Source organism: Acartia tonsa, chromosome 10, assembly GCF_053477335.1.
Source record: "Acartia tonsa isolate MP-2025a chromosome 10, ASM5347733v1, whole genome shotgun sequence".
Classification (NCBI taxonomy): Eukaryota; Metazoa; Arthropoda; class Copepoda; order Calanoida; family Acartiidae; genus Acartia; species Acartia tonsa.
In genome coordinates this window covers 48887228-49030122 of record NC_137269.1, presented here as the reverse complement: position 1 = coordinate 49030122, position 142895 = coordinate 48887228, and the positions used below count along the sequence as shown (strand labels likewise).

The following is a 142895-nucleotide window of genomic DNA, read 5'->3' as shown; positions in this document are numbered from 1 at the left end:
CAAAGTTTTAAAATTCAAAATTTTGAATGTATAATGTATATATTGTTTATTAGGGTGGGTCGATTTTGGACATCTTTTTTTCTGAAACAAAGCAGGGATCTGCAACTGTTTTGTATGAGTATAATAGACCTCTGGATGATTTAAAATTTATCCTAAGTCTTAAAACCGCTGACGACCAGACATTCAATTGTTTAGCTATTTGTAAATGGGTGTCAAAAATTTATTGAATCAAAACTATGGCTTCATGGTGCTCCCAGGAAAGGCATTGAGGAGTAGAAACAGGAACTTTTGACCGTTTCAAAAAATCTCGTTCCTAGCCTAAGAAAACCTTAAAAAACCTCTACAAATTAAACGATTCTCAATAAACCTTTAAAAATGATGGTTTTTTAGTCATTTCTAAGGCTAGGAACGAGATATTTTGAAACGGACAAAAGTTCCTGATTCTACTACTTCCTGGGAGCACCATGAAGCCATATTTCAGATTTAATAAATTTTTTACTCTCATTTACAAAAAGCTCTAAAATTGTATGTCTGGTCGTTGGTAAAAGGTTGGTAAATAAAGAGTAAGGAAGCGAAATATGACTTTGACTGACTTATAGTCAGAAATTCATTATTAAACAGGGGAAATGCACAAAAATATTTAGCCCTCTAGCACTAATAGCAACTGAGATAATAAGTGGAAAGAACTTGAATGTCGTCTTTGCATATTTTTTTTATTATTAATTGAATACACTTTGATTGGTCGCATTCTAAATCTCAATTTAAAAAAAAAATTTCGGTCAGAAATTTCATTTAAATTAGTTTTATCTGTTGCACATCCCCTCTTTGTCTCATTCCGATATGAACCCACCCTATTGTTTATACATTATATCGCTTTTCTCTTTGACCAGAGTAGCTGAAAATAGCTTTCGCAAAAGTTGTACAACTTCGGAAATTTGGGAAGAAATAGGCAATTAATTTTCAGTTGATCCCTTTTCATTTATATCAATACTGCATAGCAGCTCTACTAATTTGTACACTAACCAATCCATTAAGAATTACCCCCAATAATTTACCAACCCTTTGTTTGCAAGACCATTGTCTGGAAGTACTAACTGTGCATGGTAATGAGTTGCACGTATTTTATTCGCCCCAACACTACCTACTACTGTCACATAGCAGTAGGAACCACTTTAACGTCTTTTGTAACGCAGGATTCGAACCGGTTATTATCCATACTGAAAAATCATGTATAGTATCGTATAACAGACAATTTTCCAAGAAAATTAAAATAAACATTATAAGATTTAAAACGATGGGCAAAAGGCCTGCGCTAACAAGTTTTAATATCTGCGAAATATTACAATGCGATAAATAACCATTTCTGATTCTCTGTCAGAAAATGTTTACAAACAAAAAGGTAGGGGGACATAGTGACTCAAAAATCAACCATATGACGTCATAAAAATAAGGGATTATCCATCTCTTTTTTAGGGGGTTTCTTTCCCACTTCTCCTCTCATCTCCCTCAGTTTTATGACGTCACTGATTTTTGAGTCACTTTGTCTCCCCACCAAAGAAGTACATTTTGTTATTTATTAGGAAAGTCTTTCTGCAATTATGATCTCCATATATTTATTGGCAATTTCTGTTACCTAATTGTAAGGTATTTTTTTGTATTTGCGTAGCTACTATATAAAGAAGGAAAATTAGCTTTCATACTTTTAAACTGTTATAATTCCAAGACAAGACTTTAGTCATAAAATAATTCGTCAGCTTTTCTTAATACTTCTTAAAAATTAACCGGATGTCTGACGTGTTGTTGGGCGAGGGTACCACCGCACTTTCAAGATAAAGGAGAGGGTGGGGGGGGGGGGGGAGAGAAAGTGTCCATTTAGGTGCGTTACTGTTAGGAATCAAATAGTCAGTATTAAGTCTTTTTTTCTCTTTGTCCGTTAGGATTTTGCTTGCCGACTGAGTTTTTCATTTTAAGGAAGCTTTACAGAGGAAAAAAGTTGATGGTTTCATTTAAAATTTAATTCTTTGGGTGGTTTTTGGCTATTTTCTGCTCACTTCCTTACCCTTTAAAAACCATAGATCCTAGATGCATGTGGCGCAGCTTCTATAAAAGACCGTATCATAGTATTTTTTTCTTCTTCTAAGATTCACTACTTTTTGGATGCATTTATTAGGGAGGGGACGTTGGGCTATTTCTTACACTAGTCCCCAAAGTTTTATAATAACGTTTTCATTAAGTTGAGTGTTCAAACGTCAACGACTAATTTTAATCTACAAAAAGTGTAATTTAGTTATCATCATTGGGGATGTAACTGTAAAAAAAATTTGTTTGTAAATCTTTACGATAATAACATTTCTCGTATTCATTCGAATCCGGTGGAAAGGAACCGGTTCTCATCCATACGAAAAAACTATGTCTAGCATCGTATTATATCCAGTTTTCTACGAACATAGAAATGTACAATCATAAGATTAAAACCAGTTTTTTAGCCGGTGCCTCCGGCACCTCGGGGCTAAAAAAACTAGTTTTAATCTTATAATTGTACATTCTATATCCGCGGAAAGCCGTTTATAATACGATGCGAGAAATAACTATTCCAGTATGTCTTGAAAACCGCTGGATTAGATACGGTTCTCAGCCATTATTAAAAATAATGTATAGCATTGTATTACAGACAATTTTCTATGAATATTAAATAAAAATCAAAAAATCAATACCAGTTTTGGTAGCACTTGAATTCGGCCCCTCAAGGCTAATAAAACTGGTTTTAAATATTTTCATTTTTGTATCCGCGGAAAGGCGTCTACAATACGATCCGATAAATAACACATATTTTCACAGTTGCAAAGCAACTCTACAAGTTGTTTGTTTGTCTGTTATGAAACTGGGTGTGAAGCACAGATAGTAAAATAAGTTTGGACATAAAGACGTTTATCGCTTAAGTAATTAAAATTTCAGATAAAGAAGGTTGGCAACATCCATAAAAGCGAAGTATACAAACAAATAACACATATAGACTAACAATTACAATAGCATTCTGCGCTAGTCCCATAAAGTTTTAAAACTTTAAAACCAATAAAATAAATTCTATATCCATTGTTCCATCCCTTGCTATTTTTAAAATAAAGTAACAGGATGTGAGTTTGTCTGTTTGTTTGTGCCGAAGGATTTGGCTAACCACTGAACCGATCGGGTTCTCCTCAACACCTTCTCATAGGTCCCGGAAAGGTTTATAACTATGTAAGGGGAGGGTACCACCACCCTCCCCAGAGACTTCGACAAAAATAAATAAGATAAAAAACATTTTTGCAATTACATAGCTAAAAACATAACTAACACCATCTATCGGCGAAAATAATAATTTTGGTAAATAGATGATTTTATAATAGATTGAAAATAAACAATTTTACGTGTCCCTACAGGCCAGGGGCGTAGCCGCTAGTAAATATTAAAGTATTTGTGTTATTTTCTTATTTTCAAAGACTCTTATCAAAATATTAATCATAATCATTTTAAGTAATCACTTATATAGCGAATGATTTCTTTTTTAAAACGAAGCTATAATTATGGCCTCTCCTTATGTCTGTCCGTAACGGATTGCTCTTTAATCGTTACTAAACATTCCATGCATCCAATTTGAAACATGATTCCTATGACAACATGGTACAATGTCTTAATCAAAGCAACTCTATAATCAATAGCGATGAGTAGTCCAGTATGTTTTTCATATAATATTTTGTTTAGAATAATACATTTTTATTTTGCGTATTAAGTTTTAATATTTGCTTTTATAAATTTGTCTTCCGTTTATTTTGTTTATAGTTTCAAACAATTTCGCTACTATTGGACTTAATGGTCTAAATGTTTTTCATATAATTAATATATAAACAATTTTTAAGTTCTTTTTTTTAAGGCGTAGCAACTAACGTTTTTTACCTATTGTAAATTATTATGAAATAAAGATTACCTAATACACAAATTTACCTAAATATAAATCAATATATCTATAAAACAAAGTAGAACGATATCTGTCTGTCTGTCTGTTTGTTTGTCTGTAACGAAGGATCTCGCTAACCGCTAAACCGATCGAGTTTTCCTTAACAGAGTAGCTTCTCATATGTCTCGGGAAGGTTTAAACCTATTTTGGGGGAGGGTACCCCCCCCCCAAAAAAATTTCAATTTAATTTTCTTAATTAAAATTAAAATGGGGAAGGGGGGGGGTTAAAGCTTACACCCACTTTCAATCCCCTCAAATTTGTATAAAGAGGTGTAAAAAAATTGTAAGTTGGTGTCGAAATTTTCGGGTGGGCTTAATATAGCCCCCCCCCCCCTCCTGGAATATCCTGTGCACGCCATTGTTAAAATTCATAATGTATTACACAATACACCTCTCTTTACACAATCTAAACATCTTATAAATCATAAGAAGCTTAGCAACTCTATAATTATTTAATTTGGTCTGGTTATTTTTCAAGATACCTCTAGGGGCACTCTGAGAGGAAGGGGGAAGTTGACCCCTCCCCTTCTGATTCAATTTTAGTTTTAAAAAGGAAATTGACCCTTTTTCTTACCAGGACCTATGAGAAGCTACATTGTAAAGAAGAACCCTATTGGTTCAGCGGTTAGGGATATCTTCGGTACAAAATGAAACACAGACATCAAGTTACTTTTATATAAATATTATCAAATTCTGGATTATACAAAAATAAATAGCTTTACTGCATATTAAGAAATTTAAATAAATATATTAATTTCTGAATCTTCTTTTTTTTACAAAAGCCTTAATATAATGCGCAAATCAAGATGTATTGTATGTTTTAAGCGTTTAGTTTTACTTTAAAATAGCCTAAATGATCAAATATGAAACCGCCCAGCCGTTTACGAGATCTTTTATATAGTTTATATTCTGATATCGTAAGTAAAAGCTATGCAAATCTTGTGCGTAATGATTCTTGTTTAAATGTAGTGGCGCGCGTAATGGTACCATATATCTATAATTTCTAAAGCTATAATTTTCTGTAACCCATAATAACCAGGGATCTAAAGGGATAAGACAATGGCCGATAAATTGATGTACATTCCCAATGATGATACACAAAACTACAACTTCTGTAGGTTACAACTAGTGGTAAAAACGTTTGAACACTTAATGAAACAACCAATCAAAATCATTTAGTCCCAAAATTTGTTAAGCCAATGAATAAGAAAATGTTTTTATAAAACTGTATGGACTCGTGTAATAAGCAGTCCATTGTCCCCTCCCTCTCTAAAGCCCATAACAGTGTACAAAAAACTATTGGGTAGCTTAAGGCAAAAAAGCTTTTGAATAGTAGGGTTAGAGGGGACATTGTGCTGTTTATTACACTATGTTTTATAATAACGTAACAACGTTTCCACTGACCCCCTCCCTAACGTCCCGTCAAAAACCGCCAGACCACCGGCGGCCTATACCGCCTATAGATGAGATGACGGCGGATTAACGACAGGAGGGGTGACATGTGCCTCGGTTGTAAATAAATGTCCACAAAAAAATAAAGTTACAACAAAAAAAAAGAAAAAAAAGAATTGTAACTGGACAAAATATGGCTGGTGTCCCAAAAAATAATTAAGTTGCCAAAAAAAAGAAGATAGCAACAGGACACATTTATATTAATTATTAATATTAACATTTTAATGCTTTATTTTATTATACATATCCGCATTCACAAAAATGTGATTAATTAATCTGTAAAGGTGGTAGCTCCCTTGCTGATGGGCGATTACCCCCTAAAAAAATATATTATTTGTACATAATCAGCCAGCCCCGTCACTGCTTGGAGGTGCATGTCGTCAGGCCAGAGATAGCCGCGGCTTGTAGGAAATATATATATTATTATTATTATAACTTTGAGGAATATTATTAAATTTTGATTGGTTGGTTCATTAAGTTGAGTGTCCAAGCGTTTCATCCACTAATTGTAATCTACAGAAGTAGGAATTTCGTGTATCATTATTTTGGATATACATTAATTTATCGGCCATTGTCTTATCCCTATAGATCCCAGAATATATAGTTGTGATTTTAAGATTCAGTGTGTACAACAATAATAACAATGTCCAAACTTTTCCACCGATAATTTTAATCTATAATTGCGGGAAATTAGTAGAGGGTGCCCCAATTAATCTTCTATTGTATTATCACTGCATATGTACAAGTAACGCGATAGGGAAACCGTACATCAAAATATCCAAACTCGCTATTTGGTGACTTTGGACCTTTTCAACACCAATATAGCAGTAAATTTTAAGAAAAAACGTATTGTTTAATTATATTATATTACAGTTTTATAATTGTTTAAGAATCTGTCTATTATACAACAATTCTAACCATACTCAGATATAATGTGATAGGAAAATGGAGGATAAATTAATATCCTCTCCTTTAGAAAGGAATCGACAACTTTGAGGACTTTTATTGAGTTTTAATTGTTGGTTCATTAAGTTGAGTGTCCAAACGTCCAAACCACTAATTACACAAAATCAATATCGCCTCCTTTAGAAAGAAGTGAAGTAAATTAAAGCGGTAGTTTCACTTAAAGTGCCAAGTCGAGCATAGGAAACCCTTCCCACCCCCTTATTTTAGAATAAAAAGAAAATTAGGGAGGGCTTTTATTTCGTGTGATTTTTTCTACTTTAGTTCAGGTTAGGTTAGGTTAGATTATACTCAGTACAGAGTAGTCCCGCACGAGTTTGGCATCCCGCATGGATTAGGCTTAAGAAACAACCTCCTTACATTTACTTTTTTTTCAAAAATAAGCGGGGTTTTCTTTAAGGGAAAGCATTTTAAAAGCATAAATGTTCTCTTTTTCCCTGAATTATACTGTATATGAAAAAACTTTAGCTAGTACAAAATTTTTAAGGAAGATTTAATTTTTAAACAAATGTTTTTTTTTCAGTTTTTATTTATAAGATATTTTTTTGTCTAAACAATTTTAGTTGTCATACTGAATCTCTAGACTGCTGGGACTAATTTTAATGTGCTTTATAGGAAAGCTTTATTTTGTTACAGAAGTTGAATATTATATAGTTGTTATAAACTAGAGGTAACCGATCCGCCTGTCCCCTGCACGTTAGGTTAAATAAGGGTTATATAAAAGCCCTACTTTCAATTGTAGTTAAAAAAAATTGTTACACATTTTTTGGCCGGGGGGTTGGTTACATTTTTCTAGGGGTTGTTTCTCTGGGGGGGGGGGTGATACCCCTTCACAAAATAGTTAAAAACCTTCCATGAACCTATAAGTATCTTCACTGTAACGGATAATCTATCGGTTCAGTGGTTAGCGAGATCCTTTGCTACAGACAAAAAAAGCGCACAACTTTATATAATAGGATGAAATGACAAAAGTTAATTCTTCAAAAAAACGCAGCAATATTATATATAATAAATTGACAACCCTGTTTGTTACGATATTAGTTTTAAAGGCAAATCTTTCATCAGTTATAAATCTTCCTTTAAAGTGATCATATGTGTCTCAGTGTTTAGTATAATAAAATGGATTATATAAAGGTAATTTTTAAAGGCGAAGCTTTTCTATAATAAGGGTCGGTCAGTCCGTACGTTCGGAAAGGATAGCTTTTTTCATTAATTTAGGCATGTTAGAATTGTCCTTTCAATTTACTTTTCTTTTCAAAATAATTAGATCCTTTCCATGTTATGTGATTGATTGATTTGGCTAGCGCAAAATCATTCGAATGCCGCGCAAAATTATTTACGGCTTAAACGTGCGACAGTCTAAATCTAAATATCTTTTTTATATTTTAGTTAGTCTTAAATTAATACATGAAAAACGATTTTCATGTTTTCTTCTTTTAATTTTAAATTTTTCCCACCCTCCCTTCCCATAATTTAAAGTTTTTTCTATTTTTTCAATTTGTGTTCTGTTCATTTGATGTATTTGAGCATGTTTTTATTTTTTGACAGAATTTTACTTCAGTGATTTATTTAGAATAGTGTTATTCTATGTTTTTTAGTTATGCACAATTATTTATTTTGTTATTTTCGAAATTTTTCTAAATTTCGTTTTTATAAATTTATTTATAATTTTCTTTATGTTTCTTTCTTTGTTTAATACAAAGAAGAATTTTTCTTATTTTTTATTTTCTTTTCAGACAATCATGTCTAATGTCCCTTCGGGTTCTAAGGCTAAGCCAACTGTAACTACCCCCATTCCAAAAGTTTCTAGACCACCTCTGCCCCCTACTACGTTTCCTTCAACCACAGTTACCTTGCAAACATCGGGCGTTACTCCACCACAAAATAATTCAACTAGTCTTACTTCTGGTGGACTTTCTGTGACCACTTCTGCTAATAATCCTGGTCCTAGTATTCCAAATGTGTCTAGATCCAATAGTGTCAATTTGCCAATGTCTAGTTCTCTTCAAACTAGTTTTAACACTTTTGTACCACCAGCCTATGCCAATTCGGCCACAATTACAGATCCTCTAGCCCTCCAAAGTAATCTAAGTGGTCAGCCTAGAATCTCTCATTTTGAAGTGCCCCAAATCAATCGCCCACCGATTCCCCAAGCTCGTAAAAATTCTTCTTCTTCGGAGGAGGAAGAGATTTCGGATTTCTCTAAAAAACCTAAAAAATCAAAGAAAGCTAAGAAAGCTAAGAAGAAGAAGCCAGTTTCTTCTTCCAGTGAAGTTTCTTCGTCGTCTGATTCCTCTTCTAGTGAAGATTCTTCTCCACGTAGAAAGAGAGGTAAATTTTTTCATTACTTAGAGTGTTTTAATGTAACTCTAATTTTCTTTTGATTAGATTTTTTAGATCTAGTTTATCCTTTTTTATGTTAATTCTTTTTTTTACTATATTCTTTTAAATTTTATTCTCTCTTATATGAATTTATTTTTTTTTTGGAATTTGTTTAAATCCAAATTTTATTTACAGAGAGTTTTTTGTTAAACAGTTGTTTGATTTTTTATGAGATCTTTCCATTTTTTCTTTATTTTTGTTTGACTTCTAACTATTCTTTTCTTCTTAGACAAGAAAAGGAAGAATAAGAAGTCCAAAAAGAGGAGGCATAGCTCTTCAGACTCCGACGCCTGGAGACGTATTGGCGGTTCGGCTGCCAAGAAGGCTAAGAAAAAAGCCGCCCAGATAGCTGCCAAACCCTCACCATGGTTGTTGATGTCCGATAGAGACCTCACTGCGGATCGGGATAGATCTCTTATAAACTTTAATGTAAGCGAATTTTTTATTTTGGGTTCACTTCTACTCTTCTCACGTTAGTGTATTGGGTTTTGAGGGTGCTTTTTTAAGGGGGGCTATCTCTTTCTTTCTTTTCTTTTATTTTTTTTTGCAGGATCAGCTCTGGATATTAATAATAATTCTTTTCAGGTTCAGTCGGAGCTGTTTTTGCATGCCTTATATTGTATTTCTTTCTTTTCTGGGGTTCTTTATTAAATAGAAAAAATGTGTTTCAATTCGCTTTTATTTTTTCTTTTCTTTGAATTTATCCAATAAGACTAAAATTTTGTCTTATTTTAGAATTTTGCGGATAACGGGAACGCTGCTCTCATTTTAATGAGACAAATTCTCAGAGATGTATTTGCACTCAAGAACTTTGTTGAGGATGCCACCAGGCGTCTATTTAATCTCTCTGTTCCTCACTCCATCTTCAAAGATGTCGATAGTGCCAAAAATGACTGCCTAGAAGGCATTAAAGTAAGATTTTAATCCATTATTTTCTTACTGCTTTATGTTTGAATCAAGTTTTTTAATCTTTATGTTATAGAAACATTTTACAACTGGTCATTGATATTATGATATCTATTATTTTTTGCTACTGAATCCTTTACATTCGGGTTAATTTTATAATAATTAGTAAGACCTAAATCTATTGAGTTTATTATTTATCTATTTTACTGTATAAATTTTTTAATATATGAATTATTTCATTTCTTTTTCTAGTAAGATTTTTCAATTTCTTAAGTGATATTAAGAATTTGGTTCTTGTTTTACTTTGTTATATCTGGTTTATTTCATTTATTTCCAAACTTTGAAATACCAATTTATTTTTGTTATGAAATTTTCTAAACTATTAGATATTGGAATCTTTATATTATCAACTCTTTTTTATTTTTAGTTGGCCGAAAACATTCTGGGCTATCTAGAATCGACTTTTGAAGGTTTTGACTTTCAAGAAGTCTTTCGCATAGCCCTATCTGGCTCAAGGCAGTTTATGACTCCTGACCAGAAAAAAGTTCTGTCTAACACGAACCTGAATGCTGGGTTTCGTGGAGGAAGTCGACGAGGACGAGCTAACAAGAAGATGGGTTCAGGCTCCTCCGACGGTAGAGTCGTCACCTGCTTTAAGTGTCGCCAGACAGGACACTATGCTAACGTCTGCCCAAACGGTCCAACCCAAGCTAAATCTACCTGATTTATCTAAACCGTTGATCTATGATCTTTATGATTTTCAACCACAATCCAGTGAAATTCCTATTCATGATTTAAATTTATTGTTTCCTAACTGTCCGGATTCGGATAAAGATTCTTTACTATATCTTAGTAACATTCAACGTGAAATCTTTGAAACTTATAAGTTACCTATGAATTCTATTCATTCTGCTCAATCTATTTTGTTTTTTAAGAATACGCTGCAAGCTAATGATTTAGTCTTAGATACGCTTCGTTTTGGTTATAGACCAGGTTAATTTTACTCTTTCTTTATAATTTCTACCTATATAGTTAACTTTTTTAAACTTTTTTCAAATTCAAAAAGTTAGAGTTTAATTAATCTTTTATCTTAAGTTTTTATTGAATCTCCTCCTCCATATTATAAACGTAATAACTTAAGCGCTCGACGAGACCTAACCTTTGTTAGAGAAGAAGTTGACTCTCTTCTTTCAAAGGGTATTATCGTTGAATGTGAGTCTCGTCCGTTTATTGTAAGTCCTCTTACAGTAGCGGTTCGAACTTGCTGCCTAACTAATACGACTAAAAAAAGATAAATTTGATTTCATAAATTTTTTATTTATAACAGCTTTTCTTTGAAAGAGAATCTTCTTGTTTTTTAAAAATAAATCTCTAAATTTATTAAGATTTCAAATTTATTTTTTCTTAGATTGTGCATAGATTTATCAGAATCACTAAACAAATATCTTTGGATCGACAAAGTTCACATGGATGACATTAAAGTCGTTTTAAGTCGGATTCAACAAAATAGTTATTTTGCCAGTTTTGACCTGGCGTCAATGTACCACCAGCTGTTTTTAGATCCTTCTATCACCGATTTTTTCGGCTTTGCCGTACCTAATATTCAAGGAGAAATTTCTTATTACAAATACAAGCGGTTGCCGTTTGGAACGGCAACCGCTGTATACATTATGGATCAGCTTCTCCGTCCATTGAAAATTTTTTGTCATAAACTTCATTGCGACATTAGTGTGTACATCGATGATGGACTATGTATTGAAGCCACATTTTATAGATGTCTAATTTCTATTTATTTTATTATATCTATTGTCTCTTTTTGTGGATGGACTTTTCAAATTCCTAAATGTAATTTTGTTCCATCTACCAAAATATTGTATCTCGGCTACTGGCTAGATTCAGTAGCTTTAACTTTAACCTTACCTGATATTAAAGTTGAAAAAATTTATTTCATGTTAAACAATTTAAAATCTTTTTATCACCAAAGTTTACCTTTTCCAGCAAAGGAACTAGCTTCTTTCCTAGGTAAGCTAGCTCATGCTCTTTATACCCATGGAAACTTTGTTCGCATAGTTTCTAGAGCATCTAATTATCATCTGGGTAGTGTTGTTTCTACTCAGGATTGGAATGCCTTTTTATATGTAACTCATGATATGTTTCAAGAATTTTTATTATGTGATAAATATTTTGTTAAATTTAACGGCAGGCCAATGTTTCTTGCCCAAAAATCTTTTGAGATTTTCGATCAAAATACTGTTCAATTTCTTATTTCGGATATTAATCCTGCACATGTTAATTTAGAAGCTAGCACTATTGTTTCAGACGCCTCTAATACTGAAACTTATGCTTATATTGCCGGCAAATGTTCTTTAGTCTCTAACTATATGTTTACTCCTACAGAACAAGAACTTAGTTCCAGTTTTAGGGAACTTCTTGCAGTTTCTCATGGTTTTGATAAATTTTTTAATTTTTTGCAAACTCAACGTAATAAAATTGTTATTTGGATCACTGATAACCAGTGTGTTTTTTCCTTTCTTAATAAAGGATCAAGAGTTCCCGCCATTCAAAAAGTTCTGTTACAAATTAAGGAGAAAGAATATGCATTAGGATTACTTTTATATGTAAAGTGGATGCATCGTGAAACTGATCCTATTAGATTAGCTGATCTTGGCAGCAAATTAAATTCCAGTTCAGATGAATATGGAATTGATCATGATCACTTTAATTTTTTACAGCAATATTTTAAAGTTATTTTTGAAATCGATGCATTTGCTTCTTATCGTAATAGACGTTGTTCACGTTTTATTTCCAAGATACCTCAGAATGAAGCATTTGATGTAGACTTTTTTCTTTGTAATCTAAATGTCAAACTTTTGTTTTACATTCACCCTCCCACACATTTGATTCGTAAAGTTATTTCTAAAATTTTGCTTTATTCTGACTTTCATGGAGTTTTAATTGTTCCTATTTGGAGATCTAGTGCTTTCTGGAGTTGTTTAATAGATAAGTCCTTCTTTTCTTGGTTTATTCAAGATTTTGTGATTTTTAATCCTACCTATGTTTCCTTTAGCAAGGACACAATTTTCAAAGGTCAAAAGAAATTTAAGACCTTAGCAATTTTAATTAACACCTCCACTAGGTCACGTTTATTGTTACCCGAAAGTTTACTTTGAATCTTTTTGTTTTCATTTTATTTTTGTTTCAGACTTTAAAATGTGGCCTTTTCGTTTTATTCCACAAGGAGAGACTCGGATACCTAGTGTTCATATTCGTCGAGCTGACGAGTTTGCTATGTTACCCACAAAAAGACTGGATGATAGTACTAGTTTTAATTTATATAGCAATGTTTTAATTACTATTCCTCCCGGAGCTGTCAAAGAAATCCCTACTGGATTGTATATGGAAATACCCCCTAATTATTTCGGACAAATTAAATCCTGCCCTTTTTTAGTTGAATCTAAAAAGCTGGCAGTAAATCCTAAGATTATAGATTCTGATTTTTGTAATATGATTTATGTTACTCTGCTTAATATTAATTCTAAAGAAATTATTATTAACGTTGCCGATATGGTTGCCCAAATCATGTTTTTCCCTGATTTTTGTCCTCACATAGTAGAATCTTCTATTTTAACTTCTTCTATTCACGATTAAAATTTCAATATGATTTTTCTTATTCTGCTTTCAGAATAAACTATGACAGAGGATTTGGTAAAGATTAAGATGTTGTCGGACAAAGCTATGCATCCGCATAGAGCCTCTCTTACAGCCGCCGGCTATGATCTTTTTGCTGCCCACGACGTAATTATCCAACCTGGAGCCCGCGAGATCGTGTACACGGACATCTCTATGGAGATTCCTCCAGGGATGTACGGTAGAATAGCCGGCAGATCTGGTTTTGCCTATCTCATGGGAGTAAACGTTTTTCAAGGCGTCATCGACAGCGATTTTAGAGGCAATATAGGTATTCTCATATCCAATAACGGAGATGTACCGTTTGAAGTTAATATTCACACCAGAGTTGGACAAATTATTTTCGAGCGGATAGCTAACCCTATTTTTCAAATCACAAAAGAGCTAGAAGCCACTCAAAGAGGTAGTAGCGGCTTTGGCTCTACAGGACAGTAATTTATAATAATGTAAATTTTGTTTTTTGGTTTAATTTACTGTTTATTTATTTCTTTTTATAAGAAATATTTATTTTCTTACCACTAAAATTTATTTTCAGACTTACATAATGCGTATGTTTCGTGAGCAGAAAATAGATTATCTTCGTTTTAACAAAAAACTGCTCAGTGATAAAGATTCTAATATTCCCTCTAGAGGCCCGCTACGTTTACTTCATGTTTTTAATGACTTTTCGCTTTCTTCAAAGCAAATTAAACATGTTAAATTAGTTACAGCAGGTCGTAGTCGAGGTACGCAAGATAGTTACAATCGCACTTTGACTCGATTAAATAAATATTTGAAAAAGAATAATTCTTCTCTGTTACATCTTAATGAAGATGCTTTGATTGAGTACATTATGTTCTTAGAAGATAGTAAAAGTCCTTTTTGTCATGTTTCTGGTTTAGCCGGTAGTATTGAGTTTTTATGCTCGGCATTGAGACTCGATAATGTTTGGACCGCTGTCGTCGAAAGAACTTATGTCGCGGTTATCCGCCGCGCCGCCTCCGAGAAGAAGCCGAAGAAAAAAGCGGCTCTTCTTCCTCTTTCGGTTTTAAGATCTGCCGTATCTCACTTTATCACTCCATTTCTTTCTAATCCTGACAAGGTTATTTACTTTTTAAGTTTAATTTCTTAAGAACTATTAGCAAAAAATAACGATATAAATAGTTACTCTTTTTACTTCATTATGGAAATTTTATTTTTTCATTTTTTATTCATTCTTTTTTTCAAGAATTTTTATTTTTACCAAGACAATATTGTTGTTTTTTCAAATACCAACTTTTTCTTTCTTTTATTTACTTTTCTTTCTTATTATCTAGATTTCAATCATTACTTGGAGAGCTTTGTTTGTCCAGCTATTACAGTATGCGCTGTGTGCCCGCTTAGAGGATCTCCGTAAACTGAAAGGGAAGGACATATCTTTGGTAAAATTGGGCCACCTACAAACTCCGGCGCTAGCTGTTTTCTTTGCTACAGCAAAAAATGATCAAAGGTATTTTTTCCTTTTCAACTACACTTCTTGTTTTAGAATTTTTTCGCCATCAAACTAAAATTTCTCATTTCCAATTTTAGTTACCTAGTTTAAAATTTTCTAGGTATGATGGCAACACATCCTATATAGTCTTTTCGGGCGGCGAGTTTTGTATTTACAGTTTTGTAATACACTACCTGAATAGACTCCGCATTTTCCCCAGGGGATCCGGTATGATTGACAACTCTTTTTTAATCCCGAGGACAAACAATGGCGCCGCTCCCGGTGAGCCTAGGTACTTAATCCTTTTCTTAAGACGATTACTTTTCTTCTTTTTATTCTCATTTCTACTTAAAAGATGCTTACACTTGAATTTTTCATCCTTCCGATTTCTTAAACTTGATATATGTTAAAATTTGTTTTAAGTTAGCTATTTTTTCTTTGGATTTTTAGCCTAGACATTTTATTTCTTTTATTTTAACCATTTATTCTTTCGTTTTTTCAACTATCTAACTCGATATATGTTAAGATTTGTTTTAAATTATCTACTATTTCTTTTCTTTTAGAGTCTTAGTAGCCGACGGTCGAGCTAGTGTATCAGTCCAGACCTTGCTTCGCCAGACAAACGCCCTTTACAAACAAATCGGATTTGAGACGCCAATAACTTCTAAATCAGCTAAAGTTTTAGGAGTCAGTACAGCCTTTTTTCTAGGCTGTACTGACGATGAAGTTCGAATTTTAGGACGCTGGAAGGACTTAGGTACTTCCCAGCATTATCGCAGTCTTGACCATTCTACTTTATTAAACGTTTTTACTAAATTAAGTCTTAATCCTGAAGTTCCAAATAATGCCTCTTATTCTTCTTCAAATTTTGCTTCCTTTTCTGACAGACTTGTTGGATTGCCTCTTTGTTGCCAACAAACTATTTTATTTTCTTATCAAAATCATTCTTGTCCACCAGTACCGTCTTCTTCTAACTCGGTACAACCTAATTTTTCGTCTCAAGCCTCTACTTTAACTTGGCTTGTAAATTCTGGATGGGTTTGGTCCAATAACCCAAATTGAAATTATCTTATTTATGTTAACTAAATCCTTTTAGTTTTTGGAAATCTTTCTTATCTAATATTTATGTTATGTTTAAAGATTTTTTGTATATCTAATTTTATTATAATAAAATTTGGAATATTATTTCTATGTTCATCATTATTTTTTGCTAAATTTTTTTCAGATAAAAATGATACAATGAATGGATTTATTTTTATTTCCTTACATATTTAAAGTAAAAATTTCTGTCTATGGTCAGATATTTTAAATGAATAGAGTACTTATTTATTATTTTTAGCAATTAGGAAACTATCTAATTTTGCATGAGTATATGAATTTTTAAGTAAGCTTAATCGATCAATTACATAGCAGGGAAAGGACCATGGAATTGAAATAGGGGATTTTGAATGAAGCACAGCCGCGGAATTCAAAATCAAACTTTGCATGATGGTTCCTGTAGTAGTTAGGTACGATTTAGAAATCGTAGCAACTCTATAAATATTACCAGAATGTCTGGACGTCCATGCATTTTAAATATGTTGATTTTTTACTTTTTTAACAACAGCAAAGCAACTATATAATGAAGTCTTAAAAATGTAAAAAATGTCCTTAAACATTACCCTGTATCAAGAAGTTTTTCAACAATTTTGCGTTGACTCTTGTTTATTTATATTCTGATTACTCAGTTGAGACAATATACAAGTGTTAATGTCCGTTTGTCCTACCGTTTCAGTGCTTCGATTTTATGGATGTTGTCATCCTTGTTTGTTTAGTAGGGATCTAAGGGATAAGACTGTGTAAAACGGATGGATTTATGTATACCCCCAATGAGGATACACAAAATTATCCCTTAATTCTGTAGATTACAATGGGAAAATGAAACGTTTTGACACTTAACTTAATGAACTAACCAATCAAAATTGATTAAAAGTACCCAAAGTTATTGAGCCATCGAAAACGAAAATGTTATCATTAAACTTTGGGGACTAGTGTAATAAACAGTCCAATGTCCCCTTCCTCCCTAAGTTTTAAAGTAAATATTTACACCAGTTATAAATCTTATTTTAGAATGATTATATGCAGGGACTACTCCCCAAAGTTTTATAATGACGTTTTCTTATTCGTTGATTCAACAACCTTTTAAAATTTTGGTTGGTTTATTTAGTTGAGTGTCCGAACGTTTCAACCACGATTTGCAATCTAAAGAAGGGGTAATTTTGTGTAAAATCATTGAGGATGTACATCAATTTATCAGCCATTGTCTTATCTCCTTAGAACCCTGGATCATATACATATGTGTCAGTATATAGTATAATATAAAAAAATGGATTATATAAAGGTAATTTTATGATTAGTCATTGTAATAAGCAAGATCTTTTAGTAGCGAAGCTACTTTATATTTCACTTTGTCTGTCTGTCCGTCCGTCTAATGGGGAAATGAGAATTACTCAGATACTGTTAAAGCTAACATCTGATTTTTAAAATCAAAATTCCCATTTTTATGGTGTATTTTTCAGTACATATATGTCGACATACATATTAGTCTAACTGCTTCTCAGCCGCTTTTAGTGTTTTTGGTTCATTTTTGAACACAGTAATATTGTCTGACTGATTATGACGTAACAAAAAAAATTAGCCAATGAGAGGCCATTGGACAATAACGGTCTCTCATTGGCTAATTTTTTTTGTTACGTCATAATCAGTCAGACAATATTACTGTGTTCTTCATTTTTCAATAATTTTGTGAGAAATCAAAATAAAATTTCCCTTCGTTTTTTTAAACTAGGTATTGTATATTATTTACGCAAGGGGCTTTCTGTTTCCATCATATATAAAATATGTTATTTATTCACTTTTTCATAATTGTTTTTTTATCTACTCTGTGACTACTCAGAGATTTGACAATGAGCGATGAATTAATATAATCTCTAAAATAACCCCATATAAAGATTTAAATTATTTGTGGAAAAGTAATAACATTGTCCAAGCGGGGGGGGGGGGGGTAAAGTGGTGATTACCCCCCTCCCCAAAACATTTTTTTTTTGGGGGGGGGGGGAATTATCCCCCCCTAAAAAATAAAAAATTCTTAACAAAAAAAATGTTTACTACTAAATATTTCATAATTATGTAGGTACCTTTTTACATTATTAAATTACCCCTGCCAACAGATTTCAGGGGGGGTAATTAGACCCCCCCCCCCAAGCAAAATTAACCCCCGGGGTAAAAACTTTTTTTTTGGGGGGGGGGGGGTAAAAAATTTTGTGACCCACCCCTTTAAAAATGTTACCTCCCCCAAATAAAAAAGCTTTGACGCCCCTGATTGTCAGGGATCTTAAGTAAAAGGCAATGGAAGAAAAATTTATATGCATTCCTAATGATGACTAACAAAATTACCCCTTCTTTACATTAAAATTATTTGTTAATAAGTTTGGATACTTGGATAGGTGTGGAATTAACAATCTATAATACAAAGTAGAACGATGTCTGTCTGTGTGTTTGTACCTAGTGATCTCGCTAACTGCTGAACCGATCGGGTTCTCCTTTACAGGGTATCTTCTCATAGGTCCCGGGAAGGTTTATAACTATTTTGAGTGGAGGGTACCACCCCCTTTCCCCCCCCCCCAAAAAAAAAAATCTAAATTGAAAAAATGGGTTTTGGGATCCATCTCCCCCCTCTTCAAGTGCCCCTAGAGGCCTCTGGGGGGGGGGGGGAAACACTTATTTATTAAAAGTTACCGAACCAAAGCCAACTAATAATAAAACCTTGCAAAAAAAACTTTAAGTAACAGTGTAATTTACAACTTAATGTACCAAAAAAAGTTAAAATTAAAATTTATTTTAGAATATTGGAAATTTAACAGTGGAGTCGGTGAGAACAAAATCAATGGTAAGTTTAATTCAATCCAAATTTAGATAATAATAGTTATTTCTTGCATCTCATTATAAACAGCTTTCAGCGGATATAGAATGTACAATTATAAGAGTAAAACCAGTTTGATATTCGTAGAAAGCTGGGTATAATACGATGATAGACATAGTGATTTTCGTATGGATGAGAACCGGTTTCTATCCACCGGAATCGTAAATTCTTTACTTTTTTTATAAAATATAAATTTTATACACTTTTATTATGTTCGTATGGAACACAGTAATAGTGTCTGACTGATTATGACGTAACAAAAAAATTAGCCAATGAGAGGTCGTTATTGACAAATGGTAAAATTTATAGTGGCCTCTCATTGGCTAATTTTTTTTGTTACGTCATAATCAGTCAGACACTATTACTGTGTTCTTCGTATGAATCTTTTGTATGTCCTTCTGTCTGTCTGAATGTAAGGTATTTCTATTTATTGTCCAGTTCGTTCCTCCTGTAGGAGTGGAGGGGTAAATGGGTTGGAAGGGGGGTACATTATATTAGCCAGCTGGAAGTAGCATGTTGCATATGTTATGAGTGTATGCGATCACAATATCCACGTATTCTATATCCAATGCTATAGATTGAAATTATGCTATATGCAGGGTTTGTTAAAAGCGAAGCTTTTCCATAAGGTCGGTCCGTCTGTACGTTCGTAACAAATAACTTTTTTGGTTAATTTAGACATGTTAGAAGTGTCCAATCGATTTAGTAGTTAGGTACGATTTTGAAAGCGTTTCAACTCTATAATCGTCGTCAGAATGTCCGTACGTCCATTTTAAACAGGTTGTTTTTTTTTACTTTCTTAACAACATTTTTTATTTTATATAATCATCCGATTGATCTGATTTTTCGAGTACTGATTCCTATTACAATAAGGTACAATATTATAAGCGAAGCATCTTTATAATCAAGTAATTAGAATGTCAGTATGTTCTTAAACATTCTGACATATTCTGTACTTAATAAGTTTTGCAATAAATTTACGTATAATTTTGTCAAAACTTATATATTTATATTTTGTATATTCAGTTCTGACACTATACGAGTGTTAATGTTCGTCTGTAATACCGTTTTAGAGTTTCGCTGTTATGGTTGTTGTCATCCTTGTTTCTTTTTGTGTACAGCATAACCCTAAGAATGATTTATATACTAACCCGCGGCAATAGCGCGTAATTGGTACGGTTGGAGTTGGGGAGAAAAATGCTTCATCATTATAAGGATTAAGTTGAAATTATCACTGCAGCTTCATATTTGTCCCAGTAAGGTATAAGGCTATCCTAATAAATAAAGTAATAAGCTTTTTTGTCTGTAGCGGAGGATCTCGCCAACCGCTGAACCGATATAGTCCTCCTTTACCGTGTAGCTACATATTGGTTTTGGGATGGTTTTAGGCTATTTTATTTTTATAAAATGGCTGGGTAGGTACGGTTTTAGGCTATTTTTCTGTCTTCCACCTTTCTTCGAATATAGAGTCCCTTGATGCTAGGGGAGCATTCGCTAGTTTTAAAAAATAAAGTATTAGGATGGTTTCAGATTATTTTTCCCCTAACTATTTTCGAATACAAAGCTCCTAAGGTAATGTCTGGAAGCTTTTTCCATTACCAATAAAAAATTGTACTGTATGACGTCATTTTTTATAAAGAGCTTCTTTTGAAGGGCGCAGCCGCTACAAGATAATTTAAGAAGCTGCACTGTTGCTGTGCAAAAGAATACAAATTTTTCCAGTATTACTTCGAAACCGATTATTATCCGCTGGATTAGAACTGGTTCTCATCCACAACGAAAAATCATGCATAGCATCGTATCATGAGACAATTTGCCATGAATAATAAAATGAAATTATAAAATTATTACCAGTTTTGTTAGCCCAGGCATTCAGTCACTCGGGTCAAACAAAACTGGTTTTTATCGTATAACTTTACATTATAATATCCGCGGAAAGCTGTCTATGAAACAATGCTATAATAACAATTCTTTGTACCAAATTTCCTCTCTTTTTCTTTTTTCCAGATTCTTGATTAAAATTCACAAGATTAGCATAATATATTCCAGGGATCTAAAGGGATAAGACAATGGCTGTTAAATTTGATGTACATATTCTATAATGATAAACAAAATCACCCTTTTTGTAGATTAAAATTAGTGGTTGAAACGTTTGAACACTGAGCTTAATGAATCAACCAATAAAAGGGAAAGGTAGGTTGCGGGTAAAATCCGTAAAGTTTATGTGTTTTAAGTTAAAAACAGTAGTAGAACGATAAAAATTTATGTTAACTTTAAAAAGAAATTGTTGTCTTTAGTTTTTTTCAATAAGAAATACACATATTTAGTAAATATTATCGTTCTACTACTATTTTTAAGCCTTAAAACACACATTTTTACGGATTTTACCCGCAACCTACCTTTCTCTTTATTAAAAATCCCCTATGTTGTTAGGCCAATGAATAAGAAAACGTTATTTAAAACTTTGGGGACTACTGTAATAAACAGCCCTTTGACCCCTTCCTTCCTGTAATACTAATATATTCAAGGTATCGCCGCCAGCCAACTGTATTTGTATTTTAGCTGTCTACAGCTGCAAATAGTAAGAGGTTTAAACGGCTATCTATACTATCTATAGCTGCTTTTGTTTGCAGCATCTTTTTGTAATTAGTCGGCTTTTTGTGACTGCCACTACAGATTATTAAATTCAATTTGCAAGCCATCAACTGAGATTATTTGATGATATACAAATTATTCTGTCAAAAATTGTTAAGTTGTGTCATTAGAATATTGACATGGATCTATACGTTTTTAATGTCAGCTATGACAATTTTTTATGGGAACGTTAAAGTCGACACAATCATCGATTATCTTTTTGAGGTATCCTTTATTTTTGCGACTGACAATAGTTATTTATGGCATTATAGACAGCTTTCCGTAGATATTAAAATGAAAAATTATATGATTAAAACCAGTTTTGTAAGCCCGACTGGCGGAAGTCCCGAATTAGTTTTAATCTTTTGATATTTATTTCAATATTCGTGGAAAATAAACTGAAATACGATACTATACATGATTTTCCAGTATAGCTAAGAACTGAAAATATCATTATAAACTGTTCAAAATTTTATTATTTTTTACGACTACGGCTGTGGAACCCCGTCATATATATATTCTTCACAATTGTATTTATAAAAACTAGAAATTTATTCTACATTTTATACACATGCTTAATGTTTTGAAATGCGTAGTAGCAATTTCCTGTAATTTATCCGGACATTTTTTGCTATTTTCTTTTTAAATTACAGATTTAATTTAAGTTGGATTTTCTATGGGGTTTTTAAAAGCGAAGCTTTTCTGTAATAAATCCGTCCGAGACATTTAGCTGTTTTCATTAATTTATACATGTTAGAATTGCCCTATCGTTTTCCAACTTTGCATGATGATTCCTATAACATTTAGTAATCATCCCAATTAAAACAAGGTACAGTGTTATAGGCGAAGCTTCTTTATAATCAAGTCCTAGTATAAGTGTAAGTATGTCCTTAAACAGTATCCTGTATTTAAACAGTTTTGCGAAAAATTTACCTACAATTTTGTTTAGACTTATACATTTATATTCTGCTTTCTCAGTTCTGACACTCTGTTAATGTGTTAATGTTCGTCTGTCCTTCCGTTTAAGAGCTTTGCTTTAATGGAAGATGTTATCCTTGCTAATTAAAAACTTTGTTTTCAAGGAAAGTACTTGTAAACTAAAGTTTAGAATTAAATTAAAAATCTAAGAGATTTTGACTTGATTTTAGATAGGTACTATTTTTATCTGGATTGAAAATAACAAGAATGACAATATCCACAAAAGCCAAGCTCTGAATTTAACAAACGAACCTAAACACTTGTAGAATGTCAAAACTTAATAAACAGAGTATTAATTTAAGGTATAAACTAATAGTACATATATAAACTTGTACAAAATCAGGATTATGTTTAAGGACATTATTATGAATTGGTTATAACCTAAAATGTTGTACCTTGTTGTCCTACGAATCATTGTTCCAAAAATCAGATTAATAGGATAATCATATAATAAACAAAAAGGGTTATCAAGAAGTCTAAATCGTACCTAGCTGTTACAGGAATCAGCATCCCAAGTTTGTAATCAATGATCTATTGATAAGACATTCCTTACATTAATTAACGAAAATGAATAACCTAATTATGGAAAAGCTTTGCTATTTAAAATGTAGGATTGGTATACTTTTCTTCACAAAAGGGTAGTCTTGAGCCCTTTTCTAGACCGATGGAGACTTTAGATGCCCTTTCTTCTTATTATCTCAGATTCTATTACAGCTATAGGGATGAAAAAATATTTATATATGTACATATGTCTCTTATTGTAAAAATCAAATTTTATTATTTTCAGGTGAAGTTTTCTGAATTTTGGTCTAAAAGTCCCTGTGTAATTATCTGGTTTAGAAGGTATGTTAGATACATTTTTAAAAATTCGTATGTTTTATAAAATAATGGCGGTTTCCCTCAAAACACCTTGTCAAACACAGAAACTCTACCTCTTTACTTTGAATAAGTAGAAATTAAAGGAAAAGGGGGGTAAGGATGTTTTTTTTTACTTTATGTCAGGTTGGGCTAGGTTATTTTATAGACAGGAAGCCCCGCAGTGTAAGCCCCACTGTAATTGTTTGCATATCTAAAAAATACCCCAACCCTCTTATTTTCATTGTATTTTAAAAATAAGGAGGACGGGTTTTATGTCCAAATCAACGAAAAAAAGCTAACCGTTACGGACTGACTGACTGACAGACGGACCCTAATCATAGAAAAGCTTCGCTTTTATTATACCCCACTCATCTGATTTTCATTGTATTTTTAAAAATAAGGAGGAAAAGGTTTTTTTTGCTCGCTGGGCACTTTTATGAAATGATGTGCATTCACTTACGCAAATTTATTCGTATTGGATACAACACTGCAAAGGATATGAAAGAAAATTAATCTGATGGGCAATTTATAACGAAGGTATCCTAACCATTGTGATTTTTAAAAAAATAGCTAGTCGGTGCTTTTAGTAAGTAGTAGATGTAAAATGATCCATTTGTAGACCTCTTATTTTTGAAGTGATATAAGTTTTTTTTTAATTAAGTTGGTTTTAAGGTACTAAAACACAAAAAAGAAGAAAATTTCCATCATGAACAAAAATAGTAAGATCTTTAATTTGACACCTTACTTTTTGACTTCTGTTGAGTAATTATTGAAAAAAATCTATTTTTTTGAACCCCGTTGAAACAAAACTTTGAACTTTGGGAGCTCGTCGCGAATGGGTTAAAAAATCACAAAAGTTAGGACACCTTCTTTTAATAGCAATGTTGTTGTTTTATTTTAGGTTTGGATGACCCTACTGCCGCGTAGCTGCTGTAGAGATCTCAAGATTACTGCCGCAGTTACAGCAACAAAAAATAAGGTACTATACTGCCGCGTAACTATTGTGGAGATCTAAAGATTACTGCCGCAGTTACAGCAACAAAAAATAAGGTACTATACTGCCACGTAGCTGCTGTAGAGATCTCAAGATTACTGCCGCAGCTACAGCAACAAAAAATAAGGTACTGCAATAATGGATATAATACTACTTGGCTGTTACACCAGATTTTTATGTTCTCTAACGAAGTGAAACTTGCAGCAATTCCTCCCTTCCATCCCCTTTTCACCGTCCCCTCCCTTCCTGTTGGATTAAAGAACTGACCAATACACGAGTTTCATATTAGCAAGCAAAATTGACAACAATATTTCCCTGTCATAATATCCATGTATGTTTTACATCCGTTGGCACTGTCGAATATTAATTTATTAGAGTTGGGCTCGATTTAATTATCTCGCTATTGGCTAGGTTTATTCAATGTTCTATTTACTTTCTTTTGGTTATCTGAATTCTGACTATTAACCCTATTCTTCCATTATCTTATCCCTGACGATTTCTTTCTTTAAACTATTTTAGTATCACAGTTATGGAATCTCGACGACAAAGATTTTTTTATCCAATCTTGACAAGTGAGGTATTTTTGGAAAGAGGAATATATATAGAAAACGCCTATGAAAATTAGAAAATCTGCAGAAATCATATTTGCAAGTTATTTGCAAAAATCTGCAATGTTAATTTGCAAAATTAATTTCATGCCTTAAATGACTTATTTAAAAAAAAATCTTTTTATGAAATGTGTTTATCTATAAGTTTAGAACATACTTAAGGCAAAAAAAATTCTTTGGTGTTACTTTTTTCACCTTATATATGAAAAAAGCAGTTTCTCACATTTTATGATAAAAAAAGGTATAGGAACAAAAAATTTTTTTTTTTCTTGATGTAAACACAATGATTGGCATAAAATCTATCATCCTAAATGTAAAAATCAGATATAGAATCCTTTTTAGAGCAAAAATAGTGCAAAAAGTAACCAAGACATTTTTGCAAAGTATGAAAATCTGAAGAAAATAGTTCTTTTTGATTTTGATATACATATCAGATAAATGTATATAAAATTAGTGATCAAAAACTATAAAAACAAGTTATAACTTTTTCAACCCTATCATTGATTAAAATGCACTTTTAGGTTTACTTATTACCAAAGTAGCACATAAAAACTCTTTTTATTAAGTTATGAAACAAAATAAATTCAAATCAACAATTAGGCGTTTTTTATAATGCAGTAGACCATTTTGTAGTTGGTTTTTTGGCATTTATTTTGTTTAATTACATCATAAAAAGAGTTTTTATGCACTACTTTGGTAATTCTTAAACCTAAAAGTGCAATTTAATCAATGACAATGTTGAAAAAACTTATAACATGTTTTATATTTTTTAATCACTAATTTTATATACATTTATCTGATATGTATATCAAAAGCAAAAAGAACTATTTTCTTCAGATTTTCATACTTTGCAAAAATGTCTTGGTTACTTTTTGCACTATATTAGCTCTAAAAAGGATTCTATATCTGATTTTTACATTTAGGATGATAGATTTTATGCCAATTATTGTGTTTACATCAAGAAAAATCATATTTTTTGTTCCTATACCTTTTTTTATCATAAAATGTGAGAAACTGCTTTTTTCATATATAAGGTGAAAAAAGTAACATGAAAGAATTTTTTTTTGCCCTAAGTATGTTCTAAACTTATAAATAAACACATTTCATAAAAAGATTTTTTCTAAATAAGTCATTTAAGGCATAAAATTAATTTTGCAAATTAGCATTGCAGATTTTTGCAAATGACTTGCAATTATGATTTCTGCGGATTTTCTAATTTTCATAGGCGTTTTCTACATATATTCCTCTTTCCAAAAATACCTCACTTGTCAAGATTGGATAAAAAAATCTTTGTCGTTGAGATTCCATAACTGTGGTATATTAATATTTTTTATTTCAAATTATCATTCTGAAAGGGTTAAAATGTTTAGTTAACTGTTAAATTTTAGTTTAATATTTGACCACATTACGCATGCATCGCTAGTATCAAATTATTTTAAAACTTAGTTTTCTTTTATTAACTATATTACAAATTTAAATTTTCTGTTTTGTGGATAGAAATTTAATACTTCAATATAATTCAAATAGCAACATGAAATAAAAAAAAAGAATTTATTCTTCATAGAGTAAAATAATGGGTCTTATCATTATGGTCAATGAGAGTTTATTACGGATTATTGGAGCATTATGAGTTTTAAACATTTATTGCTTGGAAAACTGGAGCTCATATATAGACATTTATTTCCTATATAGATCTATCATGGATCTTGATGCAATAAAGCAAGCTGTTTTGTAAATGTTAAAAATTGGAAGATTTCATTAAACAAAAGTTCCCGCAAATATAAGTATTAAATGAGGGCGGGAAACGTCATTGGACTTTAATTTATACTGGTCATCTAAGTTTTATGAATAAGTTCTTTCAAACGTTGGCTTAAAATCTCCGTGGACTTTCACCTACTTTGATCTGTTTAGACTTATTGGCATCGGTTGCGAGAAAATGGGGGTAGAAGATTTTGTTAGAAACGGATTCTTTGAAGGTTTGAGTTTTTTTTTGTTGTTGATAAATTAAAACAAGTTTTTTGAACCAATTATGCATGAAAGTGGACATTTAGTGTTTTCTTTTCTGAAAGTAAAGCTTTTCTATAATTAGGGTCGGTCCGTACGTTCGGGAGAGTTAGCTTTTTCGTTAACTTAGACATATTAGAATTGTCCTATCGATTTCAAACTTTGCATGATGATCCCTATAACAATAAGGTACGATTTAGAAAGCCTAGCAACTCTATAATCGTTACCAGAAAGTCAGTTCGTCTATTTAAAAAAAAACATTCTGATGTTTTACTTTTTTACAAATTTTTTTTGTATGTTATAATAATCCTATTCATCTGATTTTTGGATACCGATTCCTATAAAAATAAGGTACAATATTATAAGTGTAGCATCTCTATAATTAAGTCCTAAAAATGTAAGCACGTCCTTAAACAGTATCCTGTATGCAAGAAGTTTTTCAATTAATTTACTTAAAATTATATTTCGACTTTTATACCTCTTAATTCAAATTAATCAGTTTTGACCCTCTACAAGTGTTAATGTTCGTTTGTCCTTCTTTTTCAGAGTTTCGCTTTCTCGGATGTTGTAATCTTGTTTATTTTAACACCAACCCCTAACAAACCTTTAAAGCTATGTCAAAAACCTTTTTTCCCAGGAGAACTGTTTATTGATGAATCTAAAGCTTCCTACGTTGCAATGGGCTTTAAAAGGTAAGAAATATTTTTTGGTTTTATAAAGGAATCTGAATGGATAAGATAATAGCTAATAAATTGATGTAAATTGTACATCCCCAATGATTATTCACAAAATTTTTTTTCAGCATATTACAATTAGTGGTTGAAACGTTTGGACACTCAACTTACTGAAAAAAACAATCAAAATTCAATTAAAGTCCCCAAAGTTGTTGGGCCACAAATAGGAAAACTTTTATCAAAACTTTGGGGACATGGAGATTCAAAGAATCTACAGTACAAACCTTTCTTTAGTATTTTCTAGTTTTTAATATTTATATTTTGTTCGATGGCTGACAGACTGACGGTCAAAGTGATTACATACTGGATACTTAGAACAACGTTGTGTTGTGATCAACAAGGACTTTGATGGAAACCTCTAACAAAGCCAAAAATGACCCATGTGACGTAATCAAATGAGGGAGATGAGAGGAGATCAGTGGGAAAGAAAACCTCAAAAATAGAGATGGATAATCCCTCATTTTCATTACGTCACATGGATCATTTTTGACACAATTTTAACACAATTTGGGCTTTGTCTTAGCTTCGGCATTTTAAGTTCTGCTCTACTATTGCATAGTTTTATCCTATGCTAATGATTTTTAGAATGTCGTATTCAGAACTCTTACCTTCAAATTTCTTTACTACACAGGTAAACTATTTTTTTAAAGCGAATCTTCTCAATAATTAGAACCGTAGCTATGTCTAGTAAGAGAAATAAGTTTTCCGGAATTTTAATGTAGGGAGTAGATTTGAAATCTGCATCAAATTTTAAGGATTTTTTATAAAATTCGTTTTTTGTAAAATTCTTTATCTAAAAGCGAAAATACATTTTAAGTTAATTAATTTTGACCAATAGGATAGGTGGATTTTAAACTACCTGCGCTCTAATTGGTTGAATGATGTACGACATCCAATCAGAGCGCAGATTTTTTAAATCCACCAATCACGGATGCCAAAATTAATTAACTTAATTTGTATTTCCGCTTTTAGATAGAGAATTATACAAAAAACGAATTTTATAAAAAATCCTTAAAATTTGATGCAGATTTCAAATCTACTCCCTACATTACAATTCCGGAAAACTTATATCTCTTAATGTCTAGTGACCTAGGAAAATGGGGATAGATGTCACAGCTTTTGGCCTACCTATTCTAATGACGCAATAGTAGAGGGAAAGAGAATGGGAAGGAAAAATAACTTTAGAAAAGAGATGGGGTTTGGGTATTTTCTGACGTCAATAGAATAGGTAGGCCAAAAGCAATGATATATTTCCCCAGTTTGCTAGGGCACTCTAGACAGCAAAATTAGGATACAATCGTGCGTAATGGATAGTGTTCATGTCTAATTTTGGTATGTTTAATCGTCAAAAGAAATTTCTCGTTCATTCATTCATTTAGCCCGTGACCTTCTCATGTAGATTCATCATCAGCTGTTGCCAGGTCTAGGAATCTGGCCGTAGCAACAGGATTTTTCCAGAGGTCTCTGACTGTGAGGTTCGTTGGTTTATTTGGACAGTTAAATAGATGAGTGGTGGTGTGGGAACTGTCACAGTTAGGGCATTTATCTGTCACATTTCTGTCGATGCGGGCCTTGTAACTGTTCAAATAGACACTATAACCAGATCTCAGCTATGCTAGTGTTGATCTGGTTGACCTGGGCAGCTTCATCTCAGTCTTGCTGATGTCTGGAGGTTTAGTTTTCAGTACTTTATTGTTATCGAGGTTTTTGATAACTTCTTGTACTGATTTGGTGTGGATTTGTTTCAACCTTGACTTGTATTCCTTCTCTGGCAGATTAGGACGTGAAATTTTCTTAATTTCTTTACCAAACTTAGATGTAAGAGTTTGTTTCATCTGCCGTGGAGGGGGACGTCTGTTCAGGTTGGTTCTGTTGGGATGATTTTCCCTTTGTGTGCCGAGTAAAAATTGCTTACTAAGCATTTCACAATGGGGTCGCACAGGCATGACTTTAGTTTCAGAGTGCAGATGGTCTATGTTCGTCATTCTGTGGCAACCAGTGGCGACTCTGAGTGCTGCATTTTGGGCAGTTTGAAGGTGTTTCCAATTTGTGTCGCTTAGTGTTGGTGTCCAGATGGGGGCGCAGTAATTGAGGGTGGACTGTCCAATAGCTTTGTAAGTATTGACAATTACCTCTTTTTCCTTGCCCCAACTGCTACCTGCCAATGCCTTAAAGATGTTGTTCTTGGACTGTACAGATGTTTTCATATTGGCAGCGTGTTCCTTGAAAGTAAGCAAACCATCAAATGTAACACCAAGAATCTTGGGTTTCTTAACCGTGGGTACACTTTCTCCTGCTATTTCAACACCAAGTTCAATGTTGATTTCATTGGAACTTGTTGTGAACAGGGTTGCCGAAGATTTAGAGGGTGAGATGTTCAGATTTCGACTTTTGAACCATGTGTCAAGGGTGGATAGGTAGATGTTGATTTCCTTGACTATGGGTTCGATAGCAGGGCCAGAGTTTAGGATATTTCCATCATCTGCATATGATACAAGATTAATGGAGCCAGGTGGTGAGGGCATGGAAGACATATATAAGTTGAAAAGTACAGGGGACAGGACACCTCCTTGTGGGACACCCTGTTTGACTTTCCTGTATTTGCTCTTGGAATTACGGAACATTACATATGTTTGCCTACCTCTGAGATATGAACAAAGAAATTTCTTGATGTAATCGTTCAGGTTGAGTTGGTTTATGTCGTCCAGCAGGATCTGGTGGTCAACCGTGTCGAAGGCACGGGACAGGTCGATTGCAACGGAGACAGTTCTGTGTACTGGCTTATTCCTATTTAGACCATTGTTGATGTGGTCTAAAATACTCTGGAGTGCAGTTGTGGTTGATCTGCCCTTCCTAAAACCATGTTGGTGATCGGCAAGTTGAACAGCTTCGTTTACATAGGGAAGAAGGAGAGCTTCAAGGATCTTTATTGCAGGAGAGAGGAGCGAAACAGGTCTGTAGCTTGGTCCAAGGTCTGAAGATTTGCCGGGCTTTAGGAGGGGGATGATCTTGGCAGTTTTCCACAGGCTGGGGATGACAGAGTCCTTCATGCATTTGTTGAAGATGTTGGTGAGAAATTTGATTGCATGTGGTCCGAGATGTTTAAGCATGAGAGGTGAAATGTCATCAGGTCCAAGAGCTTTGGAGTTTTTGGCCTTCTTGATAGCTGCGCTGGTCTGTTCTGGTGTGAAAATGATTGGTTGGTTCTTGGCTTTCCTCTTCATTGCTCTCAGAGTTTTCCTAAGTGTTTGGAGAGGTTTTTTGTCAGAAGGTGGAGTGTACTGCTTGTTGAACTGTGTTGCTATATCCTTTGCATTCAGGTAGGTTTTGCCATTGAATGCAATGCCTTGGTTCTCTGGTTGTTGTGGATGGTTATTTAAACTTTTTATCGTTTTCCAGAGTTTCTTAGAACCTGCCTGACAGCTGGCAAGGTGTTCCTGCCACTTGTTTTTGCGATGATTGTTGATGACATTGTTGATCTCTTTGTTTAGATCAGGTATTCTATTGTCAGCTGGGTCGGTGTTCTTGATGTTGTCTCTGTTCTCTATCAGTCTTACAGCTTCAGTAGGAAGAGCATTTAGGATTTTTGGGATGCGGCCAGCAGGAATAAATCTTTTAGAGGCTTTTTGGAGGGTTTTCCTAAAATGTTTTTCAGCTTGGTGGACATTTGTGACTTCTCTGGCATTAGCAAAAATATTTTCAGTGAAGGATTGGAACTTTGGCCAGTCAGCTTTTGAGAAGTTCATGAAGGTAGATGGGCGGGAATTAAACTTTTTAAGTTCAGCTGTAATACTGATAATGATAGGCAGATGGTCTGAGCTTAGCCTGTTTTCTACCTGCCATTTGGAGGTGGCTAAGAGGCTAGCAGAGGCGATGGATATGTCTGGTGATGTTGATGAAGTGCTGGTTACTCTGGTAGGGAGGTCTTCATTCAGAAAACCACAGTCCTGCCCTGTAACGATGTCGACAAGGGCATTACCTCTGGCATCAGGTGTTGAGCCAGTTAACCATAGTTCGTTGTGGGCATTTAGGTCGCCACAGACAAAGTAGTTTTCACCAAGATTGTCGAAGAGATTATCTAGTGATGGAATATATCCCTGGCTGCAACTACTCTGTGGTGGTATATACACATTGCCTATAAACAGGGGTGAGTCTTCTCCTGGAATGCTGATGGTCATTGACTCAATGTGTGGATCCTGTTCCAGGCTCTGAGGAGTTTTCTCGAGTGTGAAACAAACTTCCTTATGAATGAGGAAAGCAAGTCCGCCACCTTTGTTGACACCTCTGTCCTGTCTGATAAATGTGTATTCAGGGGCTTTAGGATGTTTAGATTTAGCTGTAAGTTTAGTTTCTTGAACAGCCGCCACAAGAACCTTGCGTTTCTCCATGTAATCTAATAGTTCATCAAGTTTACTACTAATTCCATTGATGTTCCATTGTAGTATTCTGCAGTTATAGCTCGAGTTGTTGATGATAGGGGGGGCAGGGGGAGGGGTAGCACGATGGGGGGGAGGGGGTGCACGACGGGGGGACGGGGGGTCACGTTGCGAGGGCTGGGGGGCTCGTTGCAGGGGCGGGGGGGCTCGTTGCGGGGGCGGGGGGGCTCGTTGCGGGGGTGTTGGTGGTGATGAGGGGGCACAGCATGGTCCAGTCCAGTGTGTAAAGTTTCTCCTTTCTTTAGATGTTTAAAAACCGGAGCATTTGACGTGGAGCCAATTTTCACAGGTGGAGCACTGAACTGAGATGGTTGATACTCTTTTGGAGCAGAGTGGACATATGTCACTGGGACCAGGATTTTGTTCGATTCCAGCAATAAGTAGAAGTAGCCGAATTAGACAGGCTGGAGTTGTCTTATTCTTTGTCAACCAATTTAAAAACACAGTTTAGCTGAGGTGGAGTCCTCATTGTCAGATATGATGAAAAACCTCTGGGAGTTGATGATGAATCTCTCGGAAGGACGGGAGATTGTAGTTGTTGGTTCTTGGCTCTGCTCCTGCTGCTGATGGTGTTGCTGCTGTAGTAGAGGTGGATGCACGGCGTAGACATGACCAACATAGCATCCAGAAATTTCTCGTAAACAAATTCCATGCAGACGCTGCAATGTTTTAGAGTGCTAATCAATCATAGAGACGAACAAAAAGATCTCGTAATAGTTAGTTATAATAAACAACTTTCTGCGAATATTAAAATGAAAAATTAAAAGATTAAAACCAGTTTTGTTAGCACCCAGGGGTCGATTGTTCAAATATATTATTTTTATTTTAATATTTGTAGAACACTGAACCGGTTTTAAACCAGCGGATATTCATCGGTTTCGAAGCCATACTAGAAAAAAAATATTTTCTGATTTGACAGTCGGATAGACAACTAGACGGATATTTACAATGGTAAAGAAGCTTTGCTAAAAATTTTATTTGTGCCAAATAAAAAATGACGTTAAAAATACAAATAACCAATGATAGCCCATTATACATTGTAATTGACCAGTGGCAAATCATATTATTAGTTATTTGTATTGTATGACGTCATTTTTTATAAGGCAATATAAGCTGATACTAAATTTTAATTCTATTATAGGCAAGATCAGCAATCTATAAAATGGTCACCCAGGTATTGCATATTTTTTTAATTTTCATATTTATGAAAGGACGGACAGACGTGCAAATTAGGTAATAGAGCAGCTTCGCTTCTAATAAATATAGCTTATATTGAACCTAGGTTTACCTTTCCTTTTTGATAGGTAAAACTAGCTTTTATGTAATTTTAGCAACAGAATGTATTACTTTTATACAAACTAGCGGCTACGCCCTTAGGGCCTCTAGTGGCATTTAAATTTAGCTGTTAAATTAATGTCTCTACGCAGCGCCACTACGCTAGCGACACTATGCAGCGGGAATATTTCAATTTTTTTTCGATTTTATTGTGATTTCTCTTGGGAGGGTGGTGGTACCCTCCCCCAAAATAGTTATAAACCTTACCGGGACTTATGAGAAGCTACCCTGTTAAGGAGAACCCGATCGGTTCGGCGGATAGCGAGATCCTTCGGTACACACAGACAGACAGACATCCTGTTACTTTAGTATAAGGATACTTTTCTCTTCTTTTACTTTGATGCATGGACGGACAGAAAATCGAATAATGTTATATAGTAGCTTCGCTACTAATGAAAATAGCTTATCTCTTAAATAGGTACACCTATTAAAGATAGGTAAACATAGACGTTCAATATTTAAACTTTTAAACCATTCATTTATCCCCACAAAATTAAAAAAAAATACATTAATAAATGCTTAGCATTTATACAATTCCATCTACAAAATGTTTAGGTGACAAAAGGGAGGGTGTGGTGGTCTATTGTTTTAATCTGACGTCATTAGGGATACTTAGGCCAAATGTTTTTAAATTTATCCCCTTTTTTACAGGCTTCCCATCCCATGGGTACAGTTACATATATCTCGTGACCCTGTATTGGGACAGCGGAAAGTGTTATGTGTGACGTCATAAAAATATGTTTAGAATCTTGGTGGAAACCTGTGGGGAGATCGATGACAAAAGGAATGGTGTTTGGTCCATTATTTAATATGACGTCATTCGGGATTCTTTGGGCAAATGTTATTAAATTTATCCCCTTTTTTACAGGCTTTCCATCCAGTTACATATATCTCGTTACCCCTTTATTGGGACAGCGGAAAGTGTCATGTATGACGTCATAAAAATATGTTTTATCCCCTTTTTTACAGGCTTTCCATCCAGTTACATATATCTCGTTACCCCTTTGTTGGGACAGCGGAAAGTGTCATGTGTGACGTCATAAAAATATGTTTAGAATCTTGGTGGAAACCTGTGGGGAGATGGATGGCAAAAAGGAGGGTGCATGGTGGTGGGGCAGGAGGGAAATCATATTCTTATGTATTATCTACAGGTCAGATATTTTAATCTATAATACAAAGTAGAACGATGTCTTTCCGTCTGTCTGTCCGTCTGAAGCTTAAGATCTCAGTAACCACTGAACCGATTGGGCTCTACTCTTCAGGGAATATACCTACTGGTCCTGTGATGGATTTAAGCTATTTTCTTGGGGGGTGGGACACCCCCAACTACCCAAAAAAATGAAAATACCCCCGCCCCAAAAAAATTTTTTTTTTACTGTTTCTTTTTAAATCTAAAATACGAAAAATTAAGTTGATCAAACCTAGCAAAGCCCCTCGCTAACCACTGAACCGATCGGGTTCTCCTTAACAGGGTAGCTTCTCATAGGTCCCGGGAAGGTTTATAACTATTTTCTTGGGGGGTGGGACACCCCCAACCCCCTCAAAAAATGAAAAATCCCCCCCCCCAAAAAAAACTAATATTCAAAATGAGGGGGGGGGGGGGCAACCCAACCCCCCAAAACAAAAAAAATTTTCGCCCCCCCCAAATTTTTTTTTACTTTTTCTTTTAAAATCTAAAATAAAAAATTGAATTATTAAATTCGACTCTCATAGCCGCTAGTTTTAATATAAAGTAACTGGATGTTTGTCTGTCTTTGTCTCAGAGGATATTTTTGAGATGGGTGGTAGAAGAGATGGGTGGGGGGTGCATGCATGGTTGTGGGGCAGGAGGGTAATCATATTCTTATATATTATCTACAGGTCAGATATATTTATATCATAAAAGTAGCTGGATGTTTGTCTGTCTTTGTCTCAGAGGGTATTTTTGAGATGGAATGCATAGTGGGAGGGGGGGGGGGGGGTATGGTTGTGGGGCAGAAGAGGAATCAAATACTTATGTAAGATGTTTTAATATATAGTAACAGGATGTCTGTTTGTCTTTGTCTCAGAGGATATTTTTGAGATGGAGGGGGGGGGGGGGTGGGTGTATGGTTGTGGGGCAGGAGAGGAATCATATTCTTATGTATTATCTACAGGTCAGATATTTTTATATAAAGTAACTGGATGTCTGTCTGTCTTTGTCTCAGAGGATATTTTTGAGATGAATGGTAGAAGGGGGGAAGGGGGTGCATGGTTGTGGGGCAGGAGGGGAATCATATTCTTTTGTTAGATGTTTTGGATCTACTGCAGTTCACGGTAAAATATTGCTGGTAACGAATATTGCTAAAAAATTATGAATTTTAAAGGCTGCTAGCTGCCAAACGGCTGAACGTACAGATCATGCCCGCACATAGTTTTAAGCGGCATAATAAAGGCCCACAAATAATCTGGAATAGCCATTAATCAATAATGCATAATTATCTTGCAGTGCAGAGAAATGCGCGAAAAAGACATATTTTACGCAGTTTTTCTTCAGTGAAGCCTTCCCTGTGCATCATTGGATCTTGGCTATTCCAGATTATTTGTAGGCCTCCTTATGCCGCTTAGAATAGTGTGCGGGTATGATCTGTACGTTCAGCCGTTTGGCAGCTAGCAGCCTTTAAAATTCATAAATTTTTAGCAATATTCGTTACCAGCAATATTTTACCGTGAACTGCAGTAGATCCGATGTTTTAATATAAAGTAACAGGATGTCTGTCTGTCTTTGTCTCAGAGGATATCTTTAAGATGGGTGGCAGAAGGGGGGGGGGAAGGGGGGGTGCATGGTGGTGGTGGATGGTAGAAAGGAGGATGCATGGTTGTGGGACAGGAGGGAATCATATTCTTATGTATTATTTACAGGTCAGATATTTTTATATAAAGTAACAGGATGACTGTATGTCTTTGTCTCAGAGGATATTTTTGAGATGGGTGGCATAAGAGAGGGGGGGGGGTGTATGGTTGTGGGGCAGGAGGGGAAACACATACTTATGTATTATTTACAGGTCAGATATTTTAATATCATAAAAGCAGCAGGATGTCTGTCTGTCTTTATCTCAGAGGATATTTTTGAGATGGATCGTTGAAGGGGGGGGGGGGGGTGTATGGTGGTGGGGCAGGAGGGGAATCATATACTTATGTAAGATGTTTTAATACAAAGTACAGGATGTCTGTCTGTCTTTGTCTCAGAGGATATTTTTTAGATGGGTGGCATAAGGGAGGGGTGGGGGGTGCATGGTTGTGGGGCAGGAGGGAAATCATATTCTTATGTATTATCTACAGGTAAGTTATTTCAATATAAAGTAACAGGATATCTATCTGTCTTTGTCTCAGAAGATATTTTTGAGAAGGGGGGGGGGGGGTGCATGGTTGTGGGGCAGTAGGGGAATCATATTCTTATGTATTATCTACAGGTCAGATATTTTTATATCATAAAAGTAGCTGGATGTTTGTCTGTCTTTGTCTCAGAGGATATTTTGAGAAGGTTGGTATTCCAAACCTCTCAAGAGAAATCTCCTCAAAAAAACTTCCTCTCTCCAATTCTTAAAAGTTTAAAGTTAAAGTAGAGGGTCGACTTTACCCATCCCCTTAACTCAAGTAACCCAAGAGGCCTTTAGAAACATAGTGTGTAAGTGAGGTTTTTAAATTAACCTTCAATTATTGATTTCTCCATTTTGTGGTTGCTTTACATATGTCTCGTTATCCGTATTTTAGCCAGCTGGGAGTATTTCTTTATTAGAGTACATCAAAATCTTGTGCAAAATCCAAGTAACTGGTTCTTATCCAGCTGATATTAATTGGTAAATATTTAATTAATTAAATTTTATTTTAGGAAGAAGCAGCAGATCATGTAAATAATGAAGAAATTATTAAAGCTTTAAATCTACAATAAGTTAATAACCAAATAATCTCTAATACCAATACTAAAATATTTTTTATCTATTTGTGTAAAGTATAGTTATTATCGCATTGTATTTTAGACAGTTTTCCGCGGAAATTAAAATAAAAAATTAAAAGATATAAATATGTTTTTTAGCCCCGAGGGGCCGAAGGTCTGGGCTAAGAAAACTGGTATTAATTTTATGATTATAATTTTAATTTGTAGAAAATTTTTTTATATGATGCTATACATGGTTTTTCATTATGATAGAGAACCGGTTCTAATTCACCGAATATTAATCGGTTTCAAAGCCATACTAGAAAAATTTAAAATCTGTCTGTGTGATGTAATACAATTATAAATTTTATGTTTGATAATCATTAAAAAAAGTTTTAAAACAGAAAAGTATGATTTTACTTAGCCAAAGCTGAAGCTTAGTAAATGATGATTTATTTCTGTAAAAACTTATTTTAAATAAATGAAATACAGTAAATATGTGTTTTATTCAACTGTACTTATTTGTTATTAAACAAGAATGACAACATCCATAAAAGCGAAGCTCTGAAACGGTAGGACAAACGAACATTAACACTTGAAGAGTGCTTTAAAAATTATACTTTTACCAAACTTTTAGAGGCTTTCCCTCAAAGTACCTTGCAAGCACTGAACCTCCTTATTTTAAAAACAAATAAACTTAAATTTATTTCTGGTGGGATTTCTCTTAGGAGGGTGGTGGTGACCTTCCCAAAACAGTTATAAAACATCCCAAAAGCTCTCAGAAGCTACCCTATAAAGAATAGCAGAATATCGGTTCAGTGATTAGTGAGATCATTTGGAACAGACAAACACACGGAGATCCTTTTACTTTATTATAAGGATTTACCATTTTTTGCAATGCTTGGAAACCGCAGCTTCAAATATAATTTAATTATCCGCAGCTTTTTCAAACAATGATAAACTGAAAGTTTAAACTCAACTCTTATTGAAATAGCGGTTTTCCTCTAATTAGGGCCTTTACGTCAGTACATATGTATGTGACGGTTAGTTCTTTCCGTCAATTTAGGCATGTTAGAATTGTCACATCAATTTCAAACTTTGGATGATGATTTCGCTAACAGTTAAGTACAAATTTGAAAGCTGAGCTGTATATGTATATCATATTCATAGTCATCATTTTAGATGATAGGATATATGCCTCTTTTAAATTTATATGTAAGTTCTTCATGATGGATGTGCAGAAAAGCATCCTTTTTAAACACACGAATTGCGCGGTTTGTATTAAAAGTAGAAAATGTCACTTATAAATATTATCTTTATACTGTTTTGAAATTTAGTAGCTACAGTGTAAAATGTGAGGATGGGTGGAAAATGCAACTTGAAAATAAATGATAAAAACCTCCAACAAATGGTTAAAATGTTTTAAATAGAATTATCTTTTTTCCCCACAAAATATTGCTGAGCTCATAGTAATCTGATAAAAATGGTATTTATACTATTATAAAGCTTATAGATTATAATTTTTCAAATAGGAGTCTCAATTTCTGTCTTTTTACTAACAAATGAACAATAATGTGTAACATAAGGAAAACCATAAAATGCAAATGATAAGTAAAACTCAAATCAATACTAAAAAATAATACTGACTGAATTGAGATTTGTAATTGATTAAAATAGTAAAAAAAAACAGTATTTATTATTGTAACGGTAAATCTACTCTATAACCAAGCTGTCAGTCAGTATAACAGTATTATTTGTATAACATTATTAATCACAAATTTGATATTTTTGTTGCATCTTAAAATCATAAAAATTATTATTTCTTTCGAATAGGTATAATAATTGCTAACCTATATTAATTAATTTCTGCAAAAATATTTAATGGGTCACTATTCTAACACTGGTCGCCGGAAGGGAAAAGCAGTTTTTTGAAACAGGCTCCCTGAGATTATTACAGATTCTGATATATACATATATAGACTAATGAAAAATGCAAAAAACGAAATCAAAAGCGTTCCTTCTTGGGAGAAAATGCGGGAAAAAGATTTTAGCTATTTTTAACCTAAAATTCAAATTGGTAAGCCTGAAAAAAAATATACACACATTTTAAACATGTCATTGCTCAGCACCTAGAAGTGGTAGAAAAATGCTACACATACCATTAGAAAGCTCATAACCTCTAGTTTTCATATTAGTATATAAAGTTTTTGTACTATTATTAGTTTTTGAGCTATCCTCTGAAGTATACACAAGTTTTAAAAATAATACAATATTTACAAATTTGGTATTTCATATAAGAATACCAATTGTTCATCATATTTAAATTTTATGTTCTATGCTATCAATACAATTTTTATCCTCAATTTCTTCTCCTTCTATTTCCTGTTTTATAGTTTCTTCTACATTCTCAGCCTCCATCTTAATGGAGAGAGGATCTTCATCAAGAGTTTCTTCTTCTTTTATCTCAAGTTTCACATCAGCTTCACTACAATCAACAAAACTGGTAGAAGCAGAAGGTAGTGATGTAATCTCAGCAGATTTCAACCTCTTAAAATGTCCAGCTGATTTATTATGTTTTGTCAATTGTGTACTAGTTTTATAATATTTCTGGCATAATTCACAAGAGAATAGCTTATCACCTATATGGATCCTCTTATGGTCATTTAAATGGCTTTGTTGTGTGAAAGCCTTTTCACAAGAATCACAAGAGTATGGCTTCTCTCCTGTATGGGTCCTCTTGTGTACAATTAACTCTCTTTTTGTAAGGAAAGCTTTATCACATGTGTCACATTTGAATGGCTTCTCTCCTGTATGAATTCTCTTATGTACCGTTAAATTGCTTTTTGTAGAGAATACCTTTTCACAAGAATCACAAGAGTATGGCTTCTCTCCTGTATGGGTCCTCTTGTGAACAGTTAACTCTCTTCTTGTAAGGAAAGCTTTATCACATGTCTCACATTTGAATGGCTTCTCTCCTGTATGGATCATCTTGTGGACAGTTAGTTCACATTGCTGTAAGAAAGTCTTTTCACAGGTATCACAAGAGTATGGCTTCTCTCCTATATGAATCCTCTTATGGACAATTAAATGACCTTGTTGTGAGAAAGCCTTTTCACATGTATCACAAGAGTATGGCTTCTCTCCTGTATGAATCCTCTCATGGACAATTAAATTACCTTCTTGTGAGAAAGCCTTTTCACATGTATCACATTTGAATAGCTTCTCTCCTGTATGAATTTTCATATGTCTTGTTAAACTAAACTTTGTAGAGAATTCCTTATGGCAGATATGACACTTGTTCATGATGGATTCTTAATTGTGCTTGGACCTGAAATAAAAAAAAAACGTGAAGAATTTCAAAGAATAATTATTTGAGTTAGTACTCAATTATTCCATTATAATGACTTTAGTATAACACCTACTCTATATCTATGGTGTGTCCATACGTCTATCAATACTTAGATACAAGTATTCCTGACGTATTTTTAACCATCTATCTCCTTCCATCCATATTTTATTTAGAAAAAATACTTTACATGTAGGGTGTGTCTGTCACTATGTAGGTAAAAGCATTCCAAATATACTGTGCTATTTGATATTTTAGGTAAATAATTGAACACATAAGTTAAATTTGTACTGATTAACATCTAGTACTTAATTGGGAACCTCTAAAGTAAGTTGATTTTGTGAAAATAAGACATGATGTATATATCTAATGGACCTGCTGATTTATCTCAAAAACAATAAATCAGCAGGTCCAGATAATATTACTGCTGAACTACTCAAATCACCTTTAATTCAACGAATATGGCAAGAAGAAATTTATTCCAATGATTGGAAGAATGGACACATAACAGTTCTACATAAGAAAGGTGATTTAACACTATGTACAAATTACAGAGGCATTATGTTATTATCAATTCCAGGAAAGGTCCTCAGCAGAATTATTGGGTGTCATGGCAGGGGGGTGCACGTCCCACATCTACGCCCACCCCCGTGGGACCAGCGCCTGCTGAATTCAACGAATATGGCAAGAAGAAATTTATTCCAATGATTGGAAGAATGGACACATAACAGTTCTACATAAGAAAGGTGATTTAACACTATGTACAAATTACAGAGGCATAATGTTATTATCAATTCCAGGAAAGGTCCTCAGCAGAATTATTGGATGTCATGGCAGGGGGGTGCACACCCCACATCTACGCCCACCCCCGTGGGACCAGCGCCTGCTGAACCAAAGCTCCAGAAGGAGCAGATGAATTACAGTTCAATGCCAGAGTTCTGCCATTTTTTTAATACACTCGACAAGGAAGTATGCCGGAAGCTGCTTCTGCTATTGCTATTCATCGCCGGAACCGAGCAGAACCCTGGACCATGGATATGCCCCAAGTGTTCTAAAAACATCACCAGTGCTCACTACTCAGTTCAATGTTCCAAATGCACCTCCTGGTTTCACCTTAAATGCTCCCCCTTCAAAACCTTACGCGAGAGGAAGGCCCACCAGCAATGGGAAGGCTCCTGTTGCACTCCCATCCAAACCCCCCCCCCTCCTTCTCCTACCCCACCTCCTCAAACACAACAGCAACAACACACCAACAACGAACTTGAACTGAACCTATGTCAAATCAACATCAATGGCATCAAGAGCAAGAACACAGAACTGATGCACCTAATGACAACTGAAAACATTCATGTTGCCATGGTGCAAGAGACCAAATTGACAGATAAATCGAAAGATTTTTCAACACCTGGATACACTCTGGTAAGAGAAGATAGGAAGAGAGACAAGGGCAGAGGCCTAGCCTTCCTTGTCAAAGACACCATCCCCTTCCACACTAACAACATCCCCAACAACATCAAAACCCATCAAGATGTTGAACTCCAGAGTATATCCATAGTAGCGATCAAAGAAAACATCACTTTAAACAACGTTTATATCCCTCCAGTATCTAGCTGTCAAAATGGTCCCAATCTTCCACTCCAGGATATCCTCTCCTTTACTGCTGGCAACAAACACACCATCACAGGCGGCGACTTCAACGCCCACCATGCCAACTGGTTCTCCAAAGGAGAGGAGGATGCCAGAGGAAGAAAACTGGCTGACGAGATCTCTGACTCAGACCTAGGTATTCTGACATCCTGGACAGTGAAATCCAGTCTAAATTCTGCCCATCTACCGATAATAATCAAGCTAAAGGCAGACATAAACACCTCCAAGTCTGCTGACAAAGTTTACATTAACTTTTCCAAAGCTGATTGGACTGGTTTCACCTCTTTTGCTGAGAAAAAGTTTTCCAGACTCCCAACCCCCACCTCATCCATCAGGGGAGAGAAGGCATTCAGGAAAATCATGAATGCTGTGGCCAAAAAGTTCATTCCTAAAGGTCGTATTGTTAATGTTCACCACAACATCCCTCAAGCACCGTCAATAAAATCACATAAAACAGAAGAAGGCTGACAAGGTGTACAACTATACCCCACAACAGGTCAAAGAGGCAATTAAAACCTCTAAGAACTCCAAGGCAAGTGGACCTGATGGTATTTCTCCCATCATTCTCAAACACCTTGGAGACAAGGGTATAGAATATCTTGCCACACTCATTAACATCGCCATCAACACATCCATCATTCCATCCATCTGGAAAGTAGGCAAGATCATCCCGCTTCTCAAACCGGGAAAGTCGATTGATGAAGGTAAATCCTATCGGCTGATCTCTCTCCTGTCTCCAGCTGCTAATATTCTGGAAAAACTCATCCTCCCAGAAGTCTCAGCAGCTGTAGACCTGCAGGATCATCAACATGGCTTCAGAAAGCACAGATCAACAGTGAGCGCTTTTCAGGAAGTTAACAACCACATCGCAAGCAACCTCAACAGGAAGAAACCCTGTCACCGCACCATCCTTGTTGCCATTGACCTCTCCAAAGCATTTGACACTGTTGACCACGAGCTTCTTCTGAAAGATATCCTGCACCTTGAGTTGTCCGACACCCTCATCAAGTTTCTCTGCAGCTACCTCTGAGGCAGACAGCAATATACTGTCTTCCGCAACTGCAAGAGTAAATACAGGGTTGTCAGACAAGGAGTACCTCAGGGAGGAGTACTGTCACCACTCCTTTTCAACCTCTACATGAGAACCCTACCAGCACCACCCGGTAATATCAAACTAATATCCTATGCTGATGACTGCCAGGTACTCAACTTGGGGCCGACTATTGACAAAATATGTCATGAAATCAACCCCTACCTTGACCAACTAGTCAACTGGTTCAAGGAACGCAGTCTGGAAATCTCTCCAGAGAAATCCAAGGCAACCATCTTCACAACCTTCAGCAATGAAATAAGCACGACCCTACCCATCATCATCAAGGGCAAAGATGTGCCGACTGTCAAGCACCCTAAGATCCTTGGAGTCACCTTCGACCCGATGCTCAACTTGGGCAGCATGCCATCGCCACCAAGAAGAACGTGACCCAGCGCAACAACGTGCTGAAGTGCTTGTCAGGGACTGACTGGGGTAAGTCAAAGGAGACGATTGTAAATACTTACAAGGCCATAGGAAGATCAGTTCTAAACTATGGGGCACCGGTTTGGACACCATCTCTGAGCGCAACGAACTGGAGCGAGTTGCAAAGAGTACAGAACAACACTCTGAGAGTAGCAATTGGTTGCATCAAGCTGACCCAGGCCAGCCACCTTCACCAAGAAACTAATCTTCTCCTGGTGAAGGAACACAACGAAATGCTTACCAACCAGTACCTACTCTCCATGCATCGCCCAATTCATCCAAATCACCACCTGCTGCATAAACCATCCATGCCCAGGAACATGAGGAAAACCATCATCAACCACCTCCCTCATGTGGAACTCTACCTCAGAGATGGTCCACTGGTCAAACAGAACTACAAGATGAGACTAAAGAAGATCCATGACGATGCTCACAGAGACTGCAGAAATAAGTATCTTGTAAATAAAGTTTAAAATACACAACCCCCTGCAATTAATATTCAAGACAGACGAGGAGCACACTGGCCCAATTAAGATCAGGATACAGCACTTTTCTGCAGTCAACAATTTCAAGATTTGACACTTCAAAGAGCATACGATGCCCAGATTGTAACATAGCGAACCACACAACTGAGCATATTTTTAACTGTACATTCAAACCCACTATTTTATCACCAACTAACCTCTGGACGCAGCCCAAAAAGAGCGCAGAATTTCTTGGACTATTGTAACTAAATTTATCTGCTTCCTGACCTGGCTACAAACAACAACAAACAACAACAGCAGAATTATTCTTGAAAGATGAAGTAGATATCTTACTCAGGAAAAATCAAGCTGGTTTCCATAAAAACAAATCTTGCACTGACTACTCCAAAGCATTTGACTCCATTGATAGGAAGACTTTATGGAAGATAATGGCACAATATGGCATCCCTGACAAGTTGATTAACCTAATCAAAAGCATGTATTCAAACTCAGGAGGACAAATTCTTTACAAAGGAAAGCTATCTGTATTTTTGAGATCGCCACTGGTGTAAGACAAGGCTGCCTATTATCACCATTCTTATTCCTGCTTTGAATCGATTGGATCATGAAAAATAGCACAAGCGACAAGAGAACAGGCATCCAGTGGACTATAACCGAGCTGCTGGATGATCTGGATTTCGCTGATGACATAGGTTTTATTTCACATAGCCACAGACAAATGCAGGAAAAAACTGAAGCTATCTATCAAAATTCAGCCAAAATAGGACTACAGCTGAATGTATCTAAAACACAAGTTATGAAGATTAATACAAATAATCCAAACCCAATATTAGTCAATAATGAACAAATTGAAGAAGTCGATAAGTTCTGCTAACTGGGGAGTATTGTAGCTCCTGGTGGCGGTAAAGAAGCAGACATAACAGCCAGAATAAATAAAGCTAAAGCAGTATTTGCTCAACTTTCAAAGTATGGAACTCGAGTGCTGTTAAAACAAAAACTAAACTTAAAATCTTTAAACCTAATGTAAAACCTGTTCTTTTGTATGGGTCAGAAACATGGTTCCTTTCAAAGACCCTAGAAAATAAATTACAAGTCTTTCTAAACATATGCCTCAGAAGAATACTAAAGATTTTTTGGCCATGGACAATAAGTAACAAAAATCTATGGGAGAGAACAAGCCAAGAAGCTCTCCCTTTACAAATTAAGAAAAAAAAGTTTAGATGGTTAGGACACACTTTGAGAAAACATGTTGATGACATTACAAAACAGGCTCTAAGCTGGAACCCACAAGGTACAAGAAATCGGGGAAGGCCAAAAATGACTTGGAGACAACAGCTTTCCAAAGAGCTGGAGAAGCTAAACCTAAATCTGAACACGGCAGAAACCTTGGCGGAGAAGAGAAAGGAATGGAGAGATCTGGTGCATGGCCTAAGATCCTGACAAACTGGATTCAACAGGCCGGTAAGGTAAGGTATATATCTAATATGCATGTAACATAAGAATGGGACTTTCAAGCCTTGTTAATTTAACTGAAACTCTTTTAATTATACATGGCTTATAAATGTTGTTTAAATCATTGAAAAGGAAAAAAATATGTGGGTCACTTAATTAAAGTCAAATATATTTCATGATTCTACCCATTTACATCCTAAATCAATCATATACGATATCTTTAGTATCTAATAACCTAAGGCCTCACTTTAATGCCTAACCCAATAACTAAAGAGTGTCCAAATACCTGTTTTTATTTGTGATATTCTTATTATTCCATGTAATCAAATTTCATTTTCCTGTTCTGAAAATATAAAAAATAATCAAGAAATGAAAAATGATATGTACAACAAACAAGAATCACACATTTACATAGAGAGATAACTTTAAAATTCTTATTAAATCAATTAAAAAATGTAGAAGAAAACGAATAGAGTGAGAAAAAGAAAAAAAACTTAGTAGGTAAGTAGTATTTTTATAAACAACAATATAATATAGTAAAAATTAATCTTTCTTATCAAATGACATTCAATTTTGGATAAAATTAATAATATCTTAGAGTTGATCATAAAAATTAAAAAGAATAATTATCCTCTTCTCCTATTTCCTGTTTTATGGGTTTTTCAACATTCTCAGCCTCCATGTTCATAGAGAGAGGATCTTCATCAAGATTTTGTTCTTCTTTTATCTCAAGTTTAACATCAGCTTCACCACAATCAACAAAACTGGTATAAGCAGAAGGTGAAACTGTATTTTTAGATTCTATCTGCTTTGGATGGTTAACTCTTTTATTATGTTGTGACAATTCTGATCTGGAGTAAAAAGATTTCTGACATAACACACAAGAGTACGGCTTCTCTTCTGTATGGCTCCTCTTATGAACAGTTAGATAACTTTGGGTCGAGAAAGATTTTTCACATGTATCACAAGAGTATGGCTTCTCTCATGTATGGATTCTCTTATGAACAGTTAACTTACTATTTGTATAGAAAGTCTTTTCACATTCATCACAAGAGTATGGCTTCTCACCTGTATGGATCCTCTTATGAAAAGTTAATTTACGATTTGTATTAAAAGTCTTTTCACATGTATCACAAGAGTATGGCTTCTCACCTTTATGTATCTTCTTATGACGAGTTAATGCACTTTGTTGTGAGAAAGATTTTTCACATGTATCGCAAGAGTATGGCTTCTCACCTATATGTATCTTCTTATGATGAGTTAATGCACTTTGTTGTGAGAAGGCAATTTCACATGTGGCACAAGAGTATAGCTTCTCACCAGTATGGATCCTCTTATGGGCAGTTAACTCACTATTTGTACGGAAAACTTTTTCACATACACCACATTTAAGTTCGTGAATCCTTTTATGAAAAACAAAGCTGTCGCTATTTGTAAATTCTTTACCACATATATCACAATTGAATGGCTTTTCACATGTATGCATTCTCATATGCACTGTTAAATGGCTTTTGTAGGTGAATTCCTTGGAGCAGATATGACACTTGTTCATGATGAATTCCTAATTGTTCTTGCACCTGAAATAAAAAAAATATTTGATGTAATACTTGTGTAGAGTTGAAAAAAATGAATAATTCCTTAAGCCCCTCCTGTCCTGGAGCCCGACCCTGCCAGACCTGTTGTGTAATAATGCAACCCAGTATAACCTAACCTAACCTGAACTTAAGTAAAACACAAAAGCACAAGATAATTCTCCCCAGGAGGGGGGGGGGGGGGGGGGAGAGTTCTGAGGCTCTTTGAGGGAAATCATTATTATTTAAATGAAAGAATTTTAGAATGAAATATTTTCAGTAGCCTTTTCCCATTATTGGTTTGTACTAAACTCTAACATAAAACATACCTAGAATTTTATCAAAATTCCTTAAAAGAGAACTGAATAATTTCAGTGGTAAGCGAAGTCTTTTTATGAGGACAGACAAACATTTACTTACTTTAATTTGCTAAAATAAAACATACCTATGTTTTTTTTCCTTTTAGTTTATTAATAAAATTCAGTTTTCTAATAATGAGACTTATTTCATTTTATATTCTGTCTGAAAAAAAACATACAATTATTATTTTACAAGTAAAACAATTTTAAATTATGAGAATGTTGGTTAAAGATTTAAAAGTTTAAATTAATTTGCATAAGTAAAATTCTGTCTTTAGTAGCTATCCAATTTTTATTCATAGTGTAAAAATTCTGGACCTTATATCAAAATACAATCCATAAAACGAATATCTACATGATTTAGTTGAAATAAGATTAATCATAAATATTTACAACGTCAACCATAAACGTGTTCAGAGAAAGAAAGTTCTTATGTTAACTTGAAATCTAAGTTTCTATTAAACGTGGATTACTTGATATAATGAGATCACTACAATAATTCTAACTCACTAATATATAAAAATATCTTAATTTTATGATGTATTTACTAGGGTTGGGCCGGATACTTTTTTGGCCGGATACCGGATACCGGATATCCGGCTGATTTCAAATGCCGGATATCCGGTAACCGGCCGGATATCCGGCCAACGCCGGATATCCGGCAAATATCCGGTTATCCGGCCAAATTACCGGATATCCGGCCGGATAACCGGCCAAATTACCAGATATTAAAGTAGTTAAAAAAAAATTCTTCAGAAATCTTATATTTTACATAAAGTTAAACTTATTCAGAAAAAATGTTCTTCTAGATTCAATATAATAAGAAAATTATAGCCCTTTAAGATTTTAAAAAGCAGATATTTTTGGTGTAAAGTATAAAAATTATAGAGCCGGATATCCGGCCGGATAGTTTCAATATCCGGTATCCGGCCGGATATTGAAAATGGCCGGATATCCGGCCGGATATCCGGCCACACCGGATATCCGGCCCAACCCTAGTATTTACCATAAACTAAAAAATATCTACACAAATAGGTTGAATTACAGTTCAATTTTATGTTCCGCAATATCAGCTATTTTTAGCAGCTATTCTATTTTCATCAGGACTCATAACATAAAACATCATATTTCAATCTTGTGTTCCACAATATCAATTGTATTCATCCCATTCTCATCAGGACTCTGTTCACAAGAAAGAAAATAATTATCCTGAATTTCTTCATTCTTTTCCTGTTTTATAGTTTCTTTAATATTCTCAGCCTCCATAGAGAGAGGATCTTCAAAAAGGGTTTCTTCTTCTTTTATTTCTAGTTTGAAATTATCATCACCACAATCAACAAAACTGGTAGAGGCAGAAAGTGGAACTGTATTCTTAGTAGATTCTAACTTCTTGAGATGTCCAGCTGATTTATTATGTCTTAACAGTTCTGAATTATAGCAAACATATATCTTACATAATTCACAAGAGTATAGCTTGTTCCCAATATGAATCCTTTTATGGGCAGTTAACTCTCCATTTGTACGGAAAGTTTTTTCACAAGTATCACAAGAGTAAGGCTTCTCTCCTGTATGAATCCTCTTATCGGAAGTTAACTTACCACTTGTCTAAAAAGCTTTTTCACATGTATCACAAGAGTATGGCTTCTCTCCTGTATGAATCTTTCTGTGTACATCTAATTGACTTTTTCGTAAGAAAGTCTTTTTGCATGTATCACATTTGTATGGCTTCTCCTCTGTATGGATCATCTTATGACGAGTTAATGAACTATGTTGTGAGAAAGTCTTTTCACATGTATCACATGAGTATGGCTTCTCACCATGCTGAGTCAAATAACGAGTAAACACAGCCCTTGTACGGAAAGCTTTTTCACATGTATCACATTTGTATTTCATTCCTGTATGGATCCTCTTATGGACATTTAACTCTTTCCTTTTACGGAAAGATTTTCCACATGTATCACATGAATATGATTTTTCATTTGTATGGATCCTCTTATGACTGGTTAATGCATGTTTTAGTGAGAAAGTCTTTTCACATAAATCACAAGAGTATGGCTTTACGCCTGTATGGATCGTCTGGTGTACAGTTAAATGACCTTTTGTTGAGAAAGCTTTTTCACAAATATCACATTTGAATGGCTTCTCTCCTGTATGCATTCTCATATGAATTGTTAAAGCGCTCTTGCAAGAGAATTGCTTGGAGCAGATATGACACTTGTTCATGATGGATAGATAATTGTTCTTTCACCTGGAATTAATTAAAATGTTGCAATACCAAAATAGAAAGAATACATACAGAAATTATCTTACCATAATTTTTTTTAATTACTTTCCTGTAAAATAAATGAAGAAAGACAAAATTCTTGACAATTACAAATTGGACATTTTTTATTGTTTCACAATAATTTTTCCTTTGATTATCTTTATTGCAATCCCTTAATATTCTACCTCAACTCATTTAAACAGACACACATACATCATACTACTTTGGCAGATACACATGAGAGAAATTCGATGACAGGAATTTAATTTCTAATGCCTTTAACAAAAAAATGTAAACCACATGAAAATACCCAAAACTGAAAAAAGTTTGTCCCAAAAAAACAGACATTCTTTTTGGAGACCCATGTTTTGGAGGTCCAAAGGGGTATACAAATGACAAGAAAGCATTAACAAAAAATAGAATTGGTGGAGAAAGTAACCTGATACTCTTTTTTAAAAACTTGTATTGATTTGTTTTCTTTAAAAATATATATACCTGTTGGTTTCAATGAAGGCTTGAAGAATTACTCATTTATCATATTATTTCATTTCATTTTTTATCTGAAAAATAATAAGTATAATGCAAGAAATATTTTAAGATCAATATATTGTTCTTTTAGGAGAAGAATCAAAATAGTAAAATAACAAAATTGATCAAAAGTTAGTTTCTACAAAAATTTTGCCATAACAAAATAAAATACAAGAATTACTGGATCGTGGAAAGAAAACAAAGTAGCGAGTTTCGTCGTATTTTCACGGTAGCTTTTAATAGGTTATTTTAGGTTAGGTAAATGTTAATGATTAGATATTGGCCACACAGGGGCTAGAAATAGGAGAAAAGCTAATGTTAAAATGTTTTCTATCCATGATCTGAATTACTTCTATAAAAATAATTTAAAATAATGAAAAGTAAAAATTACAACAAAAAGAACATTTTATACACGGTGAGTCCGATCTTCATGATATCATATGATATCATATTGATTAAATCTGCCAAGAATAAATACTAGCATAAAAACATTATATTTCAATCTTGTGTTCCACAATATCAATTGTATTCATCCCATTCTCATCAGGATTCTGTTCACTAGAAAGAGAATCCTTATCCTGAATTTCTTTTTCTATTTCTTGTTTCATAGTTTCTTCAACATTCTCAGCCTCTACCTTAGCCTCCGCAGAGAGATGATCTTCATCAAGAGGTCCTTCTTCTTTTATCTCTAGTTTAATTTTTGGTTCTGGGTGCATATATTTGTGAATACTTAAGACTTCTTTAGATTTAAATATTTTAAAACAAACATCACATGAGAAAGATTTCTTATTCTGAACCTCAATACAAGCAAGTGAAGTAGAAGTATCAGCCTTGATCTTGATAGAGAGAGGATCTTCATATAGAGTTTCTTCTTCTTTTATCTCTAGTTTAACATCAGCTTCATCGCAATCAACTAAACTGGTAGAAGCAGAAGGTGGAACTGTATTCATATAAGATTCCAACTTGTTGAGATGTCGAGCTGTTACATTATGGCGTGACAGTTCTGATCCTGATATGAAATAATTTTGGCATAATTCACAAGAGAAAGGCTTTATACCTGTATGTATCCTCCTATGGAGAGTTAGTTCACTTTGATGTAAGAATGATTTTTCACATGTGTCACAAGAGTATTGCTTCTCTCCTGTATGGATCCTCTTATGGACAATTAAATGACCTTGTTGTGAGAAAGCCTTTTCACATGTATCACAAGAGTATGGCTTCTCTCCTGTATGGATCCTCCTGTGCCTATTAAAGGCACTACGGTCTGAAAATCTCCTTTCACAAAAATCACATTTGAATGGTTTCTCTCCTGTATGGATCCTCTTATGAACGGTTAATGCACCTAGTTGTGTGAAAGCCTTATTACATGTATCACAAGAGTATTTCCTCTCTCCTGTATGGCTCCTCATATGTCTTGTTAAACTAAACTTTGTAGAGAATTCCTTATGGCAGATATGACACTTGTTCATGGTGAATTCTTAATTGTGCTTGGACCTGAAAAAAAAAAACGTGAAGAATTTCAAAGAATAAGGGGGGGGGGGAAAGTTTTGACACATTTGCGTATACAGGAAGCATAGGCTTTATCTTTGGACTGAGAGGATAGGTTATTAGAGATAAAATCATCCTTATATAATGAATTTTCCCAAGTTTTAAGATTTTTTGGATAGGCCTCCAGGTTTCGGAGCTCCAGGCCTCCAGGTGGTTTCTGGACAGGTAAAAAAATAAAAATTTCTTATTTGAAGAGTTAGAGGTGAGTTTATAAAACAAAATAAGCTTCTTTTAATATATTATTTACATATTTAAAGAAAAAATTACAATCGGCCTCCAGGTTCAGGTGCTGCAGGCCTCCATGTGGCCTCTGGACAGGTAAAAAATTAAAATTTCTTATTTGAAGAGTTAGAGGTGAGTTTATAAAACAAAATAAGCTTCTTTAAATATATTATTTACATATTTAAAGAAATAATTACAATCGGCCTCCAGGTTCAGGTGCTGCAGGCCTTCAGGTGGCCTATGGACAGGTAAAAATTAAAATTTCTTATTTGAAGAGTTAGAGGTGAGTTTATAAAACAAAATAAGCTTTTTTTAATATATTTTTTACATATTTAAAGAAAAAATTACAATCGGCCTCCAGGTTCAGGTGCTGCAGGCCTCCAGGTGGCCTCTCTACAGGTAAAAATTAAAATTTCTTATTTGAAGAGTTAGAGGTGAGTTTATAAAACAAAATAAGCTTCTTTTAATATATTATTTACATATTTAAAGAAAAAATTACAATCGGCCTCCAGGTTCAGGTGCTGCAGGCCTCCAGGTGGCCTCTGGACAGGTAAAAAATTAAAATTTCTTATTTGAAGAGTTAGAGGTGAGTTTATAAAACAAAATAAGCTTTTTTAAATATATTATTTACATATTTAAAGAAAAAATTACAATCAGCTTCCAGGTTCAGGTGCTGCAGGCCTCCAGGTGGCCTCTCTACAGGTAAAAATTAAAATTTCTTATTTGAAGAGTTAGGGGTGAGTTTATGAAACAAAATAAGCTTCTTTTAATATATTATTTACATATTTAAAGAAAAAATTACAATCGGCCTCCAAGTTCAGGTGCTGCAGGCCTCCAGGTAAACTCTGGACAGGTAAAAAATTAAAATTTCTTATTTGAAGAGTTAGAGGTGAGTTTATAAAACAAAATAAGCTTCTTTTAATATATTATTTACATATTTAAAGAAAAAATTACAATCGGCCTCCAGGTGGCCTCTCGACAGGTAAAAATTAAAAATTCTTATTTGAAGAGTTAGAGGTAAGTTTATAAAACAATATATGCGTATTTTTAAATGTTATTTGCATATAAAAGAAAAAATTACCATCAGCCTCCAGGTTCAGGTGCTGCAGGCCTCCAGGTGGCCTCTGGACAGGTAGAAAATTAAAATTTCTTATTTGAAGAGCTAGAGGTAAATTTATAAAACAATATAAGCTTCTTTAAATATATTATTTACATATTTAAAGAAAAAATTACAATCGGCCTCCAGGTTCAGGTGCTGCAGGCCTCCAGGTTCAGGTGCTGCAGGCCTCCAGGTGGCCTTTAGACAGGTAAAAAGTATAAATTTCTTATTTGAAGAGCTAGAGGTAAGTTTATAAAACAATATAAGCGTATTTTTAGATGTTATTTACATATTTGAAGAAGTAATTACCATCGGTTTCCAAGTTCAGGTGCTGCAGGCCTCCAGGTGACTCTGGACAGGTAAAAAATAAAAATTTCTTATTTGAAGAGCTAGAGGTAAGTTTATAAAACAATTTAAGCGTATTTTTATATGTTATTTGCATAATTGAAGAAAAAATTACCATCATCATCCAGGTTCAGGTACTGAAAGCCTCCAGGTGGTCTCGGGACAGGTAAAAAATTTAAATAAGAAATTTTTATTTTTGTTACCTGTCCAGAGGCCACCTGGAGGTCTGCAGCACCTGAACCTGAAAACTGATAGTAATTTTTTCTTTTAATATGCAAATAACATTTAAAAATACGCTTATATTGTTTTATAAACTTACCTCTAGCTCTTTAAATAAGAAATTTTAATTTTTTACCTGTCCAGAGGCCACATGGAGGCCTGCAGCACCTGAACCTGGAGGCTGATGGTAATTTTTTCTTTTAATATGCAAATAACATTTAAAAATACGCATATATTGTTTAAAACTTACCTCTAGCTCTTCAAATAAGAAATTTTAATTTTTTACCTGTCCAGAGGCCACCTGGAGGCCTGCAGCACCTGAACCTGGAGACCGATTGTATTTTTTTCTTCAAATGTGTAAATAACATCTAAAAATACGCTTATGTTGTTTTATAAACTTACCTCTAGCTCTTCAAATAAGAAATTTTAATTTTCTACCTGTCCAGAGTCCACCTGGAGGCCTGCAGCACCTGAACTTGGAGGCCGATTGTAATTTTTTCTTAAATATGTGAATAATATATTAAAAGAAGCTTATTTTGTTTTATAAACTCACCTCTAACTCTTCAAATAAGAAATTTTAATTTTTACCTGTCCAGAGGCCACCTGGAGGCCTGCAGCACCTGAACCTGGAGGCCGATTGTAATTTTTTCATTGAATATGTAAATAATATATTTAAAGAAGCTTATTTTGTTTTATAAACTCACCTCTAACTCTTCAAATAAGAAATTTTAATTTTTACCTGTCCAGAGGCCACCTGGAGGCCTGCAGCACCTGAACCTGGAGGCCAATTATAATGTTTTCTTTAAATATGTAAATAATATATTAAAAAAAGCTTATTTTGTTTTATAAACTCACCTCTAACTCTTCTAATAAGAAATTTTAATTTTTACCTGTCCAGAGGCTACCTGGAGGCCTGCAGCACCTGAACCTGGAGGCCGATTGTAATTTTTTCTTTAAATATGTAAATAATATATTAAAAGAAGCTTATTTTGTTTTATAAACTCACCTCTAACTCTTCAAATAAGAAATTTTAATTTTTACCTGTCTAGAGGCCACCTGGAGGCCTGCAACACCTGAACCTGGAGGCCGATTGTAATTTTTTCTTTAAATATGTAAATAATATATTAAAAGAAGCTTATTTTGTTTTATAAACTCACCTCTAACTCTTCAAATAAGAAATTTTAATTTTTACCTGACCAGAGGCCACCTGGAGGCCTGCAGCACCTGAACCTGGAGACCGATTGTAATTTTTTCTTTAAATATGCAAATAACATTTAAAAATACGCATATATTGTTTTATAAACTTACCTCTAACTCTTCAAATAAGAAATTTTAATTTTTTACCTGTCCAGAGGCCACCTGGAGGCCTGCAGCACCTGAACCTGGAGACCGATTGTAATTTTTTCTTTAAATATGTAAATAATATATTAAAAGAAGCTTATTTTGTTTTATAAACTCACCTCTAACTCTTCAAATAAGAATTTTTTTTTTTTTTTACCTGTCCAGAAACCACCTGGAGGCATGGAGCTCCGGAACCTGGAGGCCTATCCAAAAAATCTTAAAACTTGGGAAAATTCATTATATAAGGATGATTTTATCTTTAATAACCTATCCTCTCAGTCCAAAGATAAAGCCTATGCTTCCTGTTTACGCAAATGTGTCAAAACTCCCCCCCCCCCCTTATTTGTGTTAGTACTCAATTATTCCATTATAATGACTTTAGTATAACACCTACTCTATAGACTATATCTATGGTGTGTCCATACGTCTATCAATACTTAGATACAAGTATTCCTGATGTATTTTTACCCATCTATCTCCTTCCATCCATATTTTATTTAGCAAAACTAATCTACATATAGGGTGTGTCCGTCACTAAGTAGGTAAAAGTATTCCGGATGTACTCTATGAAAACTCTCTCTTTACATCTTTAGTATCTAATAACCTAGGCCTCACTACAATGCCTAACCAAATAACTAAAGAGTGCCCAAATACCTATTTTTATTTGTGATATTCTTATTATTCCAGGTAATCAAATTTCATTTTCCTGTTCTGAAATTATAAAAAAATAATAAAGAAATGAAAAAATATATGTACAAAAAACAAGAATCACATAGAGAGATAACTTTAAAATTCTTATTAAATCAATTAAAAAATATAGAAGAAAACAAATAGAGTGAAAAAAAGAAAAAATAACTTAGTAGGTAGGTAAGTAGTATTTTTATAAACAAAAATTTAATTTATTAAAAATTAATCTTTCTTAACAAATGACATTCAATTTTGGATAAAATTAATACTATCATGGAGTTAATAATATTCAATTTTATGTTCCACAATGTCAATATTATTTATTATATCCTCATCAGGATTCTGTTCACAAGGAAAAGAATCATTATCCTCAATTTTTTCTTCTTTTTCCTGTTTTATAATTTCTTCAACATTCTCAGCCTCTATGTTGATAGATAGAGGATCTTCATCAAGATTTTCTTCTTCTTTTATCTCTAGTTTAGTATTAGCTTCACCACAATCAACAAAACTGGTAGAAGCAGAAGGTGGAACTGTATCTCTAGTATATTCTACCCTCTTCAGATGTCCTGCTGTTTTATTATGTGTTGATAGGTTTGAACTAGAGTAATAAGATTTCTGGCATATTACACAAGAGAATGGCTTCTCTCCTGTATGGAGCCTCTTATGATCATTTAAATGACTTTGCTGTGAGAAAGCCTTTTCACATGTATCACAAGAGTATGGCTTCTCTCCTGTATGGATTCTCTTATGAACAGTTAACTTACTATTTGTATAGAAAGTCTTTTCACATTCATCACAAGAGTATGGCTTCTCACCTGTATGGATCCTCTTATGAAAAGTTAATTTACGATTTGTATTGAAAGTCTTTTCACATGTATCACAAGAGTATGGCTTCTCACCTTTGTGTATCTTCTTATGATGATTTAGTGCACTTTGTTGTGAGAAAGATTTTGCACATGTATCACAAGAGTATGGCTTCTCTCCTGTATGAATTCTCTTGTGGTTAATTAATTGACTTTGTGGTGTAAAAGCTTTTTTACATATATCACAAGTGTATAGCTTCTCTTCTGCATGGATCCTCTTATGACGGGTTAAATTACTATTCGTATGGAAAGCTTTTTCACATGTATCACAAGTGTAATGTTTCTCTCTTGTATGGATCTTCTTATGTTGAATTAAATGAATGCTGAAAGCAAATGCTTCTTCACATAAATCACATTTGAATGGTTTCTTGTCTGTATGAATTTTCATATGCATTGTTAAATGGCCCTTGTGTGAGAATTTCTTGTTACAGATATCACACGACAACATGATAAATTCTGTACCTAGAAAAGATTTTTTAATGAAATACATTACTTGTGTTGCAAAGAAAACAATTAGATTTTGCCTCTATCTAGGCACAACCCTAAGTTGGGTTAAGAGGGGAGAGGGAGCAGAGGTGTACAACCAACAATCAATTTTAGTTTTAAAGTATAGAAAATTTAGTTGTTGGAGGAGAAATTTACCAGGGGACTTTTTCTCAATGGTAGTTTCAACCATAGCATCTACCAAAGAAGAGGGAAAAAAATCTGGATCTCAAAGCCATAAAGTTTCATATAGATCAGAATAGTAAAATAAAGGGGTTAAATAACTATATGTTCATGTGGTGTGGTGTGGACCCTATTGCGACTTTCAATTAAGTCTTTGAATATTAGCCAATACCATCGGAAATAATAACACAGCTAAGTCGCTATAAAAGAGGAAAAAGAAATTTGCTATCAGAATAAAAAGGTCCCCACTACTGGGTCTATATCTATAATTATACATTTATTGGTTAAGTAACAGATTCAAGCCTAACTATTTCTGAAGTTAAGCAAAATATAAATACCTTATAATATGAAGTAGATCTGTATAATGTTAGTCTGTTAACTGTAAATGTTAGTTGCTGACTGCCAATGATTCAAATATAAACCTAAATCATAAACAATAGTTATATTCATTAAAATTAACTAAATCTCCGCCCATTTACTTAAATATGATGCTCAATGCGCGGACTCCTCCCACTTTTAATCAGAAACTGAACAAGCAAATATGATATGGTGTTATTTTAGATAAAGATAATGGCGGCAAATTCAGGGAGGGAGGAGACATTGAGATGATTATTACACTAGTCCCAAAGGTTTTATAATTACGTTTTCTTATTCGTTTGATTAACAACTTTGGGGACTATTAATGCATTCCGATTGGTGGGTATATTAAGTTGAGTTTCCAAAAGTTTCAACCAAAAATTTATATCTACAGAAGGTAGATATAAATTTTTGGTTGAAAATATCTACAGAAGGAAAGGGGCGTCGTAGCTCAGTGGTAACGCACTGAGTTACGGTGATGAGAGTGCAAGTTCTAGTCCCCATGTGGCAACTCGAATTTCTCAGTTGAATATATTCACGCAACTTCCCCTGGTTGTGTAAGAAGGGGATTATTGAGTAAGTTTGGATACTTAATAGTCAAGTACATAATATCAGTACTACCCTTATCCCAAGCCCCTCTGCGGAGAGCGTCATTCATTACGGTGACTTAATTTGGGACACCTGCCATACTCGGCGAGGGTGAGGTAATAATGAGTAGCTCTCATGAGATAGCGGGTCAAGTCAAAATGTGCTTGAACGTGGAGCTTGATAGCCCAAGTGGCTATACAAAAGTGTCTCAACCTACTCCATGACTACTTAGGTCCAAACCCTAAGAAACTATGGCTAATCAATCAATCAATCAATCTACAGAAGGGGTAATTTATCTATTAACATTTAGGATGTACATCAAATTATCGGACATTGTCTTATCCTTTCTATGCGGGAAATTAGGAAGAAAAACATGCTAACTTAACTTTAAAATAGGGAAATTATTCTTTATTTTATATGAAAATAGCGGTTGCGTCCCTAGTATCTAGGGATATTCGAAGGGAAAACCATATCGGTTCAGTGGTTAGCAAGATACTTCGCTTTATTACTTTATATAGGATAGGCTGTTTTAAAAATAACACAATTCAAAGGTTATTTTTGTGTATATACTGACGGACAATAATATTGCAGATTTGCATCGCTCATAAAATATGGTATGAAATTAAAACAAGATACCTTTACATCCTTATAATAAAGACATTCTTATAATAAAGAAACAGGAGGTCTGTTTTTCTGTATGTTTGTTCCAAAGGATCTCGCTAACTGCTGAACCAATATGATTCTCATAGGTCCTGGGACGGTTAATAGTTAATTTTTTAGGAGGGTACAATCACCCTCCCCAAAGAAATTACCACCCTACTTCTATTAAATTTTCATTTGTTTGTAGTACCTAAACTTTTCAACCAATAATATACAGAAGGGTTCATTTTCTTTATTGGGAATGTATTTCAATTTATCGTCCATTGTCTTATCCCTTAAAATCCCTGGAGGTTAAACTTAATTATTACTGTTTAGTAACAACCAGCTGCTTCGCCCATTATGGGATGGGGGGGGAGGTCAGAAAATAGCCTAAAACCACCCCGATACATTAACATTTACAAAGTACAATAAAGTGAAAATTGTATTAGCTGTAGTCAATATATTGTTACAAAAAGATTATGTACTTATTCTCCAAAAGTAACAAGTCATTAAATATTTGAGACTAAAATGGACATTATGACCTTGGTATTTTTAGTTGGTTAGATGAGAAACCAGAGGAAGATGACATTCAATTATTGAGATTGAAATATTTGTTGACTAAATATTTATGTTTGTCTTAGGCATTTTTTTCTTATAATTTCTCGTTAATATAATTGAAGAAATTGTATTAATTTTGAAAATTAGATTTTATCTCAAGCATTTTTCTCCACGTAACTAAACCCTGCATGTGGGGACTCTTTGGCTACTGCGAGACAAGCGCTGTCGCTTATAAAGGGGTTAGTTGTAAGAGGAAAACCTGAAAAAATCTCAAATCATTCCAAATTATCTGATTCTGCGAGAAATAATGAAAACAAGTTCTGATACAATTAATGAAAGTAAACACATTTACCTGTTTTATCTTAGCTATTTATTCAAATAAATATGAAGGCTGCAAGAATTATACTTTCATTTCATTGTAATCCGTTATCTGAAAAAACATAAGATATAAAAAATTTTAAGTTTTAATTTGCAAAATAAAAAAAATATTGTTAACCAAATAATCTTAAATAACCAGAAAAAAGTAGAAAAATAATAAATACAGATTTTATAAAGATAAAGTTAGTGTTGGGAGGGGGGGGGGGGGGGAGGGAGTTTTGCTACTTTCAATTACTATTATCAGGCTAGGCAATAATGTTTGAAGATAAGTAAGATAGTTTTATCCCAAATAACCTATATTCTTACATTAATATCAAGACTAATAATGACCGAGTAAGTGAAAGTGCCAAAACTCCTCCCTCAATTTAATATTTACATTAAAAATAATACCTACAATATTTACAAAATTTGTTATTTCATATCAGAAAACCAATTGTTTACCTATCATATATAAATTTTGTGTTCTATGATATCAATAGAATCTTTATCCTCAATATCTTCTCCTTCTATTTCCTGTTTTATAGTTTCTCCCACATTCTCAGCCTCCATCTTAATGGAGAGAGGATCTTCGTCAAGAGTTTCTTCTTCTTTTATCTCAAGTTTCACATCAGCTTCACTACAATCAACAAAACTGGTAGAAGCAGAAGGTGGAACTGTATCCTTAGTATATTTTACCCTCTTCAGATGTCCTGCTGTTTTATTATGTGATGTTAGGTTTGAACTAGAGTAATAAGAATTCTGGCATATTACACAAGAGAATGGTTTCTCTCCTGTATGGATCCTCTTATGGTCATTTAAATGACTTTGCTGTGAGAAAGCCTTTTCACATGTATCACAAGAGTATGGCTTCTCTCCTGTATGGATTCTCTTATGAACAGTTAACTTACTATTTGTGTAGAAAGTCTTTTCACATGTATCACAAGAGTATCTCTTCTCACCTGTATGGATCCTCTTATGAACAGTTAGTTTACTATTTGTATTGAAAGTCTTTTCACATGTATCACAAGAGTATGACTTCTCACCTTTATGTATCTTCTTATGATGAGTTAATGCACTTTGTTGTGAGAAAGATTTTGCACATGTATCACAAGAGTATGGCTTCTCACCTATATGTATCTTCTTATGATGAATTAATGCACTTTGTTGTGAGAAGGCAGTTTCACATGTGGCACAAGAGTATAGCTTCCCACCAGTATGGATCCTCTTATGGGCAGTTAACTCACTATTTGTACGGAAAACTTTTTCACACACACCACATTTAAGTTCGTGAATCCTTTTATGAAAAACAAAGCTGTCGCTAGTTGTAAATTCTTTACCACATAAATCACATTTAAATGGCTTTTCACCTGCATGTGTTCTCATATGCACTGTTAAATGGCTTTTGTAAGTGAATTCCTTGGGGCACATATGACACTTGTTCATGATGGATTGTTAATTGTTCTTGCACCTGGAATAAATAGAAATTAATGTAATACATGTATAGAGTTGAAAATAGTGAATATTTCTTCAAGCCCCTCCTGTCCTGGAGCCCGACCCTGCAAGACCTGTTGTGCACTAGCGCTGCAACGCATACCCAATATAATCTTACTTAACCTGAACTTAAGTAAAACACAAAAGCACGAAAGCATTCTCCCACATATACAAGGGGGGGAGGGGGATTTCTGAGCTTCACAAGGCTCTTTGAGGGAAATCATTATTTAAAATGAAAGAATAGTAAATTTTTTTTAGTGAACTTTTCCCATTATAGGTTTGAATTATGCTCCAACAAAATGTAAACATAAAACTAAACTTAGACTTATATCAAGATTCTTTCATTTCAATGGTAAACAAAGTCTTTTTTATAAGGATAGACAGGTATTTACTTACCTACTTTTGTTTTCTTTCTCTTCTAATTCTATTGACTTCAGATTTATGATCTTGAGTCTTATTTCATTTTCTAGGTATTCTGTCTGAAAATAAATAGAATTATTATATTACAAGTAGCATAAGTCTTATCATGAGATCTAAATGAATATAAATAATGATGAACCAGATTTCAAAAGTCTAAATTAATTTGCATATGTAATATTCTGCCTTTAGTAGTTTGTGATTATTAGCGATAAAAGTCTTCAGATTATTTTAATTGTCAATATCCAATTTTTATTCATTGTATAAAAATTATGAACCTTATATTAAACTACAATCCTTACAACAAACATGATTTAGCTCAAATAAGATTAATCAAAAATATTTACAATCAGTCAATCATTAATTTTTTCAAAGAAGTTTCTATGAAACTTTGATTACTTGATATAATGAGATTAATACAATAATCCTAACTCACTAATATATAAAAATATTTTAATTTTATGATGTAATTACAATAAACTAATAAATATTTACAAATAGGTTGAGTTACAGTTTAATTTTATGTTCTACTATATCAATAGCTGCTATTCTATTAAATTCAGGACTCTGATCACAAGAAAGAGAATCTTTATCCTGAATTTCTTTTTCAATTTCTTGTTTTATAGTTTCTTTAACTTTCTCAGCCTCCACAGAGACAGGATCTTCAAAAAGGGATTCTTCTTCTTTTATTTCTAGTTTGATATTATCTTCACCACAATCAACAAAACTGGTAGAGGTAGAAAGTGGAACTGTATTCTTAGTAGATTCTAACTTCTTGAGATGTCCAGCTGATTTATTATGTCCTAACAGTTCTGAATTAGAGCAAACATATATCTTACATAATTCACAGGAGTATGGCTTGTTCCCAATATGGATCCTTTTATGGGCAGTTAACTCTCCATTTGTAAAGAAAGCTTTTTCACAAGTATCACAAAAATGTGGCTTCTCTCCTGTATGAATCTTTCTGTGTACATCTAATTGACTTTCTCGTAAGAGAGTCTTTTTGCATGTATCACATTTGTATGGCTTCTCCTCTGTATGGATCATCTTATGACGAGTTAATGAACTATGTTGTGAGAAAGTCTTTTCACATGTATCACATGAGTATGGCTTCTCACCATGCTCAGTTAAATGACGAGTAAACACAGCCCTTGTACGGAAAGCGTTTTCACATGTATCACATTTGTATTTCATTCCTGTATTTCATCTGAGCTTCACTAGGTACTTTAGGGAATTCATTATTATTTTTAATAAAAAAAAGGAAGTAGGGGGAATGTCTTGGCTCCAAACAGGCGCAACTCATTACCATACACAGTTAGGATCTCCAGACAAAGATCGTGCAATCAAAGGGTTGGTTGTCTGTACCACGGGTATGAGGTAAAGGACCAAGAGTCTGGCCTTGAGTTGACTGTTCAATCCAGGTGCAACTCACCCATATGACATTAACATTATATTATATCAAGATTCCTTAAAAGAGAGAACTGAATCATTTCAGTGTTAAACGAAGTCTCCTTATTAGTACAGACAGACATTTACTTACTTTAATGCTTACTTTTGCTAAAATATAACATACCTATGTTTTTTTCCTTTTAATGTGTTAATAAAATTCAGTTTTATAATCTTGAGTCTTATTTCATTTTACATTCAGTCTGAAAATAATCATATATTTTTTTTTCAAGTAACAAAAGTCTTATAAAAGTTTAATATAATTTAGAGCTGAAATTCTGACTTAACAAGCTTGTAAATATCAGGGATGAAACGTTTTAAGATTATTTTAATAGTCAACATCCAATTTTTTTTATAGTGTAAAAATTTTGGACCTTAAATTAAACCACAATCCATACAACGAACATCTACATGATTTAGTTGAAATAAGATAATATTAATCACCATAAATTTGCTAAGAGAAAGAGAGAAAAAGGATTAATGTGAACTAAATATCCAACTTTCTATGAAACTTGGATTACTTGATATAATGAGATTAATACAATAATCCTAACTCACTAATATATAAAAATATCTTAATTTTATAATGTAATTACAATAAACTAATAAATATTTACAAATAGGTTGAATTACAATTCAATTTTATATTCCACTACATCAATAGCTGCTATTATATTCTCATCAGGACTCTGATCACAAGAAAGAGAATCTTTATCCTGAATTTCTTTTTCTATTTCTTGTTTTATAGTTTCTTTAACTTTCACAGCCTCCACAGAGAGAGGATCTTCAAAAAAGGTTTCTTCTTCTTTTATTTCTAGTTTGATATTATCTTTACCACAATCAACAAAACTGGTAGAGGCAGAAAGTGGATTAGTAGATTCTAACTTCTTTAGATGTCCAGCTGATTTATTATGTCCTAACAGTTCTGAATTAGAGCAAACATATATCTTACATAATTCACAAGAGTATGGCTTGTTCCCAATATGGATCCTTTTATGGGCAGTTAACTCTCCATTTGTACGGAAAGCTTTTTCACAAGTATCACAAGAGTAAGGTTTCTCTCCTGTATGAATCCTCTTATGGGAAGTTAACTTACCATTTGTCCGAAAAGCTTTTTCACATGTATCACAAGAGTATGGCTTCTCTCCTGTATGAATCTTTCTGTGTACATCTAATTGACTTTCTCGTAAGAATGTCTTTTTGCATGTATCACATTTGTATGGCTTCTCCTCTGTATGGATTATCTTATGACGAGTTAATGACCTATGTTGTGAGAAAGTCTTTTCACATGTATCACATGAGTATGGCTTATCACCATGCTGAGTTAAATGACGAGTAAACACAGCCCTTGTACGGAAAGCGTTTTCACATGTATCACATTTGTATTTCATTCCTGTATGGATCCTGTTATGGACATTTAACTCTTTCCTTTTACGGAAAGATTTTTTACATGTATCACATGAATATGATTTTTCATTTGTATGGATCCTCTTATGACTTGTTAAAGCATGTTTTAGTGAGAAAGTCTTTTCACATAAATCACAAGAGTGTGCAAGCTTTTCCGCAGTGGACCTATCCGGGGAGGAGGAGAAGAAGATGTACACCCCCGGGCAAACCTGCACCAAACCACCTGTTCTGACAGCCATGTCTCCCGTCCGGGTTTCCCCCACGGGGCTGGCCTAAAGGGCTTTTAAGTCAGCCCCTGTCAGCTCTGGAGGCCTTGGAGGCCTTTCAACTCCAACCCTCCATAACCACATCCAACATCACCCCCCCTCCTCCCCTCATCCTCTCTGGCGACATCCATCCAAATCCTGGTCCCAAATACCCTTGCTCTACCTGCTCCCGCAACATAACCCGCTCCTCTGGTGCCTTCCTCTGTAACTCCTGCCAACTTTGGGTTCATCCCAAATGTTCCCTCCTCTCATCCAAATCCGAATACAATTCTAACTGGTCCTGTCCACCCTGCATCTCTGCCTCCCCTACCCCCTTCTCACCCATTTCCCCCCAACAATCAACACCCCCACCTAAATCCCGTGGCCCCAAATTTCCATGCCCTATCTGTTCCTTAGGTGTTACAAAATCCACTGGCTCCTTCCAATGTAACTCCTGCCTCCAATGGGTCCACCCCAAATGTTCCCTCCTTCCATCCTCCACCCACTACTCCCCCTTCTGGATATGCCCCTCCTGTTCCCCCCAAAATTCCCCCCCTCCCTCACCCTCCACACCCAACTCCCCGTCTCCCCCGTCTCCCCCACCTTCCCCAACAGCACCTCCATCACCACCACACCCTCAATCACCCCCGCCCCCTCCTCCCCCCACCCCTGCCCCCCGCAAACCTCCTGGTAAACCTTTCATCCTCCAATTCAACTGTAACGGTCTCCTTACCACCCAAGATGAACTCCACAACCTTATTTCAACCCTTAACATCCCAATTACCTGCCTCCAAGAAACTAAACTCTCCTGCAAATCCAATCCTAAACCCCTCCCTGGCTATAACTTCATCAGGAAGGATCGACAAGACCGACCTGGTGGAGGAATAGCCTTCCTCATTGCCGAAGACATCCCCTTCACACACCTTAACCTCAACCACCTCTCCAATGGCCCCCTTGAGGTTGATGGCATCCAAATTTCCCGCAATGGCTCCCCTCTACAAATCATCAACCTTTACCTCCCCCCACACTCCTCCTGCCCCCCACAATACACCCCTGACTTTAACCTCCTTTTTGAAAATCCAAATGACCTTATCCTAGTCGGTGACTTCAATGCCCACAACCCTGCCTGGAACTCCATTACCCTTGACCAATCTGCCATGAATCGTGGGGAGGCTCTGCTGGAAGCTCTCAATGAGAGCAGCCTTTGCCTCCTCAACGAGGATTCCCCTACCCGCCTTCCCCCCAATGGCCAACCTACCTCCCCTGACCTTTCCTTATGCTCTGCCCACCTTGCCCTTGATTTCTCCTGGCACACCCTTACCACCCTCCGTTCTGATCACCTTCCCATTCTCCTCTCCATTCCCGAAATCACCAGAACCCCCCGCCCTGTCAAAACCTTCCACAACTTCCATAAAGCAGACTGGGACACCTTTACCCTAGAAACTGAAACCCTTTTTGAAGACCTTCCTGACCCTTCCTCCTGCTCCCAAGGTGAAGCCACTTTCCGCCAAATCCTCCAAACTGCCTCCAAACACACTGTTCCTGCTGGCTTCATCAAAAATTCCAACCCTACCCTCCCTCAGTCTGCTAAACCCCTTATCCAGCAAAGAGACTCCTTAAGAGAAACCAACCCCCATGATCCTCAAATTCAAATCCTTAATGACCAAATCTCCTCAATAGTAAACCAACATTCCAACAAAAAATGGCAAGAAACCCTTTCCAAATCCGACCATAGAACAAATCCTTCCAAATTCTGGTCCCTCCTCAAGTCCCTTTCCGGCAAAAACAACTCCCCTCCCTCCAACCAACCCATTTCCTTCAACAACAACAAAGTCCACACCTCCCACCTCCACATTGCCGAATCCTTCACCAGTCAATTCACCTCTGTCTCCCGTCATACTTCCAACCCTTTCTCCAGAAAAATTATCCGTAAAATCCGCCGCCGCAACCACCTCAACAGAAACTTCCAACCTTTTACCCCTGCCCTTGTCCTTGAAGCAATTAAAAATTCCTCCAATTCCTCTGCACTTGGCCCCGACAACCTTAACATCCTTCACCTTAAACACCTTGGTCCAAATGGCATCTCCTACCTCACTAAACTTTTCAACCTCTCCATCTCCGCTGCCAACATCCCTGCCATTTGGAAACTATCCAAAATCATTGCCCTCCTCAAACCTGGTAAACCCCCTGACCTTTCCACCTCCTACCGCCCAATCTCCCTCCTCTGTCCTGCAGCAAAAGTCCTTGAACGCCTACTCCTCCCCTACCTTAAACAATCCCTCTCCACCCACCCCTCACAACACGGCTTTAAACCCCTCCACTCCACCACCTCCTCCCTCCTCAACCTTTCCACCACCATTGCCAATGGCTTCAATCAAAACCTCCCCCCCAGCCGCACAACTGTTGCCTCCATCGACCTTTCCAAAGCATTTGACTGCATTCCCATCCACCTCCTTCTCCAAAAAATCTCCTCCTCCAACCTTCATCCCAACATCATTAGATGGCTATCCTGCTACTTGCGTGGCAGGATGGCTTTCTGTTCCTATCAAAACACCAATGCCTCTCCTAAAATTGTCCACACTGGCGTCCCCCAAGGCTCTGTTATCTCCCCAGTCCTCTTCAACTTCTACATAGCAGATGCCCCCCACATTCCCCCTGCCCACACCTCCTCCTATGCCGATGACCTTAACTCCTTCCACTCCTCCCCTAACATCCCCCAGTCAGTTGAATCCATCAACTCCCACCTCTCCTCAATCGCTGACTGGGCCTCCACCAACGGCCTCTCCATAGCTCCCAACAAATCCACTGTCACCCTCTTCACTTCTGACCGCAAGCACCAATCCAACCTCCATCCTCAAGTCCAAATCAACGGCTCCACCCTTCCCCTTGAGAAAACCCCTAAAATCCTTGGAGTTACCTTTGACACCTTTTTCAATTTCAGTTCCCATGTCTCCACCATTTCCTCAAAAATTTCCTCCCGCCTTAGAATCCTCAAATGTCTGGCTGGCACCAAATGGGGCCACCAGAAGGAGACTCTCCTCACCACCTACAACACCCTCCTCCGCCCCATCACCACCTATGCCTGTCCTGTTTGGTTCCCTAACACCTCCAAAAACAACATTGACAAACTCCAAGTCCTCCAAAACCAAGCCCTCCGCATCTGTACTGGTTCCACTAAAAAATCTCCCATCAGCCACCTCCACCAAGAAACCAAAATCCTACCAGTACGGAACCACCTTTCCCTTCTTTGTTCCCAATACCTGGCCTCCTCCCTCCGCCCCTCCCACCCATCCTTTCACAACGTCACAACCCCCCCTGGCCCTAGATCCAAAAAATCCACCCTTCAATCCATGTTCCTTCCTACTCTCCAACCTTTTCTTTCCCCCGACAACACCCTCCTTCCCACAAACTACAAATCCACAATCTCCAGACTCCACACCTCAGCTGTCACCCAAGCCATAAATTCTTACCCCCCTAATCCTGTCCTTAATCAAGCTCCCCCTGACATCAACCCCTCCGAAATCCAACTCCCCAGGCACTACAGAACCATCCTCTCCCAATTAAGATCCAACTATTGTCCTAAACTCCAAAGCTACCTCCATTCCATCAACGCTTCTCTTACCCCCAACTGCCCATCCTGTCCTGTTAATCCTACCCCAGAAACAGTCCAGCACCTCTTTTCATGCCCAAATAATCCTACAAATCTTACTCCTATGGACCTCTGGCAAAATCCCACCCATGTAGCTGCCTTCCTCTCCTCCCATCCAAGTTTCACCAGCCTTCCTCCCCTCCAACGCCCCCCTCCAGAGCCCCCACCATAAGCCCACGCCCCCCCCCCTCACCCCACTGATGACTACCCGGACCGGAAACTGACTATGAGCAGCCAAAACAACAAACAACAACAAGAGTATGGCTTTTCGCCTGTATGGATCACCTGGTGTACAGTTAACTGACCTTTAGTTGAGAAAGCTTTTTCACACCAATCACATTTGTATGGCTTCTCGCCTGTATGTGTTCTCATATGAATTGTTAAAGCGCTCTTGCAAGAGAATTCCTTGGAGCAGATATGACACTTGTTCATGATGGATAGATAATTGTTCTTTCACCTCGAATTAATTAAAATGTTGCAATACCAAAATAGAAAGAATACTTACAGAAATTATCTTACCACAATGTTTTTTAATTACTTTCCTATAAAATAAATGAAGAAAGACAATATTCTTGACAATTATGAATTGGATATTTTTTATTGTTTCACAATAATTTTTCCTTTCATTATCTTTATTGCAATCCCTTAATATTCTACCTCAACTCATTTAAACAGACACACATACATCATACTACTCTGGCAGATACACATGAGAGAAATTCGATCACAGGAATTTAATTTCTAATGCCTTTAACAAAAAAAAATGTAAATCGCATGAAAATACCCAAAACTGAAGAAAGTTTGTCCCCCCAAAAAAACAGATATTCTTCTTGGAGACCCCTGTTTTGGAGGTCCCTAGGGGTATACAAATGACAAGAAAGCATTAACAAAAAATAGAATTGATGGAGAAAGTAACCTCAATCCATTTTTTAAAAGTTTGATTTGTTTTCTCAAAATAATATAAACCTGTTGGTTTCAATAAAAGCTTGAAGAATTACTCATTTATCATATTATTTCATTTCATTTTTTCTGAAAAATAATAAGTATAATGTAAAAAACATTTTATGATCAACATAGGAATCAAAATAGTAAAAAAAACAAGAATTGATCAAAAGTTAGTTTCTACAAAAATTCTGCCAAAGCAAACAAAGTAGCGAGTTTCGTCGTATTTTCACAGTAGCTTTTAATAGGTTATTTTAGGTTAGGGAAATGTTAATGATTAGATATTGGCCACACAAGGGCTAGAAATAGGAGAAAAGCTAATGTTAAAATACAACAAAACCCAACAATCTTTTTTTCATCCATGATCCGAATTACTTTTTAAAAAATGATTTATATTGAATAATGAAAAGTAAAAATTACAACAAAAATAAATTTTATATTCTTCATGATATCATAGGTAAAATAAAAGCCTTATATTTCAATCTTGTGTTTTACAATATCAATTGTATTCATCCCATTCTCATCAGGATTCTGTTTACAAGAAAGAGAATCATCTATTTTCTATTTTATAATTTATTCAACATTCTCAGCCTCTATCTTAGCATCCAAATAGAGAGGATCTTCATCAAGAGGTCCTTCTTCTTTTATCTTTAATTTAATTTTTGGTTCTGGATGTATATATTTGTGAATACTTAAGACTTCTTTAGATTTAAATATTTTAAAACAAACATCACATGAGAAAGATTTCTTATTCTGAACCTCATTACAAGTAACTGAAGCAGAAGTATCAGCCTTCATCTTGATAGAGAGAGGATCTTCAACTAGAGTTTTTTCTTCTTTTATCTCAAGTTTGATATCAGCTTCACCGCGATCAACAAAACTGGTTGAAGCAGAAGGTGGAACTGTATTCTCAGTAGATTCTAACTTGTTGAGATGTCGAGCTGTTACATTATGGCGTGACAGTTCTGATCCTGATATAAAATAATTTTGGCATAATTCACAAGAGTAAGGCTTTATACCTGTATGTATCCTCCTATGGAGAGTTAGTTCACTTTGATGTAAGAATGATTTTTCACATGTTTCACAAGAGTATGGCTTTTCGCCTGTATGGATCCTCCTGTGCCTATTAAAGGCACTACGGCCTGAAAATCCCCTTTCACAAAAATTACATTTGAATGGTTTCTCTCCTGTATGGATCCTCCTGTGCTTATTAAAGGCACTACGGTTTGAAAATCCCTTTTCACAAAAATCACATTTGAATGGTTTCTCTCTTGTATGGATCCTCTTATGAACTGTTAATGCACCTAGTTGTGTGAAAGCCTTATTACATGTATCACAAGAGTATTTTATCTCTCCTGAAGATTTCTTATTCTGAACCTCAATACGAGCAACTGAAGCTAAAGTATCAGCCTTCATCTTGATAGAGAGAGGATCTTCATATAGAGTTTCTTCCTCTTTTATCTCTAGTTTAACATCAACTTCACCACAATTAACAAAACTGGTAGAAGCAGAAGGTGAATCTGTATTCTTAGTAGATTCTAACTTCTTAAGATGTCCAGCTGATTTATTATGTTTTGGTAAGTCTGAATTGGAGTAATAAGATTTCTGGCATAATTCACAAAAGTCAGTTTTCAAACCTGTGTGGTTCATCCACTTATGAACACCTAAATCACGGTTAAATTTGAAAGTTTTTTCACATGTATCACAAGAGTATGAATTCTCCCCTGTATGAATCCTCTTATGTATAGTCAACTCTTTACTAGTACCAAAAGCTTTTTTACATGTATCACAAGAGAATGGCTTCTGTCCTGTATGGATCCTCTTATGAACAGTTAAATAACTTTGTCTTGAGAAAGTCTTTTCACATGTATCACACGAGTATGGCTTTTCTCCTGTATGGATCCTAATATGGACAGTTAAATGACTTTGTTGTGAGAAAGTCTTTCCACAAATATCACATTTAAATGGCTTCTCACCTGTATGAATTCTCAAATGTCTAGTTAAATCACTCTGGAAGGAGAATTTCTTTTTGCAAATATTACACGACAACATGATGGATAGGGAACTGTCCTAGCACCTGGAATAAATATTATTCAATCAAAAATGTAGATAATAAAATAATAATTTGTTGTCATCTTGTCAATATCTTTTAGCTGAAATCCAGGGACGTCCAAGGCGGGGGGGGGGGGAGGGGTAAAGGAGTGATCCCCCCCCCCTCCTCTTCAAAAGTCTTTACCCCCTCCACCAAATAAAAAAGCTTGGACGTCCTTGAATGTACCAAAAACAAAATTAAATAGGGGAATTTAAATTCCAAAGATTCTACAACATAATATTTGTAATATATGATGATTTATTTTTTAACCCTGCAGGTATTAAAGACAATTATAATTTAATTAACTGCGTAACTGAAAATTAAACCAAAAGTATTGATCGATAGCCAGCTAGAATTATAGGTCACCAAAATTATTTGACAGGTTTTTTTTCATAATATAGAAAACTAACATATTTTACTTTGCTAAATTCAAATATCTCATTTTTTCGTTCTTTTTATAATCTCAGGGTTTCAATTCATTTTATATTTAGTCTGAAAATAAATATCATGATAATTTTACAAGTTACACAATTCTAATAATAAGATCCGATTGAATATAAGAAAATGGGAAATAGTAAAAGATTAAAGAAGGTAGACAAACTTTTTGCACTAAAGGACAGAAAAAAATGTAACAAATGTAACAAAGCTACACTATAATTAAGGTGTCTGTACATAAGCCACTGTCTTGGTAATTATGTGGGATATGTCTGTCTATCTGGAATTGATCCCAATGTCCCATTATTCCTAACACAGGCATGTGAAGACGACTTTTTGTGTTGTTCGTTTACGCGGTATCCCTCCCATGAGAGGCGCTCAAAAACAACAACAAGCGCATTCTTTGTTTTTATACGCATTGGCGTCATTGTTTTGATAATGAAAACTCATGTTTTGTATAATGTGTGTTGTTAGCCGTGCTGTTTTTTCCCTCAAATGCTTCCTGGCTTGATGTGTTCAAATACTAGGTAACTTTCTTTTTCGCGGAAAACTGGATATTTGAATATAAGATATTTTTTGGTTATGAAAAAATACAATTTTATTTTCTTTAATTTTCAATGAAAGACCAATTATTTTTGAATTATTTTTGTATGCATTTATGATAATTCTATTCGATTGATATTAAATTCTATTATGTTTAAATATATGAATTTAAGCAAATTTAAGTTAAATTCAAAAATATTTTTTTGTTTTCATAATTTTAAATTCACGAAACCTATCGTTTTCGTAGTTATTAAAATTAAATTCTTTTTGCAGCATTATTCTATTTTTAAATAATATACAAAATTGTGTATTAATTCTGATATCATTTTAGGCCTACATGTTTCATGGTGTTCAATAAACAATCATTAGTAACACTGCCTATATGTTCACTGGGGAAGTAAGAGGATGTCTGCTCTGTGCAAGCTTTTATCTCGGAAATGGCTACGTCTGTACATATTCCTTGAAAGTCACTATTAAGAAATAAGGAGGGGGGGCATAATGACATTTAAACTTAAACCGTTAGCAAAATGGTTTAAATGTTGAGCTAGAAACTTGAAACTTGGTATATGAGCCTAGTCCTATAGGTACTACATCTAAATGGCAAAAAAATTCAAATTCTTTTATTTTTAGGTTAGGTTAGGTAAGAAAAACCCTGCGAAAATGGGCAAAAATGGGGTTTTTAAGCCTGTTTTTGTCTATTTTGATTTAGAAACTTACCTTTAATTATTTTTTTCTTAGGTTTTTTCCCTTGAATACTGTGTCTATACACAAGGACATTATTTAAGATGATTCAACAAGTTGGGGACCGACCCCAGCAGGCTAGATGGGTGGCTTGCAGGAGTTTGTGTGTAATATATCAAAATGGGTTTTTTGAGTTTTGGTCCTACACTTGCTGAATCATCTTAAATAATGTCCTTATGAATAGAGATATAGTATTCAAGCGAAAAACTTAAGAAAAAACAATTAAAAGTAAGTTATTACAACAAATTACACCAAAACAGGCAAAAAAAGCCTAAAAACGCCATTTCTGCAGGGTTTACTTAACTAACCTCATAAATTTTTTTTTTCATTTACCTAGTACCTATTATAGGATTAGGCTTATTTATTTAGACCATTTTGCGCACTGTCTTCGTTTAAATGTCATTACGACCCCCCCCCCCCCCCTTTAAGTTTTTGTATCATGGCTATGTGGTATCTTTACAACAAAAAGGGGGACAAAGGAATTTGTTTTGCTTATTTTCCATAAAGGTATGCTTTTAAAGACTTTAAAACAGGAGTAGAAGGCTGAAATTAAGCATGGCAGTTGTTTAATTTAATGGTGTATAATCTGGAACCGTGAATTAACGGGTTGAAACCGTTTAAAATGGAGAAATATTTAAACATGTGACTATGCACGCAAATAGCTTATAGCCTATAGGAGCTCTTAATTTGAAATAGGAGGGAGAAGGTAAATCTAAAAACAACTTAGCCTGAAAGTATCGAAGGACCTATATAAAGCCTAAACTAAACGAATAACTCAATTGGTTCAGTGATTAGCAAGATCTTCAAAGATCACATTTTTGGTGGAATAACTTATGCAAGAAATCTTATTTACCTGATTTTTTCTTTTTTTTGTTTCAATGAAGACTACAAGAATTTTACTTTTTTCATCTCATTTGTTTTATCTGAAAAATAATTAGTATAATATAAGACACAATCTAATATGAATATAATGTTCCCAATTCAATAGAAGAAGAATCAAAATAGTAAAATAACAAGTTTTGATAGAAAGTTAGAATTTAAACAAGAAAAATACAAGAACTCCCTTCCACCAAATAATTGACATGAAATAAAGAAAAATAAAATTACTACAACATAAAAAAAACAATATTTACATGATCTCATAAAATAAGAATATTGGAAATAAACATTAAATCTACTATGAATAAATATTTTCATAAAAGCATTTAGTTTATCATATTTTAATCTTGTGTTCAACAATATCAATATTGTTGACTATATCATCATCAGATTTCAGTTCACAAGAAAAAGAATCTTTATCCTGAATTTCTTCTTCTATTTCCTGCTTTAAAATTTCTTTAACATTCTCAGCCTCCATGTTAATAGAGAGAGGATCTTCATCAAGAGTTTCTTCTTCTTTTATCTCTAGTTTTACATCAGCTTCACCACAATCAACAAAACTGGTAGAAGCAGAATGTGGAACTGTATTCTTAGTAGATTCTGTATGGATTCTCTTATGAACAGTTAACTTACTATTTGTATTGAAAGTCTTTTCACATGTATCACAAGAGTATGGCTTCTCACCTTTGTGTATCTTCTTATGATGATTTAGTGCACTTTGTTGTGAGAAAGATTTTGCACATGTATCACAAGAGTATGGCTTCTCTCCTGTATGGATCCTCTTATGGTCATTTAAATGACTTTGCTGTGAGAAAGCTTTTTCACATGTGTCACAAGAGTATGGTTTCTCTCCTGAATGGACCCTCTTGTGTCTAGTTAATTCACTTTCAAAATTAAAAGCCTTTTCGCATGTATCACAAGAATATGGCTTTACTCCTGTATGGATTGAATTATGAAGAGTCATCTCACAATTTGTATGAAAAGTTTCTTTACATATTCCACATTTGAATATTTTCTCATCTGTGTTTGGAATTTTCAAGTGATCTATCTGTGAGAAAGTCTTTTCACATAAATCACAAATGAACAGTTTTTCTCCTTCAAAAATTCTCATATGTAATGTCGAGTTCCCCTTGGAAGATATTTTCTTCTTACAAAGACCACACTTGTCCATTGCTGATTTTTATTGTTCTTGCACCTGAAATAAAAAAAAAGGCTCAATACCAGCTGAGTATCCACAAATTCCCCAATAGTAGCTGAGTATCCACGCATATTTCCCAAGAGTAGTGGAGTATCCACACTTTTCCCCTATGGTAGTTGAATATCCACAATAGTTTCCTATTTGTATTTTCAGTATATCCTTTCATAATGCTGATTCCCATGACAATAAAGCACATTAATGCAAGCAATTAACACCTATCATTTAACTGAAATACAGATTTAGGAACCAAATATTGAAAATCCATAAAAGCAAAGCTCTGAAAAGAAAGGACAAACTAACATCAACAGGATAAAAATGCATAAGTTTATATAAAACTATTGTAATTATAGTAAATTTGTTGCAAAACTGCTTAAGTATATGCTACTGATTAAGGACATACTGACATTTTTAGGACTTGATTATTGAGATGTTTCGCTTATAAAATTGTACCTTATCGTAATATAAATCAGTATTCCATAAATTAGATATCCTCAAACTTGTTAATAATAAATACCATTTAGTTATAAATCAATCCACGTATGTTTTTGTCTTGAATTTAAGTTGTACAAAGAAGCCGAAAAATCTCCACCCACTTATTGCACCTTGCACTTTAAAACAAGGATGACAAAATCATTAAATGTGTAGTTGGGCATACAATAATCAATTTGAATATCCACACATTTTCCCAATGGTAGCTGAGTATCCAAAAATGACCCCAATAGTAGCTGAATATCCACGTGGATACTAAGCTGGTTTTGAGCCAAAAAAAATATTCAGAAAAATTGATTTTCTATATTACAAAGAACTAATAAAATTGGATTTATTAGGATTATAACTTTTTAGAATTTAACATTTTTGTAAAGTACGGATTAGAAAAGGTAAAATTAATCTCCTTAATGTAATGGAATCAGAATACTACAATTTACATATACTAGCCGCTACGCCCCTAGAAGCCTCTAGGAACACTTATGGTAGGATGGGGAAAAGTCGACCTCATACCATTTTTTTGAGTTTCAAAAGAGTAAAAAAATATTTTTTTTTGGTAAGGGGGGGGGGGTGAAGACACCCTCCCCAAAAATAGTTTAAAACCTTCCCAGGACCAATAAGAAGTTTCACTGTAAAGGAGAACAATATCGGTTCATCGGTTAGCGAGATCCTTCAGGACAGACAAAAACGCTTACTACTTTATATATCAGGATGATTATTAAAAATAATTATAAATTACCTATATAAAATTAATATGTATATGATGACTTGTTTTTAGTTAAAACTTTTTAGAGCTTGTCCACAGCCAGAAACAGTTTGACATCTACAAAGATGAACATTATTAGAATAATCAAAAAACTTTGTATATGCCTCTGACTGTATTCTCAATGTATTCTAACTTCTTTAGATGTTTAGCTATCTTATTGTGTTTTGAAGAGTTAGATTTTGGATTTAAAAAGTTCTGGCATACTTCACAATTTTTCATATATATCACGCTTCGTTTTTTATTAAATGAATAAGTTGGGGTACAATGTTTGGCACTTTCGATATAAGTAAATGATAATAAAAAACCCATAGAATGCGATAATAACTTCAGAAAAATCGAAGAAAATAGTTTTCATACTTAATGAACGTTTTTAAGTTTTTCTTCAAAAAGTTTAGATAAGATGCCTTTAAAAGTCGTCTATTTCATTTTTTTCATTGATGCGCACATGCGCACATCGGTATATCATATCATCATACAAATAAAACGGAACACCTTAAAAGAGAGCTAAATCATTTCAGTGGTAAAATAAGTCTCTTTATGAGGTCAGACAGACATTTACTTAATTTAATTTGCTAAAATAAAACATACCTATGTTTTTTTCCTTTTAGTTTATTAATAAAATTCAGTTTTCTAATATTGAGACTTATTTCATTTTATATTCTGTCTGAAAAAAACATACAATTATTATTTTACAAGTAAAACAATTTTAAATTATGAGAATGTTGGTTAAAGATTTAAAAGATTTAAAAGTTTAAATTAATTTGAGAGATGGAAAATTAATTTGCATAAGTAAAATTCTGTCTTTAGTAGCTTGCGAAAATATTAGCGATAAAAAGTTTTCAGATTATTTTAATTGTCAAAATCCAATTTTTGTTCATAGTGTAACAATTATGGACCTTATATTAAACTACAATCCATAAAACGAATATCTACATGATTTAGTTGAAATAAGATTAATCATAAATATTTATAACGTCAACCATAAACGTGTTCAGAGAAAGAAAGTTCTTATGTTAACTTGAAATCTAAGTTTCTATTAAACATGGATTACTTGATATAATGAGATCACTACAATAATCCTAACTCACTAATATATAAAAATATCTTAATTTTATGATGTATTTACCATAAACTAAAAAATATCTACAAATAGGTTGAATTACAGTTCAATTTTATGTTCCGCAATATCAGCTATTTTTAGCAGTTATTCTATTTTCATCAGGACTCATAACATAAAACATCATATTTCAATCTTGTGTTCCACAATATCAATTGTATTCATCCCATTCTCATCAGGACTCTGTTCACAAGAAAGAAAATAATTATCCTGAATTTCTTCTTCTTCTATTTCCTGTTTTATAGTTTCTTTAATATTCTCAGCCTCCATAGAGAAAGGATCTTCAAAAAGGGTTTCTTCTTCTTTTATTTCTAGTTTGAAATTATCATCACCACAATCAACAAAACTGGTAGAGGCAGAAAGTGGAACTGTATTCTTAGTAGATTCTAACTTCTTGAGATGTCCAGCTGATTTATTATGTCCTAACAGTTCTGAATTAGAGCAAACAAATATCTTACATAATTCACAAGAGTATGGCTTGTTCCCAATATGGATCCTTTTATGGGCAGTTAACTCTCCATTTGTAAAGAAAGCTTTTTCACAAGTATCACAAGAGTAAGGTTTCTCTCCTGTATGAATCCTCTTATGGGAAGTTAACTTACCATTTGTCCGAAAAAATTTTTCACATGTATCACAAAAGTATGGCTTCTCTCCTGTATGAATCTTTCTGTGTATATTTAATTGACTTTCTCGTAAGAAAGTCTTTTTGCATGTATCACATTTGTATGGCTTCTCCTCTGTATGGATCATCTTATGACGAGTTAATGAACTATGTTGTGAGAAAGTCTTTTCACATGTATCACATGAGTATGGCTTATCACCATGCTGAGTTAAATGACGAGTAAACACAGCCCTTGTACGGAAAGCGTTTTCACATGTATCACATTTTTATTTCATTCCTGTATGGATCCTCTTATGGACATTTAACTCTTTCCTTTTACGGAAAGATTTTCCACATGTATCACATGAATATGATTTTTCATTTGTATGGATCCTCTTATGACTTGTTAAAGCATATTTTAGTGAGAAAGTCTTTGTGGCGGCTAAAACTTATATTCACAAGCCATAAAATAATTGCCCAATTACTTAAAAATACTTCACTTTAACGAGTAGTGATTGTCCCAATTAAAAGCTACTTTTGGTATGCTATCCTTGCAATTAAAGGAATAAAGGGGAGGTATATTTTTATTAAGTTAATTTATTTCACTTAACAGTACATTTTTACCCCTTCACACACTTTTATATTACTGGATATAATGCAACATTTCCTATAATAGGTGTGCTAATAAATTGGTGGAATTATCTGAAAATGAAATTATGTCTTTAATAAAGAATTTCAAATATAAAAGCTTCTGAATAAAGAAAAATTAATATAATTCTATTTTATTTAAATTACATCATATAAATTTTGATCTTAATCATTATCTCTGATTTAGGTAATCTTCTCATTCACAAATAATTTGCAACAAACAACCTAAACAAATATTTTAGTTATTCACAATTTTAACATAATGAATGTCCTTTTAGTTAATGGAAATTTTTAATTGACACACTCCCCCAGGGAGAAAAGATTCATTGTGGAAAAATTTGTTTTATTTGATTATGCTTGTTCTTCTAACTTTGATTTGTTTAGTCAGATAAAATATAATCTCATCTAGACTAGGTTTGATATATAAATAAAATTTCATTAGTTTCAGTTGGATAAAATACAATATTTCACATTTACATGTTATGAAATAACTACATTTATGTTCATTAAGTACATAATAATACAATCATATTTGTGTGTAAGGGGTTACTCAATTAGAATCACATGGAAGTATAAATAGACACAGCTAAACACTATAAAATAGATTAAGCATTATGATGTTTATTTACTCATTTTTTTTTTATAAAATTATAAAACTTAAAATTGAATAATAATAAAGTATTTAGTATGAAGTTGCATAAAACTTATAAGAATAGAAGTAAATAATTCAATGCTTCTGATTTGAGTATGGAATATTAAAATCATAAAACAATAAAATACAAAATATTATACTAAAAAGGTTAACTTGTTATAAATTCTTGCTCTTTATATTTAGTTTAGTCTGGGCTTTGATAATTGAGTTTGATAGATGATAAGTCAACATACACTTGTTTAGCCTTAAGATCAGGGCAATCGTTAGGACCATCATTCTCATGAATAACATCCACACCAAGTTCTTTAAAACCAAAAATTGCTACTGGGGTAGGATATGTGAAAGTTTCAGATGATAAGGTATATGTTGAACCTTCTTCCTGAATGTTTGCAATGTCATGCCCAGTATCAATCAGATCAGGTTCAATTGCTGCCATAAGCTGAAGATATGGAGAATACCTGTATTGATTAATCATTTCAGCAAAATAGACTGATATGTGATTTACATTTCCATTAAACTTTTTGTTTATTGAGGTAAAAGTTTTATGGGGTCCACCATAGCAATACATGCTTCCATAGATATCTTTGAAAACAGATTTATAGAGACCTATTCCACTAGGAAGATTCATGATACAAACAGGTTCCAATTCACTATTCTTTAATCCAATAAGTAATTTCACTCTATCTCCTCCAACATAGGGTGGCATTGAAGTTCCAGGAACGAGGTGAGAGTACCTTAATGCTTCTTTGTTGATATCTTCTAAACTATATCTTGGAATAACACCAGTAACATCTTTGATTCCCTGGGCTATAATTTCATGATATTTACCTTCAGCTGTTGGCCCTAGGTACATTTGGTATGTTCCATAATCTGTCCAGATCTTACCACCTGAAACAACACCAATAGCATTTGCCTCAGGATTATTTACTTTGATTTGCAATTCCTCAGCAAGAGAACCATTGATCAGGTGCTGGTTAGCTCCTCGATCATATAAGGTCAAAACTGGTTTTCCCTTCAAACAAAGTAATTGCATGACAGCAATGGAGTCTTCATGAACTTCTGCAACTTTATCAAGCTCAGAGGGTAACTCTTCCATTCCAGTAGAAGTATTGAAGTGCTGTGCATCTTGATTAGGATGACTTTGACGTGTCAAAGTTTTAGGTTTACATCCTTGTTTAGATGAAGAGTAAACCTGAAAGTGGCAAGCAACATTGATAGGTGAGTTTAATAATGAACCTTTGAAGTTGGGTATGTATTGCTCCAATGCTTTAATCATATCATTGTTGGAAGGCTTCTTGTGATCATCATTAAAACAAAAGAAAACTGAATAACAAGCTGTGTGCTTTGTTTTTGATAACTCTTTGCAATCTCTGCAGACCAGTATCTTGGGAATATCTCTATTGTTCATACACTTTTTATATTTACATTCTTCAGATGATTGTAGGCATAAGGTACAATGTCTGAATTGAAATTCCTTTCTGTGCTCTACTCTTTCTTTAGGGGTATGAAGGAAGAATTCAACACAATCATGTATTGCATGTTTATGACCTTTCAGAATACAAGGAAATGTATTCTTGGCAACTTTTTTACCCTTCTTTGAATCATCATGAGATCTGTATGCTTGAAAAACATTGGTGGTTGAATCAGAATCTGATTCAGTGTCACTAAGGTCAGACAGAGTACTGTTTTCACTAGATGATGGGTTGGGATTAGTGACATGTTTAACCATCTTAACAGTCTTAACTTTCTCTTTATGATTTGACTTCTGATTTTCCTTTGCTTTATGTGGTATTTCAGTTCTGGCAAGGTCATCATATTTTTTTATATAACAAGTCTACTGATGAAACCATGATGTCAAAAGCAATCTTTCCAGAAATTCCAGCAATGCTTTGATTGAGAGCATGCATTGAATCAATGTAAGTATCAACACACCATTCAGGAATAAGATGAAGTAGAATTTTCATAAAGTCATGACCATACACATACATACCTAATTGGTTTGTATCAACATCAGCAAATGACAATAACTTGTTGATCTTTTGCAAGGAGCTTCAGAACTTTCTGAAATAGGTCAGCTTTGTCTTAATGTCAGCTGTATGCTTAGGAGGGCCATCATTTTTTACAGGATCAAGGGCACTACTAACCATGGTACAAACATCACCATACCTTTCCATTAGCATTCTTTTCATAGCATCATAATCATCTCTTTGTTTGATCAGCTCATCTTGTATATTAGAATCAAGATACTTAGTGTAAAAAAGCTCAGCTCGTTCAGATGAAATTTCAAAATCAGAAGTAATGCATTCAAATCTTTTGACAAATTCAAAGACATCAACATCAGATTTAGAAGAGAATTTATCAAGTGAGTCATACAGTTTGCCAGTCTGAGATTTCTTGTTGTGGCCCTTTGAGAGATATAGATCTCTCATCTTATTACACCAGGACTCTGCATTTTCAATGGTTTTCTCAACTTCAGTACATAAGTCAATATTGGCATCATTATACTTTAGATAATCTCTCAGCACCTTCTGTAGTTCTCTTCTCTCAGAATTAACATTTGGGAGCTTGACTTGGTATACATCTTGCAGTGTATACTTGTCTAAGGATGTTGAGGGCTCAGGGGATAATAATGATTTCAAACTCTTTGATTGTCTGTTTAAGGACTTACCATATATATCCAAGTTTGCAGAGAATGATGACTGGATGGAGGCAGTTGAATTGTCATCAGAATCAACACAATTTCTTGGTGTTTGAGATCCTCTTGGAATTTGTGGTCCTGTTGGAGTAAGACGGGATTGAGGACAATGGCTTTGATTATTAAAATTGTCCTTATGACAATCTACCCAGCTTCTAGTATGATTATAGACTTTGATTGATTGATTAGCCTCCAGAGGATCATCACATGTATCTGCCAAAAACATGTATTTTGCATCTTATAATGAAGTTTATCAGGGGGTTCCTTCGTCGAGCTTGAGAAATTCAGCAGCCTGTTTAGGCTTTGTCCATAATGATAAAACTGTTAGGGTTGTGGGGTCGTCAGGGCAGTTAAAAAGATGTGCCGTATCATGAGGTATGTAGCTACAGTTGGGGCACTTATCTTCAACTGTATTGTCAAGTCTGGTTAGGTAGGAATTTAGTCTTCTACTGTAGCCAGATCTCAGTTGAGAGAGTTGAGATCTGACATGTCTGCTTAGTTTTAGTTCAGCTTTGTTAACTTCAGGGGGGGCCCGCCCCAAAACATTATTTGGGGGAAGGCTGTCAAGCGTGTTTTTGACTTCTTTTGTGTGGATAGCTTTAAGCTTAGCTTTTCTGTTGTCAGCATTTATAGGTAGATGTTCTTCTATGCTGCTTCTGAAGTTCTGAATTGTTGGTTTAAGGTGTTTTCTGATAGGTAGCTGCTTTTCAACATGTTTGTTGCCTGGATGTTCAGGAAGATGGCAAGTTAATAGAAACTGCTTGGTTTTCATCATGCAGTGTTCTTTTATTGGCATCACTTTAGTTTCTTGATGAATATGTTGAAAAGGAGCTATTTTAAGATTTCCGGTGATTACTTTCAAAGCTTTATTTTGAGAGATCTGAAGTTTCTCCCAATTAGAGTCTGAAATAATAGGACTCCATATTGGACAGGCATACTCCATGGCACTTCTGGCAATGGCTTTATACGTCATTGTCATTGTCTCTTTGTCTTGGCCCCAGTCGGTGCCACAAAGAGACTTGAGCATGTTGATCTTGGTGTTAGCTGTGCTGGAGATGTTCTTGATGTGCTTGGAGAATGTGAGCATTGTGTCATATGTTACTCCCAGGAGCTTGGGTTCATGCTCCAATTTTACCAGGATGTTGTTAATTTTGACTTGAGGGTGGATCTTGTACTCTTTAGTGTCTGGAGTAAATAAAGTAACAGTTGATTTTTCTGGTGACACAGTAAGTTCTCGTTCGCTAAGAAAGTCTATAACCTTGGGTACATATGCATTGATGGCTTCAGTTAGAGCATCTATATCCAAGCCAGTTGCGTATATTGAGATGTCATCAGCATACTGGACTACTTGGATACCCTTGGGTGGATTTGGAAGGTTCCGGAGGTAGTAGTTGAAAAGGATTGGAGATGTTACCGCTCCTTGTGGGACACCTGCCTTAACATTTCTGCATTTAGAGGTAGTGTTTCTGAAATTAACACGAGATTGTCGGCCTTTCAGGTAACAGCAGAACCATCTTTTCAGAGAATCTGGCAAGGGTGATTGTCCAAGGTCATTTAGTAGTTTATCATGCGACACCATATCAAAGGCTTTGCTGAGATCAATCTGCAGCAAAACTGTTCTATCAGGTGGTCGTTTCTTGCTGAAGCCAGAAGCAACTTGGTCATTAAAATCATTAAGTGCTGATACAGTTGAGTGGTTCTTTCGAAATCCATGTTGAAAGACAGGGATTTCCAAGGATTCAGTTAAGATTGGGAGAAGCAAACGTTCTAGGATTTTAATAGCAGGGCAAAGAAGGGAGACAGGACGGTAGGAGTTGGAATCTTGGGGATCTTTACCAGGTTTAATTAGGGGGGTTGTCGAGATGGAGCGTGTACGACGTGCAACTACCTGGGGATCAACACCAGCAGATCAGCCAGCAAAGTCCATCAACCTACTCCTCACAGAGGAACATGTATTCTGCCATGAATTTTTATGCTAATTGACCAGCCAATGTCGGCTGGACTGGTCAAACTCCTACTACTTAAGGCCGGCATAGAACCTAACCCTGGACCCATTTACATCTGTCCAATATGCAACGTCGAGCTTAGAAGAAATTCAAGATCTGTCCAATGCTGCAGATGTTCTGAATGGATACACTTTCGTTCACAAAACAACTGTAGCAACCTTAAATCCACAACCAAAAAAGACTACAACAACAAAACCTATATTTGTCCCAAATGTTTAAATGATCCTTTGACTCTTCCAACCAACGCTTCAACTCCTACACAACATTCACCATCCTCTCAAGCACCATCCCAACCTGCTCACCCACCTCCACCTTCTTCACATCATCAACTAACTCTCGACAACGACAACCTTGACTACGACCTCAAAATATTACAATGGAATTGTAATGGTATGATTATAGACTGATTCTACCTGCTTTGCTGATGTTCTATTTGTTCTATCTTGATGTTCAGCTACAATAGCAGTAGTTTGTTGAAAAGTAAGATTTCCAGCTAGGTTTTCTACAGCTCCATGAATGTTCTCAAGTTCATTATTAATGGTCATTCTAAATGATGAGAATTCCTTTCCCATTCCATGCTGAAGCTGACTGAAAGAGTTGAATTGGGTAGATAAGTTATTTAGACACTCTTGAATTATGTTAAATTGATAAGTGCTCTGACGGGTTTGCTCATCAATCTTAGAATTTGTAGTTTTAAGTTGATCTTCAAGAGAGTTGATTTGGTTTGAGTTTTCTTTTACATCATTTTCAACAACACTTATCCTTGAGGAAAGGTCTGAATATTTATTCATTGCAATTTGATAGCTGGTTAGTGTATGTTCCAAGTCATTTATTCTTGTTCCAATATCAGCTAGTTGTGTGAACAACTCAGCTGCATCAGAAGAAGTTGCATTTAACTCCATAAGAGGAGTTTGTTGTTTAAGCTCTAGTGCATTTATCCTGCTGGTCAGACTATTGATGAGATCAGTATGGGGAACTTTCTTTTCAAGATCACTTAGCTGATTTTTAAATTCCTCTCTTAAGATGTTAGCAGTAGATGGTTTTTGCTTGACTGCTGGATCATTGTTTTGGGCAATAGTTGCAGCAGGGCTAATGGATAATGGTAGGGTAGGAAAACCATGGAAATCTGATTGATTAAGCAATGAGTTGTTATTACTTGACATATTCCATTTGAGTTTAAAATCATCAAGCTTTGAGCTGAGTTCAGAACATCTGATCAGTAGAGCATGATCATTTCTTTCAATAGCAATACTTTTAGCATTACTTACCTTTACAAGAAGGTCCTTGTATCTGACATTAGCTGATCTTTTAGCATCAGGATCAACAGACAAGTCATTACCATACTTATCAATGTGAGCATTCACAGTATCCAGGTAGTTATTAAGATTAACTGGTGTGCTTTCAGCAGTAATCTTAGGTACAGGACTTGGGGATGAAATGAGTTTGGTGCCTGCACTGTCAATAAGTGGTGTAGTAGTGAATTGATGGTCATCTTGATAATTGGCAAGTCTTATCTTAGGAGTCATATTGTCTCTTTCAGTACTTGGAGAGGTGGCAGGGGTGCTATGAAATGGAGTGAGACTGCTTTTATCAATAGATAACACAGGGTTCACCATTTCATTCATGTCTTTCTGTAGTTGAGAAGCTCTTCCAATTAATACAGGAGCTTTCAATGGGAGGATTCTAGGTCTGGTGGACTTTCGGAGAACAGTACCAGTTTTCTCGGACACAGAAGATTTAGGTGTCTTTACACTATCAGATGTTGGTGTAAAGGTTCCCCAAGATTGGTTAGACATGATATTACTTATTTTCTGAACAGTAGTTTTAGTCTCAAAGGTTCAAAAGTTATGTTTTGATTGGGTTTAGTCGGCTCTTTGCAGGACCAGACTAAGTTCTAAACAGCTTCAATGAAACCAGTCTAGTTAGATTGTGAAGAAAGAAAGTATCAGTCAGTTCTTTGCAGAACTCGACTAATACCGGTAATATTATTTGCAGGAACAGATTAGGTTCTAGACGGCTTCAATGAAACCAGCCTAGTTAAACAGCAAGCAGAAGTATAGGTCAGTTCTTTGCAGAACCAGACTAATACAGGTAGGGTTTCAGGAACAGATTTAATTCTAGACAGCTTCAATGAAACCAGCCTAGTTAGACAGCGAGCAGAAGTATAGGTCAGTTCTTTGCAGAACCCGACTAATACAGTTAGGATTTTCAAGGAGCAGATTAATCTAGACAGCTTCAATGAAACCAGCCTAGTTAGACTCCAAACAGAGGTATAGGCCAGTTCTTTGCAGAACTAGACTAATACTGGTAGGATCTTCCAGGAACAGATTAAATTCTAGACGGCTTCAATGAAACCAGTCTAGTTAAGACTGCAAACAGAAGTAGTATAGGTCAGTCCTTTGCAGAACTCGACTAATACTTATTACCAGAGTAGGACCAGGTAATTGTAGGTATGAAGTATATAAAAAAGGTATATTATATTATGTTGGATATGCTGGTGATCAGGTGAGTAGTCCAAGTTAAGACACAATCTTTGGGTAAGTAGGAGTTCCACTTACACTTATCTCCCTCTTTCCCCTGCCTGCAACTCTAATAAGAGGAGGGGGGAGTTCTGTGGCCGCACCTACAGGTAATCCCTGTTACTTAATCAGTGAGACTCAAAACTTGGTATGCTTCCACTTACACTTATCTCCCTCTTTCCCCTGCCTACAACTCTAATAGAGGAGGGGGGAGTTCTGTGGCCGCACCTACAGGTATTTCCTGTCACTCAAATCCAGTATAAATCACAATGATTTAAGATAGTGGGATCAGCACCACCATAAGATTATTGGCTTAGCTGATATGGTCACTAGTTCCTTTTATTAGCACTGTGGCGGCTAAAACTTATATTCACAAGCCATAAAATAATTGCCCAATTACTTAAAAATACTTCACTTTAACGAGTAGTGATTGTCCCAATTAAAAGCTACTTTTGGTATGCTATCCTTGCAATTAAAGGAATAAAGGGGAGGTATATTTTTATTAAGTTAATTTATTTCACTTAACAGTACATTTTTACCCCTTCACACACTTTTATATTACTGGATATAATGCAACATTTCCTATAATAGGTGTGCTAATAAATTGATGGAATTATCTGAAAATAAAATTATGTCTTTAATAAAGAATTTCAAATATAAAAGCTTCTGAATAAAGAAAAATTAATATAATTCTATTTTATTTAAATTACATCATATAAACTTTGATCTTAATCATTATCTCTGATTTAGGTAATCTTCTCATTCACAAATAATTTGCAACAAACAACCTAAACAAATATTTTAGTTATTCACAATTTTAACATAATGAATGTCCTTTTAGTTAATGGAAATTTTTAATTGACACAGTCTTTTCACATAAATCACAAGAGTATGGCTTTTCGCCTGTATGGATCATCTGGTGTACAGTTAAATGACCTTTAGTTGAGAAAGCTTTTTCACACCAATCACATTTGTATGGCTTCTCGCCTGTATGTGTTCTCATATGAATTGTTAAAGCGCTCTTGCAAGAGAATTTCTTGGAGCAGATATGACACTTGTTCATGATGGATAGATAATTGTTCTTTCACCTGGAATTAATTAAAATGTTGCAATACCAAAATAGAAAGGAATTATAGAAATTATCTTACCATAATGTTATTTAATTACTTTCCTATAAAATAAATGAAGAAAGACAATATTCTTGACAATTACAAATTGGACATTTTTTATTGTTTCACAATAATTTTTCCTTTTATTATCTTTATTGCAATCCCTTAATATTCTACCTCAACTCATTTAAACAGACACACATACATCATACTACTCTGGCAGATACACATGAGAGAAATTCGATGACAGGAATTTAATTTCTAATGCCTTTAACAAAAAAAATGTAAATCGTATGAAAATACCCAAAACTGAAGAAAGTTTGTCCCCAAAAAAAAACAGACATTCTTTTTGGAGACCTATGTTTTGGAGGTCCAAAGGGGTATACAAATGACAAGCAAGCATTAACAAAAAATAGGATTGGTGGAGAAAGTAACCTGATACCCTTTTTTAAAAACTTGTATTGATTTGTTTTCTTAAAAAATATATATACCTGTTGGTTTCAATGAAGGCTTGAAGAATAACTCATTTATCATATTATTTCCTTTCATTTTTTATCTGAAAAATAATAAGCATAATGCAAGAAATATTTTAAGATCAATATATTGTTCTTTTAGGAGAAGAATCAAAATAGTAAAAAAACAAGAATTGATCGAAAGTTAGTTTCTGAAAAATTCTGCCAAAGCAAACAAAGTAGCGAGTTTCGTCGTATTTTCACAGTAGCTTTTAATAGGTTATTTTAGGTTAGGGAAATGTTAATGATTGGATATTGGCCACACAGGGGCTAGAAATAGGAGAAAAGCTAATGTTAAAATACAACAAAACCCAACAATCTTTTTTTCATCCATGATCCGAATTACTTTTTAAAAAATGATTTTAATTGAACAATGAAAAGTAAAAATTACAACAAAAATTAATTTTATATTCTTCATGATATCATAGGTAAAATAAAAGCCTTATATTTCAATCTTGTGTTCCACAATATCATCATATTTTAAGATCAATATATTGTTCTTTTAGGAGAAGAATCAAAATAGTAAAAAAACAAGAATTGATCAAAAGTTAGTTTCTGAAAAATTCTGCCAAAGCAAACAAAGTAGCGAGTTTCGTCGTATTTTCACAGTAGCTTTTAATAGGTTATTTTAGGTTAGGGAAATGTTAATGATTGGATATTGGCCACACAGGGGCTAGAAATAGGAGAAAAGCTAATGTTAAAATACAACAAAACCCAACAATCTTTTTTTCATCTATGATCCGAATTACTTTTTAAAAAATGATTTTAATTGAACAATGAAAAGTAAAAATTAAAACAAAAATTAATTTTATATTCTTCATGATATCATAGGTAAAATAAAAGCCTTATATTTCAATCTTGTGTTCCACAATATCAATTGTATTCATCCCATTCTCATCAGGATTCTGTTCACTAGAAAGAGAATCCTTATCCTGAATTTCTTTTTCTATTTCTTGTTTCATAGTTTCTTCAACATTCTCAGCCTCTACCTTAGCCTCCACAGAGAGAGGATCTTCATCAAGAGGTCCTTCTTCTTTTATCTCTAGTTTAATTTTTGGTTCTGGATGCATATACTTGTGAATACTTAAGACTTCTTTAGATTTAAATATTTTAAAACAAACATCACATGAGAAAGATTTCTTATTCTTAACCTCAATACAAGCAACTGAAGCAGAAGTATTAGCCTTCATCTTGATAGAGAGAGGATCTTCAACTAGAGTTTTTTCTTCTTTTATCTCTAGTTTGATATCAGCTTCACCGCAATCAACAAAACTGGTAGAGGCAGAAGATGTAACTGTATTCTCAGTAGATTCTAACTTGTAGAGATGTCGAGCTGTTACATTATGTTGTGACAGTTCTGATCCTGATATAAAATATTTTTGACATAATTCACATGAGAAAGGCTTTATACCTGTATGTATCCTCCTATGGAATTTTAGTTCACTTTGATGTAAGAATGATTTTTCACATGTATCACAAGAGTATGGCTTTTCGCCTGTATGGATCCTCCTGTGCCTATTAAAGTCACTACGATCTGAAAATGCCCTTTCACAAAAATCACATTTGAATGGTTTCTCTCCTGTATGGATCCACCTGTGCCTATTCAAGTCTCTACGGTTTGAAAATCCCCTTTCACAAAAATCACATTTGAATGGTTTCTCTCCTGTATGGATTCTCATATGAATTGCTAAATGGCTCTTGTAAGAAAATTCCTTGCAGCAGATATGACACTTGTTCATGATAGTTTCTTAATAGTTATTGCACCTGGAATAAATTATATTTAATGTAATACTTATGTAAAAATGAAGATAATAAATCTAAGTCTTAAAAATAATCAGTGTGGCCACAACCAAAAAAATACTGATACTGAAGAAAAAAAGGGAAATACTGAAAATACTGAATCCTAAAACAAGAAAAAATATTAAAAATACTGAAGAAAAAAAGGGAAATACTGAAAATACTGAATCCTAAAACAAGAAAAAATATTGAAAATACTGAAGAAAAAAAAGGAAATACTGAAAATACTGAATCCTAAAATAAGAAAAAATACTGAAATACTGAACAAAAAATACAAATACTGAATAAGTATTTTTTTTATATGATTCCTCATTTCAAAATTTCATATCATCATAGCTTTATTATTAGGGGGATATTTTAAAGATCTTTTAATTTAGCCTCTTAGATTTTCTTGCACCAATTAAGCAGAAAATGACTGATAAATATTTTAAATGATTACAAAACTTAAATACTTTTTAGTTGAGTTAAGAGCCTAGACGTCCAACCTTTTTTTGGGGGGGTGGAGGGTAAAATTTTTTTAAGGGGGGGTAATTCGCTTATGGGGGGGGGGTAAAATGGCGCGCGAAGCGCGCAGCAAATTTTTTTTCCCCCCCCCAAAAAAGTTTTCTTACCCCGGGGGTAAAATTTGTTTGGGGGGGGTAATTACCCCCCATGAAATCTGTTGGCAGGGGTAAATTTTGTTTACCCCCCCCCCCAAAATTTACCCCCGGGGAAAATTTTTGGGGGGGGTAATTTAAATTTTATTAAATATTTAGTATTAAAAAATCGCGCGAAGCGCACAAAATTTTTTTTATTTTAGGGGGGGGTATTTAACCCCCCAAAATTGTTTGGGGGGTAAATACCCCCTCGTAAACGGATGGGGGTGCCTACGGCACCCCCAGGGTAGGGTAAAATTTTGAATGGGGGGGATAAAATGAAAAAAAAATTGGGGGGGGGGGGAATCACCACTTTACCCCCCCCCCCTTGGAAGTCTATGGTTAAGAGCATGCTAAAAAACTTTACCTTCAATAACTATGCAAAGTACTCACCTTAGATTATTCATTCTTTTAATAGACAAAAAAAATATCTGAAAAATACTGTATAAAAGCATCTCAAATATCTAAAAAATTTATATTTGAGATGAAATTGAAAAAAAAATGTATATTACCATAAAAAAAGCAAAATTAATGTACAAGTTATAGGGTAATTTAAAGGAAAGTGAGGCGCGAAGCGCCGAAAAAAAATCTGACATCAACTACTTGAAAAAACATCTTATTTATGCAATTTTTTTTTGGAATTTAAGAAATAATGAAAATACTGAATCATGAAAATTTCAAAAAACTGAAAAATACTGAATAAAACTTTCAAATACTGAATATTCAGTATTTACTGAAAATACTGAAGCCCCAATTTCCAAATACTGAAGAATACTGAAGATTTTCAGTATACTGAAGAATGTGGCCACGCTGAAAATTTTAATAATCATTTCAAATACTGGTTTTGGTATAACAGTTACTCTATATATAATTTATGTGTGTGTGTATGTCTTTGAAAACTTACTCCATACATCTTATTTAAACTTATAACTCTATATTTTAGGTGTGCCATACATCTGTACACTATTCAGGTAAAAGAAATCCAGAATCAGATATATCTTCTAGATGAAAACTCTAATCTTAAATCTAATTCTTATCCAACTTTCTCTTCTATCCACTTACATGTACACGACTAGAGTATTTTTACCCGATCTACTTTTGTTATTTAATGTCCATCTTTAGCTTTTATTTATAATAAATACATACCTACTATAGAAAAAAACCATCAAAAACCTTAACTTTTTTTTTTTTATTGAATATTATATATTACAGAAATTAATTTTCACTTTTATGACAGAGAGACATCCTACATCTTTAATATTGATATTCTAAAGATTCTGCTACATAATATTTGTAATATAGGAAACTAACTTACTTTACTAAACTTAAATTACTCGCGTTATATTTTTATAATCATGGGAGTCTCAAGTCATTTGTATTCAGTCTGAAAATAAAAATAATAATGATTTTACATTTAACACAATTTTAATTATGAGAACTAATTGAGTGTAAGAAATTGAAAATAGTAAAAAAAAATTAGAAATTAGAAAAAAAATTAAAGGGAGACAAACATTTGCACAAAGGGACAGAAAAATGTATCCCAATTAGAAACAGTATCTACACAATTTAGTTGAAATATTAAGGGGGGGGGGGGGGGTTTAATGCAACCAACTCGTAATCAGTGTATAAATGGCACTTAGAATTCGAATTTTGATCTGAAATTTTGCATGAGTAATCCTTGGTAGGTCTATTTTCCCTAAATCGAACAAAAAGTTGGAAAAGTAGCGGCTAACGGCTGGCGGCTCATCCGTATAGCCATTTGTTGGGTATTTTCAAGCGAAATCCATCACGAAACCTCTCTCCACATAATGCTCTTTTCCGATCCAAAACGTTTTCAAACGGTTCTAGCCGGTAGTTGCTGGTACTAGAAATCTAAAAAATGTTTTTTTGTATCATTTCACATGATTTAAAGCAAAAATACGTTTCAAAAGTTGATTTCTACGTAATTTATGACAGATTTGCCCTTAAAATAGCCAAAAACGGCTAAACGGCTGAGCCGTTAGCCGTTACTTTTTCAACTTTTTTTTCGATTTAGGGAAAATAGACCTACCAAGGATTACTCATGCAACATTTCAGATCAAATTCGAATTTTAAGTGCCCTTTATACATTGATTACGAGATGGTTACATTAAACCCCCCCCCCTTTTTGCAATAATATATCAATTAGCATTCCTATAACTTAGGTTTAGATAAATTTGGTACAAGGTAGCCCGGCAGGATAAGAGCAACGCATATTTATGTTTAAACAATAAAGCAAACAAAGTATAAATGATACTAGGTACCTATTTACACATTTCACAAATAACATTTTCTTCAAAGAATCATGATTTTTTCATCTAAAATTGATTTTGGAGAAGTAATATTATTTACACATTTTTCAAATCTTAAATACAAAAATAAATATATAATAAGGCTAAAAGACATTTACAACAAATTCGCAAACTAGGTTCATGCATTTATCAGACAATTTTATTTTTATCTACTTAAACAAATTTTTCACTCTCAATTCGTTCTTCCTCCTTTATTTCCTCTTTTATAATTACTTCCACACTCTCAGCCTCCATCTTTATAGAGATAGGATCTTCATCAAGAGTTTCTTCTTCTTTTATCACTATTTTTATATCAGCTTCAGCACAATCAACAAAACTGGTAGAAGTAGATGGTTGAACTATATTCTGAGTTGATTCCAACTTCTTGAGATGTCCAAATGATTTATTATGCATTCTCAAGTTTGAACTAGAGGAATAAAATTTCTGGCATAAAACACAAAAGTATGGGTTCTCCCCTGTATGAATCCTCTTATGGTCAATTAAACTACTTTGACGTGAGAAAGCTTTTTCACATGTATCACAAGAGTATGGCTTCTCTCCTGAATGGATCTTCTTATGTTCATTTAAATGACCTTGTTGTAAGAAAGCCTTTTCACATGTATCACAAGAGTAAGGCTTTTCTCCTATGTGGATTCTTATGTGTCTTGTTAAGGAACTTGTGTCTGAAAATGCCTTTTCACAAAACTCACATTTAAATGGCTTCTCTCCTGTATGGCTGTATGGATCATCTTGTGTCTTATTAATTTACTTTCATGTGCAAATGACTTTTCACAAGTATCACAAGAGTATTTCATTGAATTCATTATGTGATATTTTTTATGTCTCTTCAAAATAAGTTTCTGAAAAAAATACAGATTACCTATTTTGCATCTAAATTACTTTTCTTCTGAATGTTGAGTATTCATTGTAATTTAACCTAAAAATATATTAAAATTTAAATTCAGTTATCAGTAAAATAAAATATCTACATTTCAGTTTATTTGAAGAAAAAGTTAAAAATTAAATTGATACACCCCACTCGAAGGAGGTATAGCTTTGACAAAACAAAACATGAAAACTGTGATCAAGGTGGGTACAGAGAATCTAGTAAGCTCACAAAACAAGCAATCCCTATTTCTGGCTTAATCTTAGAGATTACTATCCTTCGGTGTAAAGCTAAACAAACCCAGATAATATTTTCTGAAACTTATAACAAGGTAACCAAGATATAATGTACTCTTACCCTCTAAAATGACATTAAATCAATAAAAACTTTGTCTTTGATGGACATTTGTAGTATCATAGAAATTGATTTGACGATTCCTTAATTATAAGAATCATTCTACTAGCTCTATTTTAGCCAAAGTTAAAGATTTCAGTTACATACTTGTACAGACAGACATACTAACGGAAGGACTACTAATAAAAAACCGCCAATAACCAGTTAAGAAATCATCCCTGTATCAGTGCTCAAAAGTGGTACATTTATTAATATTTCTACTAAATAAATTTATATATCTGTACTAAAAACTAACTTTTTTGGCGAACTTACTTCTATTTGCTAATCTGAAATTACTCGTGTTTTCTTTCTTTTATAATCTCAAGATTTATTTCATTTTATATTCTGTCTGAAAATAAATATAATTATTATTTTACAAGTTTGATAATGAGATCTAAATTAGTTTTAAAATCAGAAATATTTTGCTGAATAAAACATTAAAGAGGTAAAATAAGCTTTGTTTTTCTTAGAACTTATTCAATGGATCTAATATAAAGATAGAAGACAAGGGAAAAAATAAAATTCTTGTAATAAAATTCTGTTTGTAGCATGACTATCAGGGGTAGAAAAGGATTGTAGATTTATACAATTCATACATATTAAGTTATTATAGTAATAGTAGCATTCAGGAAAATAACAAAATAATTTCTAAACATTTATGAATTCATAATAGTCAGTTAGGGTTTGAAAGATTTTAAAAATAATATAAAAAAAAAACATTAATAACTCCTAGATGTTAGGTCATACCTATTTAATTTCAACTCTAAAAGTATAAAAATGGATTACTTTTTACACAAAAAGAAAATAAGATATCTATTTACATGATTTAGTTAAAATAACATTAAACAAATATAAGAAATCTTTGGAATTAAATTAGTAAGAGAAATTGTTCTATTCTTTTATACTATGTTAGGTTAAGTTAAACTAGGTACTGGGTAGCAACTAGCAACTACATAGGTATTAACTACATGCATTGTAGGTACTATTTCTAATAACAAGAATATTCACATAATTTAGTTAAAAAATTAATTAAATACATTATAAAGTCAATGTTAAATATCCCCTGAGAAAATATACATTATATCTCAATCTTATTCTCCACAATATCAATTGTAGTAATCACAAGAAAGAGAATCTTTATCCTGACTTTCTTCATCTTCTATTTCCTGTTTTAAAGTTTCTTCAATATTCCCAGCCTCCATCTTAGCCTCCATAAAGAGAGGATCCTCATCAGAAGTATCTTCTTTTTTTATCTCAAGTTTTATATCAGCTTCACCACATTCAACAAAACTGGTAGAAGCAGAAGGTGGAAAATTGTCCTTAGTAGATTCCAACTTGTTCAGATGTTTAGCTGTTTTATTATGTTTTGAAAAGTTAGAACTATTATTAAAAGATTTTTTGCATATAACACAAGAGTATGGCTTCTCTCCAGTATGGATCAATTTATGATTTGTTAATTTACTTTTCTTAAAGTAAGTTTTCTCACATGTATCACAAGAGAATGGATTCTCTCCTGTATGGATCATCTTGTGCCTTTTCAATAGATTTAGTTGTGTGAATGAATTTCCACATGTATCACAAGTGAATGGCTTCTGTCCTGTATGGATCCTCTTATGTTCAGTTAAATGACCTTTTTTTTAAAAAGTCTTTTCACAAAAATTACATTTGAATGGCTTCTCACCTGTATGAATCCTTTTGTGTTTTGTTAAATCACCTTCCCAGTATGAATCCTTTTATGATTTGTCAAATTACTTTTCTTAAAGAAAGTTTTCTCACATGTATCACAAGAGAATGGCTTCTCTCCTGTATGGATCATCTTGTGCCTTTTCAATAGATTTAGTTGTGTGAATGAATTTCCACATGTATCACAAGTGTATGGCTTCTCTCCTGTATGGATCCTCTTATGTTCAGTTAAATTACCTTTTCTTTTGAAAGTCTTTTCACAAAAATTACATTTGAATGGTTTCTCACCTGTATGAATCCTTTTGTGTTTTGTTAAATCACCTTCCCATGTAACATTTGCTTCACCACAATCAACAAAACTGGTAGAAGTAGAAGGCGAAACCGAATTCTTATTAAATTCAAACTTCTTGAGATGTCTAGCTGATTTATTGTGTTCTGACAGGTCTGAACTGGAGTAATAAAAGTTCTGGCATAATTCACAAAAGTATGGCAACTTACCAGTGTGGTTTCTTTCATGGAAAGTCAAATGACCTTGAGTTGAGAAAGCTCCCCCCCAAAAAAAATAAAAAATCAATTAACCCACCCTTCCCCCCCCCCCTTCAACCTCAATTACCCATAGTGGCCTCTAGTGGCACTTGAGAGGCTACATTGTAAAGCAGAACCATATCAGTTCAGCAGTAAGCTAGATCCTTTGGTAAGTACAGTCACACACACACAGAGATCCTGTTACTTTATTAGAGGCTTCGCCACTTGATGTGGTAGGAGGTTGAATTCAACATCCCATATATTATTTTAGTTTTAAAATTTTTTTTGGGGGGTCAGTTTTTTCTATGGAAGATTTCTCTTGGCCTATGACCTATGAGAAGCTACATTGTAAAGATTCTTCAATATAGGCAGACTCAGATCCTGTTACTTTATTAAAAGAAAGATAACAACAGTTAAGATATACTTAAAATTAGATATTTTTAAATTAGGTGTTTTAAAATTAGGTTTTTTTTAAAGTTAGGTATTTTTAATGTTAGGTATTTTTAGTTAGGTGTTTTGTCACATTAGACATTTATAAAATTAGGCATTTTTAAATTAGGTATTTTGTCCCCACTCCAAAAAATTTATTCACTAAATAATTTACAATTTTAAAAGTTCAATTGACAGGAAACATTTGCTACTCATTCTAATTCATCAAACAACTCACATACGTACATCAGTACTTAATGCCGTGTGTTTTGTTTTGAATACTTCACAAATTAATGACCTTTGGTAAAGGATTCTAATATTAAACGACATAAATAAATATTTCTGTTACAATATCTTTTCTCGTATTCATTCGGATGCGGTGGATAGGAACCGGTTCTCATCCATACGAAAAAACTATGTCTAGCATCGTATTATATCCAGCTTTCTAGGAATAAGGAAATGTATAATCATAAGATTAAAACCAGTTATTTAGCCGGTGCCTTTGCCACCACAGGGCTAAAAAAACTAGTTTTAATCTTATAATTGTACATTCTATATCCGCGGAAACCCGTTTATAATACGATGCGAGAAATAACTATTCAGAGATAGGAAATAAAATTAACCAATATGATACTATTTGAAATTAAATTCGTGATCTCAGTATTTTTCCTTTTCTTGTATATTTAAAGAAAATAATTAAGGTTATTTTTATTTTTATCATGTAGTTTTTAAATTTTCAAATTTAAATTTTATACTTATATAAATTGTAACAATGTGATTTATGCTTGCCACCGTTTTTTCGGATATTTTTGGTTTATCTCAAAAACAACGTGATAATAAATTGATCTTTTTATTAAATATAATCATGTCTAATCTATACTTGTCATAATCTAGAAAATATTTGACTAATCTAATTACATTATCTTGTTAAGTGAATTTTGTGGAACTATAAGTTAAGCCGAAAAGTGATTTTTGAAATTAAGAAAAATACTAATAATTGAGAACAACATCATTTTAATAATCTCTCTCAACACTAAAAGCTTTAAAAAGTTTTGTTATTTTCAAAAGGAAAATACTACAAACTGTATCTACATTCTACATAAATGATATCGAAGTACATAAATATAACTATTCATTATTAAATCTCCAATGGAAAAATCTATAATTCAATGTAAAAAAGTTTGTTTTTCAATCTTTATCATAGTTTTATTCATAAGAAAGAGAATCTTTATCCTGAATTCCTTTTTCCAAAAAAAATTAATAAAGCCTAATAGCCTAGACCACTGATAATAACTTAGCCGTTTACAAGATCTTAACAAACACACAAAGATACACTTACTAGTTAAAACCCTTCTCCTCTGAGATAGCCTAAAACCTTTCCTAGACTATTAATAAATCTTTAGCCGTTGACAAGATCTTATCAGACACAAAAAAAAACAACTTACTACTTTATACAAGTTTACTTCCTAAATAATCCTTAGAGAAATTCTCCGTTTAATAACCTATGGCCTCACTTCAATGTCTAACCCAATAACTACGGAGCATCCAAATACATGTTTTTATTTGTGATATTCTTATCATCCCATGTGTAATAATCAAGTATGTACCAAGCGCAGCATTCAACATCATAAAGGCAGGTTTCTCTGTAATGAGAGTTGGTGACTGTACAGTATAAGAAGATAGATTTGGAGACCTCCAACGGCACCAGAACCAGCTTTATAAGAAGATTTAGTACTTATATATATGTTATTTTATGTAAAGTTCCCATAAAATATCTTAAATTGTTGTTTTTGTAAAAATCTGAGATTTTCTTTTTTTACACAAATTTCCCCCAAATCAGGATTTTTTATGCAGAGAAAATAAGTCCAAAAAATTCTGTCAAAAAATATTTTTTATCGGACAAAATTCCCCAGGAAAATTTATGCGGGAAAATTTGTCCAGGAAGTATTTGTCCTACTTACATGGAAAGAGACTTAAATGCCGCAATTTATTTTTTGTGCTCTGCCCAACCAAATATTTCCAATGTGGTAATTTGCACATGTATTGCTAGTACATTGTTTACAAATTGTAATTCTATGGAATATTATAATATAATTCAGTATAAATCAATCTGTTCAGCAGATTGGTTCTCTAGTAATTAAGTGATTTTATAGTTTTAAACTGTTTTTATAGCTTTAAGTTTAAATTTATTAACTATTATTATTGTAAATGTAATAATAGCTTAATGTTGTTTAGCCCTTTATTCTTTTATAATAATTGGCTATATTAATGTGTTTAAGTTAATTTTAAAAAATCTTTTACTTTTTTTATATAAAGTAAGATGATTAAACTTGTAACTTTAAGTTTTATATTAATATATGTTTATGTTAATTTTAAATCTTTTACTTTTTATATAAAGTAAATTGATTAAAAAAAACTTGTAATTTTTTAAGTTTTATATTTAAAAAAAAAAAAAAAAAAAAAAAAAAAAAAAAAAAAAATTTTAAATTTTTTTTATCATTGTTTAAGTTGAACAAAATATTTTCCTTTAATGATTTATTTTGTTAATCAGTTGAGTTAATAGTTATTGAATCATATAACTTATTAATTTCATTAAATGTTTAAAGTCATATAAAATTTCCGAATTTTATTTACTTTTAGTCTCAATGACTATTAAATGTAACTTCTTTTCCATAAGTCTATATATATAAATTGATGGTATTCAGAAGTAAAATGCTATGCTATGCTACTAAGTGATAAATCGAACACAAAGTGACACCAAGGTAAAAACATTTCCAAATAAATAATTAGTTAACACAATACATCAAAGCTAATGAATATTATTAATAATAGGAGTGTTCCTTCTGTGTTCTTTCCCAAGCACCCCAATGGAGCTGATTCCATAGGTACTAATAATTCATAATTCATTTCATTTTTCAAACACCTAATTTGCTCTTCTGCCAAAGCTCACAATTACTGTGTTTAGTCAAAAGAAACCAGTTACTGTTCTCGTGCTTGGTGCCTCTTTAAGCAGAATTGGTCAAGGTGAGATGAACACATATTCTTTGAATTATTAAGAACACATCTTAACACTACCTATAATAATAATGTAAACTATTTCCAGTAGGAATGGAATAGTGGATAAAGTGGCTGGAAATTAACATTGCAAACCATACTTCCGCAGTAAGTTTAATTATATATATTAAAGTAGCTAGTCTAAAAAAAATAGGAACCATCAATTTTATTTTTAACTTCTTTTCCAGTTATTAATGTTTACTAAATATTTTGTAAATTGTAAAGAATATTTAACTTAATATTTAATTTAAATATTCTAAATAGTATTTTTTATTTTAGGTAAATTGTTACCTATGTGTACATGACTGTAGTGTAACTATATTTGCAGAGATAAGTATGAACCCACACTTGTGACTTCTCAGTTACTGTTTCTTGGGCTACCTCTTCTCAGGTAGTCTTGTTCTTGTTCTTAATAGCAGCCACTCTTTTTTCACGGCTGCTACAGTAACAATTTAGTCTAGGTCCTTAGGTAAATGACCTCTTCCAGCCCCCTTAAAGGATTTGATACAGCTGAGGTTGATCGTGCTATTGCACTTTCTCATAAAGTGGATAATATTATTTCTCTTATCCACTCAGGTGCTATAAATTCCCCACTTCCAGTTGATGAGGAATGGGATTTTTCTTGTACTGATCATCTTAGCCAGGATTCTCCTCCTGATTGTCATCCACCAAGGTTTTCTTCTCTTTCCACTGTTTTTAGTCAAGCTGGTGTAGACCAACGTGTAGACCCAGATTCTTTTTTATCTCTACCTGGAGTTGAAAGGATTAACACTTCAGTTAATCATCAATCTGTTTCTTCAGAGGAAAGCTTTTCAGGGAGCCATTCGAGCAGGTCAAAGTCAGTTCTATCCATTAGCACTGTTAGAATGGCGTCCACAGCTCTTCAAAAGAAGTCTATTTCTTCGTACTTTAGCTTAATATCCTCCTATGAAGATGAAATTGAAGGTCTGTCTCCTGTAATGATATCTCCTAACAGAACCACCTTTTATTTGGAGCTCTCCAATGATTTGATGAGAGGGTTTAGAGGTGTTATTGACACATTCACTGGAAATCTAAAGGAAGACTTTGATGAAACAATGTTGGCTAATGCAATTACTCTCAAGGATAATTGTAAGACCTTTTATAGGGCTTTAATGGCCAGAGATAATGAACCTCCAGTGCAGTCCACTCATTCAGATACAGGTCTTGATTCTGCTACACCAGGAAATGGAATCAATGTTTTGATTGCCCAACAGAGAGTCATGGACTTAATCCAGTCTCTAGATGACCAGGTCAGGGCATGTGCTCAAAACTTCAAGAGTCTACTGCATGCAACCTACTCCACTTCATTTGAGGTTAAATCTGGTGAAGTTCTGCTTAAACAATACAGCGATCAGGCACTTGAAATTCAAAAACAGGTTACCGATCTTGTTCGCAGTGCTACTACTGCTGGAGATAATAATTCTGTACGTCGTTTGGATGGTTTCACTCTTCTCTTAAATGAATCCAAATCTGCCTCCAGACTTCATGTTGCTAATGCCCATACCAAGCTTGGTATATTACCTGGCATTAGTGACACAGGAGTTAACAGGGTTAAATTTAAGTCTCCCTTCTTTGATGGATCCTTGACTCCAAAGTCTCTTGACTATTTCACTTTTGAATCTGAGATTGTCAAGTATTTTTCTGTTGTTGGGCTCTATAGCGACTTTGACCGAGGGTTAAAGCTTAAAACTGATTGTTTGGGTGGCCAAGCATTGGCCTGCGTTGGTTTGGAAGAGCTTTATTCAAAATGCATGGATCTTTTAAAGGTTAACTTTGGTAAGGCTAACCTTCTGTTCCTCTCCAGGCAAAATGAATTGCGCAACTGCAACAAGTGTCCTGAAGGCGTTGTTGAACGCAGGGAATGGTTGCTCACTGTTAAGGAATTGCTCAGATCCTTATCAGCATTGACTGTCCAACATAAACTAGAGGATTTGCTTGATAGTTCCAATATCATGCAAATTCTCCAGACTCTAATGAGAGATCGTGACCATGAAGAGTTTAGGGAACTCATAAAGAAGAAGCGTCGTGAAAACCCTAGTTTCACCATTTCAAAAAGGTTCTTGTATTCTGAACTCTCCAGCTTTTTAGATCGTCTTTCTACAGATGCATCAACAGAGCTTGACTATGCTCTGACTTCTTCTTACAGATCTTGCATGGATGTTCTAAAGCCCATTAAAGGAAGATCTTCTGCTGCTCATCAGTCATTACCCATTGATCAGTCCAACAGTTCTAGCTCTTCTACTTTTTGCTCAGGGATGAATCTAAGCAACCTTGATCTTTCTAAGGAAACTCCTCTCCTGCTTAATGACCAATGCTCCTCTTTGCCTGATTCGATTCCACCCATGGGGGTTAGCCAAGCCCATGTGATCAATAAACCAGATGGAAAGAGTCAACCTGTCAAAACCTATCCACCTGCTGCACCAATGAATAAAAGTGAGACTCCAAAATATGTTTCTTGTCGTCTTTGCAAAAAGGAGCATACTCATCTTTTTTATTGCTCTGAATTTCGCAAAACCAAACCAAATGCTCGCTTCAAGCGATGTTTGTATACCCAGGGTTGCCCCAGGTGTCTTCGTCTAGATGTTGGTCTTGATTTCACTGACAGAGAAGCATGGTTTCAGACACACAAACCTTTCTGTACAGACAAATGGGTCTGTAAGATTAGTAATTGTAGTGATAAACCTGAGTTTAAACAGCTTTGTTATCTTCTGTGCTCCTCTCATATTGACAAGAATAAGTCTCTTGACAATGACTTTCAAAGGACACTCAAGGGATTTAAACCAGCTGCCAATGAAAAGGGTTTCCTAACCAGTTATGTGGCTGCACATTCTTCTAACCCTGCTCCTACTCCTGTTGCTATCCTAAACAGTGGAGCTAATGTTGAAATAGTGTCAGACATTCAGCATAATCCCATATACTTACTTCAGTATATTCCAGGACAGGACAATTCCAAATTGCTGTTGTTCTTTGATAGTGGCTGCTGGGGCAGTGTTATCAATTCTAGAGCAGTTGCCTCTCTTCACACGCAATCTGTTCGTCCAGGTCCAACTAGGCTTGAAGTAGCCGGTGCTCACTCCATTGAAGTTCCTTATGGTGATGAGCAGTTCTATCTAGAACTGGAAGGTAATTCCAACCAGCGTAAGTATGCTGAACTCACTGGCCTTCATATGGATGAAGTTTCAAGTTCTTTTCCTGAATGGCCTCTTGTGGAGGTTTGGGAAGAACTGAATATGGCTTACAACACTCTCCACACTGAACCTTGTCCTCCCCCTCTTCCTGAAGTCACTGACTCAATTGGGGGAGGCAGTGTGGATATCATGGTTGGAATTAGGTATCAGACCTATTTTCCCATTGCTCTATACTCTCTTCCTAGTGGACTTACAATTTACAATAGTAAATTTAAAGGATTTAATGGTATACAAGGAGTTCTGGGGGGTCCCCATCCTTGTTGGGAACATGTTTTGATTTCCTCTAATCTAATGGGACCATGTGCATTTTTAACTGCTGAACTAAGAGCATTTAAAATGCATTGTAGCACACTCCGTGACATCCCTTCTCTGATTCATGAAGACACATTTAAATGTCTTCCTTGTCCTCCTCCATTCAAGGATGTAGATGACCCTTTTCCAGTTCCTATTCCTCCCACTGATGATCTTGCCTCTGTGTTCTCCAGTTTTCATCAGTCTCCAGTAGAGTCTTCTAGTTCTACCTCCATTGAATGCAGTTGTGAGTGTCATCTTCTGTCAAACCCTTTCATCGATGAACCTTACTCTTACATCCAATTTCTTTTCTCTGCAGGACCTTCAAAACAGTTGAAAGAGTTTCAGCTTCTAGAAGAGATTGGTTCTGAAATTGGATACAGGTGCATTGATTGTCGCAATTGCAACAATTGTCGCAAGGGAGAGGAAATTGAAATGTCTTCTTTACAAGAAGATAAGGAGCAATATTTAATTGAGAAGAGTGTTCATCTGGATGAGGAAAACAAGGTTTGTGTTGCATCTCTTCCCTTTATTGTTCCGCCTGAGTCTTCATTGATTGATAATCAATATGTAGCTAAAAAGATTCTTCAAACACAGTTGAAACTAATTGAAAAGAATCCTGAGTCTAGGCAAGACATATTGGCCAGTTTCCAAAAGTTAAAGGATAATAACTTTGTGGCAAGATTAGACTCACTTTCTAGTGAACAACAGGAAGCTTGCATGGCTTTGGAGTCTTACACAATTCCCTGGAGAACAGTTACAAAAACTGGATCTTTGTCCACACCTACGCGGGTAGTCTTTGATGGTTCTTCAAGAACCAAAACTGGTCTCAGTTTGAATGACTGTCTGGCCAAGGGCCATAACAGGTTGGCATCTCTTTTTCACTTGTTAGTTTCTTTTAGAGTTGGTGCTTCAGCCTTGACATCAGATGTGTCAATGGCCTACAACTCTATCAAACTTGATCCTGCTCATTATAAGTACCAGAAGTTTCTGTGGGTAGATGATCTCACTTCTTGTGGTATTGTTGCCATATGGATTGTCTGCACCCTCATTTATGGGATAAGACCCTCAGGTCAACAAACTGCAGTTGGTTTTGCTTTAGTTGCTGACCATGCTTCTAAATGTGAACCTGAACTTGCTATTGGTGCTGAACTCTTTAAAAAGAAAATTTATGTTGATGACATTATTTCTTCTTTCCTTACCACTGCTCTTCGGGACTTGGCTTCTGCTGCCATACCTAAAGTCCTATCATATGGACACCAGTCTGTTAAATCTGTCACACGCAGTGGTCATAAGCCAGATGAGAAAGTCAGCCATGATGGTGTTCATGTTGGTCTTGTTGGATACCGATGGGAGGTAGTCAATGATCGTATCAAACTTGACATTAAACCTCTATACCTTGGAAAATCAAAAAGAGGTAAGTTGCCACCTCTTATAATTGGAGATATAAAGTCTGCTTTATCTCCCATGTTCACCAAACGGATCATTACAGGTAAGGTTGCCTGTACTTTTGATCCTTTGGGACTTGCTTTGCCAGTCACTGCCAAGTTTAAGATTGATCTTTCCAACATCTGTCAGCTTAGGTTAGGCTGGGATGAACTTCTTCCAGAAGCATTGCTTGATCTTTGGGTAAGCAATTTGCAATTAATGCAGGAATTGGCTGCATTATCTGTTCCTAGGTCTCTGTTATCTCTCCCTTATGATACAGAATTTGGTGTGGAACTCATTGTATCCACTGATTCTTCTCAACTCATTGCTGCAGCTTGTGTTCATGCAAGAATAAGGTTGCTGTCTGGTGAATTTGCCTGTCTCCTAATTGCCTCTAAAAGCAAACTTGTCACCAAGGCTACCATTCCCAAGGGTGAATTGAAAGCCTGCCAAATGGGTGCAGTTCTTGGTTCTCTTGTATCCAAAGGCTTCGATGATCTTGTCACACGTATACTCTACGTCACTGACAGCATGATCAGTTTGTGGTGGTTGAAGTGTGACACTCGTCCTTTACAAACAGGTATTCGCAACCTAATCATTGAAATCCGTAGATTCACTACTCCTTCTCTATGGTATCATACAGAGTCTCGTCACAATGTCTGTGATATTGCCACCAGGCCAACTGACATCTCCTCCATTTTAGATGACAGTGACTGGCAGTGTGGTCGTGCCTGGATGAGAGGACCTTCAGAGGATATGCCAATTGTTTCCATTGACCAGATTTCTTTGTCAACAGAAGAAAAGAAAATGGCAATGAAAGAGATTCGTCAGAATGATCTCCAAGGTATTGTGCTCACTTGTAAACCTTTCTTCAAAAACTCATCCAGGTCTGATTTCAATGATTTTCTTGTTAACCCTGTTGATCTTCCATGGCCTAAGTTTGTCAGCCGAATTGCCATGATTTTCTTTGTTCTTGATAATCACTGGAAGGATTACAAGAAACCAGCAAATCCTGTTCCTCCTGTAGAAGATTCTTCTATCATCAATCTTCCTGATTCATGTGTGGAAAAGGCAAAGAAGTACATCTTCTCTAAAACCACTCTGGAGGTTGTAAGATTCAACAGTTCTAAAAAGTTGAAAAACCTAGGTAAAATGCAAGATGGCATTCTAATGTTCCAAGGTCGAATTCTGGCAGGCATGGATGCCTTAATTGCAGACTCTATGCTTGACTTAGACAGGCTTGCATTTGCTAAACCTATTGTTGATCGTCATAGCCCAGTGGCATATTCTGTCATGACTTATGTTCACATCCAGGTCTGTAACCATGGTGGGGCCATCTCCTGTCTTCGTGCATCCAGGGAAATATGCTTCATCTTGAATGGTAAGACTCTTGCTAACGAGGTTAGAGATGGCTGTCTCTACTGTATTCGTTACAAACAGAAAATGATCCAGGTAGAAATGGGTCCTGTTCATGAGAACCGTTTACGGGTTGCTCCAGCTTTCAATGTTGTCCAAATTGATCTGTTTGGTCCTATTGATGGTAAATGTGGTCCAAATCATCGTACTAATATGAAGCTATGGGGTGTTGTGATCAAATGCCCCACTACTCTTGCTGTTGCTGCATACTGCATGACAAAGTATGACACAGACTCTTTTCTTCAAAGCTTCTCCAGACACACCAACAGGTATGGTTTACCAGTTGAAGTCTTTATTGATGCTGGACCCAACCTTGTCAGTGCTTTTTCTGACACTGATTTTGAGTGGACAGATATTATCCAAGGAATTAATGCTGGACAGGTGGAAAAGATAAAATTCCATATCTGTCCTGTTCAAAGCCACAACTACAATGGTGTAGTTGAGCGTTCTATAAAATCCATTCGAGAACTGTTATGCTCTGTTTTCAAGGGAATTAAGTTTGATCCCCTGTCTTTTGAAACTGCTCTGGGTTACATAACCAATGAGCTTAACAGTCTCCCTCTTTGTCTTGGGTCAAGGTACACAAACCTTGAAACACTTGATCTCATTACACCAAGCAGGCTCCTGCTTGGTCGTAATAACAAGAGAGCTCCCATTGGCCGTGTCAAACGGGATAATCCAGGTCCAATTCTTGAGCAAATGGCTCTTCTTGAGGAAGCTTGGTGGGAGTCTTGGAAACGACTTAAAATCAATGATTATGTTCCTCGTGCTAATAAGTGGCACAAATCTGTGGATGTGGTAGTTCGAGGCGACATAGTTGTGTTCCCCAGAGAACCTTCCAATACCATTACTACCAGTACATGGAGGATTGGTCGGGTTAAAGAGGTTGAAACCTCTAAGGATGGTGTTGATCGTGTTGTTGTTGTTGAATACCGCAACTTCCAGGAAAAGGTTCTTCGCACAACCAGGAGAGCTGCTAGGCAAGTAGCTGTTATCATGCGTGAAGTTGATGTTGATTTTGTTGCTGATCTCTCCAAGGAATGCATTCGTCAGGCTGCCAATTTCCTGAAATAAATCTCACTTAAAATACCATCTCTCAAATAAAACAAACAAATAAATACATGTGTTGAAGCTGCTTTTTCTTCCTGGCGGAGTGTAATAATCAAGTATGTACCAAGCGCAGCATTCAACATCATAAAGGCAGGTTTCTCTGTAATGAGAGTTGGTGACTGTACAGTATAAGAAGATAGATTTGGAGACCTCCAACGGCACCAGAACCAGCTTTATAAGAAGATTTAGTACTTATATATATGTTATTTTATGTAAAGTTCCCATAAAATATCTTAAATTGTTGTTTTTGTAAAAATCTGAGATTTTCTTTTTTTACACAAATTTCCCCCAAATCAGGATTTTTTATGCAGAGAAAATAAGTCCAAAAAATTCTGTCAAAAAATATTTTTTATCGGACAAAATTCCCCAGGAAAATTTATGCGGGAAAATTTGTCCAGGAAGTATTTGTCCTACTTACATGGAAAGAGACTTAAATGCCGCAATTTATTTTTTGTGCTCTGCCCAACCAAATATTTCCAATGTGGTAATTTGCACATGTATTGCTAGTACATTGTTTACAAATTGTAATTCTATGGAATATTATAATATAATTCAGTATAAATCAATCTGTTCAGCAGATTGGTTCTCTAGTAATTAAGTGATTTTATAGTTTTAAACTGTTTTTATAGCTTTAAGTTTAAATTTATTAACTATTATTATTGTAAATGTAATAATAGCTTAATGTTGTTTAGCCCTTTATTCTTTTATAATAATTGGCTATATTAATGTGTTTAAGTTAATTTTAAAAAATCTTTTACTTTTTTTATATAAAGTAAGATGATTAAACTTGTAACTTTAAGTTTTATATTAATATATGTTTATGTTAATTTTAAATCTTTTACTTTTTATATAAAGTAAATTGATTAAAAAAAACTTGTAATTTTTTAAGTTTTATATTTAAAAAAAAAAAAAAAAAAAAAAAAAAAAAAAAAAAAAATTTTAAATTTTTTTTATCATTGTTTAAGTTGAACAAAATATTTTCCTTTAATGATTTATTTTGTTAATCAGTTGAGTTAATAGTTATTGAATCATATAACTTATTAATTTCATTAAATGTTTAAAGTCATATAAAATTTCCGAATTTTATTTACTTTTAGTCTCAATGACTATTAAATGTAACTTCTTTTCCATAAGTCTATATATATAAATTGATGGTATTCAGAAGTAAAATGCTATGCTATGCTACTAAGTGATAAATCGAACACAAAGTGACACCAAGGTAAAAACATTTCCAAATAAATAATTAGTTAACACAATACATCAAAGCTAATGAATATTATTAATAATAGGAGTGTTCCTTCTGTGTTCTTTCCCAAGCACCCCAATGGAGCTGATTCCATAGGTACTAATAATTCATAATTCATTTCATTTTTCAAACACCTAATTTGCTCTTCTGCCAAAGCTCACAATTACTGTGTTTAGTCAAAAGAAACCAGTTACTGTTCTCGTGCTTGGTGCCTCTTTAAGCAGAATTGGTCAAGGTGAGATGAACACATATTCTTTGAATTATTAAGAACACATCTTAACACTACCTATAATAATAATGTAAACTATTTCCAGTAGGAATGGAATAGTGGATAAAGTGGCTGGAAATTAACATTGCAAACCATACTTCCGCAGTAAGTTTAATTATATATATTAAAGTAGCTAGTCTAAAAAAAATAGGAACCATCAATTTTATTTTTAACTTCTTTTCCAGTTATTAATGTTTACTAAATATTTTGTAAATTGTAAAGAATATTTAACTTAATATTTAATTTAAATATTCTAAATAGTATTTTTTATTTTAGGTAAATTGTTACCTATGTGTACATGACTGTAGTGTAACTATATTTGCAGAGATAAGTATGAACCCACACTTGTGACTTCTCAGTTACTGTTTCTTGGGCTACCTCTTCTCAGGTAGTCTTGTTCTTGTTCTTAATAGCAGCCACTCTTTTTTCACGGCTGCTACACCATGTAATCAAATTTCATTTTCATGTTCTGAAATATAAAAATTAATCAAGAAATAAAAAATGATATGTACAGAAAACAAACAAGTATTACAGGTTTACACAAAGATATAACTTTAAAATCTTATTTAATCAATAGAGTGTAAAAAGTTCTTGTATATATAACAACGTAAAAAATAACTTAATAGGTACATAATATATAGTCTTTACATACACAAAAATTTAATTTACTGAAAATGGATCTTTCTTATCAAATTCTATTTTTCGATAAAATTAATATTATTAATGAGTTAATCATATTCAATTTTATGTTCCACAATGTCAAAATTGTCGACTATATCCTCATCAGAATTCTGTTCACAAGAAAGAGAATCTTTATTCATTTCTTCTTCTATTTCCTGTTTTAAAATTGCTTCAACATTCTCAGCCTCCATATTGATATAGAGAGGATCTTCATCAAGAATTTTTTCTTCTTTTATTTCCAGTTTAATATTAGCTTCACCACAATCAACAAAACTGGTAGAAGCAGAAGGTGGAACTTTGTACTTAGTAGTTTCTAATTTTTTGATATGTTTAGCTGACTTTATATGTGATTTCAGATTTGAATTTGTGGAAAAAGATTTCTGACATAATTCACAAGAGTATGGCTTCTCTCCTGTATGGATCCTGTTATGGATAGTCAAATCCCTATTTGTATGGAAAGCTTTTTCACATGTATCACAAGAGTATGGTTTCTTACTAGTATGGGTCCTCTTATGAACTGTTAACTCATAAATTGTACCGAAAGCTTTTTTACATATATCACAAGAGTATGGTTTTTCAACTTTATGGATTCTCTTATGAACAGTTAATTTACTTTGGTTTGAGTAAGTCTTATCGCATGTATCACAAGAGTATGGCTTCTCTCCTGTATGGATCCTCATATGCACTACCAATGCACTTGGTTGTGAGAAAGCCTTTTTACATGTATCACAAGAGTAAGGCTTCTCTCCTGTATGGATCCTCTTATGGACAGTATACTCACTATTTGTATAAAAAGACTTTTCACATGTATCACATTTGAATGGCTTCTCACCTGTATGCATTCTAACATGTCTTGTCAAATGGCTTTTCATGGAGAATTCCCTGCCACAAATATGACACTTGTTCATGGTGGATTATCAATTATTTTTGCACCTGGAATAAGATTTACACTATAAAAATTCTCCACTCACAGGGTGGGTCGATTTTGTAATTTCATATTAGTAGACATTGGCAAGGGTTACTGGGCCAATATAAAACCCTGTGAAACTTGAAAGAGGTTTTTTAATCCAAAAAAAAAACGGGCGCGCGGGGGGTATAAAATGTGCCCGCCCCCTTGTAAAACCAAAAATTTAAATTCCTTCAAACACAGGCATGTTGCATATCAAAATGACTGCATTGAAATGCTGATTACAGATCTGAAAACCGTTTTGAAAAATATTGATTCAGTCTGAAATGATTTTCAAATAACCTACAAAAATGAACAATTTTGACTAAATCAGCTGTTTTTAGGTACTTAATGAGATCTTATTCGAACTTGGAGCAATATTTTTCAAAACGGTTTTCAGATTCGTAATCAGCATTTCAATACGGTCATTTTGATATGCAACATGCCTGAGTTTGAAGGAATTTAAATTTTTTGTTTTATAAGGGGGTGGGCACTTTTTATACCCCCCGCGCGCCTGCAGCCATAAGAGCCAAGTCACTTTTCTAACTTGAATGAGGCTTATCATACATATATATGACTTCCACAACTTATGATAACAGTAAAATCTAAAAAAAAGGGGGAAATGGGCCCACCCTAAGTCTCGCATGTACTTACATGTACATGACTATAGTATTAATACTTGATCTACTTTTGATATTATATTCAATGTCCATCATAATTTTTATCTAAAACACATAATAAAGAAAAAACCATCCCAAACTGTTTTCTTTAAATAATAATTTTATCATAATAATTCACTTTTATTACAGACAGACAGACATCCTACATTTTTAATATTAATATTCTAAAGATTCTGCTACATAATATTAGTAATATAGAAAACTAACTTACTTTATTTTGCTAAAATACTTTTAATGAGAATTAAACTTACCTGCGTTTTGTTTCTCTTTCAATTCTATCAACTTCAGCTTTATAATCTTGAGTCTTATTTCATTTTACATATATTCTGTCTGAAAATAAATATAATTATTATTTTACAAGTAACACAAGTCAAATGAAAATAAATAATAATAAATAAGATGTGAAAAATTTAGTATAATTTATAGACGATAATGTAATTTGCAATAATTATAATTCTGCCTTTAGAAGCTTGCAAATATTTGAGATAAAAAGTTTTATCCAATTTTTTTTATAATACAAAAATTCTGGACCTTAAACCACAATCCATACAACCAACAACTATATGATTTAGCTGAAATAAGATTAATCACAAATATTTAAAAGTCAACCATAAATTTCCTCAGAGAAAGAAAGTTCTAATGTTTGAAATCCAAATTTCTATTCAACTATCAAACTACTGTCTAAAAATGCCTTTTCACATGTATCACATTTGAATGGTTTTAAAATGGGTATTTAATGCTAACAAAGAAAAAGAATAAAATCAGTTATGTGGGAGATTCTCGATAGGAGTTGTGAACTTGAAATCTGCTGGGAACAGATTCTTTGCTCTGGGAAGCATTAGCTTATAGGACTGACGAATGGTTACATCTGCCACACCTGTAATCTCTGCGATATCACGATGTGTTCGTTTATCATCGCTGGCCTGGCTAGCCATATATATGGCAGCCGCTGCCACGCTGATGGGCGATCTACCAGGCACAATGTCCAAATCCACAGCCTTTTTGGCGATATGTGTGGCCGCCTTCTGTACGTCTCCGGGCAGGTTGAGGGTACAACAGAAACGGGACATAAAGTCTCCGGTGGTGATGAGCTCGACACTGGTGTCGTGGGCCTTCAAGATAAGCTTGAAACATCTACCTATTTCTTTCTTGCTGACAGTGCTGATGGCACCAATCTCGTTGAAAGTTCTAGGAACACCTTCTTGACGACAAGCAATGTATAGGCAAGTGGCTACGATAGCATCATTACTTCTACCCTTAAGATTTTTGCCATCATGAACCATTTTAAAAAGATTGTTAGCTCTGTCCTGGATGGTTTCAGTCAAATTAATTCTGTCTGCCATATTTGAGATAGTTCTAAAAGCATTGATTAAAGTTCTGTCTGATCTGCTCTGTGTTTTTCTATTATTATACATTGGCTGCCCATCCATTGAGAAAGTTGCCATTCCTCGTCCTGGACATATCATTGTTGTGAGATCACTGCCACCAACACGAGATCTGTACTCGCCAAGATTCTGTTCACAAGAAAAAAAATCTTGATCCTGGCCTTCTTCCTCTATTTCCTGTTTTATATTTTCTTCCACATTCTCAGCCTCTATGTTGATAGAGAGAGGATCCTCATCAAGAGTTTCTTCTTCATTTATTTCAAGTTTAACATCAGCTTCACCACAATCAACAAAACAAGTATCACAAGAGTATGGCTTCTCACCAGTATGGATCCTCTTATGACGACTTAATTCACTAATTGTCCTGAAAGCGTTTTCACATGTATCGCAAGAGTATGGTTTCTCTCCTGTATGAAACCTCATGTGTGCTGTTAAACCACCTCCTTGTGCAAATGATTTTTCACATATATCACATTTGAATGGCTTTTCACCTGTATGGATCCTGATGTGCGTTTTTAAATTGCCCTTTTGGGAGAATTTCTTTTGGCAAACATCACAAGAAAACATGATGGATTGTTATTTGTTCTTGCACCTGAAACGAATGATATTTAACATAGTTCCTAAGAAGAAAAAAATAATTCTATGCCTTTATAATTAAATCTTTGACTATTGGGTGTGCTCAATAAAGTGGGGGAGCTGTTCACCCAACAATAATAAATTTTTTTTTATTAAAATAAGAATCTGAAAAAGTGGTGAGTTATTTTTTCTTCTTCATCCCTAACCCCTCCTGGAGCCCTACCCTGCATTGACTATTGAGCGGTGCTCCCCTGTTCCTAATATAAACCAACCTAACCTAAAGTAAAACACATAAAGAACTGTCAAACATTATAGAAAGAGGGGGGGGGGGGATTCTGAGCTCAACTGGACACTTTGTTGAAGACTTTCTTATCTTAAATAAAAGGAAAAAGAATCATAATTTTTCAAGTGGCATTTTCCCATTAAATGTTTGTAAAACACTCCCAAGTGGCCCCAGTGGCTATACAAAAGTGTCTCAGCCTACTCCATGAATACTTAGGTCCAAACCCTAAGAAACTATGGCTAATCAATCAATCAATCAAAACACTCCAACAAACCAAATTTAGACTTAAATCAAGATCCATTAAAAAGACAACATTTCAGTGGTAAGGAAGGACAAACATACATTTAATTACTTACTTACTTTACTGTTTTTCTTTCTTTAAATTTTGTTGACTTCAGCTTTATGATCTTGAGTCTTATTTCATTTTATATTCTGTCTGAAAATAAATACAATTATTATTTTACAAGTAACACAAGTCTAAAAAATAAGAAGATCTAAATGAATAAAAAAATACTTTGATAGCTGATGAATATTAGAGTAAGAAATATAAGAGTATAGATTAAAATTTTTATCTTGAGTAAAATTCTGTCTTTAGTTGTTAGTTAATATTAGGAATAGTTATTGTTGTAAGAGTTTTATCCAGAAAAAAAAACAATATCTAAATTAATCAAATACACAGACTAAAAACTAAAAATACAGACATTCCGATATCTTATTTTTCATTTTGTAAAACAATACATAATGATCTGACGTTTAACAGATTTGATTTTGAAGGGATAGTTCTACGAAGTGTATTTAAAGAGTTAAGGTACTTAGAGTAGTGAACTTTTATATGTCTTAGTAGAATATATTAGGCATTGGATAGATATGATTATATGTTAAAGAATTTTTAACATTGACCAGACCAAACTTTTTTTATTTAACAATATCTAAAAAAGTTAAAGTGATTTGCCACATAAATTACATGAGAATGGTCTATTTTTTTCAAAATATGTATAGCCAAAACACCAATATGAGAGAATCTTTTTCCACATATTTCACAAGAGTTATAAAAAAATTGAACAGGGGTTCCCCTTGGGACAAGTTACTTAAAAAACATAAAAAATAACGTCCGGTTCATTATAGGCCAGGTTTTCTATAGATTCTTGTTAAAAAAATAAAGAAAACCGTCCGGTTTACTTACAATATACACATTATCTCACGCGGAAATACCAACTAACCATACTACATATAATATATATTAAAGACCATTCTCATGTAATTTATGTTGCAAATCACTAACTTTTTTAGATATTGTCAAATAAAAAAAGTTCAATGGTCAATATTAAAATTCTTTATCACATATCATATCATATCTATCCAATGCCTAATATATTCTACTAAGACATATAAAAAGATCACTACTCTAAGTAATATACTAAATATTTTATTGGTCATTCTTTAATGTTATGTATATTTTGTTGCTTTCAATATAAAAAGTATAATAAAATTAGCAATAAGAAATCTTCAGAAATAAATAGAGTAAAATTAATTAAATTATTGTTTTATACTAGGTTAAAATACGGACATGACTACTTTGATCCTGGCACTAAGAAATAAGGGCTAAACGTCACACACACACAAATAGGGTAGCCCTCATGGTTAAGGCATCATATTTACTATTTCTAATATTTCTACATTATAAAGCCAATGTTAATTTTACATTTAGGAGAATACACAATTTCAATCTTTTGTCAGTATCACTCAATATCATAGTTTCTATCCTAATCAGAATTATGTTCACAAGAAAGAGATTCTTTATCCTTAATTCCTTCTTCTATTTCCTATTTAATAGTTTCTTCAAAATTCTCAGCCTTTACAGAGAGAGGATCTTCATCAAGAGTTTCTTCTTCTTTAATTTCTAGTTTAATATTAGCTTCACCACAATCAACAAAACTGGTAGACACAGAAGGTAAAACTGTATTCTTAGTAGATTTTAACTTTTTGAGATGTGTAGCTGATTTATAATGTACGTTCAGATTTGTACTATAGGAAAAATATTTCTGACATAATTCACAAGAGTATGGTTTCTCTCCTGTATGGGTCCTCTTATGCATAGTTAACTCACTATTTCTATGGAACGCTTTTTCACACAGAATACAGGAGTATGGCTTCTCTCCTGTATGAATCCTCTCATGATGAATTAGATTACTTTGTTGTGCGAAAGCCTTATTACATGTATTACACGAGTATGGCTTCTCACCTGAATGGAGCCTCTTGTGCTTAGCCAAGGCACTACTGTAAGAAAATGCCTTTTCACATAAATCACATATGAATGGCTTCTCTCCAGTATGGATTCTCATGTGCTTAGTCAAGTCACTATTGTCTGAAAATGCCTTTTCACAAATATCACATTTGAATGGCTTCTATCCTGTATGGATTCTCATGTGTCTTGTCAAGTCACTCTTTTGAGAGAATTCCTTGAAGCAGATATGACACTTGTTCATGATGAATTCTTAATTGTTTTTAAACCTGGAATAAATATTATTTATGTAATAAATCAGTAGAATTTAGTAAACTAGTTTCAAGCTATAAATATATGTCTTTATAGTAATAACTTCTCTTCATTTAAGGTGTTATCCTTGTCACTAAGTAAAAAAAAGTATCAGAACTCTTCTCCTTACATCCATATCTTATTATAGTTTCTTTATAGGGTGTGTCTGTCACATTATAATATTGTATTTTGTTAATACATAATCAATTTCAAAAAATTTATTAAAATTTTTCTTTAAAACATTGTTATTTTATTTTTCGCTGAGCTGCTTATGGACAAAATTATTATTGTACTTGTTAAAAACTAACCCACTTCTTTTCTGAACTCAAACTGTAGTTTATTTCTCCTTATGTTTCAATTGACTTCAGCTTTGCAATCTTGAGTTTTAGTTCATTTTATATTCTGTCTGAAATAAAATATCATTATTAAAATGTGTATTTGAGGCTTGTGATTCTAGGGAATGACTGAAAGATATCCTCCTGTCTCATTCTCGCGTCAGCTGCGGCTACATACCCTTGGTTGATAATTTGGCACCTAGTTTTGATAAAAAATGTAAAAAATATCAGTACAACTCTTGGCCTAAGCTTCTATGCAGAGATCATCATTTATTAAAGATTTAATTTGGGACACCTGCCATACTCAGACAAGAGATTGATTAAGGGGGGGGGGGGGGAAGTTTTGACACTTTCGCTTACTCCGTGATTATTGGGCTAGGTATGAAAGTTAGACTATAGGTTATTTGGGATAAAAGTTTACTTTTGGTTAGTACTTCACGTATTTTTAATCATTTTTTGGATAACCCTACCCTAGACCTAGCCCCCCGGGGCTCAAAATCCCCCTAAAAATGAACCTAACCTTAATTTTCTCAGGAACCATTTGACCAAAACAGATGATTTCTTAAACTTAAGCTTTTATGCTTATAAACTAACTTCTGATTTAGAAGTCACCCCCCTGCCACTAACCCCTAGCCCTCCGGGGCTCAAAAAAACCCTAAAATAAACCTAACCTTAATTTTCTCAGGAACCATTTGACCAACAGAGATGATTTCTTAAACTTAAGCTTTTATCCTTATAAACTAACTTCTAGTTTACAAGTCAGCCCCCTGCCACCAACCCCTAGCCCTCCGGGGCTCAAAAAAACTCTAAAAATGAACCTAACCTTAATTTTCTCAGCAACCATTTGACCAACAGAGATGATTTCTTAAACTTAGGCTTTTATGCTTATAAACTAACTTCTAGTTTAGAAGTCAACCCCCTGCCGCCAACCCCTAATCCTCCGGGGCTCAAAAAAACCCTAAAATGAACCTAACCTTAATTTTCTCCGGAACCATTTGACCAACAGAGATGATTTCTTAGACTTAAGCTTTTATGCTTATAAACTAACTTCTGATTTAGAAGTCACCCCCCTGCCACCAACCCCTAGCCCTCCGGGGCTAAAAAAACCCATAAAAATGAACCTAACCTTAATTTTCTCAGGAACCATTTGACCAACAGAGATGATTTCTTAAACTTAAGCTTTTATGCTTATAAACTAACTTCTAGTTTACAAGTCAAGAGGTAATAAAGGTGCTCCTTTAAGACAGCATAACAAGAACTAATGTGCTATATTTAAGCTATAGTCTACTAAAGTCTTAGGGTTACCTAGGTAGCTAGTAATAATATTAAAATTTAGGTTTGAGATGTGTCTATACAAATAAAGGTACCTAGCTAATAATACTTTTGATAATGTTGATGAGTAGGTTTGAGAGGAGTAACATGGTGTAGTGTATAACAGACTTCTTTAATAAATTTGTGTTCAATTCTCCTCACAGACGATGAACATGAATGACATATTCATTTTTAATTTGCCAATAAGAGAGTGGTAGGTTTCAAGTAAAATCCGTAAAGGTTATGTGTTATAAGTAAAAAACAGTAGTATAACGATAAAAATATATGTTAACTTTAAAAAAAATTTTTTGTCTATAGTTCTTTTCAATAAGAAATACACATATTTAGTGAATATCATTGTTCTACTACTATTTTTAAGCCTCAAAACACACACCTTTACGAATTCTACCTCTTGTAATGCACCTAGGTTTTAAAGATGGAGATTTGCATGAAGTTAGAACTCTTCAAAATAATTTTCCTGATCTCTGCTATTCATTCCTTTAAGCATTCTATTAAAAATGGAACACCTGCCATTCTCAATAGGGGTGATATAATAATTGAGTATCTTCCACAAAATTTCAGGACAGTCTGAAATTGAGCATGTAACAGCTGTGTCTGAGGCTTGATAATATTACTTTGTACCTCAATCCTAACATATGAGAATATCCCACAAATCCTGAAATCATCTATAAGTCTGTTTTACACCCCAATGGCTCACACCCCTAAATCAAAATTGGCCTTTTCACTGATTCCAATAGGAATAATTTCATAAATTGTATTAAAATACTGTGTTCACTAATCTATATCCAAATGCAATTATTGCAACTGTACCTTTGGAAAACAATGAAATATTTTTTTTTCATTTATCTTATTAACTTACCTAGGTATTATGTATTTAAGTAATGTATTCAAAAATTAATTTCTAATAACATAATATTAATGTAGTGAATATTTTAATAGTTTCCAATACTAAAGATACTGTATGGAAGGGCCATGATTAATTCCATATGAAAATGCTGAATATTTTGATATTTGTGTGGCCTAACACTTGTTTTGTTCTGTAACTAAAGGGAAGTGGGTAATGAGGGGGGGAGGAAGAAGCATATGGGTTGTAAGAAATTTTTTACTTAGAATTGATTGTCAGAATCACTGATCAAGATCATATTGTAATGATTTTCATCAATTTTTTTACATTATCAATGGTTCAATGTCATAATAAATACCTTTTTTTCTCTAATATTTCATAAATTCTACATACAATTTACCCTTTCTTAATTATATTTGTAAACTATTGTGAATGTTCCTAAAAGTTTAGTTTGATCTATTAAACTAGAATAAATATTTACCAAAGTGATAAAATATTATTAAATAATGAACAATAAACATTTTTGATATTAAAAAATAATCTGAAATTAGATATTCATTCCTGATATATTTGTCCAACCATAAATTGTAATTGATTCATCACTAAAAATTAGCATATACTACAATTAAATATTTGTTTTGTTGTTTTAATTGTTTTGAAAAATGCTCTGTTTATTTACTTTGTATGAATGCCGCACAATTTACGAATTACAAAATGTCGTCTTTATAAAATCGTTTGGTCCAAATATTCTAGGACATATTTTCCCCAGAAACATCATTTATTTTTAAATAAAATTTCTGTATTTTCTGTTGAGTAATAAATTTCTTCAATTGTATTTAGTTTAGATACAATTTTAAAATCAAACTATAATTGATATTTGGTTTTGTTATTTTTTTTTATTAAAAAAAATGCAGAGGGAATTATTAGCATAGTTTTATGTTTAATCAAAGACGACATTTAAATGTCTGCATAAAGTGCGGCATTTGAGCATTGTTTATAAACAACTAATTTTTAAACTTAAATCTTTGTTACTGTTATAACTACTAACTTTTATTTTTAACATATAAAATAAATCAATGAAAAAGAAGTTATAATTATAAATATGAACTATATATGTAAATGAAACCTATTTGATAAGCATAAAAAAGATAAGATATGTTTGTTTAGATATAGTAAAATTTTGTATAGTTTTTAAATTAAAAAAAAAGACTTTGTATTATTCATTGTATTTGACTTTTAAACATTAGAAACTTAAAGAGAAACAGCAAATACAAATAATATTTAACAATGAATAATAACAATGGTTAAAATTTACAATTATGTGAAATTTTTTTAAATATCAATAAAAACATCGGGCCTGTTTTTAAACAGAATTTTGTCAGTCTAATATCTCAATCATGGGTGTGATAGAATCATTTGGGGGGATTTAAGACAGAAAGCAGTTAAGGTGGGGAGGGGAGGGGGGAGAAAACACAATATCCTGTAAACTGATAAAAGTTTATTTTTTTTAATTTTTAAATATATTTGTTTACATTCAAATACAGAAAATATTATATATATGTTATCTTTAGCTGGGAAGTAAGAATTTATACATAATAACTTACCTTTTTAAGTAAAATATCAAAAATATTGTTAGGGAAGTTTGCCTTTTAAACCTGTCAATAATATTTGGGGGGAGGGGGAGTGCATCCAGTTGTAAAGCAGAATTTATGGTAGTATGATTGCAGGGGTATGATGGTTTCCTCTTCCAACCAATTAAAATTATCTAGGTTATTTTCATTCAGTATCAAATATTTTACTGAATTTTGACCTCTTGAGAATAGGTAGGTACTTAATCTTAATCTCAAAATATTTCACGTCTTTATCCTATAGTATAGTAAGGTTGTTTGTCTGAAGCTAAATATCTTGGAAACTGCTGGTCTAAATGAATGTACTTTTCAGTGAAGCTGTATATTCTGCCAAAATGGGAAGGTATTTATTTTATAGAGGTTGAATATCAACCCTTGTGGACAAATATTACCCAAAAACATGTTGCAAGCCTTCAAAACATCAATGATAAAATTTATAGATTGCAGGTAGGTAGGTATGTATTTTGGTCAAAACAAAAAAATAGTCATCTTGTATTTGAACATGCAGACACTATAATTCTGCAACCTTGCTGTTTCAATTTTTCAAAAGGTACCTTTGAGTACATAGCAGCAGCAGTCTTCACCCCATGTTATTTTCAGGCAGCTAAAGCTTGATAAGCAGACCAAGGCTTTAGATCTTTAGGTTTAGCCTCTGGTTTTAATCAAGGGTATTATCATGTAAAGGAAGTTTATAGACGGATTTGAGAGTTGTGTAACAATTTAAATTTGGTTTGTTTGTAAAGACTTTTTGATGATTGTAGCAATCATAAAATAATAAAGCAGATCCATACAGGTATGTAGCTATTCAAATGTTATTTATGTCACATTTTCTGAAAATAGGAAGCTAATCTTTAATCCAAAGTATGACAATGTCGGTCCATCTGTCTGTCTAATGCTGCTAAAAATCATGTAATATCTTGGGATGTAAATATCCATTTATGGTAAATATTTTGTTAGTTAATAACTTATTTTATTTATTTTCAGACTGAATGTAAAATGAAATATGACTCAAGATAATTAAACTAAAGTCAGTAGAAACATAAAGATAAAGAAAACACGAGTAATTTGAGTTTAGCATATCAAAGTAAGATAGATTTTTTATATTAACAAGGATGAATACATTCAAAGAAGCAAATCTCTAAAATCAGACAAATAAATTTTAAAACTTGTAGAGAGTCAAATCTAGATAAGCACTATACAAAATTGTATGTAAATTTAAGATCAGTCTAAACAAAATTGTATGTAAATTTGAAGCAAAATTGCCTAAATACAGAAATTAAGAATAATAATATTTATTTTAGGTGCAAGTAAAATTAACAATCCATTATGTTGTCATGTGATATTTGCCACCAGAAATTCTCCTTCAAGAACAGTTTAACTAGACACATAAGAATTCATACAGGAGAGAAGCCATTCAAATGTGATACATGTGAGAAAGCTTTCCGCTCAAGTGGTCAGTTAACTGTCCATAAGAGGACCCATCTAGAAGAAAAACCATACTCCTGCGATTCGTGTGAAAAAGATTTCTGTACAAAAATTGCATTAATTCGTCATAAGAGGATCCATACAGGTGAGAAGCCATATTCTTGTGATACATGTGAAAAAGCTTTCCGTACACGGGGCATGTTAAAAGTTCATAAGATGATCCATTCAGGAGAAAAACCATACTCTTGTGAGGAGTGTGAAAAAGCTTTCCGTACAGTTGGTGAGTTCAATGTCCACAAGAAGATTCATACAGAAGAGGCTCCTTACTTTTGTGTATTATGCCAGAAAGCTTATTACTCGAGATACGAATTTTCACAGCACAACAAATCAGCAGGACATCTCAAGAAGATGGAATCTACCAAGAATACAGTTCAACCTCCTACTTTCTTGTGTGAGGTTTGTAGCAAAACATTTGAATCTAAAGATGTCTTAAATATCCACAAATATTTGCATCCAGAACAAAATTTAAGCAAGGAGATAAAAACAGAGAAGAAAGAAGAAGAAACTCTTGATAAGGATCCTCTCTCTATAAAGATGGAGGCTGAGAGTGTGGAAGTAATTATAAAAGAGGAAATAAAAGAGGAAGAGGGAATTGAGAGTGAAGAATTTGTTTAAGTAGATAGAAAAAAAATGTTTGATAAATTGAATGAAGTAGCAAGTACTATGTTACGTTCCTAATTAAGATTTGATGTAATGTGTAAATAATATTATTTCTCCAAAATCAATTTTAAATAAAAAATCATAATTCTTTGAAGAAAATGTTATTTGTAAAAAAGTGTAAATAAGTGTTTGTTTGCTTTATTGTTTATTTATTAAACATAACCCAACCTTTTACATACCCAACTCTAACCTGTGTTTGATGAATATGATTTGATATAAAAATGTAAAAACTAATTGTATTTTAACTAAATCATATAGGTAATGTTTCTGTTTATATATTTTTTCTGTCCTTCTCTTGAATGCCAAAATGTGTTGTATAACTTCTTTAATTTTTGGTAACCAATACATCTTTATCATTTTTTCATATTTTATTAGTTCTCATAGTTAAAATTTTGTCATATGTAAAATTATTATAAAATTTATTTTCAGACTGAATATAAAATGAACTGAGGCTATAAAATTATAAAAAAAAGAAGAAAACTTGTGTGATTTAAAATTAGCAAAGTAAAGTAAGTTAGATCTCTATATTATTAACATTATGTAGCAGAATTTTTAGGAACTTAATATTAAAGTGTAGGATGTCTGTCTGTGAATAATAGAAGACTACGTTATATTTTGTTATAGGTATATGAGTTTAGCAAATCAAATTAAGTTAGTTTTATATATAAAAACAAGCTTGAAAACATCCATAAAAGCAATGCAATTTAAGATCAGATTGTTGGACATACAAACATTAACACATGTAGAGCTGAATAAACTAAATAAGCGTAGTACAATTTTGTATGAAGCAATATTGCTTGAAAACAGGATAATTTTTAAAGAATATGCTTACAATTTTAGGACTAGACAAAATAGTTTATTAGTTTACCTTGTTGTCCTAGGAATTAATATTTAAAAGATCATCATTTTTAAAGTGGATGATATACAAACATTCTGTTAAAGATAATAAAGTTACTACACTTTCTAAATCTAGAAAACTACCTTTAAAGTGACAGACACATCCTACATAATATGTACATTAGAAGATAGCTATGTAAATAAGATATGTAATAATAAGATGTAATGAGATAGTTTTCATAATGACAGACGTACAAGAATACCTTGATTATAAAGTAACTAAAATTACTATTTTTAATTCTACACAAGTATTACATCAAAATTTTTTTTTATTTCAGGTGCAAGAACAATTAGGAATTCATCATGAACAAGTGTCATATCTGCTTCAAGAAATTCTCATGCAAGAGCCATTTAACAATTCATATGAGAACACATACAGGCGAGAAGCCATACAAATGTGATTTTTGTGAAAAGGCATTTTCAGTCAAAGGTAGTTTGACAATACACAGAAGGATCCATACAGAAGAGCCACCGTACTCTTGTGATAAATGTGAAAAATATTTCTGTTTGAAAAGTGAATTGGCAAGACATAAGAGGATCCATACAGGAGAAAAGGCATTCTCTTGTGATACATGTGAAAAAGCTTTTTCACAGCAAAGTAGTTTAAATGTACATAAAAAAATCCATACAGGAGAGAAAACATACCGATGTGATACATGTGATAAAGTTTTCTCACAACAAGGTCATTTAATTGAACATAAGAGGATTCATCCAGGAGGAATGCCATACTCTTGTGATATATGTGAGAAATCTTTCTCAGAACTAATTCATTTAGCTGTTCATAAGAGGGCCAATACCTGTGAGAAGACTTTCTTACAAGAAAGCGACGAGAGGCATTACTCATGTGATACATGTGAAGAAGCTTTCCGTACTCATAGTGAGTTGAATGTCCATAAGCGGACTCATACAGCAAAGAAGACATACTCTTGTGATTTCTGTCAAAAGTCCTTCTTTCAGAAAGGTAACTTAACTGTTCATAAGAGGATCCATACAGGTGAAAAGCCATACTCTTGTGATAAATGTGTAATGACTTTCGTACGACATAATTCATTAATTCGTCATAAAATGGTCCATACATGTGAGAAGCCATTAAAATTAACTTCCATCAGTTTTGTTGATTTTGGTGAAGCTAAAATCAAACTAGAAATAAAAGAAGAAGAAACTCTAGATGAGGATCCTCTGTCTATCAACATGGATGCTGAGAATATTGAAGAAACTATAAAACAGGAATTAAAAGAAGAAATTCAGAATAAAGATTCTCTATCTTGTGAACAGAATTTGCATCCAGAACAAAAGTTAAGCAAGGAGATAAAAACAGAGAAGAAAGAAGAAGAAACTCTTGATGAGGATCCTATCTTTATAAAGATGGAGGCTGAGAGTGTGGAAGTAATTATAAAAGAGGAAATAAAGGAGGAAGAAGGAATTGAGAGTGAAGAATCTGTTTAAGTAGATAAACATTAAAATGTTTGATAAATGAATTAACCTAGTTTTCGAATTTGTTATAAATGTCTTTTAGCAAGTGCTTTATTGTGTTTGTATTTAAGATTTGAAAAATGTGTAAATATTACTTCTCCAAAATCAATTTTAGATAAAAAATCATGATTTTTTGAAGAAAATGTTATTTGTGAAAATGTGTAAATAGGTACCTAGTAACTTATATACTTTGTTTGCTTTATTGTTTAAACATAAATCTGCGTTGCTCTAACTAGGGATGGGAATCCGTCGGATTTTTGGGCCGGATTCGGATTCCGGATTCTGATTTTTGGCGGATTCCGGATTCGGATTCCGGATTCTAGCAGTATTTTAAAAGGCCGTCCGTCACAGAGGGATAGCTTTTTTCGTTAATTTATCACTATGTTACTTGGTTGAAGCTTTGATTTGTTTAAAGTGTTGACTTCCAGCATAACTAAAACATTTACATCACATTAGTAATTATTAAAATTTGTTATGTAGAAATTTTTTTTTTGATCTTTGCCTTCAAACAGAGGGAGTTGTAAGAAAAAAGACGGTAATTTTAGCCTACCAATTTAGAATCCGGAATCCGCTATAAAAAACGTATTCCGGATCCGGATTCCAAAATTGGCCTAAAATTGGGCGGATTCCGGATTCGGATTCCGGATCCGGATTCCCATCACTAGCTCTAACCCTACAGGGCTACCTTGTAAATAACCAATATACCCTAACCTAAGTTTGAGGAATACTATTTGATATAAAAATGTAAAAATTAAGGGGGCGGGGGAGTTTTGACACATTTGCGTAAACCTGGCACCTAGGCTTTATCTTTGCACTGAGAGGATAGGTTATTAGTGATAAAATCATTCTTATATGATGAATTTCACGAAGTTTTAAGATTTTTTTGATAGGCCTCCAGGTTCCGGAGCTCCGGGCCTCCAGGTGGTCTCTGTAAAGGTAAAAATGAAAAAAAAAAAAAATTTGTTTTTAAAGTTACAGGTCAACTTATAAAACAAAATATGCATCTTTTTTAATATTATTCACATATTTGAAGAAAAAAGATGCATATTTTGTTTTATAAGTTGATTTGCAACTTTAAAAAAAAAATTTGTATTCCATTTTTACCTGTACAGAGACCACCTGGAGGCCTGGAGCTCCGGAACCTGGAGGCCTTTTTTAAAAAAACCTTAAAACTTTGTGAAATTCATCATATAAGAATGATTTTATCACTAATAACCTATCCTCTCAGTCCAAAGATAAAGCCTAGGTGCCCCGCCTTATATTTCAACTAAATCATATACATAGATGATGTTTTTGTCCTTCTCTTGAATGCCAAAATGTGTTGTATACCTTAATATTTTTGTTAACCAATTTATATTTATCATTTTCTCATCTTTAATTAGTTCTCATAAATAAAATTTTGTTACTTGTAAAATAATAATTGAATGTTTTTTTCAGACAAAATATAAAATGAAATAACACTGAATGTTATAAAACTGAATTTTATTGAAATATTGAAAGGAAAAAAGGGCATAGGTATGGTTTATTTTAGCAAATTAAAGTAAGTAAATGTTTGTCTGTCCCCATAAAGAGACTTTGCATACCACTGAAATGATTCAGTTCTCTTTTAAGGAATCTTGTTACAAGTATAGGTATAGTTTTAATTTTTGATGGATTGTAATACAAACCTATAATGGGAAAAGTCCACTAGAAATTTTTTTCTATTCTTTCATTTAAAATAATAATGATTTCCCTCAAAGTGCATAGTGAAGCTCATAACTCTCTCCCCCCCCCCCCCCTCCTGTATATTGGAGAGAATGATTTCGTGCTTTTGTGTTTTACTTAAGTTCAGGTTAAGTTAGGTTAGGGTAGCATTGTAGAGCTAGTACACAACAGGTATTGCAGGGTCGGGCTACAGGACAGAAGGGGCTTGAAAAAATATTTACTATTTTCAACTCTATACATGTATTACATTATTTCTATTTATTCAAGGTGCAATTAATAATTCAACATGAACAAGTGTCATTTCTGCTCCAAGAAATTCTCTAAAAAGAGTAGTTTAATAGCACATGTGAGAATTCATACAGGTGAAAAGCCATTTAAATGTGATTTTTGTAAAAAAGATTTCACACAACAAAGTAATTTAACTGTCCATAAGAGGATTCATACAGGAGAGAAGCCATACTCTTGTGATACATGTGAAAAATCTTTCTGTACAAATGGTGATTTGACTAGACATAAGAGGATCCATGCAAGAAAGAAGTCTTACTCTTGTGATACATGTGAAAAAGGTTTCCGTACACGGGGCATGTTAAAAGTTCATAAGATGATCCATTCATCTACCAAGAATACAGTTCAACCTCCTACTTTCTCGTGTGAGGTTTGTAACAAAACATTTGAATCTAAAGATGTCTTAAATATCCACAAATATTTGCATCCAGAATTAAGCAAGGAGATTAAAACAGAGAAGAAAGAAGAAGAAACTCCTGATGAGGATCCTCTCTCTATAAAGATGGAGGCTGAGAGTGTGGAAGTAATTATAAAAGAGGAAATAAGAGATGAAGAAGGAATTGAGAGTGAAGAATTTGTTTAAGTAGATAAAAATAAAAGTGTTTGATAAATTGAATGAAGTAGCAAGTACTATGTTATTTTCCTAATTAAGATTTAATGTAATGTGTAAATAATATTACTTCTCAAAAATCAATTTTAAATAAAAAATCATGATTCTTTGAAGAAAATGTTATTTGTAAAAATGTGTATTTAGGTGATATCTTATATATATATTATTTGCTTTATTGTTTGGCCACAAATCTGCGTTGCCCTAAACTAACCTTTTACATACCCAATGTACTCTTACCTGTGTTTGATGAATATGAATTGATAAAAAAAATGTAAAAAAATAATCGTATTTTAACTAAATTATATAGGTAATGTTTCTGTTTATATACTGGGTGAGTCAGAAAAAACTGAGTTTTTCGATTTTCAGAAACAACCAGAAGGAATACAAAAAAAATAATTATATCATATGTCCTTGTTCTCTGTACAAAAGCACATCAAACTTGTAAAAGGTGTTTTTCATCATCTCTAAAAATGCGGCCTCTATGATAGGTGTATGGTGTCAAAAAATGTCTTGTGTGAAAAATGTTGACCAAGAAAAATTGAAATAACTCATCTATTTTGTATAAAAAAATCTTAAAATTTTAATATTTATATAGAAAAAGATCTAAGAAAAGTACTTTAATGAGTTTTAGAGGTGAAACGCTTTTTGGCTCCTCAAAAAAGCATTTTTAGAATACTGTAATTTGTCATTTTTTCATATTTCTTGATTGTGATGCATGTGGTTTAAAAGAATCTTATATAATAACGTAGCTTATAGTAAAAAGAAAAAAAACCTTTTTATTTGACAAAAAAATCTCTTAAGATAAAAAAGTTATCAAGGTTTGAATTTTAAAAATAAAAATGCTTTTTAGTAACCCTACCCTGTTTAAATGAAGTTATTATGATGGATTATAACACACAAGTATAATTTGTCAAAAGGGGGCGGAGATTTTGGAGATTAAATCCAGTCTTGCACCAAATATAGAGGAAATTCAGGGGGAAGGAGTAGGAATTTAGGTAACAAGATGAAATATTTCCGGTCATGAGCTGGTTTTTCAGTCATGGGTTATTAAATCTTAACAATAGATTACAACAAAACTTTGATTTATAATGTGATTTAAATAAATTGTATTTTTAAGATGTTAAATATTTACAATCTGTTGAATAAAAATCTTAATAATCAAAAAAATGTTTGTTCATCTTTTTAGAATGGTAGATATTTTTTATTATAAATAAATCTACCTATAAAGTACAAAATAATGGCCAATAAAGTCATCAAACACACTTTTTGAAATCTTTATGCTCTAAAAAGCGACGTTGTTTTCATAGATATTCAAAAACACCTTGTCTAAGTTTAATGTATATTTTTATAGAGAACAAGAACCTATAATTGTTTTTTCCATATTCCTACTGGTTTTATCAGAAAATCGGAAAACTCAGTTTTTTCTGACTCACCTTGTATTTTTTCTGTTGTTCTCTTGAATGCCAAAATGTTTTGTGTACTTTCTTTAATTTTTGGTAATCAAAATAGGTATATTTATCATTTTTTCATATTTTATTAGTTCTCATAATTAAACTTGTTTCATATGTAAAATTATTATTAAATTTATTTTCAGAATGAATATAAAATGAACTGAGGCTATAAGATTATAAAAAAAAAAAAAAACTTGTGTGATTTAAACTTAGAGAAGTAAAGTAAGTTAGTTTTCTATATTATTAACATTATGTTGCAGAATCTTTGGGAATTTAATGTTAATGTTAATTTTGTGTGGGTGAGTTGCACCTGAACTGAACCGTCATCTTGTCAACTCAAGGCCAGACTAATGGTCCTTCACCTCATACCCGTAGTACAGTACATTGCAGACAACCAACCCTTTGATTGCAAGATCTTTGTCTGGAGATCCTAACTGTTCATGGTAGTGAGTTGCGTCTGTTTGGGGCCAAGGCATTCTCCCTACTCAAACTCTATGAAGTCCTGTGCCGAACAGAGCAGGTAGGTACCTTTTTTAACGTCTTTGGTATGACGCGGATTCGAGTTTGCATCCTTCCCATCATTTCCCTTGACACTTTGATTAGTGCTTGTGGGTAATTTACACTTCAACCTTATGGATGGTGAGTCAACCTATGACTGAGCAAAGTTTTTAGATCACTAGTGCACCATGCCAAGGACTTCCCATGCATACCTTATTTTAGGGCTAAGGTTCCCCCCTACTCTTACTCCAAATCTATAACGTCTGAAAGAGAAGCAGTAGGTACTTATTTTTACATCTTTAGTATTAATGCGGGCTGAGGACTCGAACCCGCCACCTTCCCAACAGATAAGCGGACGTTAGGAACTTAATATTAAAGTTGTAGGATGTCTGTCTGTCTCTAATAGAAGACTACCATACATAGGTAAATTGAGTTTAGCAAATCTAAGTAAGTTAATTTTTATATATAAAAACAAGTTTGAAAACATCCATAAAAGCAATGTAATAGAAGATTGTTGGACATACAGACATTAACATCTGTAGAGAGTCAAAACTAAATAAGCGTAATACAATTTTGTATGTTTGAACAAAATTGTATGTAAATATGAAGCAATATTGCTTGAAAACAGGATAATGTTTAAAGGATATGCTTACGATTTTAGGACTAAACAAAATAGTTTATTAGTTTACCTTGTTGGAATTAATAGGAATTAATATTTAACGATCAGCAATTTTGTTAAAGATTATAAAGTTGCTAAACTGTCTAAATCGTAACTAAATCTCCCAAAGTTTGAAATTAACAGAACAATTCTAACATGTCTTAATTACTATAAAACCATAGATTAGATAGAGTTTATGTCGAGTAAATCTAGAAAACTTTTACCAATATAGTGATAGACACATCCTACATAACATGTACATTAGAAGATGGCTATACTAAGTAAGAAATGGATGTAATGAGATAGTTTTCATAGTGACAGACGTACAAGAATACCTTGATTATAAAGTAACTAAAATTATTATTTTTAATTCTACACTGCACAAGTATTACATCTAATATTTTGTTTATTTCAGGTGCAAGAACAATTAAGAACTCATCATGAACAAGTGTCATATATGCTCCAAGGAATTCTCTAAAAAGAGCCATTTAACAGTGCATATGAGAATGCATACAGGTGAAAAGCCATTCAATTGTGATATATGTGAAAAGGCTTTCTCAACCCAAGGTCACTTGACAATACATGTGAGAATTCATTCAGGTGAGAAGCCATACTCTTGTGAAACCTGTGGAAAAGCTTTCCGTACAAGTAGTGAGTTAGTTACCCATAACAGAATTCATACAGGGGAGAAGCCATTCAAATGTGATCTGTGTGAAAAAGTTTTCTCACAACAAGGTCATTTAATTGAACATAAGAGGATTCATACAGGAGAAAGGCCATACTCTTGTGATATATGTGGGAAATCTTTCTCACAACCAATTCAATTAGCTGTCCATAAGAGGATCCATACAGGAGAAAAACAATACTCTTGTGATACATGTGAAAAAGCTTTTGCACAACAAAGTGCATTAACTCGTCACAAGAAGATTCATACAGAAGAGATGCTATACCCTTGTGAATTATGCAAGAAATCTTTTAATGATAGATCAAACTTGACAAGACATAAAAAATCCTCTGGACATCTCAATAAGTTAGAATCTACTAAAAATACAGTTCTATCATCTACATCTAACAGTTTTGTTGATTGTGGTGAGGCTAATATTAAACAAGAAATAAACGAAGAACAAACTCCTGATGATGATCCTATATCTATAAAGTTGGAGGCTGAGAGTGTGGAAGTAATTATAAAAGAGGAGGCAAGAGATGAAGAAGGAATTGAGAGTGAAGAAATTGTTTAAGAAAATAGAAAAGAAAATTTTAGATAAATAAATGAACCTAAATTGTTAATTTGTCTTTTAGCAAGAGCTGTATTATGTTTGTAATTAAGATTTGATGTAAAGTGTAAATAATATTACTTCTCTAAAATCAATTTTAAAGAAAAAATCATAACTCTATGAAAATAATCTCATTTTTAAAAATGTGTAAATAGACAGTATCTTATTGTTTTAACTTTTAACATAAGTCTACCTTGTACATACCCAATTTACCATAACCTAAGTTTTAGGAGTACTAATTGATATAACATTGTAAAAATTAATAATATTTCAACTAAATCGTGTAGATACTGTTTCTGTTTAAAAAGGTAGTAGCAGCTTTCGCAGATTTCCATAAAGTTGTGTGTTTTAAGACTTTAAAGGAAGCCTTCAAGAAATACCACGCTTTAACTACTGAAAGACTGCCACAAGTAGACCCAATACCCCAAATTTGAAGCTTTCAGCTTCTATAACAAAAAAGTTCTAGGCATTTTAAAATGACATTTTATGTACAATGAAAATTTTGAAAGAATTGCAGTGCTAATGTTAGAAATTTTGAAATTAAACTACGTGGCCTAGAAACAAAATTATAAGCTTATTTTTGTCATAAATTTAGGCAACCAGTAACTAATTATATTTTTATAATAAAAATACCCACTTTTATAGTCAAATCAGTAAAAAAAATTAAATTTAACTTGCGTTGTACCGATTGTACTGTAGCCAATCAGAAGGCTGAATCAGCTAAGCAACCAATCACAGCTGAGCTTGTCTTAGTTTCCCCCTTTGTTTCCGTTTGATTTTCGTTTAAAAATTTAAATCGAATTTTTTTCATGGATTTTGACTATGAGATGTGGTGTTTTTATTGTAAAAATGTAATCAGTTACCGGAAATCTAAGTTTCTGACAAAAATAAAGTCATAATTTTGTGTCTAGGCGACGTAATTTAATATTGTTTTTTCTTTTATAAGCATTGGAAATCTTTTAAAAGTTTCATTGTACATAAAATGCTATTTTGAAAAGCCTAGAACTTTTTTGTTATTAAAGCTGAAGGCTTTAAATTTGGGGTATTAGGTCTACTTGAGGCAGTCTTTCAGCAGTTAAAGCGTGGTATTTTTTGCAGGCGTCCTTTAAATAGGAGTAGCATTAGCGACCGAACCGCCGCTACCGCCTAAAACCGTTTTATGTATATACAGCAAATAAAAGGTCAACTGATTACCTAGAAAATAGTAAGTTTGTCTTGATTGAATGAAACAAATTTGTGTAATTTAGCAGGAAAAAGCAAAAAAAAAATTGATGGGATATACTGGTTTTCGGCGGCGGTGGCGATTATATACAATTAGTTGGGTCTCATTAGAATTGTGTAACTTGTAAATTCATTATTATATCTATTTCAGACTGAAAATAAAATGAATTGAGACTCTTAAGATTATGAAAAGAAAGAAAAACGCAAAGAAGGAAAAAATAACAAGAGATTTGAGTTTAGCAAAGTAAAGTAAGTTAGTTTTCTATATTACAAATGTTATGCAGCAGAATATTTAGAATCCTAATATTTGTTTAAGATGTAGGATGTCTGTCTGTCATTAAAGTGAATAAGTTTTCTGTAATATAAAATTATTTTTAAAAATAGTTGGTGTTTAGGATGGGTTTTCTATAGGTACTATGTATCTTAAATATAAAAATTGATATAAGAATTAGATGTGAAAAGAGAATTTTCATAGATTACATCTGAATTTCTTTTACCAACATAGTGACAGATACACGAACTCACTTTAATTATAGACTATCATTTATACTAAAATCAGTATTTAAAAGTTATGAAGTCTTCAAATTATTGTTTTTGTTTCTTCACAAGTATTACAATAAATATTTTTTATTCCAGGGGAAAGAATAACTAAAAATCCATCATGAACAAGTGTCATATATGCTACAAGGAATTCTCTACAAAGAGTAGTTTAACTAGACACATAAGAATTCATACAGGAGAAAAGCCATTCAAATGTGATACATGTGAGAAAGCTTTCCGCTCAAGTGGTCAGTTAACTGTCCATAAGAGGACCCATCTAGAACAAAAACCATACTCCTGCGATTCGTGTGAAAAAGATTTCTGTACAAAAGTTGCATTGATTTATCATAAGAGGATCCATACCGGTGAGAAGCCATACTCTTGTGATACATGTGAAAAGGCTTTCTCACATCAAAGTATTTTAGCTCTTCATAAGAGAACCCACACTGGTGAGAAGCCTTTCTCTTGTGATACATGTGAAAAGACTTTCTCGCAACAAGGTGCTTTGATTTACAAACCTTTCAAATGTGATTTATGTAAAAAGACGTTTTCTTTCATTAGTGATTTGTCAGTACATAACAGGATGCATACAAATGTTCAACAATTTGAATGTGAATTATGCCAGAAATCTTATTCCTATAGCTCAAAACTGTCAATACATAATAAATCAGCTGGACATCTGAAGAAGTTAGAATCTATTAAGAATACAGTTCCACCTTCTGCTTCTACCAGTTTTGTTGATTGTGGTGAAGCTGATGTTAAACTTGAGATAAAAGAAGAAGAAAATCTTGATGAAGATCCTCTCTCTATCAACATGGAGGCTGAGAATGTTGAAGAAACTATAAAATAGGAAAAAGAAGAAGAAATTGAGGATAATGATTCTTTTTTCTTGTGAACAGAATCCTGATGAGGATATAATAAATAATTTTGACATTGTGGAACATAAAATTTAATATGATTAACTCCATGATAGTATTAATTTTATACAAAAAATAAAATAAATGATATTTGATAAGAAATATCAATTTTCAGTATATTCAATTGAAGTCTATAAAAAAAAAAATATTACATACCTACTAAGTTATTTTTATTAAACAGAATTTTTTGATGCATTTTTAATTGATTTAATAAGAATTTTAAAGTTATCTCTTTATGTAAATGTGTGATTCTTGCTTGTTGTACATGTAATCTTTCATTTCTTTATTATTTTTTATATTTTCAGAATAGGAAAATGAAATTTGATTACATGGAATAATAAGAATATCACAAATAAAAACAGGTATTTGGTCACTCTTTAGTTATTTGGTTAGGCATTGTAGTGAGGCCTTAGGTTATTAAGTAGATACTAAAGATATCGTATATGATTGATTTAGGATGTAAATGGGTAGAATCATAAAATATATTTAAAATTTAATTTAGTGACCCTATTTTTCCTTTTCAATGATTTAAACAACATTTATAAGCCATATATAATTAAAAGAGTTTCATTTAAATTAACAAGGCTTGAAAGTTCCATTCTTATGTTACATACATATTAGATATATATATATGTCTTATTTTCACAAAATCAACTTACTTTAGAGGTTGATAATTGGATAAAAACCGGCTATTTTGGTAACTAGCCTAACTATTGAACCATGTATTAACAGCACCGAACTTTTCCGCCATTCTTATTAAGCATTGCAATCATACTGAAATATAAACATACATTTTATAATACCAAAACTAAAACCTCATCTGGAAAGGATAATATGAATTGAATACAAATAATATAACTGCAGGTGACATGATCTCATTTTATTAAGGCTATGGACATATGATCATAATCAATATTAACATAAACAAAACATGATACAAATTAGATTAAATCAGCAAATAGGATAAAACAATCGTAGCTGGTGAATGGAAGATTGCTGGCCTCGAACCTGCAACATATATATTTAAACAGAGGTTCCCAATTAAGTAATAGATGTTAATCAGTACAAATTTAACTTATGCATTCAATTATTTACCTAAAATATCAAATAGCACAATATATTTGGAATGCTTTTACCTACATAGTGACAGACACACACTACATATAGAGTAGCTATACTAAATAAGATATGGATGTAAAGAGAGAGTTTTCATAGAGTACATTTGGAATACTTTTACCTACTTTGTGACGGACACACCCTATATGTAGAGTAGTTTTTCTAAATAAAATATGGATGGTTAAAAATACATCAGGAATACTTGTATCTAGGTATTGATAGACGTATGGACACACCATAGATATAGTCTATAGAGTAGGTGTTATACTAAAGCCATTATAATGGAATTATTGAGTACTAACACAAATAATCATTCTTTGAAATTCTTCTTGTTTTTTTTTATTTCAGGTCCAAGCACAATTAAGAATCCATCATGAACAATTGTCATATCTGCCATAAGGAATTCTCTACAAAGTTTAGTTTAACAAGACATATGAAAATTCATACAGGAGAGAAGCTATTCAAATGTGATACATGTGAAAAGGCTTTCTCACAATAAGGTAATTTAATTGTCCATGAGAGGATTCATACAGGAGAGAAGCCATACTCTTGTGATACATGTGAAAAGGCTTTCTCACAACAAGGTCATTTAATTGTCCATAAGAGGATTCATATAGGAGAGAAGCCATACTCTTGTGATACCTGTGAAAAGGCTTTCTTACAGCAATGTGAACTAACTGTCCACAAGATGATCCATACAGGAGAGAAGCCATTCAAATGTGAGACATGTGATAAAGCTTTCCTTACAAAAAGAGAGTTAACTGTCCACAAGAGGACCCATACAGGAGAGAAGCCATACTCTTGTGATTCTTGTGAAAAGGAATTCTCTACAAAAAGCAATTTAACGGTACATAAGAGAATTCATACAGGAGAGAAGCCATTCAATTGTGACACATGTGATAAAGCTTTCCTTACAAGAAAAGAGTTAACTGTACACAAGAGGACCCATACTGGAGAGAAGCCATACTCTTGTGATTCTTGTGAAAAGGCTTTCACACAACAAAGTCATTTAAATGACCATAAGAGGATCCATACAGGTAAGAAGCTATTCTCTTGTGAATTATGCCAGAAATCTTATAAAACTAGTAAACAATTGACAAAACATAATAAATCAGCTGGACATTTTAAGAGGTTGAAATCTGCTGAGATAACATCACTACCTTCTGCTTCTACCAGTTTTGTTGATTGTGGTGAAGCTAATGTGAAACTTGAGGTAAAAGAAGAAGAAACTCTTGATGAAGATCCTCTCTCCATTAAGATGGAGGCTGAGAATGTAGAAGAAACTATTAAACAGGAAATAGAATGAGAAGAAATTGAGGATAAAAATTGTATTGATACCATAGAACATAAAATTTAAATATGATGAACAATTGGTATTTTTATATGAAATACCAAATTTTGTAAATATTGTATTATTTTTAAAAGCGAAGCTTTTCTATAATTAGGGTCGGTCCGTCCGTACGTCCGTAACGGATAGCTTTTATCGTTAATTTAGGCATGTTAGAATTGTCCTATCGATTTTAAATTTTGCATGGTGATTCCTTTTATAGTTAGGTACGATTTAGAAAGCGTAGCAACTCTATAATCAGCACCAAAATGTCCGTACGTCTATTTTAAACATGTTGATTTTTTTACTTTTTTAACAACAAATTTTTATGTGATCTAATCATCTGATTAATCTGATTTTTGGTATATTGATTCCTGGGACAACAAAGTATAATGTAATCAGCGAAGCAACTCTATAATCAAGTCCTAATAATGTTAGTATGTTCATAAACATTATCCTGAATCAAGCAGTTTTTCAACAAATTTACTTACAATTTTGTTTTGACTCTTATACATTTATATTATGATTATTCAGTTCTGACACTGTACAAGTGTTAATGTCCGTTTGTCCTACAGTTTCAGTGCTTCGCTTTTATGGATGTTGTCATCCTTGTTAATGTGAATATGGTGAATCCTAAAATGGTGGGTCCGGCTCTCTGGCATATCTCAATTTTGGCGAACTTAAAATTTTGCAACGCCTTAGTAGAAACAAAATTAATTTATATTTAGAATATATACATTCTGTATTAAAAAGCAATTAAAATTATCAAGAAATTTAATTTTGTATAACAAAAATATCAATTTGATTTTAAAAATTAGCGATGACATCGCAGACAACTTCGTATGAAACTAATGTAAAAATTCGAGTTACTTCTAGGATGTCATGACACTTTTTTTTAGTAGCGAAGCTACTCTATTTCCAAAATGTCCATCTATACTTAACTTTGTCATAAATGGAGTAGGGGAAAGGTGATTTTCTCAGCTACTATTCAAGATAGACACCTGAAACTTCTTGACACCATTCATATAATCATTTTTGAAAACAATGGCAGTTGTAGGTAGCTTTACCCCTTCCGTTTTTGAGTGGGGAGGAGGGGGACGGGCATTGAACGCTTCCTTTAACCTTTTATATCATCTTCTATTACAGCAAGAAGGTTGTGTGCATATTCCCTGGTTGTTAAAAAATTTCCGACCGTAAGTCGTTACCTTGATAAAACAAACAAATAAACTATTAGGAAACCATTGTTCTAGAGTTCCTCAGATGTTTTCTATCTAATTTTATGTGTGAGAGTCCACATCTCCATCCTTGGGGTTACAGGATGCGAACAAACAAGGCAGGATCATGCAGGTGAAGATTAAAAATATTTTTTTTTACTTAAACAAAGCTTTTTACATTACCAATATATTAAAAGATCCTATAGTAGTCCATATCAATTTAAAATATAGGGTTTAAAGTAATTTTCAGGTTTTGGGTATGACCTGCATAAAACTTTAAATGGCTCCTATGAAAGCACTTTTAGACTAAGATAATTTTATTTTTAAACTCCAAGCTTAAACTAACATGTTAACATGACATATTAAAATGTCATAAAAATCTGCCGCTATTTTCCCACCAACCGCTAACTGCAGTGGCAGACAGCTTCCAAGTACACCACTGAAGTTTATATTTTGAGAATTCTAATACAAAATAAACTTTTTTTTTGGAAAAATTGCTCTTCTACCCTCAAAAATAAAGAAAACTACAGCAGCTTAAAATCTTTAAAAAGGGCCTAACAAGGATGACAACATCCATAAGTAGCGTGGCACAAAAATCGTGGATGGGAATACATACAAATAGAATGAAAGAGTAATCTTTAAAATCAAGAAAAGATTCACTGGAAAAAATAAACACAAAACCTTATTTTATTTTCTATAATGATTGACATACCAACGGCCAAAGTAAATTATATGCTGGATTTAATTTAGATATCAATAACTAAAAAAGATTTGAAAATCGGACCATAAACACCAAAGTTATGGTGAAAAATTTGAAAAATACAAATATAGCCTAAAACCTGCTAAAAAGCAGTCCGACCGCTATGAATGTGTTAAAGTTAATTATGCTCGTTAGTGTTGGGAATGTTGACAAAAAGTTTCAGCCTTCTATCTGTCATAGGAGCCGAGAAAATCACGTTCCCCCCACTTTGTCTCCAACCGAAATACGGACATTTTGAATTATAGAGTAGCTTCGATACTAAAGTAAAAGGGTAGGAAATACAGAAATTCTTTATAAAACAAACACTCTTTTAGACGGACTAAAAGACATTTTAAATTATAGAGTAAATTGCCAACAAATAAAAGATTCATTTTTCAGCTCAATTTGTTCCTGCAAACATTTTAAAAAAAGCCTTTCTATAATTTTGATCGGTCCCCCCGCCCGTACGTCCGTCCATACGAATTAGAAAGTGTAGCAACTCTACCAAGAAAGTCTGTACGTTCATTTAACCCTTAACGGTCGGAGAGGGGGGGGGGCGTTGAACGCCCCCCCATCCGTTTTTTTCTATCTCATTTTCTGTGTGTGAAAGATAAAGAGCCCATACTGCTTGACTTTTTAAGTGTGGGTATGACACATAACTGAGAGTTGGAATTTTTTGAATATCTCCATCCTGGCGGGCACAGGATGCCAGCAAACCTGGCAGAGTCATCCAGGTAAAGAACAAAAATATTTTTTTTTAATTAAACAAAGCATTTTATCTTACCAAAATACTAAAATATCCTTTAGTAGTACATCCTCATATTAAATACAGGTGTTCAAGTCAATTTCAGGTTCCAGGTATGATCCTGCAGGTCCTGATCCTCCAGGTCTCCAGAAATCTTTAAAAGGCTCCTGTGGCCGCAATTTTTGACTTAGAGACTTCAAACTTTAAATTTAAGCTTTTCTTACATGTCTACATAATGTATTAAAATTTCATAAAGATCCGCCGCCGTTTTCCCGCCGACCGCCGACTGCGGCGGCTGGCAGCTGCCAAATATAGCTGCTGCCGCTGAAATTTATGTTTTGATATTTCAAATATAAAATTTACATAAAAATAAACATTTTCTGCAAAAAAATTTTCTTCTAGCTTCAAAAATAAAAAAATTACAGCCGTTTAAAATTTTTTAGTAAAAAAGGACCTAAAAACAAAGGTTGTTAAATAAAAGGGTGAAGGAAGCAAAAATTGACTTTGACTTACTTAAGGTCGGAAATTCATCATAACACAGGGGACTTGCTCTAATAGGAACTGAGATAATAAGGGGGGGCGTTGAACGCCCCCCCCCCCCCCCCCCCGACTGATTAAGGTGCGGCAAGGGGCCCGACTGTTAAGGGTTAAAACATGCTGATTTGTAACTTTTTTGACAACATTTTTTGTATGAAATAATAATTAAAATCGACATTTTAGAATTGTCATATCAATTTCGAATTTTTCATAATGATTCCTATGACAGTTAGGCACAATTTAGAACAGTTTTGTACGAATAAGAAAGCGTAGCAACTCTATATTATCTATCAGAAAGTCAGTAACTCCATTAAAAGATGCTGTTTATCCTTTTTATCTGATTTTTGGAATAATGATTCCTAGGAAAATAAGTTAAACTATTATAAGCAAGGCATCTCTATAATCAAATCCTAAATATGAAAGTATGTCCTTTTACTGATTTGATTTTATGGATGTTGTCATCCTCGTTTTACTTTAAAGTGAACACATTTTATATTCTGCGAATAAATTGACGCCTAAGCTAAAGTCACCCGTTACTGTTGAAATGAAAGATAATCAGAAATAAAATATGATACATGTATAAAAAATCAATATTTTTTATATTTTTATTCTCAAAACTGTTTAATTAATGGTGGTGAATTAACCACTTTTTGGTACGCCCCCCTTGAAACGCCTCTATTATTCTACATTCAAATTGATAATTGTACACAATGTTATTAGGTACATTGTTGTATTGATTTTTTAAAAGAAAAAAGAAATTTAATTTTAAAAGATAATTTAATAACAACCGTTCGAGATTATATTAATCAATAATAATTTTTAGATTTTTTCGTTTAATTAAATTCTTTGAAATTTTGGCGATAGTTCTCAGTGAGTAAACATACAAAATGAATGTTGTTATATATTTTTGACTTTAAACAAATGCTTTAGTTAAGACAAATTAGTTGTACCAAATGATTTTTTTTAGTAGAAGAACTACTCTATAACTCAAAATTTTAATGTGTTCGTCTGTAAGAATTGGTATTTGAAAAAGCTAAAGATTTTAACTGCTATATAATAAAGATGGCTAAATCTTTATGGAAAAATTATGGTTTCCTCAAAGGGACTAGTTGAGCAAAGAACACCGCAAACACTCTAAATTACAAATAAATTGAAAATAATGAATTCGGAAATTTTTAAAGTGAAGCTTCTCTATAATTATGGTCGATCGGTCAGTTTGTCTGTCCGGCCGTGACGGTTAGCTCTTTTTGTTAATTTAGACATTTTTTCTTATCAATTAAATAATTTTGTATGTTGATTCCTATATAAGTCAAATACGATTTAGGAAGCATAGCATCTGTTAAGTAAATGTTACTAGAATTTCTGTATGTCCATTTCAAACATGTTGATTTTAAATTTTTTTTTGCGATAGTTGGCGATAATTGAAATAATGATTCCTAAGACAACATTGTACAGTGTTTTAGCCGAAGCTTCTCTATAATTAAGTCCTAAAAATGTAAGTATGTCCTTAAACAGTATACTATATTTAAGCAGTTTTACACTCTACAAATGTTGATGTGCGTTTGACCTACCACTTCAGATCTTTGCATTTATAGATGTTGTTTATGAATGTTTTCATAAAATCATAATGTTATTATAATTTACTGTATATGCACAAATTTATATCCAATAATATTAACCGTTCCTAACCTCTCTGGAGGGCCTTAACCCTGTCAGGATTATTTAATATTTCCTAAACTAATCTAACTCAACCTAACCTAACCTAACCCCTGGGAAGGGGGGTAAATCCTGGAGGGTTTCTGTTATAACTAACATAACTAAACCTAACCTAACCTAATTTTACTGAGCCAAAGTGAATCTAACCCCTGCGGAGGTTTCAAACCCATTAGGCTACTCAATATTATCTGACCTTACCTAACCTTACCTAAACCCTGCAGGGAGCCCTAATCCTGCGAAGCTACTCTATATTATCTATTCCTATCTAAATAAACCTAACTTAACCTAAACTAACCAATGCAGGGGACCCTAACCCTTTTGGGATACTCAATATTAATTAAACTAGCCTAACCTTACCTAATTGAATCTAAAATAGCCTGACTCCTGGAGGCAGCTCTAACCCTGCAGGGTTACCCAAGATTATCTTACTAAACCTACCCTACCTAACTTTATCCTAACCCCTAACATAACGGGTCTACTCAATATTACCTAACATAACCTAGCCTAGCTTAGCCTAACCTAATCTGACTTAATCTATCATAACTTAACCCCTATGGATGTGCTAACCCTTCAAGGGTACTTAACATTACCTAAACTAACTTAACATAGCCTAACCTAACCTAACCCAACCCATGTGGAGGGCCCTATTTCAGCGGGACAACTCAATATAACCTAACCTAATTTAATTTAACCTTGTTTAACCTAATCTAAACCCTGTGGGAGGCCCTGACCCTATGGGGCTACTCAATTTCATCTAAACTAACCTAACTAAACGTAACTCAATCTCTGGAGGAGGCCCTAACCCTGTGGAGCTACTTAATTTTACCTGAACTAATCCCTGTGGAGGAGAGCCCTTACCTTGTTTAACCTAACCTTACCCGTGCAGGGGGCCCTAACTCAGCGGGGCTACTAAACTTTACCTCACCACTGCACTGTGGAGGGCCTCCAGGGCTTTAATCTGATAATTTTTCATTTTTAATATCCGAGGAAAGCTGTCTATAATACGATGCGTTAAATAATTATTACTCAGCTTTAAAAGAAATCAGATTTCAAGTCTTTAACTTCCCTCATGTCCAATTGTTGAAATTTTGAAAGTTTTTTAAATCTGCCGTTTGAATCATATTGTTTGTTACATCTATATTTAAACCTTTAAAGATTTTACTTTTCTATAAACCATTTCAAAATTAATTTATGATATACATTATTTAATATACAACATTCAAATATAATTTTTTTATTTCATAAATAACATTTTCTACTTTTCATCCCTATTGTCCTTAAAGTGTTAACTCAGTATAAACTTTGTACTTTCCCCCCAACTAATTTGTCTAACTACGCCTCCCACAATACAAAACTGTATAAAAGTCGTAAGAAATTAAGACGGAAAAAACTCGAGATATTTG

The 142895-nt window shown here is 33.6% G+C and overlaps 16 protein-coding genes and 3 long non-coding RNA genes across 34 annotated transcripts; 8 read left to right on the top strand and 11 right to left on the bottom strand.

Moving 5' to 3' along the window:
- The first annotated feature begins 7947 nt into the window (after positions 1–7947).
- Positions 7948–15924, top strand: LOC145330249 (uncharacterized). Of its 4 annotated transcripts, XM_080174868.1 has the most exons (6): positions 7949–8740; positions 9021–9220; positions 9527–9703; positions 14680–14852; positions 14956–15126; positions 15398–15924. In XM_080174868.1, the coding sequence occupies exons 1-6, from the start codon at positions 8086–8088 to the stop codon at positions 15894–15896; spliced, it is 1875 nt and encodes a 624-aa protein (XP_080030994.1). In that variant the 5' UTR covers positions 7949–8085; the 3' UTR covers positions 15897–15924. The 4 variants fall into 4 exon arrangements, with proteins under 4 accessions (XP_080030997.1, XP_080030994.1, XP_080030995.1 ...); XM_080174869.1 differs by lacking the exon at positions 14956–15126; XM_080174871.1 differs by lacking the exons at positions 14680–14852; positions 14956–15126; positions 15398–15924 and adding an exon at positions 10125–13920 and having other exon boundaries at positions 7948–8740.
- Positions 15925–24273: 8349 nt separating this feature from the next.
- Positions 24274–37788, top strand: LOC145330250 (prostamide/prostaglandin F synthase-like). The gene is made up of 7 exons (XM_080174873.1): positions 24274–24386; positions 26779–26843; positions 27509–27563; positions 28191–28236; positions 33183–33215; positions 34432–34527; positions 37227–37788. Exons 2-7 carry the CDS (start codon positions 26804–26806, stop codon positions 37284–37286), a joined length of 330 nt encoding a protein of 109 aa, XP_080030999.1. The 5' UTR covers positions 24274–24386; positions 26779–26803; the 3' UTR covers positions 37287–37788.
- Positions 37789–39126: 1338 nt separating this feature from the next.
- Positions 39127–46062, bottom strand: LOC145330243 (uncharacterized). Its single transcript, XM_080174862.1, has 2 exons — positions 46004–46062; positions 39127–40599 (listed from the first exon to the last, which is right to left on the bottom strand). Exon 2 carries the CDS (start codon positions 40572–40574, stop codon positions 39591–39593), a length of 984 nt encoding a protein of 327 aa, XP_080030988.1. The 5' UTR covers positions 40575–40599; positions 46004–46062; the 3' UTR covers positions 39127–39590.
- Positions 46063–48645: 2583 nt separating this feature from the next.
- Positions 48646–50473, bottom strand: LOC145330247 (uncharacterized). Its single transcript, XR_013883336.1, has 2 exons — positions 50406–50473; positions 48646–49895 (listed from the first exon to the last, which is right to left on the bottom strand). It is a non-coding gene; the product is annotated as an uncharacterized LOC145330247 (long non-coding RNA).
- A 14-nt stretch (positions 50474–50487) lies between these two features.
- LOC145330244 (uncharacterized) lies at positions 50488–98768 on the bottom strand. Of its 3 annotated transcripts, none has more exons than XM_080174864.1 (2): positions 98683–98768; positions 50488–51932 (listed from the first exon to the last, which is right to left on the bottom strand). In XM_080174864.1, exon 2 carries the CDS (start codon positions 51905–51907, stop codon positions 50930–50932), a length of 978 nt encoding a protein of 325 aa, XP_080030990.1. In that variant the 5' UTR covers positions 51908–51932; positions 98683–98768; the 3' UTR covers positions 50488–50929. The 3 variants fall into 3 exon arrangements, with proteins under 3 accessions (XP_080030990.1, XP_080030989.1, XP_080030991.1); XM_080174863.1 differs by having other exon boundaries at positions 98695–98768; XM_080174865.1 differs by lacking the exon at positions 98683–98768 and adding an exon at positions 55867–55925.
- Positions 56080–61389, bottom strand: LOC145330852 (uncharacterized). The gene is made up of 2 exons (XM_080175514.1): positions 60407–61389; positions 56080–57224 (listed from the first exon to the last, which is right to left on the bottom strand). The coding sequence occupies exons 1-2, from the start codon at positions 61368–61370 to the stop codon at positions 56179–56181; spliced, it is 2010 nt and encodes a 669-aa protein (XP_080031640.1). The 5' UTR covers positions 61371–61389; the 3' UTR covers positions 56080–56178.
- On the bottom strand, positions 69659–74261 carry LOC145330240 (uncharacterized). 2 transcript variants are annotated; one of them, XM_080174859.1, is made up of 2 exons: positions 74189–74261; positions 69659–71601 (listed from the first exon to the last, which is right to left on the bottom strand). In XM_080174859.1, the coding sequence occupies exon 2, from the start codon at positions 71574–71576 to the stop codon at positions 70098–70100; it is 1479 nt and encodes a 492-aa protein (XP_080030985.1). In that variant the 5' UTR covers positions 71577–71601; positions 74189–74261; the 3' UTR covers positions 69659–70097. The 2 variants fall into 2 exon arrangements, with proteins under 2 accessions (XP_080030985.1, XP_080030986.1); XM_080174860.1 differs by lacking the exon at positions 74189–74261 and adding an exon at positions 72036–72112.
- LOC145330245 (uncharacterized) lies at positions 74413–76818 on the bottom strand. Its single transcript, XM_080174867.1, has 2 exons — positions 76638–76818; positions 74413–75409 (listed from the first exon to the last, which is right to left on the bottom strand). Exon 2 carries the CDS (start codon positions 75383–75385, stop codon positions 74549–74551), a length of 837 nt encoding a protein of 278 aa, XP_080030993.1. The 5' UTR covers positions 75386–75409; positions 76638–76818; the 3' UTR covers positions 74413–74548.
- On the bottom strand, positions 77328–81942 carry LOC145330239 (uncharacterized). Its single transcript, XM_080174858.1, has 2 exons — positions 79256–81942; positions 77328–79084 (listed from the first exon to the last, which is right to left on the bottom strand). Exon 1 carries the CDS (start codon positions 81409–81411, stop codon positions 79867–79869), a length of 1545 nt encoding a protein of 514 aa, XP_080030984.1. The 5' UTR covers positions 81412–81942; the 3' UTR covers positions 77328–79084; positions 79256–79866.
- LOC145330850 (uncharacterized) lies at positions 88568–98806 on the bottom strand. Its single transcript, XM_080175513.1, has 6 exons — positions 98788–98806; positions 96258–96772; positions 95667–96174; positions 93780–94013; positions 93231–93237; positions 88568–90218 (listed from the first exon to the last, which is right to left on the bottom strand). Exons 1-6 carry the CDS (start codon positions 98804–98806, stop codon positions 89369–89371), a joined length of 2133 nt encoding a protein of 710 aa, XP_080031639.1. The 3' UTR covers positions 88568–89368.
- A 1060-nt stretch (positions 98807–99866) lies between these two features.
- On the top strand, positions 99867–109645 carry LOC145330237 (uncharacterized). Of its 10 annotated transcripts, none has more exons than XM_080174857.1 (8): positions 99867–99942; positions 100013–100065; positions 100146–100204; positions 100287–100342; positions 100563–109030; positions 109111–109169; positions 109249–109307; positions 109479–109645. In XM_080174857.1, exon 5 carries the CDS (start codon positions 100708–100710, stop codon positions 107650–107652), a length of 6945 nt encoding a protein of 2314 aa, XP_080030983.1. In that variant the 5' UTR covers positions 99867–99942; positions 100013–100065; positions 100146–100204; positions 100287–100342; positions 100563–100707; the 3' UTR covers positions 107653–109030; positions 109111–109169; positions 109249–109307; positions 109479–109645. The 10 variants fall into 10 exon arrangements, with proteins under 10 accessions (XP_080030983.1, XP_080030981.1, XP_080030977.1 ...); XM_080174855.1 differs by having other exon boundaries at positions 100514–109030; XM_080174851.1 differs by having other exon boundaries at positions 100284–100342.
- Positions 109646–109669: 24 nt separating this feature from the next.
- LOC145330246 (uncharacterized) lies at positions 109670–111832 on the bottom strand. The gene is made up of 2 exons (XR_013883335.1): positions 111761–111832; positions 109670–110816 (listed from the first exon to the last, which is right to left on the bottom strand). It is a non-coding gene; the product is annotated as an uncharacterized LOC145330246 (long non-coding RNA).
- Positions 111833–111838: 6 nt separating this feature from the next.
- Positions 111839–114183, bottom strand: TfIIB (transcription factor IIB). The gene is made up of 2 exons (XM_080174861.1): positions 114114–114183; positions 111839–113486 (listed from the first exon to the last, which is right to left on the bottom strand). The coding sequence occupies exon 2, from the start codon at positions 113459–113461 to the stop codon at positions 112271–112273; it is 1191 nt and encodes a 396-aa protein (XP_080030987.1). The 5' UTR covers positions 113462–113486; positions 114114–114183; the 3' UTR covers positions 111839–112270.
- Positions 114184–115587: 1404 nt separating this feature from the next.
- Positions 115588–116694, bottom strand: LOC145330248 (uncharacterized). Its single transcript, XR_013883337.1, has 2 exons — positions 116595–116694; positions 115588–116264 (listed from the first exon to the last, which is right to left on the bottom strand). It is a non-coding gene; the product is annotated as an uncharacterized LOC145330248 (long non-coding RNA).
- A 4704-nt stretch (positions 116695–121398) lies between these two features.
- LOC145330236 (uncharacterized) lies at positions 121399–122595 on the top strand. The gene is made up of 2 exons (XM_080174846.1): positions 121399–121509; positions 121727–122595. The coding sequence occupies exon 2, from the start codon at positions 121752–121754 to the stop codon at positions 122523–122525; it is 774 nt and encodes a 257-aa protein (XP_080030972.1). The 5' UTR covers positions 121399–121509; positions 121727–121751; the 3' UTR covers positions 122526–122595.
- Positions 122596–122997: 402 nt separating this feature from the next.
- On the top strand, positions 122998–125808 carry LOC145330234 (uncharacterized). The gene is made up of 2 exons (XM_080174844.1): positions 122998–123079; positions 123746–125808. Exon 2 carries the CDS (start codon positions 123771–123773, stop codon positions 124911–124913), a length of 1143 nt encoding a protein of 380 aa, XP_080030970.1. The 5' UTR covers positions 122998–123079; positions 123746–123770; the 3' UTR covers positions 124914–125808.
- Positions 125809–126375: 567 nt separating this feature from the next.
- LOC145329284 (uncharacterized) lies at positions 126376–127889 on the top strand. Its single transcript, XM_080173345.1, has 2 exons — positions 126376–126455; positions 126912–127889. The coding sequence occupies exon 2, from the start codon at positions 126931–126933 to the stop codon at positions 127510–127512; it is 582 nt and encodes a 193-aa protein (XP_080029471.1). The 5' UTR covers positions 126376–126455; positions 126912–126930; the 3' UTR covers positions 127513–127889.
- Positions 127890–129131: 1242 nt separating this feature from the next.
- Positions 129132–132172, top strand: LOC145330235 (uncharacterized). The gene is made up of 2 exons (XM_080174845.1): positions 129132–129212; positions 130562–132172. Exon 2 carries the CDS (start codon positions 130587–130589, stop codon positions 131382–131384), a length of 798 nt encoding a protein of 265 aa, XP_080030971.1. The 5' UTR covers positions 129132–129212; positions 130562–130586; the 3' UTR covers positions 131385–132172.
- A 599-nt stretch (positions 132173–132771) lies between these two features.
- Positions 132772–136616, top strand: LOC145330233 (uncharacterized). The gene is made up of 3 exons (XM_080174843.1): positions 132772–132890; positions 133278–134460; positions 135563–136616. Exon 3 carries the CDS (start codon positions 135903–135905, stop codon positions 136518–136520), a length of 618 nt encoding a protein of 205 aa, XP_080030969.1. The 5' UTR covers positions 132772–132890; positions 133278–134460; positions 135563–135902; the 3' UTR covers positions 136521–136616.
- The last annotated feature ends 6279 nt before the right edge of the window (positions 136617–142895 follow it).

What these genes read in the sequence shown, in the direction of transcription:
- LOC145330249 (XM_080174868.1), top strand. Translation starts at nt 8,086, where the DNA reads ATGTTTCTTTCTTTGTTTAATACAAAGAAGAATTTTTCTTATTTTTTA. An exon ending in GATCTCTTATAAACTTTAAT is followed by an intron (nt 9,221 to 9,526) that starts GTAAGCGAATTT and finishes GTCTTATTTTAG; the next exon opens with AATTTTGCGGATAACGGGAA. An exon ending in ACTGCCTAGAAGGCATTAAA is followed by an intron (nt 9,704 to 14,679) that starts GTAAGATTTTAA and finishes CTTATTATCTAG; the next exon opens with ATTTCAATCATTACTTGGAG.
- LOC145330250 (XM_080174873.1), top strand. Translation starts at nt 26,804, where the DNA reads ATGGGGGTAGAAGATTTTGTTAGAAACGGATTCTTTGAAG. An exon ending in GTTGCAATGGGCTTTAAAAG is followed by an intron (nt 27,564 to 28,190) that starts GTAAGAAATATT and finishes AATGATTTTTAG; the next exon opens with AATGTCGTATTCAGAACTCT. An exon ending in TTCTTATGTATTATCTACAG is followed by an intron (nt 34,528 to 37,226) that starts GTCAGATATTTT and finishes ATTTTATTTTAG; the next exon opens with GAAGAAGCAGCAGATCATGT.
- LOC145330243 (XM_080174862.1), bottom strand. Translation starts at nt 40,574, where the DNA reads ATGAACAAGTGTCATATCTGCCATAAGGAATTCTCTACAAAGTTTAGT.
- LOC145330244 (XM_080174864.1), bottom strand. Translation starts at nt 51,907, where the DNA reads ATGAACAAGTGTCATATCTGCCATAAGGAATTCTCTACAAAGTTTAGT.
- LOC145330852 (XM_080175514.1), bottom strand. Translation starts at nt 61,370, where the DNA reads ATGAACAAGTGTCATATGTGCCCCAAGGAATTCACTTACAAAAGCCAT. An exon ending in TATTGATATCATAGAACACA is followed by an intron (nt 57,225 to 60,406) that starts AAATTTATATAT and finishes AATCTTTTCTAG; the next exon opens with GTACAGAATTTATCATGTTG.
- LOC145330240 (XM_080174859.1), bottom strand. Translation starts at nt 71,576, where the DNA reads ATGTTGTCGTGTAATATTTGCAAAAAGAAATTCTCCTTCCAGAGTGAT.
- LOC145330245 (XM_080174867.1), bottom strand. Translation starts at nt 75,385, where the DNA reads ATGGACAAGTGTGGTCTTTGTAAGAAGAAAATATCTTCCAAGGGGAAC.
- LOC145330239 (XM_080174858.1), bottom strand. Translation starts at nt 81,411, where the DNA reads ATGGTTAAACATGTCACTAATCCCAACCCATCATCTAGTGAAAACAGT.
- LOC145330850 (XM_080175513.1), bottom strand. An exon ending in AAAGGATTCATACTGGGAAG is followed by an intron (nt 96,175 to 96,257) that starts GTGATTTAACAA and finishes TTTTAAAAAAAA; the next exon opens with GGTCATTTAACTGAACATAA. An exon ending in GGATAAAGATTCTCTTTCTT is followed by an intron (nt 94,014 to 95,666) that starts GTGATTACTACA and finishes ATAAGACACAAG; the next exon opens with ATGATCCATACAGCCATACA.
- LOC145330237 (XM_080174857.1), top strand. Translation starts at nt 100,708, where the DNA reads ATGACCTCTTCCAGCCCCCTTAAAGGATTTGATACAGCTGAGGTTGAT.
- TfIIB (XM_080174861.1), bottom strand. Translation starts at nt 113,461, where the DNA reads ATGTTTTCTTGTGATGTTTGCCAAAAGAAATTCTCCCAAAAGGGCAAT.
- LOC145330236 (XM_080174846.1), top strand. Translation starts at nt 121,752, where the DNA reads ATGTTGTCATGTGATATTTGCCACCAGAAATTCTCCTTCAAGAACAGT.
- LOC145330234 (XM_080174844.1), top strand. Translation starts at nt 123,771, where the DNA reads ATGAACAAGTGTCATATCTGCTTCAAGAAATTCTCATGCAAGAGCCAT.
- LOC145329284 (XM_080173345.1), top strand. Translation starts at nt 126,931, where the DNA reads ATGAACAAGTGTCATTTCTGCTCCAAGAAATTCTCTAAAAAGAGTAGT.
- LOC145330235 (XM_080174845.1), top strand. Translation starts at nt 130,587, where the DNA reads ATGAACAAGTGTCATATATGCTCCAAGGAATTCTCTAAAAAGAGCCAT.
- LOC145330233 (XM_080174843.1), top strand. Translation starts at nt 135,903, where the DNA reads ATGATCCATACAGGAGAGAAGCCATTCAAATGTGAGACATGTGATAAA.